At 43.0% G+C, this 121896-nt stretch overlaps 2 protein-coding genes and 1 long non-coding RNA gene across 8 annotated transcripts; 2 read left to right on the forward strand and 1 right to left on the reverse strand.

The window, feature by feature from the left end:
- Positions 1-20166: 20166 nt before the first annotated feature.
- LOC122465383 lies at positions 20167-51372 on the forward strand. Its single transcript, XR_006290186.1, has 3 exons — positions 20167-20180; positions 26558-26561; positions 51223-51372. It is a non-coding gene; the product is annotated as an uncharacterized LOC122465383 (long non-coding RNA).
- BST1 (bone marrow stromal cell antigen 1) lies at positions 23463-58143 on the reverse strand. 5 transcript variants are annotated; one of them, XM_043544636.1, is made up of 10 exons: positions 57841-58142; positions 40381-40510; positions 38961-39096; positions 38310-38392; positions 36770-36846; positions 32667-32759; positions 30580-30666; positions 29969-30028; positions 25059-25184; positions 23463-23696 (listed from the first exon to the last, which is right to left on the reverse strand). In XM_043544636.1, the coding sequence occupies exons 1-9, from the start codon at positions 58017-58019 to the stop codon at positions 25064-25066; spliced, it is 966 nt and encodes a 321-aa protein (XP_043400571.1). In that variant the 5' UTR covers positions 58020-58142; the 3' UTR covers positions 23463-23696; positions 25059-25063. The 5 variants fall into 5 exon arrangements, with proteins under 5 accessions (XP_043400571.1, XP_007055444.3, XP_043400572.1 ...); XM_007055382.4 differs by lacking the exon at positions 23463-23696 and having other exon boundaries at positions 24792-25184; XM_043544637.1 differs by lacking the exons at positions 23463-23696; positions 32667-32759 and having other exon boundaries at positions 24792-25184.
- Positions 58144-62262: 4119 nt separating this feature from the next.
- On the forward strand, positions 62263-121661 carry FBXL5 (F-box and leucine rich repeat protein 5). Of its 2 annotated transcripts, none has more exons than XM_037898032.2 (11): positions 62263-62873; positions 80356-80571; positions 84414-84509; positions 86053-86218; positions 89645-89827; positions 91137-91262; positions 96997-97145; positions 97336-97418; positions 107982-108704; positions 111698-111846; positions 120556-121661. In XM_037898032.2, the coding sequence occupies exons 1-11, from the start codon at positions 62313-62315 to the stop codon at positions 120630-120632; spliced, it is 2529 nt and encodes an 842-aa protein (XP_037753960.2). In that variant the 5' UTR covers positions 62263-62312; the 3' UTR covers positions 120633-121661. The 2 variants fall into 2 exon arrangements, with proteins under 2 accessions (XP_037753960.2, XP_037753959.1); XM_037898031.2 differs by lacking the exon at positions 62263-62873 and adding an exon at positions 75925-76237.
- Positions 121662-121896: the final 235 nt, after the last annotated feature.

Here is a 121896-nt window from a genome sequence, read left to right on the forward strand (position 1 = left end):
ATGTGCACAGACACTGGTGTATGTGTGTGGTCAGAATCTGAACACAGAGTACACGTGTGCACACCTGTCTGTGTGTATGCTTTACTGGGGTTTCAGAAGGGTTTGTGGATGTTGTGTGCACCTTTGAAATGCTTTTGTGCAGTCTTGTATCAGTCTTGTTGTTAAGGTTCCTGCACTTCTCATGGACATTTCAGTGCTACAATGCTTTTTATTTTATAAACAGGTGGTACTATGACAAATATAACATTGCATGTGCTGATGATTTTCCTGACTTCTTATTTGTGGCTCTAACAAAGACTGGAGGCTTGTGGCTAATCAACCCTGGGTACATCTGGATTGGATCATATGTTTCCTTGTAAAGAGCAACAAGGAAGCTGCAGAGAGTGAGAAGGGTTTTTTGTAGGCAATACCTAGGGCATTTGGGAGCCAGAGTGGAAGGCTGAGCTCCAGCCAAGTAAAACCTGAGAGTGGTAGTTGAAACCGAGGAGGGACGACAGGCAGGAAAGAAGAGCTAGGCCTGGCTGGGCCCAGTTTAAAAACGAGTTAAATACTTTGTTTGTGTTTGTTTTTGTGGTAGTAGGGAGAGACTGCACTGAGTTTTCTACATGACCGACTTTGTGGCCAACCTGAGTGGAACTGGTGAAGGGTGAATCAAAGGGACCAGGGAGAAGAATAGCCCAAGTTCCAGAAGGAGGGCTGTGGGGTTCCCTTAGTCAAGAGAGGGTTTGGCCTATTGGGCCACTGGGGACTATGTGCAAGACTAAATAAACTAGACCCCATCCAGAAGGGGTAATTTTGTTTGAAATACTGTGGACTGTGCAGTTCTTAAGGGGCCTTGAAGAGAAGGAAATGGGGGCAAGAGGGCTGCAGAGTGATCTCTGCCCATGAGGGGGTGCTCAGGAGGGTGCTGGCCCTGGTACAGGGCTTAAGATATTTGTGTTTACATACCTATTCATCTTTGAAAATCTAGGCCAGAATCCTCAGTTCCAGTGAGAGAGAGGTGCCACCACAGGGGCTGATGGAGGTTACAGTGCAACAGTATCAGGTTTGGTTTCAATTATTGAATTTGTCTTTGATAATTCTCATCTCTCTGGTCTCACTGTCATGACCTGCTTAGAGTGGGCACCATCACTTGGGTCTGAACTGCTTTGTCTGTGTCTAACCTCATTTGAAAGCTCTTTGGGATAGGGACCAGGACTTTGATTGTCAGCCGAGTTTGAATTTAGGTCCTTCAGTGCTAAGGGTGTGAGCTGCTTGAACCAAAAGAGTAACTCCATTAGCTGAAAGCTATAATAAATTTTTATTCCCATATGTGGATTAGCCGCTAGAAGGGGACAAAGACATACTGTGTTCTACTTTGGGTTACACACAAGCACAATGCTGACTGAACAAATAATAAACCCAATACTCTTCCACCCACGCTTATTTTGATAGTCCTATATATTAACCTCTTCATGTATTTTCTTTAAGATGCTCATTTAAATAAAAATGAAATCTAAAAGAGAAATTTTCCACTCCCTACTAAGAGAGAACAGGATACCAAATATTGCAATGCTGAAGCAAAATGCTATGTTGTGTAAATAAAAGCACATACAGTAAGGTTATGCTATCTATTTCCTTGAAACAAAAGATTCCTTGTGAAGTAAAATATATAAATGTTTGTAGATTAACAAGGCAGTTGGGTTTGATGGCCTTGTTCACTAATCGGGCATTGCAGTGTTTCATCACTTTATGCCTTTGTCATGTAATTTGTTTTGTTTTTAATTCTTGGAAAACATACTTAAGCATTTTACCTATTTGCTTGATTGTACGAAGAAGCTGGCTGGGTAATTGCAAATCTGGCCTAGCTTTTTTAGCAAGGTTTGAATACTAAATAAGTGACACTTGTTGTTATTGGCAACAAACGACAAAAACAGTATTTGTGAAATCACATGCCAGGAATAGAAATCAACTTTGCTTCCTTTGCAGCTGAGGTTCTTGAAACTGTGCCTTTATCTTAGAACCTTGATTTCAGCTTTTACTGTGCTCTTTGGAGAGTAACTTGTTTTGTGTCTGATTTATATCTAGTTAATTATTTATGAAACAACAGTGGCTACTATAGTAGTTAAGGTTTTGTGAACGTTTCCATTGTAACCTTCTGTTTTTGAGTCACCTTCAACTTTCTATAACTGTCACATTTCAGGTTTTTTGGGGGGGTGGGTGGGTCTATGCTTTCAGGTGACTTATTGTGGAAAGGCTGTACAAAATCAGTTCAGCAGCAGTGTTTTGGAGTAGGAGGATGGTGGGGTGCGGAGGGGCGGCGGGAAGAAGAAATAAAGTTCCCCATTCAAAAAAATCTCGGACAGTGCTACAGCTGAAAGAGTGAGGAGTATTAAGCTATAGCTTCATATAGAAATAGTACCCGCTGAAGAGATGTCTCGGAATGTTGTAGTAAAAATGGTAAGTCTTTGATCTGACAGAGTTATGAACCTATTAAATAACTGTGGTGCCAACACTTGTGATTTTATCATGAGTTCCACAATATCTGGTGTTTTGCTCCAATCTCCAGCTCCTGGAATCATATTATACACAAATCTCAGCTTGCTTTTTTTTTTTTTTTTCCAATTAATATTTTCATAAGTTATTCCTGATTTAGATTGCAATAAGTGAGAGGAGAATAAGACATGATGTTTGAATATAGAGTACGTTCCATCAGCAACATGATAAAATACAAGGTTCCCAGCCGTACACGCCACCATTACTCAGTGATGATAATTCTTTGATAATTCTTGCAGCGTGCTGGCAATGTCCTGCAGACTGCTCCAAGCCCCAGTCTTGAGACAGAATTGTTAGAATGTAGGTTAGAATGTGCTTGAGTGGTGAGTCAAAAACTGGTGTAGCTTAGGTCTTAGGCCATATCTACGCTATAGAACTACACAGCATAGCTTAGCTGTGGCACCGTAGTTATGCCAATGTAAGCCTCTAGTGTAGACAGTATGCAGACTATGGTGATGGAAGGAGTTTTTTCCATCACTGTAGGAACTCCACCTCCCTGAGTGACAGCGTCTACACTTAAAGCTTAGGTCAGCATAGCTATGGAGCTCAGGGGAGTGGATTTTTCACACCCCTGAGCCCGATAGCTATGCTGACCTCAGCTTTAGCTTGCCAGACTAAAGCCTGATCTAAGTCTATGTTCAGAAGGCTACAATCCCCAGATGTCACAAATATAATTAAATTGTAAAATGGCAGCACAAACTTATTATTTGCACTTCCCACAGTACAAGCCATAATACTTGCTTCTGAGATAGTTACACAATTTTTTCCCCCATTCAACCTGGTTCCTTTTGAGAAGCCTGACCTTAGATATGAAAGATCTACATACTAATTCGTGCGCTGCCAGTGTTTAAGACAGAGGAGGTGGTTTGAGAATGTAGACAAGCAGGAAGCCTACCTTTTTTTAGTAAAATGTTGACTATTTTGATTGCAGTGTGCTACCCTTTTCTATGCATTCTGCTACATTGTGGGAAAAGCGTGAAAGGAGCAAAGGCAAATAATGTTATCATTTTCCTCTTATGGTGGCAGCAACCTTTTCATTGTCCTGCATGCATTCTTAGATGGGGCGTGTGGGTGGGGAAAAGAGCACCTAACCTAACTTCTTTCTTTAGCAGTGTCACGTGAGAGAACAAATGGTTGAAAAAAATAATTTGGGTAAAGTCTATTAAATTAAATAGAGCAGTGTTTCTGTTGCGTAAATAATTGTCAGCTATGCATGTTCTGAGGGCCTGGCTCTGGTTTCAGTATTGTTAATTTTATACACGTATAATTCCATTGGCTTCAGTGGAGCTACTCCTGATTTACATTGATGTCCTGAGCGCAGAATCTACTCCTGAGTGTTTACATTGACAATGTTTTTGAACGTGTAATTATTTGGGGAAGAAAACACTTTAAAAGAAAAAAAGTTATTGTGTCACTTACAAGAGTGGTGTATTTTTTACATTGCACATAGTACTATTATTACTCTGGTTAGTCTGCCAGGAACACTAAGATGATCTTCTTAGGGTAAAACCCCTGAAAAATCCAGGCATTTTTAAGGCATAGAAAAATGTTTATTAGATAGGGCTGCCAACCGTCCCGGTTTTGCTGGGAGTCTCCTGGGATAAGACCCTATCTCCTGGCAGGAGATTTTAGGCTGCTAAAAGTCTGGCGCTGCAGTGGGGCTAAGGCAGGCTCCCTGAGCCCCTTCCTGCACTCAAACTCCCTCCCAGAACCCGCACCCACTCCTGCATCCCAACCCTCTGCCCCAGCGCTGAGCCCCCTCCAGCACCCAAATTCCTTCCCAGAACTTGCACCCTGTACCCCAACCCCCTGTCCCAGCCTGGTGAAAGTGAGTGAGGGTGGGGGAGAGTGATCAATGGAGGGAGTGGGGATGGAGCGAGCGGGGCAGGGAAGGGTATTTGGGTTTGTGTGGTTAGACAGTTGGCATCCCTATTATTAGATGTAGTTTGTAGGGAGGAAAATACAGAACAATAGGGTTTGGAATTTTTCATTATAGACACTGCAGTACTCTTAATACAAGTTGTCTTCTATCCCATTGTCTGGTCTTCATTTCGGTGTAGCCCATTACCAGCGCATGAAAGGAAAGGTCACTGCATTCATAGGCCCAACTGGTGAATTACATTGGTAATGTTGTGGAGATCACTCACACCAGTAAGGGGTTCTGCCACCATCTGCCCTGTAATCTTGGGTACCTCAATGCTATGCTGCTATGGCTCAAAGCCTTGACACCAGTAGCCAGCCTATAAGCAGAAAGATCTCACCCTGGTTACCACCAGCCTAGTTACTCCTTAGAGGATAACCTCCACAACCCTTCCGGTCCTGAGCCTCCCCCAAATCCATCTATCCCGCGTTTTTGAATACCAGACACTTGGACTTTCCCACTCTGGTTCATCACTTCCGTAGAACTGCTCCCCAGTTACCAATTCACATTGGGACAAACACTGCACACAGTTTGCACAATAGGGACCTGCTTGGGGTAAAAATGAAAAAAAAAGGTTTCTTTAATAGAAAAGCCACAGATTCAAAGATGAAATAGTGTGGAAAAGCAAACGCATACAGATTACGCAGAAAATAAACATAGACAACTGCAGGCTTTGCACTTGTACATTAGATCAAAATCCCTTTTCTAATACAAGTTGCCTACTGCCTTTGCTCAGTTTCCCAGCATATCCTGTAACCCTAAGAAGAGTTACAGCAGTGGTAACTAACCGATCAATCGCAATTGACTGGTCGATCCTGGAGCCTCTGCCAGTTGATCACAATCTCCAGCTGCTGAAAGTCCGGAGGTGCAGGTTGCCTGCCTGCCCTGACCCCATGCCGCTCCCAGAAGTGGCTGGCTGCTGGCACGTCTCTGTGGCCCCTGGGCAGAAGGTGGCTCTGCACACTGCCCCCGACCCCAGCACCATCCCTGCAGCTCCCATTGGCTGAGGGGGCGGCACTTGAGGGCATGGGCAGTGCACAGAGACCCACTGCCCCCTGTCACCTCCAGGGGCCACAGACTTGCCAGCAGCCAGCTGCTTCTAGGAGCGGAGTGGGGCCAGGGCAGGCAGGCAGCCTACCTGAGCCCCGCTGTGCCACCGAGTGGGAGCTGCCTGTGGTTAGTGCCTCCCGGCTGGAGCCTGCACCTCACACCTCCCATGCATCCCTGCCCCAGCCTGGAGCTCCCTCCTGCACCAAAACTCCCTCCTAGAGCCCGCACCCCTCAATCCCTCCGGGACCCCAACACTCTGCTCCAGCCCAGAGCCCCCTCGTGCACCCAAACTCCCTCCCAGAGCTTGCACCCCTGCCCCAGGCTCAGCCAGTGCACACTCCACACACTGATTTGTGACAATCCCTGAAGGATTTTGCATCTATAAACCACAAATGACACTAATAAAAAGTAAAACTCATTGAATGTCCAGTGGATTCTGTGAGACTAGGTGTAGTGTGACCATATGACCCCTGCACCCAAATTCCCACCCAGAGCCCCCTCCCACACTCTGAACCCCTCGGCCCAAGTCCAGAGCCTGCACCCCCGCCCCAGCTTGGTGAAAGTGAGTGAGGATGGGGGAGAGCAGAGCGAGCGATGGAGGGAGGGGAATGGAGTGAGCAGGGGCCTCAGGGAGGGCTGGGTAGATCCTGGGTTGATCTTCAATTCAAAAAGTGGTCTTGTGCATAAAAAGTTTGGAGACCACTGAGTTAGCATTCACCAGCAGCCCCCTGCCTTTGAGACTGTCCTTCAGTTCTGGGTAGCCTTCACTTCAAACCCCTTTTCCTTTTAAAAACATTTGCAGGGGTGTTTCTTTCTTTTTCTTTCTCTCCGACTGTGGTGATTCATGGTGGGGGAAATTCCTTCATTTCTTCGTTTTCCATGACAGAGGTTTTCTCTTTGAAGTTGTTGGGTGTTCTCCCATTATCTCTAATGGCCTATCATTTCTTTTCCTGGGTTGTGCAATGCTAGGTACTTACAGTTAGTCTCCTCTGGGAGGAGAGGCAGCTCCTGCCTGCCTGGCTGACCACCTTCCTGTTATGAGATGGAGCAGCTGAATGTGGCCGCACAAATTATGAGCATAGTTTTATATTTATACAAATACATAAATGTAGAACCACAGACTCTATACATCTCTGAATGACCATCAGGTTCAGAACATTACGAGCTTTCATAAAAGACCTTACTTGACATATCTTTATACACAAGAACACTGTATACCACCAATTGATTCAGTTGCTTATACTTTGGGGTTCAGATCTCCTGTTTTCCCCCTGGGGTATCTGGATCCTGAGTGTCACAGCCATTGACCTTTTATTGAGTTATTTTAGCGTGACTTTGGCCTGTACAGGTGTTATACCAATAAAATAAAAAACCAGCAGGATCTTATTAAAGGGAAAAAGGCAAAATACCACATTTATTGTGAATACAGTTCTTTGGTTCTCCCATTCTTGAGGCTGTTGGGTGGATTCCAGTCTGCCCTCCGGGGGTCCTCTGGTTATTTCCACTTGACGCTGCCTTCAGCCGATGGACACTGGATTCTTAGGCTGGCACCTCTCTGATCATTCAGTTGTTATCCACACCAAGCATCCATCCACATACATCCTCTATCTCTATTTTAATCACAATTGTTAATACAACAAAAGGGCGGGGAGTCTCTGGGTGCTGTTTCTGTTGTTAGAGTATTGCTTTGAGTCTCTCTCTCTGTGAATTGCTTTGAGAACAGACTCTGTCTTAGAATGTACTAACACAATTAGCAGCTCACAAGTTTCACACATAGAGGGAGAGAAACAGTACCAAAAACCAAGAGACCTCTTAATTAGTAATACCCTGGAATTTAAACTATGGGGAATCAAACTCATTTGTGATTTTAATATAGAACTTCTTTAATATGATCCAACACAGGGTTCCCCAAACTTTCAGAGTTAGTGCCCCTCTTATAGATTGACATGTTTTGTTTGCTGCTCCCCAAGACCTCTACCCCTAATCATGAACAGATGGAATTACCAGAAATTACCAGCTATGAATTGGTGAAAAGTGAACTTTAATGAAGAAGGAAATGTAGAATTTTGAAATACACCCAATTTAATGTGATGAATGAATCTGTCATGCTGATGAATCATGTTTTACATAAGGCAGCCCTGGGAAAACACAAGATCCTGAGTTATTTTCAAACAATTTAGTGCCACCATTTGAAGAGAAACCTGACTCTCAGAAATACAAGGATGAAAATGAGATGAAAAGTGACAAGTCTTTCTTAACTAAGGGTTGGGTATTCGTTCTTCAGAGAGATCCATACTCTGAGTTCCTGCCTAGAAAAGTCAGTGATAGGATCCTGTCACTGGAGAGGTCTCTTGCTTTATCTTACAATGACTCAATCAGTGTTGTTGAAACAACACATCTTGGATGAAGCAGTTGGTCATCCTCCTCGCTCTGGACTACAGTCCTCTCAGATATTGGTGGTTGAATTTCAGTAGGTTGCTGACAAATATTTCGTTTTCTTTCTATGAAGTCTGAAGCAAAAGAAAATGACTCCAAGTTTCCTCCTTGGGCTGGGAAGACCAATTTCTAAGCTTTCTAATGAATCTAACTACCCTGACATGGAAGTTCATATTCAGCCTCTGGAATTGAAGAGTTGAGCTTATGTAAGTGTCCAAAGATGTCAGCAAGGCAAGCTAGACTTGGGGAGCAGGAGGAGGACCAGAATCTGGTCATTATCTCTTAGAGACAATGGGCCAAATCAGTCCTGCTGTACATGAGCACATCTCCATGACCAGCCAACATGTTGTAGAATACAATTTGCCTTGTCTACACTAGGGCTTTAAAACATCTGAGTTAAAATGTGTGTGTTAACATGTTAAAATATACATACCCAGTATTAATGTTTGCTAGCACACCATGTGCAGCTAGATGTAGATATCTAATAGTGTGTATAATAAAAACCCTCAAAGAAGAACAAAGCTATTTTGCCATCACTCCCATATTAAGCATTTCATTTATGAAACCAAAAACTGTACACTGGCATCTATGACACATGCCTGCCAACCACCTGCATGGAGGTAGCCGCCTCCAGTATTTCCATTCTTTTGGACCTTTGGAGCATAATGACCTCTCTGGTTTGATTGACTGCTCCACAGAACAGCTATTGAGCCTTTGGATGAGCCAGAGCTTTTTGGGAGACATGTCATTATTGCACAAAAAGGCCTGTCTCAAAGTGCTCTGGTGCATCTTTTATATCAGGGTTTCTGAAGCTGTCCCACCAGCCATCTCCAAAACATTCAAAAATGATTCAAGCTTCTCCAGACATAAATACTTCTGAAGAAAGTAGGAGGATTTTCTCCTAAGGAGAAGAATAACATACTGCAGTTCAGCATGTTTTTTCTACAGAAGGGGAAGTTTCTGGTCACTAACCAGGTTGCTTTGTGCCTCTAGCAGTGCAAAGAAGCCTTAAAGCTGGCAGAACTGGCTCTACGGTGATTCTCCTGGCATAGGGGTTGTGGCTGAAGAGGGGAATGGTATGTACTGATGCAGTGATATATGCTGGCAATCTTTGGCTGAGGAATGGCCCCTTGGTGAAGGGCCACTACAGTTGGGTGTAGTTTTGGAATAGGTCTGACACTGCTCTAAATCATGCTGGGAATCGAACTGGCTCCCACAGTGGTTCTCAACCTATTTACCATTGTGGGCCACATATATGGGCCGCATCAATACTACCTCTGTGGCCCTGAGGATGTCACATCAGCCACAGCTCTCTGCTGATTGGGCCGCAGGTTGAGAATCACTGTGGCCTAGCCCTAAGGATCAAGGAAGTGCAAAGGTGGCTTAGAACCACCGTTCCTGCCATCCTAGCTGTGCTGAACATAATGATGACATACTTGAAAATCTGCTGCAAGCACTAGGCAGCCTGTTAACTTGTCTGCTTTATTAGGTCTCTTCCACCTAGGACTTAGCAGAAGCAGAACAGGCTGGAATATTCGGTGCCCTTTGAGTCCTAAATGATCAGAACTGAGATCTTCCCCTCTACCCCCCATGTCTTTACTTCAACCTCAAATGGGAGGTCAAAAGCAGAGAAACTAAAGTTAGATGGGTTTTAGAGTAACAGCTGTGTTAGTCTGTATTCGCAAAAAGAAAAGGAGTACTTGTGGCACCTTAGAGACTAACCAATTTATTTGAGCATAAGCTTTCATGAGCTACAGCTCACTTCATCGGATGCGTACTGTGGAAACTGCAGAAGACATTATATACACAGAGACCATGAAACAATACCTCCTCCCACCCCACTCTCCTGCTGGTAATAGCCCATCCAAAGTGACCACTCTCTTTACAATGTGTATGATAATCAAGTTGGGCCATTTCCAGCACAAATCCAGGTTTTCTCACCTCCCCCCCCGCTTTTTCCAAAAACCCCACACACAAACTCACTCTCCTGCTGGTAATAGCTTATCCAAAAAGAAAAGGAGTACTTGTGGCACCTTAGAGACTAACCAATTTATTTGGTTAGTCTCTAAGGTGCCACAAGTACTCCTTTTCTTTTTGGATAAGCTATTACCAGCAGGAGAGTGAGTGTGTGTGTGTGTGTGTGTGTGGTTTTTGGAAAAAGAGGGGGGGGGAGGGGATGAGAACCTGGATTTGTGCTGGAAATGGCCCAACTTGATTATCATACACATTGTAAGGAGAGTGATCACTTTAGATAAGCTATTACCAGCAGGAGAGTGGGGTGGGCGGAGGTATTGTTTCATGGTCTCTGTGTATATAATGTCTTCTGCAGTTTCCACAGTATGCATCCGATGAAGTGAGCTGTAGCTCATGAAAGCTTATGCTCAAATAAATTGGTTAGTCTCTAAGGTGCCACAAGTACTCCTTTTCTTTTTGCTAAAGTTAGATGAAAAGTGTCTTTCCTTCTCATCAAGATTTTTGCTTGATGCCCAGGGACACAATTTCATTTTCATCATCAGTTGCTGAACTTTCCTGGCTGATCTAGAGCCTTCCTACTCCTTACGTTGTTGGTAGGTTGTTCAGCGTTGTATTTTTTATGGAAGAATATTGCTGTCCACATACTTGACTTAAGAACCATGACAGCACTGCACAGCAATGTCTGCAGTGATATTTTGAAATACTTCTCCTTGTAAAAGTGGTATTTATCACTTTTTCTCTGAGCCTGCTTGATCAGGGACATCTTACCAAATCCTGTGCACAATACTACTGTGTTTGCATTTCTGTGTTTCACAATGGATTGCAGATGGTGCGATGGGATTGATAACCCAAAACTTTAATTAATGCACTCACTTGATAGACTTAAAGGAGTGCCCTGTCTTTTTCTTGTGCTATGTTCCTGAAAGGGCACTGGGGTAGCTTCAGACCTTAAATTATACATTTAGGGGAAATGATTTCATAAACTGGTCACGTTAACGTAACAGTAATGAGCATCAGATGAAATTTGCTAACTAGATACATGCCAAATACTCTGATTTTTGTCAGAAGTCATGTGATCTATTCTGCAGCTCATATGTCCCAACCACCCACAAGACCTCTTTTTGCTAGTTTCTGCCCAGCTCTGTGCTTATGTAGGGCCTGATTCTGTCACCCTTGCTGACACTGATAGCACCTCACTGAGAGAGCAGTCCCATTTTACTGGAAGCATGATGTACTTCTGAATGTGAGCAAGGGTGACAGACTGACTTTTACATAAGTCTGCAACCAAAACCTCTGAACAGACTTTCCAGAGTTGCAGATATCCGCTTCCCTCTTTCCCACCCAGTTCCCTAGCTGGTCCTCTGGAGCGTCAGAAATGGCCTTTGCTGTGTCCAGTTCAGCAATGTGCAACCAGACACTTAGAGAGGTGTCTAGAATCCTTTGTGCTGCTTATTGAATTCACTGCTGTCACTGCTAGCCCTCTGTACCTTTCAGATGTTCCTTCCTGTCCTGTGTAAGGGACAAATGCTGTCTCCTCCCCTGCACAAGATACTGGCTGCAGCACAACTGGAACGTGTGTGAGACAATGGAGTCCTGGCAGGGGTCTGCACACCTTGTGTACCACTGTGCATAGCGCTTGGGGTGGGGGTGGGGGGCTTGCTGCATATAAACATGAGGGAGGCTTGGGGGTGGGAGCTAGTCAGTACATAGAGGCTGAGCAGGAGCCTTGAAACAGGTGGAGGGAGGATTCCATTTCTCCCTGTCACCTGACCATGCCATTCCCTGATACCTCCCCATGTCTAGAGCATTTTTTCAGGTTCAGTGCAGGGTGGAAGGTTTAGTCCTAAGAGCAGATGGAATGGTCATGAACGATAAGTGTAAAACTAGACAACAGCCCTTGGAAAGTGTTTTGTTTTTCAGATCAGTCCCATCCCTGGAGTCATTTTAAAGACTAGATTAGGCAAAGAGTGAAGAGTGTAAGTGTCTCAGAGCCGTGCCAGTGTCTACCTTTAAGTCTGTATGATACTTAGCACTGTGGTGTTTCTGGGTGCTACTGAAACAGAATCCTGCACTAGAAAAATTATAGACTAGAGGACCTAACAGGTCTCTTCCCAGCTCTAACTTTTTACCATAAATTGTTACATAGATTGTATACTTGATTTATTCTTGAAAATATAAGCCAAACCATATAAGGCAAGACTGGAGGGGACCTCGAGAGGTCATCTAGTCCAGTCTCCTGGACTCATAGCAAGGACTAAGTATTCTCTAGACCATCCCTGACAGGTGTACGTCTAACCTGCTCTTAAAAATCTCCAATGATGGAGATTCCACAACCTTCCTGGGCATTTTATTCCAGTGCTTAACCACCCTGACAGTTAGAAAGTTTTTCCTAATGTCCAACCTAAACCTCCCTTGCAGCAACTTAAGCCCATTGCTTCTTGTCCTATCCTCAGAGGTTAAGAAGAACAATTTTTCTCTCTCCTCCTTGTAACCTTTTATGTACTTGAAAACTGTTATCATGTCCCCTCTCAGTCTTCTCTTCTCCAGACTAAACAAACCCAATTTTTTCCATCTTCCCTCATAGGTCATGTTTTCTAGACCTTTATTCATTTTTGTTGCTCTTCTCTGGACTTTCTCCAGTTTGTCCACATCTTTCCAAAAATGTGGTGTCCAGAAGTGGACACAATACTCCTGCTCTACTCCACACTGATTAGGCCTCAACTGAAGAATTACTACTTGTGTCTTGCTTACAACACTCCTGCAAATACATCCCAGAATGATGTTTGCTTTTTTTGCAACAGTGTTACACTGTTAACTCATATTTAGCTTGTGATCCACTATGACTGTGAGATGTTATGGGCCAGCTCCTCAGCCAGTGTAACTTGACTTCAGTGGAGCTATGCCAACTTACAGCCATTGAGAATTTTGCCCATATTTCATATATATTTCAGAATATAGTGACAAAGGCAATACGAAAAGGATTTTCTTCAGTTATTTTTGCTGTGTTTTGAAGGATCCAAGTGTTGGACTTCAGACCGCTGTTTACTCAGGAATTACAGATCACATGAGTAATTGTTCCTATTGCAGTAGTCATTGAGATTTCAAATGGTTTGATATGTGTATGAAAATGCTTTCTCTTCAAACCCAGGCACAGGGGTGGGGTTTGGGCCTGGCATATCTGAATGTATTATAGGATTTTTAAGCAGACTCATGGAGAAGCTTCAGCGGGTATAACTTGAAGCGCACAGGCTTGGGAATCTGATTTCTCTGCCCTGAGGCATCTTGAGGTGTCATGGCTATAACGTTATAGCTTGTTGTTTGCTCCAAAACAATGTCTAGTGTCTGGCAGATTGGTCCTGGTTATGGAGAAACAGACAGAAAGAGATTTTTAAGGTCAGATCTTCCAGAAGAATCCATCCCCCAATGGTTGTGGAAACACTGTTAGCAAAAACATGGTATAAAGAAAATGGGAGATCTATATTTTTTTTAATAAATACTGTGGATACCTATCTTTATTTGACTATGATCATTCTGTCTGCCATATGGTGCAAAGAATTGACTCAGTCTTGGGTGTGTTTTACAGGTCCACAGGAAGCAAAGTCAGTTGTAGATAGACCAATTACTGGTGCTTAACTGACAATACAATTGTCCGTTCCTGTTAATGCCCCACACCAAGCTCTGATCATCTGGCTGATGACCTGGAGGAGAGAGAAGGGGGAAATCCAAACAGGGAAAAAAGGAAATAAAGGTTGAGGGGTTAAAATCCGTGTCTGTAAAATGTAAGAGGGAAACAGAAGGGGATAGTGACTTCTGGGGAGACAATGACCCTCCCATCTCAGATGTCAGGGTACCTGGCATAAGCTGGGCCTATGTAAGTCTTGAAGGAAAGGCTACATTTTATGTGAAATAATATGCATGTAGGCCCTTCTGTTTTAACCCTTTCCCTCTGTTTATGTGTCTATGGATAAATAATACTTTGTTTGGAATCATAGAATCATAGAATATCAGGGTTGGAAGGGACCCCAGAAGGTCATCCAGTCCAACCCCCTGCTCGAAGCAGGACCAATTCCCAGTTAAATCATCCCAGCCAGGGCTTTGTCAAGCCTGACCTTAAAAACCTCTAAGGAAGGAGATTCTACCACCTCCCTAGGTAACGCATTCCAGTGTTTCACCACCCTCTTAGTGAAAAAGTTTTTCCTAATATCCAATCTAAACCTCCCCCATTGCAACTTGAGACCATTACTCCTCGTTCTGTCATCTGCTACCATTGAGAACAGTCTAGAGCCATCCTCTTTGGAACCCCCTTTCAGGTAGTTGAAAGCAGCTATCAAATCCCCCCTCATTCTTCTCTTCTGCAGACTAAACAATCCCAGCTCCCTCAGCCTCTCCTCATAAGTCATGTGCTCTAGACCCCTAATCATTTTTGTTGCCCTTCGCTGGACTCTCTCCAATTTATCCACGTCCTTCTTGTAGTGTGGGGCCCAAAACTGGACACAGTACTCCAGATGAGGCCTCACCAGTGTCGAATAGAGGGGAACGATCACGTCCCTCGATCTGCTCGCTATGCCCCTACTTATACATCCCAAAATGCCATTGGCCTTCTTGGCAACAAGGGCACACTGCTGACTCATATCCAGCTTCTCGTCCACTGTCACCCCTAGGTCCTTTTCTGCAGAACTGCTGCCTAGCCATTCGGTCCCTACTCTGTAGCGGTGCATTGGATTCTTCCGTCCTAAGTGCAGGACCCTGCACTTATCCTTATTGAACCTCATCATATTTCTTTTGGCCCAATCCTCCAATTTGTCTAGGTCCTTCTGTATCCTATCCCTCCCCTCCAGCGTATCTACCACTCCTCCCAGTTTAGTATCATCCGCAAATTTGCTGAGAGTGCAATCCACACCATCCTCCAGATCATTTATGAAGATATTGAACAAAACCGGCCCCAGGACCGACCCCTGGGGCACTCCACTTGACACCGGCTGCCAACTAGACATGGAGCCATTGATCACTACCCGTTGAGCCCGACAATCTAGCCAGCTTTCTACCCACCTTATAGTGCATTCATCCAGCCCATACTTCCTTAACTTGCTGACAAGAATACTGTGGGAGACCGTGTCAAAAGCTTTGCTAAAGTCAAGAAACAATACATCCACTGCTTTCCCTTCATCCACAGAACCAGTAATCTCATCATAAAAGGCGATTAGATTAGTCAGGCATGACCTTCCCTTGGTGAATCCATGCTGACTGTTCCTGATCACTTTCCTCTCATGTAAGTGCTTCAGGATTGATTCTTTGAGGACCTGCTCCATGATTTTTCCAGGGACTGAGGTAAGGCTGACTGGCCTGTAGTTCCCAGGATCCTCCTTCTTCCCTTTTTTAAAGATTGGCACTACATTAGCCTTTTTCCAGTCATCCGGGACTTCCCCCGTTCGCCACGAGTTTTCAAAGATAATGGCCAAGGGCTCTGCAATCACAGCCGCCAATTCCTTCAGCACTCTCGGATGCAACTCGTCCGGCCCCATGGACTTGTGCATGTCCAGCTTTTCTAAATAGTCCCTAACCACCTCTATCTCCACAGAGGGCTGGCCATCTCTTCCCCATTTTGTGATGCCCAGCGCAGCAGTCTGGGAGCTGACCTTGTTAGTGAAAACAGAGGCAAAAAAAGCATTGAGTACATTAGCTTTTTCCACATCCTCTGTCACTAGGTTGCCTCCCTCATTCAGTAAGGGGCCCACACTTTCCTTGGCTTTCTTCTTGTTGCCAACATACCTGAAGAAACCCTTCTTGTTACTCTTGACATCTCTTGCTAGCTGCAGCTCCAGGTGCGATTTGGCCCTCCTGATATCTTTCCTACATGCCCGAGCAATATTTTTATACTCTTCCCTGGTCATACGTCCAACCTTCCACTTCTTGTAAGCTTCTTTTTTATGTTTAAGATCCGCTAGGATTTCACCATTAAGCCAAGCTGGTCGCCTGCCGTATTTACTATTCTTTCGACTCATCGGGATGGTTTGTCCCTGTAACCTCAACAGGGATTCCTTGAAATACAGCCAGCTCTCCTGGACTCCCTTCCCCTTCATGTTAGTCCCCCAGGGGATCCTGGCCATCTGTTCCCTGAGGGAGTCGAAGTCTGCTTTCCTGAAGTCCAGGGTCCGTATCCTGCTGCTTACCTTTCTTCCCTGCGTCAGGATCCTGAACTCAACCAACTCATGGTCACTGCCTCCCAGATTCCCATCCACTTTTGCTTCCCCCACTAATTCTACCCGGTTTGTGAGCAGCAGGTCAAGAAAAGCGCCCCCCCTAGTTGGCTCCCCTAGCACTTGCGCCAGGAAATTGTCCCCTACGCTTTCCAAAAACTTCCTGGATTGTCTATGCACCGCTGTATTGCTCTCCCAGCAGATATCAGGAAAATTAAAGTCACCCATGAGAATCAGGGCATGCGATCTAGTAGCTTCCGTGAGTTGCCGGAAGAAAGCCTCATCCCCCTGGTCCGGTGGTCTATAGCAGACTCCCACCACGACATCACTCTTGTTGCACACACTTCTAAACTTAATCCAGAGACACTCAGGTTTTTCCACAGTTTCGTACCGGAGCTCTGAGCAGTCATACTGCTCCCTTACATACAGTGCTACTCCCCCACCTTTTCTGCCCTGCCTGTCCTTCCTGAACAGTTTATAACCATCCATGACTGTACTCCAGTCATGTGAGTTATCCCACCAAGTCTCTGTTATTCCAATCACGTCATAGTTCCTTGACATCACCAGGACCTCCAGTTCTCCCTGCTTGTTTCCAAGGCTTTGTGCATTTGTATATAAGCACTTGAGATGACCTGTTGATCGCCCCTCATTCCCAGTATGAGGCAGGAGCCCTCCCCTCACAGACATTCCTGCCTGTGTTTCCTCCCGATATCCCGCTTTCCCACTTACCTCAGGGCTTTGGTCTCCTTCCCCCGGTGAACCTAGTTTAAAGCCCTCCTCACTAGGTTAGCCAGCCTGCTGGCAAAGATGCTCTTCCCTCTCTTCGTAAGATGGAGCCCATCTCTGCCCAGCACTCCTCCTTCATGGAACACCATCCCATGGTCAAAGAATCCAAAGCCTTCTCTCCGACACCACCTGCGTAGCCATTCGTTGACTTCCACGATTCGACGGTCCCTACCCAGGCCTTTTCCTTCCACGGGGAGGATGGACGAGAACACCACTTGCGCCTCCAACTCCTTTATCCTTCTTCCCAGAGCCACGTAGTCCGCAGTGATCCGCTCAAGGTCATTCTTGGCAGTATCATTGGTGCCCACGTGGAGAAGCAGGAAGGGGTAGCGATCCGAGGGCTTGATGAGTCTCGGCAGTCTCTCCGTCACATCGCGAATCTTAGCCCCTGGCAAGCAGCAGACTTCTCGGTTTTCCCGGTCAGGGCGGCAGATAGATGACTCAGTCCCCCGGAGGAGAGAGTCCCCGACCACCACCACCCGCCTTCTCCTCTTGGGAGTGGTGGTCGTGGAACCCCCAACCTCAGGACATCGCATCTCATGCCTTCCAACCAGCGGAGTCTCCTTCTGCTTTCTCCCCCCAGACATATCATCTGGTCCACTCTCCGCAATGGTACCTGTGGAGAGAACATGAAAGCGGTTAGTTACCTGTGTCTGTGTTACTGGAACCCGGACATTCCGCTTACCTCTTCTGGAGGTCACATGTTGCCAAGCTTCTTCACTGGCCTCTTGGCTCCTCTGTGCAACCTGCTCTATATCTTTAGAGCTTTGTGCCCCTAGAAGCCTATCCTGAGTTTTGTCCAGAAAATCCTCAGTTTCTCGTATACAACGCAGGGTCGTTATCTGTTGCTCCAGAAGAAGTTGTTCTGAGTCACTGCATCTTCATACTGTTCACAGGCCGCAAGGGAAAGTATCTGGCAGGTCCCAAACTCAGGCTTGCTAAGGCAACATAATTGGTAAACAGAGGCTCTGTAAGCTGGAGACCCAGTCTAAGAGTGGGGGTGAATTGCAGGATTCCACCCTGAGAGAAGTACAAGTCCTGACACTTGGAAGGGGTGCCCACAGGAAAACTGAGTGAAGGGTTATAATACAGCTTATGTAACCCATGACACCTGGCAAAGGAGATTTCCCATCTTCACCTGCATAAAATAAACCTTTGTGTGTATGTTTAAATATTTGCGCAGAGTCTGCTGCTCTGAGTCACACTTACCCTTAACCTCTCTTCCATATGACACATCATATAGTCTACTTGTCTTTGCTTTTCTTAAAAAAACGTCCTAGCAGCTATTTGCTTATTCAACCCAATGCAGGTGAGTGGTACTGAGAGGGCCTTGAAAGCAAGCTCACAATGGGAGTCCAGAGAATTCATCTTTCTTTCTGGAAATATCAGCATCAGTTAGAGAGCAGAATGCATTGAGGATTCAAGGAGGGAAGGCAGCTGGCTGGAGTGAAAGGGATGCTTGGCTGTTGCCACTTTTCACTAAAAGTTAGGAAAAATAAAACTCTTGGAGAAAGGCGGCCCATGACGTCAATATAGGAATATTCCAAGAACTAAGCAAATAGCAGCACATTCAAGGGTTTGGATTTTTTGAGATTGAAGTCCCCCAAAATAATGATTCTCTGCATGTTTTCTTGTCAGTCTTCAGCTGACATGTTGGAAGTTACGCAGTCAGCTGCAGTTCATGTCATCGTCTCTCTCTATAATAGACAGTATGGAGCACTCTGTATTTCATTAACTACTGCTACTGATTTGCTGTACCTCGGCAAAACACACCATCCCACAGAACTGGTGACTGGGACCATGCTGTCTATATGTACTGTGAGATACCTAGATAGTCTTTGGCATAGTACAAATAATCTCAGTCTCCAGAGATCAGGATAACTACTATACTTCAAAGTCTGTTTTTTAAATTCAGTGTATATTATTAAATATAACCTACTGTGTGTTTTCCCTTCTGTAAAATTCCAACTTTCATTATGCTGGTGTAAATGTTGAGGAACTGGATTGAAGTGAATAGTATTACATCAGTGTAGAACTGATGTGAGAGGAGAAGCTTTGTAAAGGAAAGCCATATAGGCTTTCCTTTACAACTGATTTCAGTGGGGATTGCATGAGCGTAATTGAGGGCAGAATCTGATGGATCAGATTAGTCCTGCTCTTAGAAGAAAGGCCAGGTTTAGGAATGGGAGTTTCTCTCTCAAACTGAGGCTGCACAAAAACTGGAATTAGGAAACACCTGTAAACCAGAAAAACTTGTAAACTGCTAGAACCACCCTGGAATCTGCCTAAACTAAGATGCAGCACCCTTATCTCAGCTTACACCATCTATGACTAAAGCAGAACAAATCTGAATTATTTTTGGCAAGCCACCTCAATAAAAAATGCCTTTTATTCTAACAGTGTCTATCCTATCCCTTCTTGCTCAGTTCAGCTGCAAGTTTCAGTGCATTGGAGGTTGAGACACCCACATGTCACTTCAGTGACTGTACATCTCTCCAAAGCCAATGTGATGACAAACTTTAGCTGCATATAAAGTACAGGAAGGTTGATAAACTGTCCTTGCTTTTTGGCCTCCTGCTTGTATGGTTTCCTCATCTTATTGGTTATACTTAACAGGAGACAGAAATGCGTGTAGTGGAAGAATCAGTTCCACTTTTATTAAATATGAAAGTAGTAATTTAGTAACGTATTAAATAGAAAAATGTAGGATTAAGAGAGAGGGTGACTAATCTCTTTCATTATAAGAGATTAATAAATGGGTAGAGATGGGAGACATGACAGATATTGCAAACCCCCCCTCTCCCCCCCTCAAGAAGTGGGTATAACTAGGGTACTAGACCAATGTCCTAGGGGGACCCACAGCTTATTCCCTGGATGGCATTTCTGCTATTACCTTTCCTAATTTTACATTTCAACTTTTCATATAATAAACATTCTGCTAACAAGCCAGCATACATCATTCATAAATTTGTACAGTTGTTTGACGACCATCCTGTATATTTTCTCTTTAGAACTTATGGGGTAGATCTGTCACCCCAAAACCTTTGGGTATGAACTTGAGACCTGGTCCTCTCACTTCCAGCTCCCATCTGGTTTCTGAGGAATGTGTGTGGTATGTGACAGATATTGCAGCCCCATGCAGTATCTTTGGGGACCATGTTGTATGCTTATGAATGGTTTAAATATCACTGTTGGCCAGGGACTGTGTGGAACCCCAGCAGGATGAGGAGGGTTACCGCAGCTCCTCCAAGAACTAAAAACAATGGGGTGTCTGTGTGTGTGTGGGGGTGATTAACGTGAATCTGGAAAACCCAGTTTGAACCAGTCTATGCACACCCCCCGGGAGTGGCATCTTTCGGGGGTTGTTTACTACCCGACTGATTAAGAGCATAAGAATTGCCATACTGGGTCAGACTGATGGTCCATCTATTCCAGTATCCACTGTCAGAAGACAGTGGCCATTCTTATGTTCTTAATCACGCAGATAGTAAAGACCTCCAGAGAGGTACTTCCCGCTAGCGTGGTATGAATATACCAATTCAAACTGGGTTTTCTGGAGACCAAAGACAAAGCAAGGGCTTTTGATATTAAAAGGTTGCATTTAAACTGACTAAGAACTTTCTGATCCAGCAAAGGGAAAGGACATCCTATCCATGGGCATCCCCAATGATTGCTGAAGCTTGGAAAGACTTTGGCCTACTAGGGCCCCATAAGACTGATGGGTGACCTGAGGTATGTTCAGTGTGTATTTAAATCTGTTTGTTGTTTTAATATGTTTTCTCTGTAATGCTTTTACCTTTGAGAATAAAGATGCTTGCTTAGAAAGAGTTGTGTGGTAACTTGTAACTGCTGACAATATACAGCCCTCAGAAAGAGAGAGAGGAAAGCACAGGCTCTGACGTTTAGGTAGACTGCTTGCTGGGATATCACAGAGTAAGACCAGGAGCTGTTCACCCTTAAAACACTTGGTCAGAAGGGAGTGGGGCAAGGGTCCCTGTCCAGAGACAGGTGATACCTGGAGACCTGAGACCTGACTGGGAACTCCTGGAGTGGACCACAGAGGGGAGGATACAGGTACAGTTACCTGAAACTATGACAGTTAGTATTTATACAGCCCTCTAAACACTTAAAACACAGTAAGACATTAACTAATGGATTCTCTCCACCTTCTTGGGAGATAAGTATATAAGCATTATTATCCCAGCTTTTTAGACTGGGAAACTTGAGGCACAAAGAGATGACTTGTCCAAGGCCACACAGCAACATGTCACTGGCCAAGTCAAGATTATAACTCAGGACTGCCTTACTCCAGCCCTCTGCTTATTGCTTCCAGACACACTGGCTCCTCTAAGGGAGTTGTTTTTAAAGTAGCTCTTGCTGCTGGATGCAGCTTAAAATTCTCATTTTTTTTCATGTTTTCTTTTTTCACAAGTGTCTTTATTGTACATCTGCATACATTGTCTTTTGCTAGTAGGGTAGCAGACCATGGGTCATTGTGGTGCCTATTTATAAATATAAATGTGGTCCAGGTAAAGAGTTTCTTATGAAGCTTGAGTACCATAATTGCTGGTGACTTGAGTGATGGTTTAATTTCAAATTATAGAGAACAACAATCAGTGATTCCCTGAAGAAACTGCAGTACCCAAATGTCTTTTACTTGCATTGCTGGTCTGCTGGCAGTGTCTGCCTCTTGGGTTCAGTTTTATACTGTTTGTGAATTTGCTATATGGGTGGTATCTTTGTGTGATTTGTGCAACTGGATTCTAATCCTAAAAAATGCTGAATCCACACCACTCCCAGAGATTTTGAACAGTCCACTTGGTATTGAGATGGAGGGTACGCCGCACCTCTCAGAATTAGGCTTCTGGGGAGCTTTTTTCAACAAATTTATCAAGCACTTTACCCTTGTCTAAGAAGTTTTGTAATAAATCACATCTATCTCTACTACTTATTTGAGGAAACGTGTGGGGAACTCGTTGGAAATAGTAACCTGATGCAACATGATTCTCAGTATAGTGGAATCTTCTTGATGCTATACAGTAAGTTTTCAGTATTAACATTTCCTTAGATTAGTTGAACTAAATCTACATTTTTACACTTGAACACATTATTCATATAGAACTTCTCAGCACTTCCTACAATGCATCTGATGTCATGTGGGACTGGCAGTAATGGCTGCACTTCTAGGTAAAATGTACAAGTGTATTCACATGAACATACGAAACGGCCATACTGGGTCCGACCAATGGTCCGTCTAGCCCAGTATCCTGTCTTCCGACAGTGCCAGGTGCTTGAGTGGGAATGAACAGAACAGGCAATCATCAAGTGATCCATCATCCATTCCCAGCTTCTGGCAATCAGAGGCTAGGAACACTCAGAGGATAGAGAAAAGGGGGACTTGTGGCACCTTAGAGACTAACAAATTTATTTGAGCATCCGATGAAGTGAGCTGTAGCTCACGTCAGCTTATGCTCAAATAAATCTGTTAGTCTCTAAGGTGCCACAAGTACTCCTCTTCTTTTTGCGAATACAGACTAACATGGCTGCTTCTCTGAAACCTGTCAGAGCTTAGGTTTGCATTCCTGACCATCTTGGCTAATAGCCACTGATGGACCTATCCTCCATGAACTTATCTAATTCTGTTTTGAACCCTGTTATAGTTTTGGCCTTCACAATGAGTTCCATAGGTTCACTGTGTATTGTGTGAAGAAGTATTTTCTTCTGTTTGTTTTAAACCTGCTGCCTATTCAGATTCTTAAAATCAAAAGGTGGCTAGTTAGAATGCTTAGGTAGTGTAGGTTGCTTACGAGTCCTGGGCCTGATATTGGTGGTGTTTAGCTAATCTCTGGATCAGTTCCATGGCAGAACACACAAAGCAGTGGGGCATGACGATTTCTGACTAAAGGATAGTTTGGATATGTGATTGTCATTAGAGGAGGAAAAGGAGACAATATCTGTTCCTCACAGCTCCCAGTGTAATATGGTGCAACATGCAAGTGTGCTAGTAAGAGACTGACCTTCATGTCCTTGCTCTGGTCATATGAGATGTGTCAAGGTTATAGAATGTTAATACCCCTGTGACTCTACTGGCTATTGTTAGGGAGAGAGTTTAGAGAAAAGCAACAAAATGAGCAGGGTGCAGAAAGAATGTTTCAAAAGGCTATCTAAGGTGCACATGACAGCCCAAATTTTCAAACATATACATGCCTTTTGCGGTCTGCACTTTTGCAAGTGTCTGAATTACGTGCACAAAACCCTAATGCATAAGCCCATGCAGGGTATTTGAAAAATACAGGCTGGTACGGCTATAAATATTTGAAGTGTGTAAACACCAAGGCCCCTGAGATGGAACTGACTTGATTACTACTAGAATCAAGACCAGAAAAATAAATTACAATATAACTTTGCTTGCTATTGAATCTTTCATGCACACCATATGACAGAGTAGGAGAGTTAAATAATATCAGAGTGGGAGGAAGGAAACTTCTTGCTAAGCTAAATGAGAACATGAACATTCCAATAGCTCACAATCAGCTTCATTGCTAACAAACATACGTAGAAATTAGTAGTGAATATGCAAAAAGTAATAAATGTGTAAAATTCTCTTAGGAAAATGCAAGTATTTTAATTTTCTTAGATATATCCCACATTGTACAGCCTCAGTCTGGAGGTTTCAGTGGTTGGGGATAGACAGACACCCTGGACCTTCAGATTGTAGATGGCACTGGCTCAGCAGACAGTCAAGACTGCGTTTGGTGTCTCCTCATTGCAGCTGGATTGAAAACAGTTTTTCAGTCCTGCAAAAAAAATAGATTTCAAGAAAATTTCCTGTCTCAAATCAGGACAAAAACCTCAAAATCTTGAAAATGTTTATGAACAGAAGATATATGAGAGAGAGAGAGAGAGGAGGGAGAAAAAAAGGGGGGTTGGGTCAACTGAAACATTGCATTTAAATTTTGAGCATTTTTCATTTACTCCTCCCCCCCCCCCCCCCCCCCCCGGATAAACTTGCATTTCAAAACAAGGTTGTTTTGAACTGGAAAAATTTGAATTTTTCATTTCAAAGCATTCAAGAAAAACTCTGCTGATGTGACAGGCCTTGGGCAAGTCAACTGGCTGTTGGTAATCCAAACAGCAGGAAGCAACCATCTGAGGAACTTTGATAGTGATGGATATACTGCATGTGAAAACAATGGGCCAAATTCTCCATTGCCTTACTCCTTGTTTTGTTAAACTCACTTTTTACAAGTGTAAATAAGATGCTACCCAAAACACCCATTCACACAAGGGATAGCATTTTACATTCAGTCTGCACTCACTTCACAGAGGTGCAGATAACATAAGGTGCATGGCAGGGGAGAATGAAGCCCAAGGTCCTAAGGCAGAAGAAAGCCTTTTAAAAATAAGAAGGCAGTTTTAAAATAGATCCAGAAATGGGTGGGGGAGACAATGAAGCTATTTGTGAATAGGGGTGATGTGGCCCTGGTTCCTAATATGTGAATAAAGGGGCAGTACCATTCATCATGGGATTCTGGAGAACTGGAATAGGGTGAGGCCACAGACAAGGAGGGAGTTACCCAGATAAGGAGAGATGAAGGCATGTATGAGGATTCCAGCAGCAGAAGAGTCAAAGGCAATGTTACAGAGGTTTCAGAGTAACAGCCGTGTTAGTCTGTATTCACAAAAAGAAAAGGAGTACTTGTGGCACCTTAGAGACTAACCAATTTATTTGAGCATAAGCTTTCGTGAGCTACAGCTCACTTCATCGGATGCATACTGTGCATCCGATGAAGTGAGCTGTAGCTCACGAAAGCTTATGCTCAAATAAATTGGTTAGTCTCTAAGGTGCCAAATGTTACATAGGTTATTTTTTTTATTTATTTTTATTTTTATTTTTGAAACAATTCACTTTATTGGATGTAAGTTGTTACAAACACAAAGAAACAAAGGTGTGATTTTTGGTACAGAATGACATTATCTAAACAGTACATGCATGCACTGCTGGGCAGCAAGCTAGGAGACTTAGTGAAACCCGTGGGTGGCCTATGATGAGATTTAATAGGCATTCTTGCAATCCCAGGAATTAAGGGAGGAATTACATTGAGACAGGATAATGCCAAATTTACAGACAATAGAGGCAAACAGAAGGATTGAATTACGTAGATTAATTCTGTGTGTTAAAGCACATCTCAAAAACAAATACTACAAAAATAGTGTAAATGAGCCTGCTCCAGCTGCCATTTCTGTCTGGAGATACAAGTCCTTTTTGTGTTGAAGGTGCAGACCTAAAGAAAAAAACAGGATTTTAAGTACATATCCTTTGAAATACCAGAGCTTTGCTGAAGTTTGAAGTCTAAAAATTAAGCTGAAAATTCAGCTTCAGAAATCTTTGTACAATGACTCTTGAAATGACTCTCAATACTGCTCAGCTGTCATGGTTTTATAAACAGGAAATCTGTGCACAGAATCCTGCATTATGTATGTCCTTAGTACAAGACTGCATCTGGAGTACTTTCTGCTGATGTTTGTACGCCACCTACTAGTCAATTTCAATGCCACAGTGTCACTGATGATGATTACAGCCCGAGTCTCCTCACAAGAGGCACAGCCGAAGTGTGGAGGCAGTAAAAGGGCATTTATCCACCTTTTGGACTTCCAGGATTCTGAGGTTTGAGCATGGCCCTCAGTGTAAATTAGAGCGGGGCCACACAGCAGCCTCTGGTCACTGCCATTCCTGCTCTGACATGGCCACTTCCCTCAGTATGCCTATGTGACAAGGGTGTTAAGTGCAGAATAAAGCCACCTAAATCACTTTACCTGACCGATGTGCTGAGGTTGTTGCCTAGACACCACTTAAGCCAGCTGTTCAGCTGCTTTATGGCACTGAGCCACTGTAAAAGAGGCTGCAGGAGAGCTTGTAATAAAGACCTGAATATCTAGCTTCAATGTTTATTCTTTAAGTGTAAAAATGTTAGTTGTGCTCTTGACTGGAATGTGTCTTTAATAGTGAAACAACAATTTCTGTAAAAGCTATTTGTCAATAAATTAAATTATCAGCATATTTAATAATTGGGATCTATTCATGGAGTTAACAAAATCTGGAAGTGTACTCAGAAAAAGTTCTAACAGCTTAGGCATTCGAACAAATCACAGTCTGCTTGGTGGATCTTCTGCAGGGGAGAGAAGAAGCTAAGATTACCAAGGAGGTCATTTGTTGCAGATTTTTAAGCTATTGCTACATGGGAGTATCTTTTTTGCTTTGATTTCTCATTTTAGCCTACTCATATCTCAGGTGGAGCAGTGACTGAGCAGCCATCACCACTCAGCGTGTCCTACGGGATGCCCTTATTCCTAGTCATCACCAGTGGTGAGAGCTGTGGGGGCTATGCAATGATGTGGAGGAAGGCCGTCGTGGTGGGCCCTGAAGCCAAGGGCACAGGCCATGGTGGAGCTGCCACAGGTGCAGAACTCAGTGGTAGCAGCAAATATTCAAAAGGGCACTTTAAAGGCCAAAGTGGAAAAGAGTTCCATGTGAACAGCAGTTGAACATGGGTCAGGATTTCAGAATGATCACACACAGCTGAATATAAAAGAAGGTGTAGAAAGCTTAGGAGGGATGTATCAAGGAAGGGAAGTAAGAGCCATTCGTGCAAGGCAGGTTAGTGGGAGTTGAGGCATTCAGTAACATGCAGAATCAGGGCCAGCACAAGGAAGGTGCTCTGTTATTACAGACCTGCTCAGATACTGTGGTGATTGTGGTTATATAAGTACTGAGACAGATAGAAGGGAACAGGCGGGTCCCATGCTTGCAGTGACGGGTAGTACTGAAGAGATGATATATTCAGCACTTAAGTGAAAAGAACAAGACACTAACTGTTTCCAAAAGGTTTCCTATCCAGATTTCCTCAGTTAAGGAAATTGCCCACAACACAAGACTTTGAGTAATATGGTCTAAACCCGTGGAGAAGAGAGAAATGACTGGAGGATAGCTAATGTGATGCCAATTTTTATAAAAGGCTCCAGAGGCGATCCCAGCAATTACAGTCCAGTGAGCCTAACTTCAGTACCAGGCAAACTGGTTGAAATTATAGTGAAAAACAGAATTATCAGACACATAGATGAACTTGATATGATGGGGAAGAGTCAACATGGTTTTTGTAAAGAGAAATCATGCCTCACCAATCTACTACAGTTCTTTGTGGGGGTCAACAAGTATGTGGACAAGGGTGATCCAGGGGATATAGTGTACTTAAGATTTTCAGAAAGCCTTTGACAAGGTCCCGCACAAAAGGCTCTTAAGCAAAGTAAGCAGTCATGGGTTAAAACAGAAGGTCCTCTCACAGATCAGTACCTGGTTAAAAGATAGGAAACAAAGAATAGGAATAAATGGTCAGTTTTCAGCATGGAGAGAGGTAAACAGTGGTGTACCCCATGGATCTATACTGGGACCCATACTATTCAAAATATTCATAAATGATCTGGAAAAAGGGGTAAACAGTGAGATGACAAAATCTGCAGATAATACAAAACTACTCAAGATAGTTAAGTCCAAAGCAGACTGCGAAGAGTTACGAAGGGACTGGGCAACAAAATGACAGATAAAATTCATTATTGATAAATGCAAAGTCATGCATGTTGAAAAACATAATCCCAATTATACATATAAATGATGGGGTCTAAATTAGCTGTTACCAGTCAAGAAAGAGATCCTGGAGTCATTGTGGATAGTTCTCTTAAAAACATCCACTCAATATGCAGCAGCAGTAAAAAAGCAAACAGAATGTTGGAATCATTAGGAAAGGGCTAGATAATAAGACAGAAAATATCATATTGCCTCTATATAAATCCATGGTACACCCACATCTTGAATACTGCGTGCAGATGTGGTCTCTCCATCTCAAAAAAGATGTATTCGAATTGGAAAAGGTACAGAAAAGGGCAACAAAAATTATTAGGGATATGGAACAGCTTCCATATGGGGAGAGATTAATAAGACTGGGACTTTTGGAAAAGAGATGACTAAGAGGGGATATGATAGAGTTCTGTAAAATCATGACTGGTGTGGAGAAATTAAATAAGGAAGTGTTATTTACTCCTTGTCTTAACACAAGAACTAGGGGTCACCAAATGAAATTAATAGGCAGCAGGTTTAAACAAACAAAAGGATGTATTTGCTCACACAACCCATAGTCAACCTGTGGAACTCTTTGCCAGAAGAGGCTGTGAAGGCCAAGACTATAACAGGGTTCAAAAAAGAACTAGATAAGTTCATGGAGTTTAAGTCCATCAATGGCAATTAGTCAGCAGGGGCAGGGATGCAAAACCATGCTGTGAAGTGTCCCTAGCCTTTGTTTGCCAGAAGCTAGGAATGGGCGACGGGATGGATTGCTTCAACCTGTTCTGTTCATTCCCTCTGAAGCACCTGGCACTGGCCACTGTTGAAAGACAGGATGCTGGGCTAGATCGACCACTGGTCTGACCTAGTCTAGCCATTCTTATATTCTTAAATCATCCATTAAGAACTCAGAGCATCCAAAAGAAGAGCCCCATTAAGCTCAGATTTCTCTAGCTAGCTAATATTGTCAGTTCACAAAATTACTGGCTTTTTGGGGCTGTGGGTTTCACAAGTTGGGTAAAGACTGGCAATCACAATTTCTTTTCTACTTAGGAGCAAAAACCTTGTCAATCACTCAGAGAATAAGAAATCAATTTCTTTTCAATCACATCGGCTCATACAGTATTTCATCCCTGTACATGGTATACACGCAGCAATAAAGAAATGTCTCGGTAAGCTTGGAAAGGTTGACGATCTGCTACCTCAACACAATCTGCTCATATTGATGTGAGCATTTGTTGTGTCTCAAATGCTGTTTTCACATGTTCAGTGGTTGGTGCCAGGGCATAATTTTGGGTGATGGAACCAAAGGGAAAGCTCTTGTGACTGTCATATGCCAAGACAGGGAAAAGCAATCCAACAGAGAACGCTGCTGGGTCAGAACACCACTACCAGTTTCTCTAAGATACAGGAGCTTTAAAGATGAATCTTCTATCAAAGGCCTGTGGAAGGCTGTTGAAGCACTTTCGCTGCACTCTCTGTGCTGAGTGAAGTGCTCTTCGAACACCTGCTCAGTGCAGGAGAGGGTAGAGTGTGCCCAAACCAGCAGCAATAGCATTCCTCTGCCGCCTGAGCGTGGGAGAGCCATGTGATGTTGAACAATACAGTCCTATGTACTCTGTGCTTGATGCACAAACCTAATTTCTGTATATTATATACTTGTCCTAGGCCAATGGATTATCACTACAAAATACAGGTCACTTAGGAGATATGGCCTTCTTAATCACCTGAGCTCAAATTCAGCACTAGATATTGGCATTTTTCCTTTCAACCTCAGGTGTTTCTGTGTTGGGAAACATTTTTGCAGTTAATACAAAGAATTCTCCCGCCCACCCCTTGGGTTTAATTTACCCATGATGTACTTTGCTGGACTTACAGCAAAGATGAATGTGTCCACTTGTGTTTAAGTTTCCATATGTTTCTCATAAAAGTGTATTGGTGAAATATTGGATCTCTGAATGTTTGGATAGGAATACTGTACCTCCTTGAAATTGGGAATTGAAAGTTATATTGCACATAATTGGACAGGTGCTGTTATTTAGATTTGCAGTCTTATAGTTGATTTATGATCTCAATTTTATTGGAGAATGTTTGTGGAAAGCAAATTTTGCATTTCTAACTGAGTATATGCAAGAGATACTTGATTCTAAGAGTTATGCTCAGGCAATCAGTGGACAGCAATATACCATGTGGTCTGTGTGTTCAATCAAAACTAATCAACACTGCTTTAATTATGAATATCAGATACTTGCAACTAAGTGCTTGTGCACAATTTATAGAGCAGGAATTGTTTCCTGAATAATTTCACAATAATATATTTCGATACAGCTGTCATGGACAAATTGCAATCAGTAGAACAGGTGAAATCTGTTGAATAAATTATTAGCTGTGAATTATTCATTTGGCTCTAATGGCGTAGAAGTTGGATTGATTTTATTTACTATGTTTACTTACGAAACAATGGAACAATCAGGGTGATTAAGATAATCCAGGCACTTTAACAGCAGTACAGATCTGTAATGAAATTATTTTATTTAGCATCACTCAGTAAGAAAACTAAGCAAAACAAAAGAGGAAGTGAAACAAATTGAACGATGTTATAAAATGAAGAGATGCACAATTTGGATGCCTAGACCTTCCCTTCTTAATGGTATTTAATTTAGAATGAAGCTCTGGGTATCAGTCAGTACAGCTACCATAAGTAATTCTGCGGACATGAGAAGGGAATGTTAATGTATAACTGTTGTTCAGATTTTAATTTCCTATTTGAACTGATAGCTCTAAGTGGAAGGGACCACGCCATCTTCTGTGTCTGATACTGAGGTGAGGACACTGTTGCATTTAATAATAAAATTACAAACTGTACAGTTGCCATATCAGTGGAGGTGTGCTCAGATGGCTGAGGAAAGTGGCATTATCACTTCCAGATGTCAATTTCTTACTAAAGCTACAGCATAGTAGATTAGTGGGTCCCCTGGTATGGGAATACTCATGGGTAGAAGTAGGTTAAAATTTCTGAAAAACCATAGCAAATACCTCATATTTATTAAAGAAATTCCACTTACTTGTAATTGTCAATGCAGGTGATGTCATAACCCATGGTTTTGAGTCTCTCTTCTAATATTTGTACACTGCCTCTCCCACAGGAATCCCTGTAAAAAGAGATTAGTTAACAAAGTCTTTTATTAGTTAACTGTTTATTTTGCTAATTTTCATAGCGTCAATTGCTATGGCAGCTAGGGCTTTAATTGCAGAACCTTAATGTTCCACAATTAGAGCAGATTTTTTTTTAGGGAATTTAATAGTAGGTTATAGGACAATTTCAGCAAGCTGGCCAGACTCTGGTATCTTGCAACCAAACAGCAATTACCTAGAAAAACAAGTCTGCTACCAGAGGGCAGCTGCCTGTTGGACTAATACAAATTTAGGGGGCCTGATTCTCCACTACTTTGTATGTTGTGCACTCATTTACACCCATTCAAAGTTGATGTAAAATGCTGCCAAATCAGAATTCACCATACACTTGCATCAGTGATAGTGTTTTATATTTACTTTGCAACAACTGGAACTTTGGCCTAGACTCCACAAACCATGCTTGAGTCCTTCCTCAATCACTTAGAACTCCTGCTGTTGGACATGAGCATTCAGACTTAAACTCCAATAATGGAGTGCTTCCCCGACCACCTCAGCTCCTGTGGCTGGGTAAAAATTTACTTCAATTAACTGAATAAAATAGTAATGGCTGATCAAGAGTTTTGGTCCAAATAAGCATCTTAAAAGTGCCGATGAATATTTAAATCTCCAAGGATTGCAGAATTGGGCGGGCAATCTCCCAATTTCAGGCTCTCAAAACTACTAGTAGTTCTTGTTGTTGGATTGGTCACAAGTACCATGAGAAGAGACCTTCTTATGGCATTTCACCACTTCTACTAATTTCCAGACCCATGAACTGCAGAGAGGTGTAAACCTGAAAAATAATGCACTGGGGACAGTGAAAAGACTTTTTTAAACCTCAGTTTGATTTGGGATTTAGATGGTTCTTATATAATCTAACCTGTACTTGCGTTGCCCTGACTTAAGGCCTGCTTCTATAACTGCTTCTTACATAGACCTTGTCATAAATATAAAGGGAAGGGTAAACACCTTTAAAATCCCTCCTGGCCAGAGGAAAAACCCTTTCACCTGTAAAGGGTTAAGAAGCTAAGATAACCTCGCTGGCACCTGACCAAAATGACCAATGAGGAGACAAGATACTTTCAAAAGCTGGGAGGAGGGAGAAACAAAGCCCCTCTCTCTGTCTGTGTGATGCTTTTGCCGGGGACAGAACAGGAATGGAGTCTTAGAACTTAGTAAGTAATCTAGCTAGATATGCGGTAGATTCTGATTCCTTTAAACGGCTGAGAAAATAAGCTGTGCTGAATGGAATGTAGATTCCTGTTTTTGTGTCTTTGTGTAACTTAAGGTTTTGCCTAGAGGGATTCTCTGTGTCTCTGTAAGGTATTTACCATCCTGATTTCACAGAGGTGATTCTTTTTACTTTTTCTTTCTTTTACGAATCTGAATGCTTTTTCATTGTTCTTAAGATCCAATGGTTTGGGTCTGTATTCACTTATGCAAATTGGTGAGGATTTTTATCAAACCTTCCCCAGGAAAGGGGATGTAAGGTTTGGGAGGATTTTTTGGGGAAAGATGTTTCCAAACGGGCTCTTTCCCAGTTATATACCTGTTAGACGTTTGGTGGTGGCAGCGATAAAGTCCAAGGGCAAAAGGTAAAATAGTTTGTATCTTGGGGAAGTTTGAACCTAAGCTAGTAAAAGTAAGCTTAGGAGGTTTTCATGCAGGTCCCCACATCTGTACCCTAGAGTTCAGAGTGGGGAAGGAACCTTGACAGACCTACTGACTCAGCAGATTTAGGGCCTTACATTATTTTTGATTGTGCCTAATTCTGGTCACATCAACTGTATATTTTAAAAAGACTGTACACCCTCCAAGGAAGGCACTGTGGTTTCTTTTGTGTTTGGAATGCATCAAACACATTTTGAGTATTACTGCAATCTAATAATAGAGAAAAATAAAGTGAAAATTGTAAAAACAGATTCAAAAGAGGAAAAACAAGATTAAGTTTTGGTTTTTTTTAAGACCTATAACTTACAAGTCAGGTCCCCCAATGTCATCCATGACCCAGATTTCAATTCGTGAAATTCTGTCTTTTTGGAAGTTAGGCACTTCATAGTCTGCAAAAAAACTGGTTAAAGAAAACAAATCTTTAAAATTACATAGAACAGAAAAGATCGTTCGCCTTCTCAGTAACCAGGGCTCTGATTCTGTTCCCACTGATTTCAGTGGGATATCTGGGTCCAGGTCATTTGTACCTATGGTTTCTTTTGGGCTCATTATCAGAGGCAGAACCCAAGATACAAAATTCTGATTCCAATTTTGAGTATTCACAAAGTTTATGGCGTGTCTGGATCCTAAGTTTGTTGTTTTATTGATTGATGATCTTAGCAGGGTGGAGCAGGAATAAGACTCTATTAATAAAGATGTGAGTGGAATAAGGGTTTAAAATGCAGCACTTATAACAAACCACTCGGTATTTAGTAAAAAATAAAAAAAACAAAAAAAAACCCCTACAAGAGCAGCCTTTCTTCAGGCACAGCATGGGATTTGTTTTTTTTAAAATAGAAGGAAGAGTAACAACCACAAGACAAATATATTTGTAGATATAAAATCACAGCAGTAAGTCAAAAGGGTATAAAATACCTAGCATGGGAACAAGTAGGACCATAAGAGAGGGTTTTTTAAAAAAAATCTGTCCATTCTGACCTGGGAAGAATCCTCCATAGGCAGATTTGCTGTTTGTTAAATACTGTAATATTCAGAAGTCCAGGTATAGGAAGGCCCAAATTCTCTGCTGGAATAATTCCACTGAAGTCAATGGAGTTACACCAACTGATCTCACATCTGACCAGGAGTATGTAAATAGTAAAATATTAAATCACATTTTTCCTTTTACATACAATCAGCCTTACTGCTGCAAGGTTAAGGTCTATGGTTTTAGGGAGTGATTTATCAGAGCAAATTGAGTCATTAAGATGGGATCATTTTTACTGGCAAAGAGTAGAGGAAGTTATCTCTATTTATGTTGTGTGACTTTCCTGTCATAAGTTCTGAGAACTTTTGTATCGTAAAAAAGGTCTTCTATATTCCTGTGTCTAAGTCTTTGTGACTGCTAGTTGTACTATCCAAGGCATATCCAAAAATAATTTCAATTAAATCTGATGATGGCCTAATGGAAAAAATGTCTTTAAATAGAATAATAAAAGCACAAAGTGTGAGTTGAGAGTTCTCTAAATCAAATGGAGGGTGCCAAATCAAAAGGAACAGTTTAACATATTGCATTAAAATATGTTCTAAAGCATCGGCCTTTAAAAAACAAAAATAAAACAAAAATGTATAAATTAAGGATTCAGGCCTGATTTTGAATGAAGTCTCATCCCAGCTTTCCTGTTCATCCATGTAATTATGCTAGGGCAAATAATGATGGGTGCAGTTATGTGCAGGAGAAACTGATGTAACTTAGATCATCTAAGTTAGATGTCTAATTGCTTGATATAAAGGCAGCTGCATGATATCTGTTGTGCCTGCGTAACTCTTTAAAAAAAAAAAAAAAAAAAAAGTTACCTGTGATTATTTGCATCTACAATTGTTTTTTTGAAAATCTGGCCTGCTGTCTTTTGAAATATAGTTTGTCTTGACAGAAGAAAGCAAGGATTCTACAGGAATTATTTGAAGTATTTTGATTTCTGTACTGTACCAGCTATGTGACCTAGAACAGAAGAAATTTTAGGCCAGAATGGACCACTTTGATTATCCTATCTGAAGTCCTGCAGAACACAGATCACAGAATTTCATATAGTAATTCCTGCAGTGGAGAGAAGTATTTTTCCATACTACATAAGTGAACACTATCACACTCAATAACCTGTGGTTGAACTCCTGCATATCTTTTAGAGAGACATTCAATCTTGATTAAAGACTCCAAGCAATGCTGAATTTGCTACTTTCCTCGATAATCTGTTCCAAAGGTTAAACTGAGAGTATTATGTTGGATAAGAATGGCTGTTTTAACCACCGTTAAATTAACCACAGCCTATTGTTTAAAAAAGAAACAGATTTTACTTTGTGCCAACAAGGGAAGTCACCTGCTCTAATCATCATTCAAACAGGAGCTGTATTCCCTGTGCCCTGACCTATATAATCAGATTGTCACTTGGACCTTAGAAGTTGTTAAAACGTGTTTCTGTTCTTTATCAAAAGTCTCTATTCCTTTTCCTTGTGATTTGTGAATTACCTAATATTGGAGAGCAAATGAATCAGACCTTGTGTACAGCAACACAAGCAACCACTTGGGACCTATTGTTTTTGGAGTCTCCCTGTGTTTTGTTTTCTCATTTGGGCCTAATTAAGGAAAGAACTTAATTTTTGTCAAGTTCCACTTCAGTGAAAAATAAACAAGTGCTTAAAGTCAAGCATGTGTAGGGTAACCATACGTCCGTATTTTCCCGGACATGTCTGGCTTTTTGGTTCTTAAATCGCTGTCTGAGAGGAATGTTTTAAATATCTAAAAACGTCCGGGATTTTGCCATTATTATTTTTCCCCAAAGAAGAGTTGATCATTCAAGAAAGAGAGTGAATGTCGATCACTCGAGAGAGTGCCCGCTTTTTTCCCCCTAGCTCCCAGCACTTGCACCACGAAACAGCTGTTTCGTGTGGCTGGGAGGGAGGGAGGAGGAGGAGGGGGAATGTGGCCCACTCAGGGCAGGAGGCAGGGCCGGGGCGGGGATTTGGGGAAGGGTTGGAATGGGGGCAGGGAAGTGGTGGAGTTGGGGTGGGGCCGGGGGAGGGGGGTGTGAGCAAATACCCCTCCTCCTCCCCCCCCCCCCCCCCATGGCGTGTCCTCTTTTTTGAATGTTCAAATATGGTAACCCTAAGCATGTGCTTTGCTGAACAGACATCTTGACAAGTGAGGTATTCCATCTCCATGGAACACATGGGCCCAGAGAGTCAAAGCTGTTAACATGACTCTGTTACTTTACAACATCAAGAGTTCTAAACAGGATTTGGGCTTCCAAGTATAGAGATCTCAGCCTGCTTAGTCTCATGGCACCAGTCACCTTTAAAAACCCTTTTAACACAAAAGGGGAGAAAAAAATAGTAAAGATAGAAAATGCAGCTCCTGTCTTTGATGCTGACTCTTACTAGCCATCTCACTGCTGGAGAAATACAAACATAGCATACTATCTTATCAGCCAATGGGAGACTTGGCAAACTTGTACCAGAGTAGGGCTGTTTAAGACATTGCTTTTAGCTGCCTTGATGGTCACAGCTTCAGAACAGTGTTGCAGAAGATGTTGCCTGCTAACCCAGACTCTTTTTAAACAGAAGGCAAAAAGAGAGAAACAGGAAAGAGGAGGCAAGGAAGAAAAAAAGACACTTGAGGGAGGAGAGGAGAGCGGGAAACCAAGTTTCACATTCCACGTGGTGTTCAGGATTTATCTGAAGTCAATGAAGTTGCTGAAGTATGTAATCTGGGTCCCTCTCTGGCCTGGTCAGGTCAGGACAGCGCTCTCTGGATCAGGATGATGCAGGTCTAATAGTGTAATAGTGGATTCCTGGGGTCTCATGAGACAATGAGGGTAGCAGCCATGATGGTTGAACTCTCTCCTTTCAGTCCACCTGTCCTCTTGCATTTTGATCTCTCTCTCCCAAAGTCTCTTTTAAGGACCCTAAAAGGGGGTGATGGATGGAATCACCCTTCCCTGTCATTATTTTTTCCTCCAATTAGGCCTACTTTCTAACACAGCAATTTTGATCCATTAATTTCTGATTCCATTCTTCTCTTGTTTACTAGTCATAATCTCAACACAGTCCTTGGGTGGTAGCAATAGACCTTTTTGTCTGGACAAATTCAGTGTTTTTGCTTTTATAAACAATGTTAAAACAATGTCAAGTTTTACTTCTGTTGCCTTTGACAAATTAGAATACAGGACTCTGCACAACAGGTACCTAAGTGCTTTCTAAAATTTTACTCCAGGTCTAGTTTTAAATAAATAAATAAATAAAAAGATTGGCTTTGATGCCACAGACTTCTGAAAATTATTACTTCCACAGCTTTGTGTGGTACAATAGCCAAATGTTTGATTTTTCTCAATCAAACCCTAAAATATTAACACAATATCACTTTATTTCTCTTACCCTTTGACTGGATAGGCGCCCCCTATCGCAGAACCATTCAGCATAACGTATATTACCCCCGAGCTCTGCTTTGCATACTGCAATAGATAACGGAAGATTATTCTTCAGAACATCCCCTATAGATTTTTATATACAGATTATAAACTGTAACTAAATAGTCATGGCCAGTGGAGGGGGCCATAAGTGAAAATGTCCAAGTTGCAAAACCACCATCAAAACTGGTTCCCTAGCTGGCAGTTGCAGTAGAGAGGATTAGAACTTAATGGCTATAAAAGGTGATCTGTCTTCTCAACCCTAGAAGTGGTTCCTCCAGGGCAAGGTTGGGGCACTTTAACAGATCACTATGAGAAGTTTTGCACTGCAACTCTGTGTTGTACTTGCTGTATTTTCATCTTCAAGACTGTCAATCTGGCACCTTTCGTCAGCATTAAGATCTCCTAGGCCTTGTTTTTGCTAGAAAAAGGTCTATTTTAACACGTTCACTAACACATTAAAATCCTAGGCAATCTGTGGTTGATCTGGACACAGTGGTGAAATGAGGACATGGATGGATTTTAAACTACGGGCCACACCTTTTGTTAACTTGAACACATGGAAAGGGCACTAACTGCATAACCCATACTCTCATATACCAGTCATGTAAGTGGTTCCAGTGCAGGGGTTACAACTTAGATCATCTGCTTAGTCAGCCTTAGTCAGCTTTTACCATGTAATCCATAACTCAGGGTGGCGGCTCTCCTCAGCCTACCTGCCCTGGACTCAGCTCACTCTAAGTCCTACCCACTCGCATACCCCCATGAGGGAAACAGAGGGTGCAAAAGGGTGGGAACCCCAGCCTGCAAGGGCCACAAGGTCTGACTCTATCCCCTGAGCCCAAGGTCCATCACCAAAATCCCCGGTCTTTTACCTAGGGGAACTGTTCATTGTATCTTTTTAACGGCACTGAAAACAGTCCACAAATTGTGACAAATTAACAACTCAAGCAAGTACCTCAGTTAGGTACTAAGCACATTCTTAATTAACCTACTGTGGACTGAGGGTGCTGCGAAAAAGGTGAAAAAACTCCCCAGCCCCACTCGGAACACAGGTGCAAGAGGCTTCACATGGTCTGTGCTCAAAGTCAAATCTCTGAGCTGGGGGATGCAGGTCAATCAGCACCCTTCCCTCCAGCTGGCCAATAGGTGCCACAGACTATAAGTGGGGGGGGGGGGGGAAAGGGGAAGAGGAGGAGGGAGGAGCTACCCAGTGTCCCTCATCGAATATCTCCCTCTGTTGCTGCTGGAGCTGTCCTCTTTTGCTGCCTACCCAGTCATCTTCCTCCAACCACTGAGGTGGGTGGATGGCATTTTTAACACATAAGGTAGTCAACCTTATGCTTTTCCTCCTTACATCATACCTTTAAGTTATAGTCTATACAAGATCTTAAGGGTATGCCTACGCTAGAGGTAAGAACTCCAGAAAAAAAAATCTTTTGGCCCTACTAAAGCTTTCTGAACTATCTCCATGGACATGCTTCATGAACGTAAACAGTATGATTTACAGTGATTGATGCAATCTTCCAGAACGTTTCTACTGCATTATTTTCACACTCTTCTATGGTAGGGCAGGAATCATAATTAAATCCTGTGGGAAGAAACATAGTGCTCATTATTAAAGATATGATGACAGGTGGAAACAGAAAATCCAAAGTGGCTTTACAATACATATTGTATGTGTTTTTTGTTCTAGCTTCTGCATGGTTGGAGATCTGATAGTATATCCATCCATGACAGTACTGCACCATTTCTCTCCTCCTTTTCACCAGCCCTTACATTTTGTACAAACCATGACATGCTATGGTCTCAAAGCATAGACCCCTGTGTCTGTGGAAACTGCTCTAACTCATGTCATAAAACTGGTCTGGTGCACAGAAAGCCCCAGAATCCGGGAAATGAAAAGGTGACTTAAATCCACCATCACAACACCTCCCTCAAAATTTCACTGTATGCTTGAGCTGCAGCTGAAGTGTAAATGTCTATACAGTACAAGCCAGGGGAGAATCAGGACACTCAGTTCAGGGGAGTTACCCACATAAACCGGGAGTATGAGAGCAGAATCCCACCCATAGCTCCAGTACAAAGCAATCAGTCTATCTTTTTAGCCCCACCATGAATTTATAACCAACTTTTTATTATATCAGTTCTTTTCTGACCAGTATCGTTTGCTTGTCCACACCAGTTCAGGAAATCTCCAAATGAACCAATTAAAGTATCACAAAGAGGCATGTAGCGACGAGTTCTATCAGAATAGCTAGTGACCAGCAGATGGTTATTTTCCCAGAAAAGAGACTAAGGAAAGAAAAGAAAACAAAAAACAAACCATCTTTTGGATGTGTGTGCATGATGCCGTCACTTCTACGTGGCCGGGAAAACATTTTAAATCATGTTTTGAAATGATTTCTAAATACTTCAGAATCTCACAGATGGCTTGTTCTAATCAAACTACGGTCCATTAAATACTTTAAAAACAATTCTATACTTCAACTAAAAGTGATAGAGATAAAGTTTGCCCTCACAATGGTGTAAATCTGGCATAACTTGATAGTGGATTTTGGGGGGGGATTTACACCACTGTGAGAACAGAACTTGAGCTATAGAAAGACTCAAGCCTTCTAGAATTTGCCTGCCTTAAGCTGACAGGTTTAGGAAAAGCTAGGTATATAGACACTAAGGACTTGTCTATATGGAGACTTATTGTGCAGCAAGCCAGGGTGTGAAACTACAGTGCACTAAGTGACCATGTGGACCCTGCTGCCATGCATTGAAAGTAGCACTATGGAACTTTTAGTGTGTGGCAGCAGGGTCTACATGACCACTTTGTGTGTGGCAGGCTGGCAGGCTGTAGATTTACACACCAACTTGCTGCGCACAAGTTGCCATATAGACAAGCCCTAAATACAAGTAAAACAAAACTAAGGTCTGATCTACACTACAAACTTAGGTTGGCTTAACTACTTACCTTGTGCAATGTAATTGTTGACCTAAGCCCTGGTGCAGACTCTGCTAGATGGTGGAAAAATTCTTCTGTCGACCTAGTTACTGCTTCTCAGAGAGATGGATTTACTACAGCGATGGAAGAACCTCTCCTGTCCCTGTAGTGTCTACACCACAGTGGCACAGGTGTGCCACTGTAGGGTTCTAGTATAAACATATCCTTCACAATGGTGACATTGAAATTAGAGAGCTCACTTGACAGAGTTGAATGAAGATATTTACTCTTAAACATGCATAAGATGGGTTTTGAAGTTGGTTTAATTAAAGTGCTTTGAGGGCTTTTATACACTTTCAGCTGTTTAACTGGACACATACTTGTCTGTAATAGTGCTGACCAGCTTAAAATCATAATTATTTGGCTGCAAGTTCAGTATTGTAGCAATTAATTCTAGACCATGTTACATCTCTCTTACACTTCATTGCTGTGGGGTCAAGGACTAGAACACTGGTTCTCAACCTTTTGGTCTGCAACCCACAAAGTGGGCAGAAAATCATTGCATGGCCCACCATATCAAATCTGGTCAATTTTGGACTGCCAGATCAGGGGAGAGATGATAGATGAACATTAATAATCAGTACCTTGTTAGGTGGAATTGTATGCAGAGACAGGTTAATAAATAACTCATAGTCCGATGGTAAAATGTTGCAAGGATCCTTATTCATGAAAGCCTTTTTGAAAGCTTCCCATATCTTTGTACAGTTCTTCTCACTGTAATAATTAAAACAAATAGTAATATTATTTTCCCATAGCAGACCTGCAATATGTGTTTTGTTCACAACCTCCCAAAATCCCCAAAAGGAAATAAAACTAAGATTATTAAGGGGGGAAAAGTTTGTGATAAATTAATAAAATCATTAGCCCATCAACTAGTATCTAAGACATGAGGATTTGCACTAGGGTTATTCAGCTAGACTCTTACAGTAATTCAGCAAAAAACATGGACGGCATAGTATTCACAAGGAGACTTGCTATGCAGTACTGTAGAAGTAGTGAAAATGGGATTTATTACTTAGAAATGTTCTAACCCCAAAAGAACCATTTGTAGCAGAGTTTGGCCACAGCGATCAAAGCTCTAAGTGACCCTAGATTACAACTGAAACATAGGATTCAGGGATCTCATTATCCCTTTTCCTGCTAGATCAAAGACCCGTCTACTATAAGAAATCTCTTCCCTATGTAGGTACTTGTAGACTGTGATCAGGTCACCACTTAACATCTTCACTGACTTCAATGGGAATTTAAGTAAATACCTGAACAATTCATTTACTTCATATTTTTCTTTTCAGCGCTCGTCATCTCATGTTTGAGCAGCATGTAATACGAAATCAAAAGTGTTATTCTGCTCCCCTACTGAAGATATTTTAATTAGCAACTACAAAACTATGGGGTGGGGGTAGGGAAGGCACATATATAAGGGTGATTCCTGGCAAACTTAATACAGACAGCAACAAGTTATACAGGATTTGTTTTGTAGTAGTCAGCTAAAGAATGAGAAGTAATCTACACTGCCAGCCAATGGAATTTATAGAACCATTGTATATGTATTACAGAAGCGTGTGTGTGCTTGAATATAGCATTTGCTTGTTAGAAACCTCCATTATAGTGACAGTGAGACTTTCATTATAATCCTTTATTTTCACATGTTGATAACATTCTGAAAAATTCTCCTTTTTTGTCTGAAATTTTTCCATGCTTGGTCTTAATCTGAAGGTAATTTGTGTAAATGTTTGAACAAACTCTATACATCCATCTATGAGTTATGTGAGAATGGAAAAAAATCCTTTATCCATTTAAATTTTTTTGTTAGGGGTTTTTGCATATGCACAGGACTTTACAAGCAGAAACTGTCCAGGTGGCTCCTCCTCAGTAAGAACTAGTTTTGGGCCAATCTGCAAATAAACAAGAAATAATTTACAGTTATAAAGAATAAATATCTGTTTTGTACTTGCAGTATGAAATTTCCATTTTGTTTAGATTTACAGTATTCACTTATAGGTTAGGTTAAGATTTTGTCACGGTTACTTTTAGTAAAAATCACAGACAGGTTTGGGGAAATAAACAAAAATTCACGGACGCCTGTAATCTGTCTGGGACTTTTACTAAAAATAATTTGGGGTTGGGGGGGAACTGACAATTTTGCCCCTCCGCCCCTGCTGCCCACGACAGTGGTTGACAGCTGCAGGGCCAGCGGCTCAGAGCTCTGGGGCTACTGCAGCGTGTGGAAGCTCAGAGTTCTGGGGCCAGCACCTGACAACTGTGGGGCCCCCACCACCCACAGTGGTTGACAGCTCCGGGGCCTTTGCTGAAGATGTCATGGAAGTCTGAAAGTCACAGAATCTGTGACAAAATTTTATCTTTACTTATGGGCCTATGGGAAAACACAAAAATACATAATATTGACAGTAATTCTGTAGCTGCGCTTTTTATAATGCTAGTTTAGGTTCCAATTCAGGAAAGAACTTGAGCATGTGTTAATTTCCATCCTTATTTCAATCATTCCTACTTCAGTGGGACTCATGTTAGGCAGTCTGCCTATCTGAGTCACAATGCAAGATCAGAGCCTTAGATCTTATATAAATGTGAGCAACATAAAGGTATTATGAGATCCTTACCTTTTGCATTTCTTGACTTGTTTAAAATGACCTTTGTGTTGCATTTACTTAAGTTCCTGTAATTTATAATTATAGGTGGAGCCGGTAGTGCCATCTAAAGTTAAGGTTGCTTGACACTTCCCATTATAAAACCCTGTTTTTAATTGTTTATGAATTTGCCAAACTTCAACCATTCAGGCTGAAACTTTCCAAGGCAGGTGTCTGCCCTGGGTTGAAAATTTTCGGGAAGCTTCAGCCAAAATGGTTAACATATTTCTGAGAATGTGATTAAGGGAAAAAACCTTTTTGCCTATATAAAAAACACCAGTTGTATTGGGAAGCCCTAGTTTTCATGGTTTGGAGCAGGAAACAGAAATTTGGCAGGGAGTGAAATGTCAGTTCACACGTGCTTAGTAGAAACATGTTACAGTTTAGCAGCTCAATTATCCAAAGATTCTGTCTGTGCTGAGCATGCTCCATCTCCTCACAGCTCCTGTGTGCCAGTTGGACTGCACATACACCTCCCTCCTCACCAAGCAATTGAGTATGCTCCAGTCCAGACCAGGGCTGCAGGGGACAAGCTGAATCTGCAACTGTTACACCTGGCTGCCGGGGCACTGTGCTATCGGGCACTGGAAATGAGAGCAGGGAGACTGTCTCACCTATGTTCTTAATGTTGCACTGCTGATGCACAGGTAGTGAGGAGGAAGCAGCCACGTTGGAATGCAGAGGGATGAGAGAGGGTGATGGGGAGAAGAGGGTTTCAGGAACCACGGAGTGCAGAGTGGGAGGGTGGACGAGAGCCAGAGAGGGAAAGGGACGAACACTGATTGTGGAGGTGGATAGGAGCTGAGGTGATGGCTGCAAAAGCAAATGGTGAGAGGTTAAGAGAAAAAGGGGGGCAGGATCTCAGGAGTGAGGAAAGATGGATAGGAAGAGAGGGAGATGGGAGGGATAGATAGGACCAGAAGGGAAAAGGGGGCAGGAACTTGGGGTGCGTGCATGTGCTGGGGTTGGAAAGGGAGAGAGGGGGTCAGAGACAAAGATGGGGCCTAAGGTAGAACCCTTTATTATAACTTATAATATAATCTATAATCACTAGAGCATGCTTCTCTACAGAACCTACAGAATCAGTAAATCCTCAATCTGTACATTCCTTTTGTCAGAGAACTGTGAAACCCACTAATAAACTGTCTCATCTCTCTCTACTGGTTGGTCCGCATAAATGATGACAGCCTATTACTACTGCTATTTACTACCTTAGCTCAAGTGCTAGAGGTCTCTACTATGGATCCAAAGGTCTAAACCTTGCTGATGATTTAAATTGGAGGTCAGTATGGCTCCACAGGATGGAATATCTGATTTTTCAGGTTTTTCTAAATGTAGGAAATTACATTTAAAAAACCCCTACATTAAAAGAATGTTGAGGTTACCAAGTCAAACACTGAAAAAATAGGAAATGTCAGAATAAAGGTTGCCTGTGTAACCTTAATTCAGCCCCTTTGTGCATATGCATTATGATAAAATCTTTAACTCACACCTACTGTTTTTTTCCACATGGCCCCTGCCTTATTAGTGCACAGGCTGGATGATGCTCTGGGGATGAATCAGGGCTGTGTAGTAAATGAGGCTGTTGCCTGTAGGACCCCTGCCTCATGTGATACATAAATTGGAAGTTGTGAACTGCAGGGGATTACAGGAAGAGAAAGGATGGTCTATTTAAGGAAGCTGAATGCCATACTGGAGAATTAGGTTCTATACTGACTGTGCCACAGAGTTACTTACTGTGTGATGCTGGGCACCCTTAATTCTGGCATTTCCTAACTTTTGAGTGGTTGACTTTGCAACCTTAATATTGTTTTAATGTTGTTTTGGGATACATATATGGCTATATTATATGTGTGTGGGATCCCAGACACTAAGATGGCATTACAACAGACATATACTATCTAAAGTTGCAGTTCATAAAATATTACGTTTCAATGTGTCGTTTCATAAATATTGTTCAAAAATGTTTACCAGACTAGTTTTAATCATATGGGGTAAAATTTTCAAAAGTACCTAAGTCCCACGCACACTATGTTAACTCTAAATTTTGAAATATAATTTGGTGGATATGAAAAGGAAGAAGAGGAGAGAAGACTGAAGATTCAGTAGGGGCAATTAGTCATTTGAAACTCAAATTAAACAAAGTCTTAAACTTCTGAAAAGTTTTATTAGAAGGCTGACAATTGCTACAGAAAAAGAGCCTGAATGTACAGTATTAGCATTCAGTAAGGCCCAAGACGGAGGGTGCAGGACTCCATCCATGTAGTAAACTAAATTCTACTTTTATTAATACCTATTAATAGCAAGAAATCAAAAGGTCATCTCACAACACAGTGTAGTTCTATAGTTGATACACTGCACTGCATCACTAACTGTGGAGGTACCCTCCCCAAGGTCAGGGCGCAGTGCCCCTCGCCGGCTCTGGCTACGGGTCACAACCAGGGCGGTCTGGGGGTTGCTTGGCCAGTCCTCTAGGTCCCCCCCCCCCCATCAAAATTTAGATTATGGAGCATTTCTCATTTTATTCAGCTAACAGCATTCATTATCAATTAAAGAAATAACAAGCTCAACCTAGGCAAAAGTTTCTTATTGCATTACTCGAGTAAGAGTTATTCTATCTTTTTCTCCAGCATGCTGCAGAGGCTTCCAAATTACAACCTTGGAATTTGTGTATCTTAAAGAATTCTCGGCTGGATATTAAGGTAGAAATTCTTAGATGTTACTCCAGCCAGGCATTTAATAACAAGAGTAGTAACTGGCTGATATAAGATTGAATCCTTCACTTCTTAAATCTGACTTGACTAGGTTCTTCTCCCAAGATTGGTCTTGGGTATTAGGTGCATGGGTTTCTCCCTCTGGATTCAATCTCAGATTCTGAAACTGATGAACAATAGCTAATGTCCTAAATAATTCTCTAAAGGTACAAAGAATTTTCTCTGACTCAGGGGTAATTCTACCTCTTGCTAAACTGCATTATTACTTCTCAGCTTCTGCTGAACAAGGTCTGAGAAGAATATTTAACTTCCAACCTGGAATAATCTTTTGTAGATGCAGACTAGCTGGTCCAGTTACTAGATTTATATCTATTACTTTCATCCCGATACTCTTTATCACATTCTGTTTCTCCTTGTTTCTTTCTTCTAGAAATCTTTCTTAGTCTCTTTCCAGAAGCCTTCTGCTCTAAGCTCCTTGGAACTAGTTTTTTGTTCCCCCCACTTCCTACAAAATGTTACATTATTCAGAACAGATGAGTGTCTTATAACAAGACACTTGTTTTTTGTCAGAAAGTGCATGTCACGGAGTGTGGGGGAGTCCGGGGCCTGCACCCCTCTTCCTGGGATTCACTGTGACTCTCACCCAGCCAGTAACACAGAAGGTTTATTGGACAATAGGAACACAGTCTACAACGGAGCTTGTGGGTACAACCAGGACCCCTCAGTCAAGTCCTTCTGGGGGAGCAGGGAGCTTAGACTGCAGCCCTGGGGTTCCCTGCGTTCCACCATCCAGCACCAAACTGAAACTAACCTCCCCCCCAAGCAGGCTCTCTCCTGCAGCCTTTGTCCACGTTCCCGGGCAGAGGTGTTACCTAGCCCTCCCCCTCCTGGCTCAGGTTACAGGATCTCAGGTATCCCATCCCCAGTGAAACTCCCCTGCCACATTCCCAGGTCGACACTCCCCGGTCCCTGCTGCGTCACATCTCTCCCCGCTTCGAGACTGAACTGAGCGGGGTCACTCTGACCAGTGACCTGGGGAAGTTCAGGACCCCCTCTCCAGGACAGCGCATCCGCTATCATGTTGGCACTTCCCTTTACATGGACCACGTCCATATCATAATCCTGCAGGAGCAGGCTCCACCTCAGGAGTTTGGCATTGGCTCCTTTCATCTGGTGCAGCCAGGTCAGGGGAGAGTGGTCGTGTACACAGTGAAGTGTCGCCTGAAGAGATATGGCTCTAGTTTCTTGGCCCACACCATGGCCAGGCACTCCTTCTCGATGGCTGCGTAGTATTTCTTCTGGGGTAGCAACTTCTTGCTCGGGTACACGATGGGATGTCTCTCCCCCTTTTCATCCTCCTGCATTAACACTGCCCCCAGTCCCATGTCTGAGGCATCAGTGAACACCATAAAGGGCTTGTCAAAGTCTGGGTTTGCCAGAACTGGGCCACTGACCAGAGCCTCCTTCAGTGCCTGGAAAGCCTCCTGGCACTGCTCGGTCCAGACCACCTTGTCTGGCTTCCCCTTCTTGCATAGCTCGGTGATGGGGGTGGCTATGGTGCTAAAGGGGGCCCAAACCTTTGGTAGTATCCTGCCAACCCAATAAAGGCTTGGACCTGCTTTTTGGTGTGGGGAGCGGGCCAGTCTCTGATCATCTCAACCTTAGCTGGTTCCGGCTTCCCCACCTTGCACTTCTCCGCTTTTACAATCAGCCCAGCCTCCTGGAGTTGGTCCAGCACTTGTCTAACCTGGGACACATGGTCCTCCCAGGTCTGGCTAAAGACACAGATGTCATCAATATACGCCACGGCAAAACTCTCCATCCCCCTCAGTAGCTGATCCACCAGGCGCTGGAAGGTGGCCAGCATTCCCTTGAGGCCGAAAGGCAGGAACAGGAACTCATAGAGCCCCAGAGGGGTGATAAAGGCCGATTTCAACCAGGCATCTGCATCCAGCGGCACTTGCCAGTAGCCCTTTGTAAAGTCCATGGTGGTAAGGTATCGAGCTCCTCCCAATTTGTCTAGGAGCTCATCAGGCCTGGGCATGGGGTAGGCATCCGATACAGTGATGGCATTGAGCTTCCGATAGTCCACACAGAACCGGATCGACCCGTCCTTTTTGGGGACCAGCACCACCGGTGAGGCCCAAAGGGCTGGCAGATGGCTGGATCACCCCCAAAGCCAGCATGTCCCTGACCTCTCTTTCCAGGTCCTGAGCAGTTTTCCCTGTGACTCGGAAGGGGGAGCATCTTATCGGTGGGTGCGATCCTGTCTGCACCCGGTGGACAGTCAGATTAGTGCGTCCAGGCTGGTTGGAAAACAGCTGTCGGTACAGATGCAGCACCCCCCTGATCTCAGCTTGCTGGGCAGGGGTTAGCTGATCCGAGAGGGGAATTGTTTCCAGGTGTGAACCAGCTCTGGTCCCAGGGAATAGATCTACTAGAGGGTCATCTCCCTGCTCCTCCCAATGTCCAAACATGGCCAACACCACATTCCCCCTGGCATAATATGGCTTCATCATATTCACATGGTACACCCGGCGGTGGTGCGCCCGATTAGACAGCTCCACCACATAGTTTACCTCATTTAGCTGCTTGACAACCTTGAAAGGGCCTTCCCTGACAACCTTGAAAGGGCCTTCCCAGGCAGCCTGTAGTTTGTTCTTTCTCACAGGGATGAGAACCATCACCGGATCCCTGGTGGCAGAGGTACGGGCCCGCCCCGTGCGGTCATACCAGACCTTCTGCTTCTTCTGGGCTCTGGCCAGATTCTCCCTGGCCAGGCCCATGAGTTCAGCAAGTCTCTCTCAGAAAATCAGGACATACTCCACCTGACTCTCCATTGGGAGTGGCCTTCCCCTCCCATTCGTCTCTCATCAGGTCCAGGGGGCCCTTACCCTCCTTCCATATAACAGTTTGAAAGGTGAAAATCCGGTAGACTTCTGGGGTACCTCCCTGTACGCGAACAGCAGGTGAGGTAAGTACTTGTCCCAGTCCTGCGGGTGCTGGTTCATAAAGGTTTTCAGCATCATCTTTAGTGTCCCATTGAACCTCTCCACTAGTCTATTGGACTGGGGGTGATAAGCTGAGGCCCAGTTATGCCGGACCCCACATTTCTCCCACAAGCACCGGGGCAGGGCCGACATGAAGTTGGATCCTTGGTCTGTCAAGACTTCCTTGGGGAACCCCACTCGGCTGAAAATGGTCAGGAGCGCATCTGCCACGGTGTCTGCTACAATGGAAGCCAAGGGCACTGCCTCGGGGTAGCGGGTGGCAAAATCTACCACCACCAGAATGTATTTCTTCCCCGACTGGGTCATCTTGCTGAGAGGTCCCACTATGTCCCTGGCCACCGTCTGGAAAAGCTCCTCTATGATGGGCAAAGGTCTCAAAGCCACTTTCCCCTTGTCCCGGGCCTTCCCCACCCTCTGACAGGGGTCACAGGATTGGCAATACTGCCAGACAGTGGTAAAGACCTCAGGCCAGTAAAAATTCTGTAGCAACCTCTGCCGGGTGCGCCGGATTCCCTGGTGCCCTGATAGGGGGATGTCATGGGCCAGGTACAATAGCTTGCGGCGATACTTCTGGGGTACCACCAGCTGCCTCCTGATCCCACAGGACTCCACTTCCCTTGGGGGAGCCCATTCTCGGTACAGGAACCCCTTCTCCCACAGGAACCTCTCCTGGCAACCTCTCCTCATGGTACGTACCACACTGAGATCGGCCAGGTCCCCGAGCTTCTGCAAGGAGGGATCTTTCCTCAACTCAGCCTGGAACTCAGCGGCTGGGGAAGGGATGGAGACCGGCTCCCTCTCATTGGCTGGGTCTGAGGCCACAGCCTCTGTGAGCCGTGCCCTTCGGTGCTCCCTCCCCATCAGGGTAGGGTCCTGCACCTACGGTGTGGTACCCTCCCCAAGGTCAGGGCGCAGTGCCCCTCGCAGGCTCTGGCTACGGGTCACAACCAGAGCGGTCTGGGGGTTGCTTGGCCAGTCCTCTAGGTCCCCCCCCACATCAAAACCTCAGTGGGCAAATGGTGGTGCACCCCCAAGTCCTTGGACCCCCATTTCAGGTGTACCCTTGCCACGGGCACCTTGAATGGGGTCCCACCCACCCCTGTCAGGGTCAGGTAGGTGTTGGGCACCACCCGATCTGGGGCCACCACCTCGGGCCAGGCCGGGCCAGCATCACCTCCGCGCCCGTATCCCAGTATCCATTGACCTTCCTCCCACCTACCTCCAGGGAAACAAGGCACTCTCTCTGGAGGGACAGCCCCGCGCCCAGCCTGTAAACCGAGAACCCTGAGTCCAGAGCCTCCAGCCCTCTGGCAGAGCTAGCCACGGATATTCTTCCCTCCTGAGCAGATGGTAAGCTGGCAGCCCCCCTTGCCTGGGCCGTCTGCCCCTCGTCCAGCTGGATCCCTACCCAGTTAACCCTGGGTAGGTTGGGTCTGCTCAGTCTGTTCCTGAGCCTGGGCACTGGGTCTGTACGTGGCCTCTCTGGCCACAGTGATAGCAGCTCAGGTCATGTTGGTCCCCTCGAGCGGGTCGGAGGGTCCCGATGCCAGGTGTTCCCCTTGGGAGGGGGTTCTCCATATTTCCCTGCTGGGAGGTCCCATGGTGACTCTCTCTCTCTCTGCATCGTGGGGGGCCTGTTCTTTTGGGACTCCTCCCTGCTACCCCCTGACTGACTGTTCACAAACTCGTCGGCCAGCTGCCCTGCATGCTGTGGGTTCTCTAGCTTTTTGTCCACCAACCATAGTCTCAGGTCGGAACGACACTGTTCATACAGTTGCTCCAGTACAATTAGGTCAAGCAGGTCCTCTTTAGCTTGGGCCCCAGCTGTCCACTTGCGGCATATCCCTGCATTCGGTTGACCAGTTGTAGGTATGTGACCTCAGGCATTTTACGCTGACTCTGGAACCTTTTCCGGTACATCTCGGGGGTCAGCCCAAACTCACGGAGCAGGGCCTTTTTGAACAGTTCATAGTCCCCTGCCTCCGCCCCTGCCATTCGGCTGTACACCTCCATGGCTTTGGGGTCCAGTAAGGGGGTGAGAAACTGGAGCCTGTCTGCAGTGTCAACCCTGTGTATCTTGCAGGCATTCTCAAAGGCTGTCTGGAAGCTATCTATGTCCTCCCCCTCCTTACGCTGGGCCAGGAAGCACTTATCAAAGCTCCTTGCAGTCTTGGGTCTCCCCTCACTCATCGCAGCCGGGGCCTCACTGCTCCTCAGCCTGGCCAGCTCCAGTTCATGCTGTCTCTGCTTCTCCTTCTCCTCCTGCTCATGCTGGCGTTGCCTCTCCTCCTCTTCCTGCTCATGCTGACGCTGCTTTTCATGATCCTCCAACTCCCTCATTTTCATCTCCGTCTCCCATTCCAGCTGCCTCCGCTCCAGGAATGGGGAGTTCCGCCAGGAGGATCCCCTGCTGGCTGCCGGGGTCAGGGTGCCCTCGGTATTCGCTGGGCTTCTCCCAACCCCTCCCCCAGGCATAGGTAGGAAGGGTCTCGGGATGTCCTCGGCAGCAGTCTGACCCCTCCCAGCCCGGTCAGGCCCCAGGGCCCACACTGCATCCACTGGGCAGCTTCCCTCAGGGACAGGGATCGGGTCATCCAAGCGATCCCGCTCCTCCAACTGGGCAATCAGCTGTTCCTTGGTGGACCTCCCAATGCGCAGCCCCCTCTGCCTGCACAGCTCCACTAGGTTGTTCTTAAGGTGTTTATCATACATCTCCCTGCTGGCCACTCGCAGGCCTGTGCAGCTTTCCATGGTTTCTAGGAAGAAACCCTAAGGTGCCAGTCTTTCTTGAGGTCACCACCTCTTTGCCAGGGTTGAGCTGCAGACTCCTCTGCCCCTGGGACCGCTTGCTGCAATCCCCCAGGGGACCCTGTTACTGCAAAAGTCCTTCTCTCTGGTCACACACTCCCAGGGGTTAACCGCCCCCCGAAACCATCTCTCTCTGAATCTTCAGCATGCCTGGTCCCCATCAATTCCCTTTCGTTTTACTGTTCCCTAGTCACTTACTGCAGGAAGCGCCGTTCATGGGGTGCAGTAGATCCCACCGCTACTACCAGATGTCACGGAGTGTGGGAAAGTCCGGGGCCTGCACCCCTCTTCCTGGGATTCACTGTGACTCTCAGCCAGCCAGTAACACAGAAGGTTTATTGGACAATAGGAACACAGTCTACAACGGAGCTTGTGGGTACAACCAGGACCCCTCAGTCAAGTCCTTCTGGGGGAGCAGGGAGCTTAGACCCCAGTCCTGGGGTTCCCTGCGTTCCACCACCCAGCACCAAACTGAAACTAACCCCCCGCACCCCCCCCAGCACGCTCTCTCCTGCAGCCTTTGTCCACGTTCCCTGGCAGAGGTGTTACCTACCCCTCCCCCTCCTGGCTCAGGTTACAGGATCTCAGGTATCCCATCCCCAGTGAAACTCCCCTGCCACATTCCCAGGTCGACACTCCCCGGTCCCTGCTGCGTCACAGTGCATAAGCCTTGTTTTAATCTAAACATTCCAGTCAATCCCTAATTTGTTGCAGGATGAGCTCAGAATCTTAGTCTTTGTTAAAATGTGTTCTAATGAAACCCTGGGTCACACCAATTTCAGCCAAAATCTTATTTAATTCTCATCTCACCTGTTTCAACATGTTTTCACCATTGTTATTCATATGGGTCCACAAGTCTATTATATCATTCATTGGAACTAGAATTTAGGGTTAAAGTAATACAGTTAAAGTTACTATAAGAAACATGTCAATATGGCCAGGTTTTGGCTCTCAGAAATTCATACATTACAACATAAAGCACAAGAGGGTTAAATTAGATATCCTGTCCCTTCAGCTTTTTTCAATAAGGTTCCTAAAATATAAAAGAAAAGATCAGCTAAAATCTGAAGAACTCCTGACAATATTATGTTGGATCATATTAAAGAAGTTCTGTATTAAAATCACAAATGAGTTTGATTCCCCATAGTTTAAATTCCAGGGTATTACTAATTAAGAGGTCTCTTGGTTTTTGGTACTGTTTCTCTCCCTCTATGTCTGAAACTTGCAAGCTGCTAATGAATGCTTCACTCCGATGAAGTGAGCTGTAGCTCACGAAAGCTCATGCTCAAATAAATTGGTTAGTCTCTAAGGTGCCACAAGTACTCCTTTTCTTTTTGCGAATACAGATTAACACGGCTGTTACTCTGAAAGCTGCTAATTGTGATAGTACATTCTAAGACAGAGTCTGTTCTCAAAGCAATTCACAGAGAGAGAGACTCAAAGCAATACTCTAACAACAGAAACAGCACCCAGAGACTCCCCGCCCTTTTGTTGTATTAACAATTGTGATTAAAATAGAGATAGAGGATGTATGTGGATGGATGCTTGGTGTGGATAATAACTGAATGATCAGAGAGGTGCCAGCCTAAGAATCCAGTGTCCATCGGCTGAAGAAGGCGTCAAGTGGAAATAACCAGAGGACCCCCGGAGGGCAGACTGGAATCCACCCAACACCCTCAAGAATGGGAGAACCAAAGAACAAGATAACATCTAGCAGCACGGAGCCGTCAGGAATGTGCTATCTGCTGATTGATTCAGCAACAGCATGATGAAGCAATTCTCATAGACTGGCATAGGAAGAAATTCCTATAAAAATAGACTCTAAAAAGTGAGAACTTTGGTGTCTGATTCTGCAAACCAACTTCCAGGAGCATCAGATGAGCATCTGACAAGGCCCTGCTCCCTCCTCATGTCCAGGCCACCTGGCCAGTGGCTTGGCATGAGCAACTCTAAGGCTGGTAACTATGATAACAACCTTGCAGAACCTGTGTGTGTGTGTGTGTGTGTATGAATGAATGTGTGAATAAATATAAGATTGAATGGAATGTTATAGCTGTAACTAACTGCTTACTATGATTCTTTCTGTATTCACAATAAATGTGGTATTTTGCCTTTTTCCCTTTAATAAGATCCTGCTGGTTTTTAATTTATTGGTATAACATTTTGGTGGAGAATTGCGAAAGGGGGAATATTGGTAAAAAAAAACCTCAGTTATTGTAAATATTGGTGTGCACACTGCCAGCTCTATTGAGCTAGGCATTTCTATTAGGTTAACCAGACCTGCTGGCCTCCGGGAAGGTAGCAGGGGACCTGCTGGCCTCCGAGAAGGTAGCAGGGAAGAACAGGTTAACCGGACCTGCTGGCCTCCGAGAAGGCAGCAGGGAGAAATAGGTTAACCAGACCTGCTGGCCTCTGGGAAGGTAGCAGGGGACCTGCTGGCCTCCGGGAAGGTAGCAGGGAAGAACAGGTTAACCGGACCTGCTGGCCTCCGAGAAGGCAGCAGGGAGAAATAGGTTAACCAGACCTGCTGGCCTCCGGGAAGGTAGCAGGGAAGAACGCATAGATTAAGCTATGATTTCAGAATCTAGGCTGTGTCACTTGCTAAGTAATACCAGGAGTGACAAAGAGACTGAAATATCCATGTTAAGATGTTTAAAAGAAAACAGGGTAAGCCAGTACCAGAGGGAGGAATGGAGTCAGAAGGAACTCCAACCTCACCTTTTGTTAAAGAAATTACACCTTTTAAACAAATCCTTCAAAAATTTGGGCACAGTCCTTGGACTAAACAAGCCCTAGCTGATGTCTGCACTATTTCGGAACTAGAGGATAGATTGGCTCAGTATATCCTCATATACAAACCTTCTAGTGCTGCCAAAAGAGATGCAGCAGCAATTTGGTTGTTGTGGGAGGCATGTAAGGATTCTTCCCTCTGCTTGTCTTCATGTAAAGAGTAAAAGGCACAAACGGAAAAGGGAGCAGACAATTGGAAGGTGCTGGCTCCAAATACCCAAAGCCAGCTGAAAATAGTGAAAGAGAGGCACTCCAGGAATACAAAAAGAGTGAAAAAGTTAACTCTGCAGAGGCTGGAGGGAGGCAGGTAAAGGGGAAGAAGGTCCTATGTATGGCACCCCCAGGCATAATTACAAAGAGAGAGAGTAAAAAAAAAAAAGTTAACTCTGCAGAGGCTGGAGGGAATTAAGCAGCTAAACTTTGTGAAAATGTTAAAAAGGAAAAAAGTGTTAGAGAAAGAGCATTCTTGGTTTCTTTGCAGCCATTCTGAAGGAAAAATGGGCCCTTTTCCAAAGGAATGTCTGTAGATTAGCCAGGCAAAAATAAACTATCTGATTAAAATCATTTGACTGGACAATTTAGTCAAATTTGCTAAAAGAACATAAGGGGGTTCTATTGGAACTTAACTGCCTCAAATGTATAAAGGGAATGTAAGATGTAAAAAACAGAGCAGTGTGGAAGGGATGTTAAAGAAAAGAAAATGTGTATGTATCTATCTGTGTGTGTGTGTGTAAATATGTGAAGTTCTAAGGACCAGTTGGTTTTGTTTTTGTTTTAAATAATGCCACTAAAAATCCATTTGACTCTTTAATTCAAAGTTGCAAAACTGACAGACCTTTTTGCTAAACACAGGTAATTAGTGTTGTTTGGCTTTGGGATTTGGCATTTAACCCTTAAAAGGTAACTCAATGCTTTACAAAATTTAAAATATTTTTAAGTTGTGGCTGCAGCAGGGCAGTCAAAATCAGAACAGAAAAAAAATTCTGGATTCTTTTTGTTTGTTTTTGTTTTTGTAACAAAATAGCAGATGAGAGTTGTAGTAAAAAAAAAATTAAAAAAAGACAGTGCCCTTCTGAAGCAACAGCAGGGGTGAGGGTGCATAAAACAAAAAGAAGCAATGTTAGAAACACTGAGCCTTAAAATGGCTCTGAGTAATCAGACTGTCACTTTGATAAAGGTACATGAAAACTCTGTAAGCAAAAAAAAAAAAAATAGTTACACCTTATGTAAAAACTGATATGGATGTTATAGAAGTTAAACTATGGAAGGAATGTGCATTTGCCCCAGAACATGCGCAGGGTATATTGTAGAAGGGGCAAAAGAAATGCAAACATACCATGCTACTTAATTAAAATGCTATTAGGGCTCCAAAGGGAGCCACGATAGGTTGGGTTTTCTTTTTCAGATTGCTGTGTGTTTTGGAAGCAGAAGTTAAAAGTAATCAAAACTCTGGTGAAAGTTGATTGTGCCTCTTTTAAGATAGAGTCTCTGAGCTGCTGATGGCTTTAAATCCAAAAGCAGGAAGTGTCTGTGAAAATGCAAATTACCTAAATGATAAAGGAAGGAAAGAACTAGCAGCACAAAGGAGCTGCAGATAAAGGACACACCTGGTCAGCAAACAAATTGTTTAAATAACAGGCATGGGATCACAAGATAATTTTAATACATTTAATGATAATAAGTATCCCTGTAACAACGTATAGTGTGTATGATTTTTAGAAAAACCCTTTAAGGTCGTATGGTAATGATGCTTCTCAGTTATTACCTGTAAATAAAACTTAAAGCTTAACACAGCAAGAAAAACATTATAAACTTGGTCTGCTGTATAAGAAGGGAAACTCAGGGATTTAATGACTAAACAGTGGGATAATTTCCCCATAACCCTTAAAAGATAAAAGCCATTGAAACCTGGCCTGCCTATAGAACAAAAACAGGAAAATGTGGGGGCAATTCCTCTGTTTTGCCTGCAATCAGCAAGGGTATTTGTAAAAGAAATATTTTAAGCAATAATCTGCACCCCAAAAAGGGGTAGAAACATTTTCTTTTTGTCTTTCAGAAAATCAGGAAAAGCTGATGCCAGCTGAAAAGCAACCCAATACCATGAATCTACTGTCACAATAGAAATTGTGTTTTGTGTTCTATGTTTTGTCTTGTGTTTTGTCCTGTTGCTAGCACTGTTGTGTGTTTAAAAAAAAAAATACTGAAGACCTGCAGGAACTTAAAAATAAATTAAGCTTTCTGTCCCAGCTACAGGACAGTCTGATACAAAAACAAGTACATGCCAATGTAGACTTGGTCCAAATTGGTCTGGGTAACCTAAAAGGCCGATGGAATCTTTGATAATGGCTTAATACTACCACATGGCTTATCCATAAGAAAAAAAAAATTAGAAATAGGAAACTACACAGCCATAGCTATGGGATGCACTGAAATGCAGATACTTGCACTAGCTACTTTGGAACACAAAATGTTCTGGGTCATACTGGGAAATATTAAGGGTTTGATGCATTTGTTAAAAAAGAAAGAGATCATTGTTTGACACTTATCAATATGAATGGATGCAATATGTTTCCAGTATTGTAAACCAGACTTGTTAATGGGAGAAATTGTTGTCAAAATTGCACACCAACAGTCCCTGGAGGCAAAGGTATTGAAGGTTAACCCACTCCCCATATTACACATGGGATCCTTCTGGCTACCCTGGACCTTAAGCTAGTGGGCTGGGGAGGGAGGGAAGCTATTGGACACTAGAAGTTGTACCGAATGGACTCCTCAAAAGTGGGTGTGCCTTACCTTGCCTGTTGCCCCAGAACCTTGTAGTAAAGATACATCACTAGGATCATGTATGTGGCATGAATTGGAATCACAAACTCAAATTGCCTCACAGTACCTTCTCTTGAATAGGCTACACAGAAAGTGACACTGACAATTATAAATCTTAGTGTCAAAAGGGGGATTATGTTGGATCATATTAAAGAAGTTCTGTATTAAAATCACAAATGAGTTTGATTCCCCATAGTTTAAATTCCAGGGTATTACTAATTAAGAGGTCTCTTGGTTTTTGGTACTGTTTCTCTCCCTCTATGTCTGAAACTTGCAAGCTGCTAATTGTGTTAGTACATTCTAAGACAGAGTCTGTTCTCAAAGCAATTCACAGAGAGAGAGACTCAAAGCAATACTCTAACAACAGAAACAGCACCCAGAGACTCCCCGCCCTTTTGTTGTATTAACAATTGTGATTAAAATAGAGATAGAGGATGTATGTGGATGGATGCTTGGTGTGGATAACAACTGAATGATCAGAGAGGTGCCAGCCTAAGAATCCAGTGTCCATCGGCTGAAGAAGGTGTCAAGTGGAAATAACCAGAGGACCCCCGGAGGGCAGACTGGAATCCACCCAACACCCTCAAGAATGGGAGAACCAAAGAACAAGATAACATCTAGCAGCACGGAGCCGTCAGGAATGTGCTATCTGCTGACTGATTCAGCAACAGCATGATGAAGCAATTCCCATAGACTGGCATAGGAAGAAATTCCTATAAAAATAGACTCTAAAAAGTGAGAACTTTGGTGTCTGATTCTGCAAACCAACTTCCAGGAGCATCAGATGAGCATCTGACAAGGCCCTGCTCCCTCCTCATGTCCAGGCCACCTGGCCAGTGGCTTGGCATGAGCAACTCTAAGGCTGGTAACTATGATAACAACCTTGCAGAACCTGTGTGTGTGTATGAATGAATGAATGAATGAATGTGTGAATAAATATGAGATTGAATGGAATGTTATAGCTGTAACTAACTGCTTACTATGATTCTTTCTGTATTCACAATAAATGTGGTATTTTGCCTTTTTCCCTTTAATAAGATCCTGCTGGTTTTTAATTTATTGGTATAACAATTGCACCCCCCCCCCCGATCCCTTTAATATATTTATTTTAAAGATGAATTTTGGATTTCTCAACAATTACAAATATGTTGGTTTCAACAGGACTACTCCTATGATTAAGACTGTCGTATCAGGCCTATGATTTGTAAACCATTGAAGCGTGGAGACTGATTCAGAAAGAGAAAATTACTTACCCAACACTTGGATTCACAATTCTAATATATTCATAACATCTTCCAATTACAATGCTCTCCAGGTTAGGTGTGGTACCTTCACCTTTCCATTTCTTCTTCCCATCTATTTCTGTGGGTTTAACATAGTCTTTACTGAAAAGAAGACCTACTAACAGAGACAAGAAGAAGCTGTTCATCATGAAATTGTGAGAACCAAAGTCATAAAGAAATAAAATAATCAAATGTCCAAATGGAAAAGAGAAGACTGCAGTTTATATTTGTGTATCATTTAAGTGCCCTGCACTTAAATGATTCTAGGTGCAGAGTCCGATAGAAAATGAACTTTATTGTGAAATGCAACAGTTTCCTGGGACTACTGCAGAGCTAAAAGTCATTAGAAAAATCCAGCTTGTAAAACTTTGTACTATTGCCATCTTGTGACTATTAGATAATATTACACACCCTCTAAAGAAAACATATCACTGATGTACCATTAACAAAAATTCAGATTTGCTGAATACTCATTGCAATGCTACAATATACTGAACGTGGCAATTTGCTCTAATGAAAATATTTTAATACCATTTGATTTCAAACAGTGTTACACTTCTTACATACCTTTTTCTACTAACTGCACAATTTGCTGAAATAGCAATGTCAAGAATAAACCAAGAGACAGGATGATTGAGGAAATACCTTTTATTGGTCCAACTTCTGTTGGTGAACGAGACAAACTTCTGACCTGAAGAAGTGTTCCGTGTAGCTTAAAAGCTTGTGTCTTTCACCAACAGAAGTTGGACCAATAAAAGATATTACCTCATTTACCTTGTCTCTAATATCCTGGGACCCACATGGCTACAACAACACTACAAAGAATAAACTGTGAAGGAATACACAACAATTAAAGCACTAACTTTATAACAAGAGTTCACACATCCTAACTCTCACAACACATTCAGTATAGGCGACATAAGTATTGTCCATATCTTTTCATTTCTCTATGGATTCTGGCAACAAAACTTGTGTTGTGATAAAACAGATTATAAAGTCTTCCTGCTGAAGAAAACTGCCTTGTGGTCTGGAATCAATTGTACTCAGAATCAAATGGATTAAACTTAACTTCCCATGTATTGAACAAATTAATGTACATATATATTCTCTGCCAACTGTCTGTCTGCCCTGGATAAGATCTTGGCCAGATCCTCAGCTGATGTAAATCAATGTAGCTCCATTGTCAATTTTCTTTCCTGTACATATTGATAGAAATGCTCACAACTGTGTAGTTTGCCTGTGGATGTGAGTGCCTGGGATATATACCATTGGTCTCCTTTCTTGTAGTAGCACATCCCTAAATCCTCACTGAACACCTGAACTGTTAACCATCTAGTTATATCACAGTATGCCAATATGCTTGCACTAGTAGGTTAACTGATTCATTTTGATGAAGATAATTCCTGTTAATCATCTTTCTTTAGGAGAACTCTTGGTGGGACCAAGATTTTCCACAAATAGTGGTAGAAACTTGGCAAAGTGATTTGCCATCTCCAATATATTCCCAGGTAAGCATGATTCTCAGGTAGCTTCACCTCAGAAATTCATGCCACTTTTTTGCACTGTTGGTCTTGATAAACTTCTGAGACAAAGTAGTCAATATATTGTACTTCTGCTGGTCTTATGATGCATTTATTCAGATTTCACTTGACCCCTTTTCCCTAGATCTCTGGAGCACGGCATGAAGATTGACTTCAAACATCAATATATTATCCACAATGCCTGCAAGTGCGCCAAGCCTGGCTTAGACTCATAGGGTGAAATCCTGGCTCCATTGAAGTCAATGGGAATTTTGCTATTTACTTCAGTGGAACCAGGATTTCACCAACAGATTTTAAGGCCAGAATGAACCATTGTGATCATCTGGTGTGACCTCCTGCATAACACAGGCCATAAAACTTCACTAAATGATTCTTGTATCATACCCATAACCACTGGTAAAACTAGAGCATATCTTTGGGACAGACATCCAATCTTGATGTAAAGACTTCAAGTGATGGTAATGCTACCAAATCCCTGCATATTGCTCAAATGGTTAATTACCCTCACCGTTAAAGAAATTGTGTCCTATTTCTAGTCTGTCTAGCTTCAGCCACCAGATCTAATTATGCCTTTTTCTGTGAGATTTAAGTTACCTCTGAATCCTTTCTTTAAACAATTTAATAGATTGAGCTTTTTTAGGCTCTCACTGTTAGGTATTTGCTCTTGTAGCCACTGCATTACACTGGAAGTTCATGTTGAGTTGGTTATCCACTAGGACTCCTAAGCCCCTTTGTAAAATACAGTCCCTATCCTGTAAGAGTGCTATATATTCGTTGTTTCCAGAAGTATGACCTTGCATTTGACTGTATTAAAAAGTATATTGTTGAAGGAAGGGAGGGACGGATAGCTCAGTGTTTGAGCATTGGCCTGCTAAACCCAGGGTTGTGAGTTCAATCCTTGAGGGGCCATTTAGGGATCTGGGGCAAAAATTGGGGATTGGTCCTGCTTTGAGCTGGGGGTTGGACTAGATGACCTCCTGAGGTCCCTTCCAACCCTGATATTCTATGAAGTACAACTTACCAAGTGATCTACAGCAGCGTTTCTCAACTTTTTTGATATCAGGGATCAGCTTGCTGTCTTCCTAAACCAGTAGTCTCTAATCTTTTTATGCACAAGATCACTTTTTGAATTTAAGTGCAACCCAGGATCTACCCTGTCCTTTCCCCGCTCACTCCATCCTCCTTCTCTCCGTCGCTCGCTCTCCCCTACCCTCGCTCACTTTCACCAGGCTGTGGCAGGGGGTTGGGGTTCAGGAGGGGGTGAGGGCTCGGGGCTGGGGCCGAGGGGTTCGGAGTGTGGGAGGGGGCTTGGGGCTGAGTGTGGGACAGGGGGTTGAGGTGCAGGAGGGAGTGAGGGGTGCAAGCTCTGGGAGGGGGCTCAGGGCTGGGGCAGGGACTTGGGGTGCAGGAGGAGGTATGGGGTGCGGGCTCCTGCCAGGTGGCACTTACCTCCAGCGGCTCCCAGTTGGTGGTGCAGCGGGGCTGCTACTAAGGCAGGCTCCCTGCCTGCCCCTGCCCCATGCCACTCCCAGAAGGGACCAATGCACCCCTGCGGCCCCTGTGTGTGTGCGGGGGGCACCTGGCTCCACGTGCTGCTCCTGCCTGCAAGCACTACTCCTGCAGCTCCTATTGGCTGCCATTTCCCGTTCCCAGTCAATGGGAGCTGTGAGGGCGGTGCTTGCAGGCAGGAGCAGTACGTGGAGAGCTCTGCTGGCCACTTCTGGGAGTGCCGTGGGAGTGCGCGGCCAGAGATTGCGACCGACTGGGACAGTCTCCAGGATCGACCAGTTGATCGCGGTCAACCAATTGGTGACCACTGTCCTAAACTGTATCAGGGACATCTCAGGGACCATTGCCAGTCCATGGACCAGTCGTTGAGAAACACTGATCTAGATCACTTTGTACAACTGACCCGTCCTTATTAATCTCTCTACCATTTTTTTGTGTTATCTGCTCATTTGCCAATAATGATTTTATATTTTCTTCCAATTCATCGAAAAAGATGTTGGCTAGCACTGGGATCTCACTCGAAGCACCCCAGTTGGATGATGACTCCACATTTAGTTACTTTTTGAGATCTGTCAGCCATTTTTAATACATTTAATATATGCTGCATTGATTTTTTTAGTCAGCGGTGGACAGTACTAAGTCAAATGTCTTTAAAGAAGTCTAAGTATATTATGTCAACACAGTTCCTAAAGGGTAAGCTATTGCATCTGTACCTCCTCTCGTGGGTATTAAATATGATTAGCATTCACCTTGCTTTGTCCAGTCTTATGTGGCATAGAAATACTGAAAAGCTGTGGGGCTGGGATCTGCATTGGATCCCTCACTCCACTTGAGGAAAAAGGACTGTCCCTTCCAATCATCCTGTGCATGTCCTCTACATCCATCTCTTGTATTCAGGTATTGGTAACCATGGTATTGCACCCAATTTAATAATGCAACTTCTAAGCTTTCACCCAGTTGAATGAGACTTTACAAAGCAACGTCTCCAACGTTTTCTCGTCCAACTGATGAGAAAAAATGTAAAAAAAAAAAAAAAGGGAGGGGGGTGGTGGCAGGCTCATGTACTAGGACCTGAAGGACTGGATTCGCTGTATGACGAGTGCCTTCCGCTCCCCTTGAGTATCTCCCAAAACGTTTCAGAAGTGGCCCCTTAACATAGATAGTACACTTGACTCCTGCAACTGGTTCTGCATAAACTCCAGGCCGTGTGGCCTCCTTGATGTCAGCAGTGCAGAGATGGGGGCTGCTGTTCCCAATGTCAGCAAAACTTACTAACACTCCTGTACTTAATTGAGGGCCGGCTGTTACCCGTTCAATGCCTGCGGGGCGCTTCCCCTGAGCCTGAGGCTCTCCTGCACGGACTGTGGGGCGAGCCAGGGCAGCAACCCTCGCATGGTACGCCAGGGGACCCATGGGGTGGGAACAAGTGGGATTCCCCCTCCCCTCCAACCCTCCGCGGCGGTAGGGGTTGGCTGGAGATGGGGTCCGCAGCCCGGCGAGCCGGCCCCGCCTGCCCACGTGCGTTACCACCCCCCAGCGTTAGCTCTTTGCGGAGCCTGGTGCGGACGGGGCCCGAGCCGGGACCAGGGAAGCCAGCGGGGGGCGGCGCCCCCAGTGTTGCCCTCACGGCTTAGCGCCGCCCCCCGGGCTCCTGGGGAGCGGCCCGTCAGCAAACAGGCGGCGCACGCTGCGAAGCGCGAGCACGGCGGCTGCGGCACGCCGCTGTTCAGTTGGCCCCCGTCACGTGCCGGGGGGCCAGGGCTGCTCCCAGCGCGGCCTCGGCGGGTTGGGGCATGCGCAGAGCGGTTGTCGCTGCCGCGGCGAGGGCTGCTGCTGGCGCTGGGCACGGCGAGTCTCTATGGGGAGAACATGGCTCCCTTCCCCGACGAGGTGGATGTCTTCACGGCTCCGCACTGGCGGATGAAGCAGCTGGTCGGGCTCTACTGCGACAAGGTACCGGGCGGGAGGAGCGGGGAGTCGGCGGCCGGAGTGGGGTGGGACCTACACGCCCCCTGGGGAGGATTTACTGACTGCGCAGCTGTCACCGCCCCTCCCCCCGGGATAGGGCAGGGGCACGCGGCCCTCGCGGGCTGCCGAGCCCCTCGCTCCGGCTCGGTCCCCAGGCGGCCGCCGCCGCTTCTTGCGCCAGCCCCGCGAGCACGGCAACTTCCGCCTGCCCCAGCAGAAGTAACTGCGTCTGCTTCCCGCCCGCTCCTCCTCCTCCCGGCAGCAGGGCTGTCCTGCCCGCGGGGGGGGGCGGTGTCCCCTTTCCCGTCCCCTTCCTTCCTCCCCCCCCCCCCCCCCGCATCAGCTCTCTCCTCCCCAGTGTGCGCTTCCCACCCCCCGCTCCCCGAAAGCCCCCAGCAAGACTCTGCTGGTGTTTCCCAGCCGGGAGGAACGGAGCTTTTCCTGGCGCCTCCCACCCCTCTCGCTTTATAAGAGGAGGCGACACACGTACCAGGGTTCCAATTTTGGAGTTGGGGTTACAGGGCCCTGTGCAGGTATCCGTGTCCCATGCGAGGACCCACTGCAGGATTAGGGTCTATTTGTGACATGTCTATGAAGTGAATTTCTCAAAGATAAAAAGGCTCACTGTTTACACTGAAAAGCTTGCAGTTTTATAAATCTGAGGTTCCCAAACTGTGGTCTGCCAACTCAGGGGTGGCCTGCAGAGCAGCTGCTGGCATCGCTTGCTGGTGATGTTGACTTTTCTCATTTGATGCTGCAAAACTCCATTCACGGTCACTTTAAGAATACATTAAATACTTTCTTAATGTTGTTTCCCCGTGTAAGTAACCTCTCTAGTTTCCACGGCCATGTTATATGGTCACAATTGATCTGCCTGTTGTGAGAGGCCAGTTTGGTGGTCTGTACTATTTCAGGTACAAGCCGTGTGGAGGGAGGGGGTTTGTGAGACAATCTCTAAAATGTTCTCTATGCTATGAAAAAGTTTGAGAACTCCCTAGTGGAAAACACAGCCTTTGAGTACTGTTGACGTAGTAGGCCTTAACACTCTTTTCTATTGGTCTTGGAATGTTCACACAATTTTATTAATGTACTTGTTTTTTCAAGATTTCTACAAAGTTTTTACTAAATTAATCAGACTGTCCTAAAAGTGAGCTATAGTGATGCTGAACTGGTTGGACAGGAGTGTAGGTTGTCAAATATTGACAGAATCTTGAATTCAACTGTCCTGTCTTGTGCGAGTTTACTTTCTAATTTTCCAACATTTTCATGCAATAAACCGTGGCCCAACTTTTACAAAATACATATGGAGGGCAAATCTGGATTTACCATTTTAAGTGATAGAAGAGAAGGAAGATATGTAAGATTGTGTCCTGTTAGCCACATTTCAGCTGCTTCTTTATCTGAACTCAACCTCTGACCTTCGTATTTGCGATCAGTCATGTTGGCTAGATAGTGGAAAAGTTCCTAGCTGCTCAGAATTGTTTTTTGACTTCTGCTCTTATGAGGTTACAGATCTTCGTTAATCAGATCAAATAAGGCTTTTCTATATGGATTATTCATAATTATTCTCAGGTTGTCTTTCATGTTCTACCAATCATGTCAATTTTGATTCTTTTAGTTTTCACTAATATTTGTTTACATTATATGTTAACCTGTACATTTTTAAATCTGTCTGGAGGAGCACATTAGAGGAAAGATGCTTTGATCATTTCTTTAACTTAATAAATTGCCCTCAATGTAGTGTCTTTACTTTTAGTTCTTACAACATAATCACAGGTTAATCTTTGCCAAATTTTGAGGTGAAAAATGTTCCTGACTGAAACTGAAATGCTGCTGGAAGGCTTGGATCAGGGATTTTCATGATTAAATTGTGGCTACGTTTTTGTGGCAACAGAAGCATTGAAAATATTTCACTGTTAAGGTTATCAAAATAATCAACATTCTGATCTTCTGTTTCAAAAGACAAAATTTTGTTGAATGACACACCTTGATTGTGAAGAAACTGATTTTTTTTCTGCACTTAAGATGAGCCCAAATCATTTCTGTCTTGCTGCGTAACACATCATAACAATATTTGCATTTTACTTTAGAAAAATTCTTTCCATTATTTTAGTTCTCACTCACTTCCTTTCATTTCATTCAACTGTAGGCATGTTGAGTCAGAAACTCATGCAGCGATATTTGGTAATAACTAAACTCTCTAAGCAAGAGAATACAGTATTGATCAGGAGCTTTCACACTTAACTGGTTTTAGAATGAGAAACAACCGCCAAGCAAATTCAATGCTACTAAGACAGAAAAATAAGATGAGTTAACTATATAGAACGATGTTTATATAAAACCACATTATTAGGTGTCCTGCAGTCCTTACAGAAGATTCTAGCTTTAAATAAATCAGGCCTCCTTACAATTCACAACTTCATTTGTTATCCCTTCTTCAACATCCCAAGACTGTTGAATCCACTCACTAGCCATGTCCCTTACCATTCTCAGTGACTACATTCATTCCTTTTCCCATCTTGGTTTCTGGACCATTCTAAAACTTCTCATTATGCTTATTAGAAAATAATACTGATTTCATCATTTCTCTTTGATCTCTTTAGAATATTTTCATTCACACATGAAAATTGCAGCCAGTTTCTAATATAAAAACCTTTCAAATGTGTTATGTTCCCCTGTAAGTCAGAGGTCTAGAACATGGGAGAAACCAGCGAACCTGCTGTAATCCAGTGTTTCAGAGTAGTAGCCGTGTTAGCCTGTTTCCACAAAAAGAAAAGGAGGACTTGTGGCTCTAAGGTGCCACAAGTCCTCCTTTTCTTTTTACTGTAATCAGTGTTTCAGAATCATCCCCTTCCCTGGCTCCCCACAACCCTGTCTCCTTCCACCCTCAAATCCTCCTAAGCAGCAACTGGTACCTCAGCTCTCTTCTCCCCCTCCCTCCAAAGCTGTCTAGTAGCAAAAAATGTTCTCACCTCTTTAGATCCCTTTTTCCTCCCCACTCTATCATTTTCTATCCTTCCAGCCCACCTGCAGCTCTAGATTGTCCTCATCCCAGCCACAGCAGTCTCGTTTTCTCCTGTAGTCACTCAACATTTCATTTTCCCCCTGCCTTTTGCCTTCCCTGGCTCTAGCCTCAACAGCTTCTCCTTCGCCCAGCTTCATTCCCAGCAGTTATAGCTTTAGCAGGGCCTCCCTTCCTCCATAACCACCCTACTTCCAGTAGTAATGGCCTCATCTCGATCTCTGCTTCTGCCCCCAGTAGTAGTAAGAGGAGAGAAGAGAAGCTGCAGTCCTCTAAAAGTCGGAGGGTATAATTAGTGTCTTGCAGTATTTATTCAGGTATTATGCAATTATCCCACAGCACCTGCATAATCTCTGCAAAGTAAACCCTGACTTTAATGAGTTATTTCAATTTGTTAGAGTATCTTTGTTTTCAGTATGTTTTTGCAGTTAGTGTCTCCCAAAATGGGGGATTAAGCAAAAGTGGGGTATTTTCTCTGTCCCCTTTCAATATGACTGACTATCTTGGAGACCTACATTAGGGAATTGTCTGACAAAGGGAGACAGAAACATTCTTGCAGCTTCTGTAATGGTGAGTCACCATAGCAGTGGAAACATGCCCTGGTACTGCTTTCTTTTCACCCCGATCCTCATCCTTCATGCACATTCGATATAGAGACTAAAAGCTTTGTCTGTAAATTATTAGATCTGTTAGTTACTAGTGTAGTTCCCCCAGTGAAACTATAGTGTAGACAAAGCTAAGGCATCACAGTGGTAAAAATAGCTGAGCCATATGTTCACTATAGTTTCCGCTGTTAGAGCGGCACCTGTTGAGAATTAGGCCTTTGCAAAATCCTTGTGTAGACACATCATAATAGTCTCTCATGCTACTGAGAGAGGTTCAAACATGAAACCAAAATGAGTTGCTGTGCTGGATTTTCAGTGCAAGACTGCACCCAGTTGATAGTTACTTTGCTTTGGGTAGTTCTGCCCAACAGCTGCATTGGTATATGATGCAAAATATCCTCCTAGAAAATCAGCAGACTTACTGAAATGTTTGTTTCCATCTCTGCTGTGCTCCACCCAACCTTTGCAATTATCTGCATGATCATCAGCCCTTCTAAAACAACAATGTTGTTTGCCGTAATCTTTATTTGTTCAAATGTAGTGGCTTTTTATTAAACTTTACTAAAGCCTTTAATGGAATCGCAGAGCAATTGATAATTTTATGTGCAAGAGATGATAGCCTTGTATCTACTGAGTTACAGGCTGTGAGATTGTGAGTTCTATTTAGAGTTCTGTCATGGACTTGGAACAAATCCTGTCCTGCATATCACAGCATGCATAGCGTAGGATGGGCTGCTTTGACTTATGGTGGCTTGTTGCATCTGAATAGTTGGGAGTGTTAGGTGCATTAGCCGGTTCTCTTACCATTCATCTGGCACCAATGTGCTTGGGGATGGGGAGGTAATATGCTGTCTTAGTGCTCCAGTTATTTCTGATGACTGGTTAAAGTGGCTTTGCAGCCCTAGAAGTTGAGCTACTGTAAAGATTCCACCATGGAGCCCAGAATCAGGCCCTTTATGTGTGACCTCGAGCCTTGTCCTTATTCTGTTCCTCAGTTTCTTCATCTGTAAAATGGAAATAATAGTATTTAGCCACTGCACAAGGGAGTTACGATGATAAATTCACTAATGCCTGTAAAGTGCTTTGAATTATACACACATCCTAGTGTTTCATAAAATTAGAACATTGAGAATTATTGAATATGTTAAAAGGCTAGTTGATAATCTAATGGCTTCTAAGATTTAAGATACTGTTCTACTATGAGAAGTAGTATGTTAAAATTAGGCTTGGTAGAATTTGATTTTAATGTATAGCTGTTGGTAAACATCGATTTCAGCTGACACAAACAACCCCCCCAAACAGTTGATAACAGTGGGCGTACCTACGGATTGGGTGGCGTTGGCCATGGAAGGAGCCCTCTGTTGCCTTGCTGTCACAGGAGTGAGGGAACAGCGCCACTACAGTGGAGTGGCAGAGGGCTCCCTGCACGGCTGTGGGGCAGGCACAAGGTACTGTGGAGGCTGCAGTTCTCCTGGCCTAGCGGGGCAGAGGCTTCTGGCCAGGACTGTGCAAGGAAGAGTCCTTGTTATCCCTGGCCGTAGAGGAGACCACCTCGCTGCTGAATAGCTTTGGCCATCGGCAGGAGTCATTCAGTAGCAGGGTGGCTTCCATGCAGCTGGGGATTTGTCCTCCTATTCACTCATTCAGCTGTGCCCTGCCAAGACCCCAGCCTTCCTCATACCTTGTGCATGGAGGGAACCTATATCACCAGCCCTGTGGCCTTGCAGGCACCCCTCTGCAGTTCCGCTGTCATGGCCCCACTCATTCATTCATTAGCCATGAGTGTGGGAGCTGTCCCTGTGCAGGAAGAGTTTAGCATTGGTATGGCCTCCCCCCGGCCAGGACTCGTCATCCTCCTTCAAGTCCTGATTGGGGGGTCTGTACTCAAGGCCAGAACAACTGCAGCCTCCCCTGCACCTTGTGCCCTGGTGTCTTGGGCCCCTTGGCTGCACAGGGAGTCCCCTGCTGCAGCATTGTCAGCACTGCCCTAACCCTGATCCCAACTCTACCCCCCACAACTGTAAAAATAAATACAGTTAAAAACAGAAAAAAAAACCCCTTAAATATAAATTGATAAAAATAATCTAAATTAGAAAAAAAAAAAATCAAGTTCTGCCAAGACAAAATTCTAGTTTATTCATAACTGCTTGCTGGTTGTATCAAAGCTGTATCTAGCTATGGTGACTAAAATACGCTTTTACTGTTTTTTTAAATCATGTTAAGTTTTCTGAGCCAACAAGCGTAATCAGAGTAGTTGGAATCCATTCTTTCTCAGTCATTGGCAGTATAATTATTTACTAAGTTTCAGTTGCAGGGCCAATCAGTTATATCTGTAAAAATTACTAAGAGCAAATGTATTGAGCTCCATGGGTGTCAATAGGGGCATTATTTGGTCTATTGAAAACTTTAATTGTGGTGATATGTGCGAAGGAAAGAACACAGCCTTGACTTTCAGATTCCAGGCTGAGTTTGCATGTCTACTGCTTAGTTCAGAAGTAAAAAAGTTTTGAGAAAAAAATCTACTTCATATGAAAATTCAGACAAGAAAACAGTGTCTTATGATGCGATCTTTATTCACTTTTCACACTTCAGCTGCACTTTACATAATTCTATTCTGGGGTAAAACAAAATTTATGGGAGAATAAAGTAATCTGCCCATCTCTTTTCTTCATATTTTTACTGTTTTATCTGAACTGGTCAACTACCAACTAGAAGAAGATCTTTTCTTTTTAAGATCAGAGCAATGTGCCTGTGTCTAGATAATATGACCTATCCAATTTAGGCTTTGGGAGTGTTGTAATAAATTGCATGACAATATTATTTGGTTATAGAAAAGCAAGCTTTTTCTTCTTCCCTTCCCCTGCTGTTGGGATTGGAAATAATAGCTCTAAGGATATGTCTATGTTATGGAGACTGTACTGGCAAAGCAATGCTCGCATAGCCCTGTAGTGTAGATGCAGCCTCTGCATAGAGAAGCGGTTTTTCTGTTGCTGTGGGAACGTCACCTCTCCAAAAGTTAGCTACATTGACAGAAGCACTTGGGAGTATACTGGCATAATTATGTTGATTGGGGTGGGTTTTTTTCACTCCCCGACTGATGTAGCTGTGCAGATGTAATTTTTAAGGGTACAGTAGGCTTGGTTTATGCTTAAACTTTAGATCGACCTAGTTATGTTATTTAGGTGTGTGAAAAATTCACGCTCTTGAATGCCATGGTTAGGCTGATGTAACCTCCAGTGTAGATGTGGCTAGGTCGACAGAAGGGCTGGTCTACGCTGAAAACTTACCTCAACATAGCATGTGTCTCAGGGCTGTGAAAAATCTACACCCCCTCAGAGACGTAGCTATGTCCACCTAACCCCTGGTATAGACAGTGCTAGGTCAATGGACGAATTGTTCTGTTGACCTAGCTAACACCTCTCGGGGAGGTGGATTAGCTACAGCAGTGGGAGAATCTTATTCCTGGAGGAATTCTGTGCCAAAAAAATTAAAAATTCTGTGCACAGTATTTTAAAATTCTGCATATTTTGTCAGAATAACACAATATAATCACACCAGTTTCAATTATTTGGTAATTTATTTCAAAATACCTCTCCAGGTATGTTTGTAACAATATAGACGACAAAAAAGATTCCGGAAATGATTTTTGACACACATTCCTTACTAGGCATATTAATACAGAACTTTGAGAAATAATTCATTTAAACTACAATACAGAAACACGTTTCGTGCACCTCCTCCTCAGAGATTTGGGGGAGTCAGGGCTAACCGAGGAGCTGAAGGAGAGGGAAGTAATTGCTGGGAGTCTGGGTGTGAACTTGGAGGGTTGTTGGGTGGGAGGGAGAAGTGTGTGTGTGTGTGGGGGGGGGGGGGATTGTTACAGAGCCTCCCCCATGCAGACCCCGGCCAACCAGTAGTCCCTCTCATTCAGTCAGACACGTATCCCTGCACCCCATTCAGCTGCCCCTCCTGCCCCCGGCCCCATGTGTCCCTGTACCCCTACTTAAGCACTCCTCCCCCCTCCCGCTCTCTGGCCCTGCACTCCCGTCCCTGTCCCCATGTGGCCTTCCACCCTTGCTCATTGAGCCTGCACTCCAGTCTGCCCCCCCAGCCTGTCTGAACTCCAGTCTGTGACCCCCCTCTCCCCCAGCAGCCTCATGGGCCCCATGCTGTCCGTCCCCTCATATCCTGTGCCTCTTGATATGGCCCCTTGCAGAGGCTGTGATATGGCCCACAGGTAGAGTGCTGTGAGGAATGCAGCCTCTTCTCTTCCCTATCCGCAGTTAGGGCTGCTCTTGCCAGGGAGCAGCTGTTCTCTGTTCTGGTGCAACAGCAGCCCCTGGTCGGTGAAAGGCATAACTACAGCACTTCTCCAGCTGAATGTATTTTCTGCCGGGGTGGGAGGGCAGAGAATCTGTGTGGGACATGAATTCTGCGCATACGCAGTGGCACAGAATTCCCCCGGGAGTAGAATCTCTCCTGTTGTTGTAGTGTGTGTCTACATTGAGGCGTTACAGTGGCACAACTGCAGTATAGTAGCTGTGCTTCTCTTGGGGTTTAAGTGTGGACATACCTCTGGTTACCACTGCTCAGGGACGTTGATTACCTACATTGATGGAAGGAAATCTTTCTGTCAGTACAGGAAGCATTTACACCATGGGCACTACTAGTTAAAGTTGCAGCTATGCCGCTGTACTACCCAACACTCTTACAGCATTGTGAATCGACCTGTGTACTTATCTGGCCTCCATCACTGTATCTGAATGCCTCTCAAATCTTAGATATGTACATGGTATTTATCCTTATCAACATCCTTGTAGGGTAGGGAAGTGCTGTTGTTCCTATTTTACAGATGAGGGAACTGAGGCACAGAGATAGTAAATGACTTGCTCAAAGGAATTCTGTGGCAGAGTCAGAAATTGAACCTAGATTTCCTCAGCTACCATCCTAGTCCAGTGCCTCAACCACAGGGCCATCCTTCCTCTCTGGTGAGCTTATGCCATCACTACTACCTTTCACTAACACATGACACCCAGAGTATGAAATTGACTAGTCTGTCTTTGTCATCCAAGATGAATGAAGTGTTGAAAATGTAAGGAAAATCCTCATTATTTAAGAATCCACTTCATAAATTCAGGTGGTGCTAGAGGACTAGGTAAGGGAAAATTTTAAAATGAGTTCAGTGCTTTTTCAGCTTGGAGTGCTATACTCCTTTATATAGGGGAAGTGTGGTTATTAGAGAGAGCTCAAGAAGGAGAGACAGGAACTGCTAAATTCTAATCCTGGCTCTGCCACTGACTTGCTGTGTAGCCTTGTACTTGATCTCACACCTTCCCCTCTGTAAAACAGGGATAATAATTGTTTACGCTGGGATGCTACTAGGATTATCTTCCTAATTGTCCAGAGTCTTGATATGTAGAGTGCTACATGCATTTTAATTATTGATCTTTCCGGCATTGTTTTGCATTGAGTCATCCTCCTTCCAAGTGCCAAAAAAAGGTGTGGTGACTATATTGTAAGGAGAAACGTAGCAGTTTTCTTACAAAAGTTTGTGTGCTAAGGGTCTTTGGTCTTGCCTTTTTGTCTGTTGTATTTAGATAGTCTTTGGATTTTGCCCATCTTCTCCCAACCTTATCCTGAGATTGACTTTGACATCTAAATGAACTAGATGTCTTTCTGATGACTGGTTTGGAGAAATCCAAAGGTTTCTAGGGTTTTTGTCTCCTATCCTGTCTACTGTCAGTTTTTGAACTGGACAACTGGGATATGTCTATACTGCAGCTAGGAGCAATCCTCCCAGTCCAGGTAGATGGACTCACATGAGTGTGCAGTGTTCCCTCTAATTTTTCCCTCGCACGTGCGGAATAAATTTTGTTTTGTGCACCAATATGGAGATCATGTGTCATACATCACCTCCATATTGGTGCACATAATAAAATTCAAGTGGCGGGGGTGAGGCCGAGGGGTTTGGAGTGTGGTAGGGGACTCAGGGCTGGGGCAGAGGTTGGAATGTGGGGGGGTGAGGACTCCGGCTGGGGGTGCGGGCCCTGGAGTGGGGCCAGGGATCGGGGCTTTGGGGTGCAGGTGGCCCCAGGGCTACAGCGGGGAAAGAAGAACTCCCCCGGCGCTCTCTCCCTGCAGCAGCACCTGGGTTGTGGGGGAGAGGTTTCTCTTCCCACTGTGGCGGGGCTGGGGTCGTGGGATAGGTGCCGCTCTCCTGGCTGCAGCAGGTCCACAGCTGGGCTGGGTTGGGGCCAAGGGAGGGACGCCTCTCCCACCTCCAGCCGCAGCAAGTCCAGGGCTGGGTTCGGGCCAGGGGAGGAGTGCCTCTTGCTGCGGCCAGTCTGGGGCTGAGGGAGAAGCATCTCTCCCCGCCACAGCCTTGAGCACCTGAGCAGCATGTAATAGGTTGCTGTGTGGCCACGCAGTGTACAGCCTGGGGGATCTCAAGTCTTTGCAAAGGGTAAAAGTTGGTATTGTATGTCTAGCCCATGGCCAGAGTGAAAAGTCCTGAGACTACCCTGGACTGAAAGAAATACTGCAGTAGACAGGGAGACTGATTCCCTCCATCCCCTAATCTCAGAATTTTTCTAAAGAGAAGGGTTTCTAGGAGCCAAGATCTCATTTTTATTTGTATTTGGGGCAGCCACCTTGTAATAATGTAGAATGAAATGTATATATTTCTGGTGTACATATTTGTCCTTAATCTGTTCAGCTAAAATATATTAAAAGAAGTTTAACTTTATCCTGTTGACTACTTCTGTTGAGGTTAGGTAAACTTCAAATATGTGACAGAATCAATGCGCTCATTTCCACACTACAGCTTGTAATGCAGTGAAGGGTATGCTGACCTGGAGTTGCATAACTAGTCAGGCACTCAACATGTTTCACTTGCATCACTAGTGGTTGCCAAGAAAGTGACAATATGGCGCTGGAAACTAGAAACACATACGTACCACTTTTACAGAATTTGAATTGCCTTGTAAATTATGGGAAAGATTGCATACATAAGAAATAACTATTAGTTTAGCTGTGACAGTATCATCATTACTGTTGCACATGTAGGCTCCCCTGTACCTATTTCTCATGATTAAGTAAATTAAAATATTTCTGTTGTTGCTCTTTTCCCCTGAAAAGTCTTGATCTTTTGTTATCGATGTCGTGCAGGGACATGTGCTCAAGTCTCATGCTGGATAATATATTATTAAATCTAAATAAAACTTTATGCAGCATTATGATTGCATTTCCTTTTATGAATGTAAAATCTTCTGTGTTATGACTCACATAGCAATTCTAACACAACGTATATGATATTTAGTATGTTTCAGTTTAAATTTTTTGGTTTGATAGCCATCAACCCACCAGAAATCTTAACTGTCATCTCTAAATATTTGATGTTACAAGCCTCAAGTCCTTCCAAATTATCACATACTGACTACCCAGAGGAATAAAAGCTCTTTCTGAAGAAAATTCAAAGGACGAGGATGCTGAAGCCTCATCAGTGAGGTCCGGGGCAAATATTAGATGAAGGGCATAGATCAGTTTCCTGGCTGCTAGGTAAGGAAAAAGTGTAGGGATTTCTGCCAGGAATGCTGGCCCAGAGCCCTGGCTGATGGCTTATATTGGTTTCTGGCTGATAGATGTCCGATGTCCACACTAGTTGATTGAAGGGAGAAGAAACTTTGTTGTCTTTTTTGTTGCTCCAAGGAGGAGTCGGGCTCAGATACTCTTCCTTGTGCCCAGCGGCCAGGAGGATATCTACCCATCTCCCAGCTTTTTTTTTTCTTTTTTTTCTTCATGGAAAGTAGCTCCCATGAATAACTCCATTGCCTATCTCTGTAACTATTCACAGCTTTCGTAGGGAATAGCAGTGTGTGTTTGTTGACAGTTTTATTGCTTCCTATAGGATTTTGAATAGCAGCACTGGTACTGACCAGTCGATTAATTTCGTTGTGCAATTGGCAAAACTGAGATAAATGTCTACATTTTACATGAACAATCTTTTAAAAACTAGAACATGTAGTTTTTATTAAATGAAAACTTAAACTGAAAAAAAAAATTGGCTTAGTTTCCACAATTTGCTAGGGAAAGCTTTCAACTTGCCACTTACAAGTACAGTCCCCCTCTGCTCATGTCTCTTTGTTTATTTAGGATTACAGTTGTCTAAGAGAATCAATGTATTTCTTGCATCCAGTATATGATGATGGAAGATATTAAAATAAAAATGCAAATGTCCTGAATGCTTAATAATACTTCCTTCATTAAAAGATTTTTTACCAAAATGTTGTCATTGTTAGGATGATCTTAATTGTTCATTTCCAGACTCCACAGGATTTGTACTTTTTTTAAAAAAATTTTTTAATTTTTATTTTTCCCTTTAAATATAATTTTGAATGTGCTGTCTTTCTCGCTCACTTTGCTAAAACTGAAAATTTGTTATTTCAAGGGATTTTCCTACTATAGAGTTTATTCCAAGGGTTCTCAAACTTCATTGCACTGCAACTCCTTTCTGACAACAAAAATTGCCAGAAAGGGGGGACCGAAGCCTGAGGCTACTCAATCCCTACTGCCCAAAGACCATCCCTGACAGGTGTTTTTCCAACTTGCTCTTAAAAATCCCCAATGATAGAGATTCCACAACCTCCCTAGGCAATTTATTCCAGTGCTTAACCACTCTGACAGTTAGGAAGTTTTTCCTAATGTCCAACCTAAACCGCCCTGGCTGCAATTTAAGCCCATTGCTTCTTGTCCTATCCTCCGAGGTTAAGAACAATTTTTCTCCCTCCTCCTTGTAACAACCTTTTATGTACTTGAAAACTCTTATCATGTCCCCTCTCAGTTTTCTCTTTTCGAGACTAAACAAACCCAGTTTTTTCACTCTTCCCTCATAGGTCATGTTTTCTAGACCTTTACTCATTTTTGTTGCTCTTCTCTGGACTTTCTCCAGTTTGTCCACATCTTTCCTGAAATGTGGCGCCCAGAACTGGACACACTACTCCAGCTGAGGCCTAATCAGTGTGGAGTAGAGAGGAAGAATTACTTCTTGTGTCTTGCTTACAATACTCCTGCTAATGCATTCCAGAATGTTTGCTTTTTTTTTTTTTTGCAACTGGGTTACACTGTTGACTCATATTTAGCTTGTGATCCACTATGACCCCCAGATCCCTTTCTGCAAGTACTCCTTCGTAGGCAGTCGTTTCCATTTTGTATGTGTGCAACTGATTGGTCCTTCCTAAGTGGAGTACTTTGCATTTGTCCTTATTGAATTTCATCCTATATACTTCAGACCATTTCTCCAGTTTGTCCAGATCATTTTGAATTTTAATCTATCCTCCAAAGCACTTGCAACCTCTCAGAGCTTGGTATCATCCGCAAACTTTATAAGTGTACTCTCTCTGCCATTATCTAAATCATTGATGAAGATATTGAAAAGAATTGGACCCAGAACTGATCCCTGTGGTACCCCACTTGTTACACCCTTCCAGCACGACTGTGAATCACTGATAACTATTCCCTGGGAGCAATTTTCCAACCAGTTATGCACCTACCTTATAGTAGCTCCATCTAGGTTATATTTCCCTAGTTTGTTTATGAGAAGGTCATGCAAGGCAGTATCAAAAGCCTTACTAAAGTCAAGATCTACCACATCTACCAATCTTCCCATCTCTCCTCCACCGCGCCGCCCCCCGCCGGCTTGTTACCCTGTCAAAGAAAGCTATCAGGTTGGTTTGACATGATTCTTGACAAATCCATGCTGACTGTTATTTATCACCTTTCAGAGTAACAGCCGTGTTAGTCTGTATTCGCAAAAAGAAAAGGAGTACTTGTGGCACCTTAGAGACTAACCAATTTATTTGAGCATAAGCTTTTGTGAGCCACAGCTCACTTCATCGGATGCATACTGTGGAAAGTGTGGAAGATCTTTTTATACACACAAAGCATGAAAAAATACCTCCCCCCCACCCCACTCTCCTGCTGGTAATAGCTTATCTAAAGTGATCACTCTCCTTACAATGTGTATGATAATCAAGGTGGGCCATTTCCAGCACAAATCCAGGGTTTAACAAGAACGTCGGGGGGGGGGGGAGGAAAAAACAAGGGGAAATAGGTTACCTTGCATAATGACTTAGCCACTCCCAGTCTCTATTCAAGCCTAAGTTAATTGTATCCAATTTGCAAATGAATTCCAATTCAACAGTTTCTTGCTGGAGTCTGGATTTGAAGTTTTTTTGTTGTAATATCGCAACTTTCATGTCTGTAATCGTGTGACCAGAGAGATTGAAGTGTTCTCCGACTGGTTTATGAATGTTATAATTCTTGACATCTGATTTGTGTCCATTTATTCTTTTACGTAGAGACTGTCCAGTTTGACCAATGTACATGGCAAAGGGGCATTGCTGGCACATGATGGCATATATCACATTGGTAGATGTGCAGGTGAACGAGCCTCTGATAGTGTGGCTGATGTTATTAGGCCCTGTGATGGTGTCCCCTGAATAGATATGTGGGCACAGTTGGCAACGGGCTTTGTTGCAAGGATAGGTTCCTGGGTTAGTGGTTCTGTTGTGTGGTATGTGGTTGCTGGTGAGTATTTGCTTCAGGTTGGGGGGCTGTCTGTAGGCAAGGACTGGCCTGTCTCCCAAGATTTGTGAGAGTGTTGGGTCATCCTTCAGGATAGGTTGTAGATCCTTAATAATGCGTTGGAGGGGTTTTAGTTGGGGGCTGAAGGTGACGGCTAGTGGCGTTCTGTTATTTTCTTTGTTAGGCCTGTCCTGTAGTAGGTGACTTCTGGGAACTCTTCTGGCTCTATCAGTCTGTTTCTTCACTTCAGCAGGTGGGTATTGTAGTTGTAAGAATGCTTGATAGAGATCTTGTAGGTGTTTGTCTCTGTCTGAGGGGTTGGAGCAAATGCGGTTGTATCGCAGAGCTTGGCTGTAGACGATGGATCGTGTAGGGTGGTCAGGGTGAAAGCTGGAGGCATGTAGGTAGGAATAGCGGTCAGTAGGTTTCCGGTATAGGGTGGTGTTTATGTGACCATCGTTTATTAGCACTGTAGTGTCCAGGAAGTGGATCTCTTGTGTGGACTGGACCAGGCTGAGGTTGATGGTGGGATGGAAATTGTTGAAATCATGGTGGAATTCCTCAAGGGCTTCTTTTCCATGGGTCCAGATGATGAAGATGTCATCAATATAGCGCAAGTAGAGTAGGGGCATTAGGGGACGAGAGCTGAGGAAGCGTTGTTCTAAGTCAGCCATAAAAATGTTGGCATACTGTGGGGCCATGCGGGTACCCATAGCAGTGCCGCTGATTTGAAGGTATACATTGTCCCCAAATGTAAAATAGTTATGGGTAAGGACAAAGTCACAAAGTTCAGCCACCAGGTTAGCCGTGACATTATCGGGGATAGTGTTCCTGACAGCTTATAGTCCATCTTTGTGTGGAATGTTGGTGTAGAGGGCTTCTACATCCATAGTGGCCAGGATGGTGTTATCAGGAAGATCACCGATGGATTGTAGTTTCCTCAGGAAGTCAGTGGTATCTCGAAGGTAGCTGGGAGTGCTGGTAGCGTAGGGCCTGAGGAGGGAGTCTACATAGCCAGACAATCCTGCTGTCAGGGTGCCAATGCTTGAGATGATGGGGCACCCAGGATTTCCTGGTTTATGGATCTTGGGTAGTAGATAGAATATCCCAGGTCGGAGTTCCAGGGGTGTGTCTGTGCGGATTTGATCTTGTGCTTTTTCAGGGAGTTTCTTGAGCAAATGCTGTAGTTTCTTTTGGTAACTCTCAGTGGGATCAGAGGGTAACGTCTTGTAGAAAGTGGTGTTGGAGAGCTGCCAAGCAGCCTCTTATTCATATTCCGACCTATTCATGATGACAACAGCACCTCCTTTGTCAGCCTTTTTGATTATGATGTCAGAGTTGTTTCTGAGGCTGTGGATGGCATTGTGTTCCGTACGGCTGAGGTTATGGGGCAAGTGATGCTGCTTTTCCACAATTTCAGCCCATGCACGTCGGTGGAAGCATTTGAGTATTTGCTTCAGGTTGGGGGGCTGTCTTGGGAGACAGGCCAGTCCTTGCATCCGATGTATGCATCCGATGAAGTGAGCTGTAGCTCACGAAAGCTTATGCTCAAATAAATTGGTTAGTCTCTAAGGTGCCACAAGTACTCCTTTTCTTTTTGCGAATACAGACTAACACGGCTGTTACTCTGAAACCTTTAGATAAGCTATTACCAGCAGGAGAGTGGGGTGGGGGGAGGTATTTTTTCATACTTTGTGTGTATAAAAAGATCTTCTACACTTTCCACAGTATGCATCCGATGAAGTGAGCTGTGGCTCACGAAAGCTTATGCTCAAATAAATTGGTTAGTCTCTAAGGTGCCACAGGTACTTTTCATTTATCACCTTATTATCTTCTAAGTGTTTGCAAATTGATGGCTTAATTATTTGCTCCATTATATGGTTCAGCTTCTTTAGTTTAGGTCAGGGGTGGCCAACCTGTGGCTCCGGAGCCACATGCAGCTCTTCAGAAGTTAATATGTGGCTCCTTGTATAGGCAGTGACTCCGGGGTTGGAGCTACAGGCGCCAACTTTCCAAGGTGCCGGGGGGTGCTCACTGCTCAACCCCTGGCTCTGCCACAGGCCCTGCCCCCGCTCCACCCCTTCCTGCACCCTCCCCTGAGCCGCCATTCCTTGGCTCCCCCACCCCCCGCCCCAGAGCCTGCTGCATGCCATGAAATAGCTGATCGGGAGGGAGGGGAAGGCGCTGATTGGCAGGGCTGGCAGCCAGTGGGAGGCTCTGGGAGTGGGCAGGGAAGAGCTGATGTGGGGGCAGGGGGGCTACTGACTTATTACTGTGGCTCTTTGGTAATGTACATTGGTAAATTCTGGCTCCTTCTCAGGCTCAGGTTGGCCACTCCTGGTTTTGGTGTATCGGTATCATATTATGTAACGGGTTATTTACCCACTGAATTTAAAGCTGGGATGAGGGACAAACAGTGCATATGAGTAGAGCCCTACCAAATTCACGGTTTGGCTCCTGACCCAAAAAGATGTGGTGTGTGTGGGTGGTGGTGGTGGTGGGGGTCGGGTCACAAGATTATTTTGGTGGGGGAGGGTGTTGCAGTACTGCTACTCTTACTTCTGCACTGCTGCTGGCAGCGGTGCTGCCTTCAGAGCTGGAGAGCAGCGGCTGCTGGCTGGGCTTCCAGCCCTGAAGGCAGAGCTGCTGCCAGCAGCAGTGCAGAAGTAAGGATGGCATGATGCAGTAGCGCTACCTTTACTTCTGCGCTGCTGCCTGCAGACCTGGGCCCTCAGTCAGCAGCCGCCACTCTCTAGCTGCCCAGCTCTGAAGGCAGCAGCGCAGAAGTAAGAGTGGAATGGTATGGTATTACCACCCTTACTTCTATGCTGCTACTGGCAGGGCGTTGCCTTCAGAGCTGGGTGCCTGACCAACAGTCACTGTTTTCCGGTTGCCTAGCTCTGAAGGTAGTGCAGAAATAAGGGTGGCAATACTGTGCTCCCCCTCCCCAGATAACCTTGCAATCCCCATGCAACTCCCTTTTGGGTCAGGACCCCCAATTTGAGAAACACTGGTTCCCCACCGCCCCCCCCCCCCCCAATCTGTATAGTATAGGGTAAAAGCACACAAAAGACCAGATTTCACGGGGGGAGACCAGATTTCACAGTCGGAGATGCATTTTTCATGGCCATGAATTTGGTAGGGCCCTACATATGAGAAATGGGAGTTGCATATACTACTTTAGATGCTAACTTGACTTGCAAGGATTAAAAAAAAAAAAAAAAAATCCAGAGGGAAAATTAGCCTCTCTTTCTTCTAGCTTTCCAAGACCAACTTCGCCAACAACAATGATTTTCGGGCTCTTCTGCAATCATTGTATGCCACATTCAAGGAATTTAAAATGCACGAGCAGATCGAAAATGAATACATCATTGGCTTACTTCAGCAGCGCAGTCGGACTGTGTATAACGTTCACTCAGACAACAAACTCTCCGAGATGCTTAGTCTCTTTGAGAAAGGGCTGAAGAATGTGAAGGTAAGCTTCCAAAAATAGGCTAAAAGAAGTACTTGTTTAGCTTTTAATTGTGTAATAAGGGAAACTTGCTAAGAGTAGTCATTAGTCTGCTACTTCATTTATTTGATGAGAAACTTTAGAAAACAAAGAATTAGATTATACTCAGGCTTTCTTAGCATGTTACTACAACTTTATGGTCTCAGTAAGCAGAAACTGCAGTGCAAGTTTCATCATTTAGCATAGCTGTTAAATGAATCTTTTTCTCTCTTTGATTTTATATATATAACTTGAACATAAATTATAAAGATTGTTAGAATTAAATATAAAGGAAGATATCTATATATTAGACAGATAAAAGATTAAAATGCTACAAAGCAAAACGCTACTGGCATGATATTTTTGTTGTAAAGAGAATAGTTATGAACACAGAGGAAAGCCTAGAAGATCACTAGTAAGTATTATCTAGGAGAAATTTTGGAGCCTTTCTTTGAAATCACAAAATTCAAACTTGAAAATTTAAAATGAGATTAATTTAACAGCTATGTTACTTGATTAAATGTACACTTCAGTTTCTGCTTACTGACACCATAAATCTTTTCATAACATGCCCCAAAAGCCTGAGTACTCTAATTCTTTGTTTTCTAAAGATATATACACATCTCTTGTATGGAGGTAATTACATTTGTTATGGTCTTTTACTTCTCCTGTACTTGGCCCTCTAATCCGTTTTGCACAGGACTGCTACTAACATTCAAATGCTGAGTAGCTGTAAATGCCATCTTTTTGGTTTGTTTTCAAATCAACCTTTGATAAATATTTTTTTCATTCCAAATGTGGAATTTCCCTTGCTGCGCCCTTCCCATTCTTCTTTTCCTTCAACTCACATTTTGGAATGAAAACTTGGGTCTCCATTCCATCGTTTAACATCCTATATTAAACTTGCCAAAGCAGATGCTCTGTAGTTATGTTAAAGATGTTAACTTATCGCTGTTGATCATAGTCACTAAATGTCGGTCTGGATACTCGATCTCAGTAAAAGGAGTCAAGTAGAGTACGTTTTTCTCTACTTTTGTGTTTTTGTTGCTACAGTGTGTCAAAAAGGTAGACTTTTAGAACTCTGAACAGTATTTCTAAGGTGGTCATACTTTGGGAACTCCTTGTCCAATTCACCTCACATTGTGTAGAAATAGTTTACTTTGGCCCCTGGTGTAACCTGCCAGTGGAGGACAGTACTTGTCACTGTGAAGCTGGGGTGGAGAAGGGTAGAATTGGGCTGATAGTGGAAACTCAGTGCAGCCTGTCCTAAGTGACCCTAGTTGTTTGATGCTGTTAAACCAAGCTCAGATTAAACAAAGTTTCATCTCTTACTTCTGAGTTTTGCCTATATAGGAAGTTGTTGTCAGACATATGTAACCTACATGTTTTGTACTACTGACTAGAGCTGGGAAGAAAACGTTTGTTTTGGGGGGGCGGGGGATCACTGGCAGGTCTCAAAGATCGAAGGAAATTTTTTTTCAGGTGAACCCAAAACTCTTCTTTTTTTTTGAGTTTTCAATTAATCAAAAAGTTGGAAAACTTCAATTCATGTAAAAACAAAACAAAAAGTCCCTTTGATCCCAAATGAAACATTTTGTTTAAATTTTGGGCAGTTTTAATTATTTTTCAATAAAAGCATATGTAATGAATGGCTAGATTTACCAAAAAACAAAACAAAAAAACAGAAGTGGGAATATCCCCACTATACCCAGTATCCTGGTGTTTAGGTCATTCACACGGGATGTGGGAGACCTACATTTGAAACCCTGCTCTGAAACAAGGACATGAACCCAGGTCTTTCACATCCCAGGTGAGTTCTGTACCCACCAGGCTATTAGCTCATTCTCTTATGAAAACAGTTCCACTTAATATCAATAATTAATCATGAACTGGTCCAGAGAGAACGAGAAAATGGCTGTGTAACCTGGTGGTTAGGGCACTCACCTAAGACGGGGGACACCCAGGTTCCAGTCCCTGCTCCAGTGAATGTTTGTTTATATAGAGTGGAGTGGCTTCTACAGGGGAGACTGAGAAGGACCTACCCATAGTCTGGTGGCTAGGGAATTAACCTGGGATGTTGTAAATCTGGCTTCAAATCTCTCTGCTTCAGGATGGGGATTTAAACTTGCATGTCCCACATCCCAGGCGAGTGTCCTAACCACTGAATCTGAGGGCTATGAATCTAGCCTGACATTTCTGAAACAATTTGCTGAAATTGACATGACAAAGTAAGGAAATAACCATTTAACAACCAACCCCCATCTTCATCTTCTTGCTTCTCAGATATTGTCATCAATTTTTACTAGCTTCTCATGTAGAAAACTAACCTAAAAGGAGAAACGGGATTTTTGGGACAATTTTGGTAAATACTTTCCTAGAGCTATTTGATCTGGTTTGAATTAAACAGGTTGGACTGCACTTATGTTTTTCTCTGCAGTATTGTTATGTTAACTTTGAATAGATGCATTTGTTTGTAAAAATCAGTTTTAAGAAAAATGTAAAAATTAAGATTTCAGCATGTTTTCTCTCCTGTCAGTTTTTTTGTATTTGAGTCCATGACCACACTACTGATATTGGCTATCATACACTGTACTGGAAATTTCTCAGTCCACCTATTGGGTATTGTAGCTCAACAGAACAAGAATATTAGCCTTGCATTGTTTACTTTTCATTTCCAACAGAGGGAAAAAAACATAAATAAATGGTAAAATAAATAAATAAATAAATAAAAAATAAAAAAAAATTTTTGATGATGCAAGGTTGGGTTACTGCCTCCTTCCCGTACTATTGCGAAATGCACTGCAAAGAATTTCCTTCTGTCACAATCTGGACAGACTCCAGGGCCAGATTCTTGTTACCGGAATACAGAAAGGGTAACATTCATAGATGAGAAAGGTCTGTTAGCAAATAAGCCACAACGTTTAAAGTAAAGTATATATTTTAAAAACTGACTGTTTCAAAGTAAGTTTCTATATGGCACATTTAGTTAGTTATAAACTGCAAGTTATGATTTAACTGGGATATTTGGTTAATTCATGTAGAGTTTATATAATTTAAAATACAAAGCTAAGCTAGTATATAACTTGTGCAGAATTTCCCATAGAACATGTAAATTTTTAGATTAAATTTATTACTTTAAACTTTTTTGGTGTGGCTGATTGGTAGGCTTTAATCTACAACAATCTTAATACTTCCATGTAAACCTTGCAATTACTTCAGAGTAGAAGTCAGATAATTCATGTGATGACAAAGTAGATTAGAATTACAATAATATAGTATTTGTTAATTTGACTAGCGATGGATTATTGACTTCTTATGAATTATTGATGTGAAATAGCAAAGAAGTGAACAAACAAGGTTAAAAAAATCAAGGATGCTTCATCACAGAATGTACTTTATTATGTTGACTAATGTAGTTTTGTTTTATTTGTGGTACTTCATTGCACAGTGTACTATGTTTTTTAAATAATGAAATTGTTAATATGAACATATAACGTCTCTGAAAATTTTATGTGATCTGTTCTTCAGGATTTGTAGACCTTGGGTTAGCAAGGTTCTGCTATTTCTGATTAATGACATAATGCATTTTAGATTGCAACAGCAGAAATAAATTACAATTTTTCTAGTGCAGAAGACATCTACGAGAGTAAGAAATACGCAAATGATCTCTATACTAAAAGTTTAACCATTTTTAGTATGTTCTAAAAATTAACTCTGCCTTTCCAGAAGTGGTTGTATCTTGAGAGCTATGGGAGATATGGGTCTACGTTTCAGTTCTTAAACCCTGTGGAGAGCTTTTTTGATTAAATCATACTTTTTCTTTTCAGAATGAATATGAACAGTTAAACTATGCTAAACAGCTGAAAGAGAGGTTGGAAGCCTTCACCAGGGATTTCCTTCCTCACATGAAAGAGGAAGAGGAGGTGGGTAGAACTCATCTCTTAAAGCTAAACCAGTTTTCTTATCTGAATGTTTGGAACTGCTGGTCTTCAGGTCCTGAGAACTGAAGAAGAGGTCTGTGTAAGCTTGAAAGCTTGTCCCTTTTACCAATTGAAGTTGGTTGAATAAAAGATATTACTTCACCCATTTTGTCTCTAATATTTATTAAATAATTTAAAATTCCATGTATAGTGGAAGTCAAGTGGTTTTGGCATGACGAGTCTTTTTGATAAGAAGTATTTACACTGAGTGAATTGTACAGGATTTCACCCTAATTTTGGATTAGAAATGAAGAATACATGGCATCTACTATAGAAGTTCAAGGCACGCTTACTTTTTATTTTATGGCTGATTTGATATATAGGTTGCCTCTTAGCCTCACTAGTAAATGGAACATGGAATTTTAAAGATATTTGAACAGTTTCTATAATTTAAACTTTCTGTATAAAATTATGGGAGTAGTGAGTAATGTATATGGACCATTTTAATTTGACAGTTTTGCTAGGTATTCATACTATGACTGGTATCTTAGGAATGCATTCTTTGTGTGTTAAAAAATATAACTATTTTTTCTTAAGGAATACCTTAAGTGTAATGAGAATATTTCATACAATGTGTATTTTTGTTTAATTTTAAACATAATGTCCAATTATTTTAAAATAGCCTCTCTAAAAGAAGATCCAGTAAAACAGGCCAAAGATCTACAAACTTTAAAAGCAAAACCAAAAAATGTTTGATGCAATAAACCAGTGGCCCATGAATTAAGCAGCTTCTCTCAAGCTGCCGTATATATTTGACATATACAGACTGGTATTGTCAGTATGATTCTGTTTTATGTGTATCCAAAAATTGGGAAACATCCTCTGGAGAGACTAAACCTCCCAAATCTGCTCAAGAGAGTAGACCTCTCATGTATTATTAATAATAAAACTTTAGTGTCTTCTACGTGAGGATCTTAATAATATCTTCTGAGTTAAACCCATACTCTTAGCTCCATTTAATATAGGGGGAAACTGAAGAAACAAGACAGGTGTACACTAGAAATATAGGCCAACCCAGATATGTCACTCAGGAGTGTGAAAAATCCACACCCTTGAGCAACGTAGTTAAACTGGCCTAAGTCCCCATGTAGACAGCACAAGATCCACAGAAGAATTCTTCCATCGACCTAGCTGCTGCCTCTTGGGGAGAAGGATTACCTACACTGATGGGAGAACCCCTCCTGTGGAAGTAGGTAGTTGTCTATACTGAAGTACTACAGTGGCACCACTGTAGCATTTTAAATTTAGACAAGCCCACAATTTTACTTGCCCAAGGCCATGCAATCAGCTGTTTGCAGATTTGGGATTAGAATTCAGGAATTTCAGATTCCTCACCTGGCATTCATTACTGTGCATCATGTTGCTCCTTTTGTAATTCCTGTTGTAAACCTTAAATAAAAAAAGTTTTATATGTATCATTTTGAATACATTGTGGCAGCAGTGTGGTTTTTGTTTGGTTGTGGATAACTGGCATTTATTGGTTTAGGTTTTTCAGCCCATGTTGATGGAATATTTTACTTATGAAGAATTGAAGGACATTAAAAAGAAAGTTATTGATCAACACTGCTCACAGAAGGAAGCTGCAGAACTTGTTAGAGGTCTTAGCCTTTGGAATCAGCTGAAGAGCTCTGTGGATGAGAAAACAGATCAAGGTGAACCATTTTTAATTAAACTGAATGCGATTTTAAATTTGCAAGTATAATCCACTAAAATCACTCCAGTGAAGAGTTGTCACTGTACATTTGCTGAATGCTTGTACATGCTTAGTTGTTAGAAAACGGTGTCTTTCTTCAAAATTGCAGTGATATTTTGGGAAGAATATTGCTGTTGTAGATTTTTAGAAGTTTCGATGTGGGTGTGTACTCAAGCATATCTCGTTCTTCCCCTGGCGATGCTTTGTCCAAATTATAGCAAACATGCACAGTCTGGTGTTTAACTTTTATTTTCACGCTTCAATTTCAGATTGTATTTTCTTTTTCCAGACCCTGCTTTCACTGCCTGGTTGAGGGCAGGGGTCTGGAGGTTTCTCAGTGTATATCCTCAACAGAGCAGAAGTTAAGTCAGCTGACAGTATCCCAGGTAATAGAACTCCCCCTTGGCCTTCCTTGTCCAAGGAGCCAAAATGGGAGGATAAGCAGGGAAGGAGAGGGTCGGAAAAACGTTTCTGCAAGATGAATGACCGAACAAAGTGAAACTTCATCGTCACTTTTAGAATGAAATTCGGACAATTCTGAAACACCACCTTGCTTTTCCTTTATGAAACTTAGGATAGGATGGTTCACTTGATAAGGGCCTGTTGCCCATTTAATTTGAATGTTAGAGCATCAATACAATTTTCAATGTAAAAAATACTCATAGCTGAGAAGGTGACCTAGTCAGCTTGGTAGGAAGCTTTTGTTGTTCCACAACATCAGTAATATTGTAATGGGATAGTAAATACAGCACATACTCATGAAACTGACTACTAAGGGTAAAGAAGGTACTGTTCCAACTTGAATCTGTTCATGAAAATCTAACAAACTTGAATTGAAGACTGTAATCCAAACAGTGACAAGATCTGAGACTTCCTTTGAACCACTAAACTGATCAATTTCTACTTTTATAGGCCAAGCTGACGGAAAATAAGATAGTGGGTCAGAATGTAAAATATATCGTGGTCTGTGACCAATCCAATATGGCAGACACATAGCCTGCTGGAATTAGCTCCTGCCATCTCTGAGTGGGAATTTGGGGATAGTAAGACTTCTACAACTTTTCTGTCTTGAGTTTAGTTTGCTTTGGTATCAAAGTGGATTTGTGGGGGAAGCATATGTGAAGGTATGTGATTTTTTTGAAGGAAACATATAAATTCCACCCATTTTAAAAAATGGAGAAAGTATCCATCGCTGATGTCTATTTCTTGTGCACTGCTACTTTCTTTTGAGAGAAAGCAAAATATAAATATTTCATCTGAGGAAGATTTGCTGAATAACAAACACCTTAAATTAGGCAATCAAGTGAACCTGTGCATGATAGCATTTTCCTTTCCTGCCAGAGAAATGGCAAGCAGGACATTTTGTTGGACAAATTCCTTGTCTTGTCCTGCACTTACTTCGGAGGCTTCTTGACACAGGAAAAGAGACTTTGCCCCTCTCCGAACAGTCGTATAAAACCTCATGGCTTGATTTTCATTTTGTCAGTTTTCTGGGATACCATTTGTCTGAAGTCTTGTATGCACTTCAGGTTTGAAGCTCAGCTCCAGGCATACAAATAAATTGGTATTCCTAAAGGGACCAAGATACTAAATGTGGAACCCTGCAAGGTGATCTCCCTTATTGTGCAGTCATTATGGGAGGCTCTGATCTTAGCCACATCTAGTATGTCTTCTAGATACACAAATTGTTTTATGGGAACAAGTTGGAAATTTGGGTAGCTTGCAGAATATGAATGCCAAGTTAGAAAGGCCTAACTTTGACACCAGCAATTCCTGTGGTGAATTGATCAGTTTCGTGGATCACTTCCCTAGTAATGTCTTCGGTTGACCAGTTGTCCAGATAAGAAAACACATGCATTCCTATTCAGTATTAAATGAAATATAGTATATTCAAACAGTTGCTAAATGTTTGCAAGCCAACATCATGAATTGAGGGTACTATTTCTGTGCTTACTTAATTAGAAATCTGGGATACAACCTGAGACTGGGCTCGATCCTGATGTGTAAGAATCCATAAGGTTCAGAAGTTGTAGCCTGCTTCCGGTCTCTGGAAGCAAGTCACCGACTACTGGAAAAATCACTTTGACTTTTTCTTTCATAACAAACTAGTGTCTCTGATACTCAGAATGGTAAGGTAGTTGAACTGTTTTTGAAATCTGGTCTATGAGAATCAGTCTTCTCACATTCTGGAAGCACACATGTAAAAATGGGAATCCATTATAACACACTTACCGTTGGAGAAAATCTTATTCTTTTGATGTAATGGGAAATAATAGCATTGCCTCTATGGGTCTGGTGTCTGAAAGATCTATTTAAGGTGAGTATTGCTTTCCCTTTCTGACTAGAGTTAATGAATAGAAGAAAAAAAGACAAATATTTAGCCTCCAAATCATTTGTACCACTTCTCATGGTCTTTTTTTGTTATGAATGTTCATTTTAAAAATCTGATTCCTTACTGATTGAATTTTTCACACCACTACTATATATTTATTTTGTAGCAGCTAATGGTTATGTACAAATTATTTTAAACACACTTTACGTAAATTCACCCACAGTGAGGCTTGTTAAAGCTACTGCTTGTTTGCTAGGCATGAACAGAAACTAAAAACGAAATATGATACATGTGCTTCAGAGCACTGTGTAAGACATTTACTTGGTTTTGTTTGTTAGTCTTGACCATTCAGAAGTTTAAAAAGGTATTACCTATACTAGTTAATTGCACCCAGAAGAGAATGGGGAGCCAAGTGCAAAGATTTGATGCTTAAAGCAAAGAGGATGTGCTTATGTTGGCTTTCCCCAGTCAAGAAAGCTGAGTGCTTGGAGGTAATAAAAACACGATCCTCATTGGACAGGACTAGTTGCAGCTTCCTTGCTAGCTGCAGATGAGAAAAGTCCCTGTGGCTTAGTACAGTACCCTGAGAATCCAGGAGCAGCCATGGTTTATGTTTTGGCAAAGGTAGGCATACATGTTGTTAACAAGTGCAAATGCTGCTTCTGCCCATTTCGATAAGTTTTCGCTACCACAAAGTATTGCTTCCATTCCACCTGGCTTGAGTAGCATCCAGATTCCTTTCTTGGCCAGACTTCGGAAAAGAAATTAGACTGTATACTCGGTAAAGGAAATGGTAGGGGTTGAACTAAGTTATTGTGATCTTCAGTGGCATTTATAATATAGAACGTTTAACACCCCCTCCCCCTTTCTGAATATTTTTATGTGAAATATTCTTTTAGGTCTTATTACCAAACAAATCGAATGTTTTCTTATGTTTGCTTTAATGCATTTTATCATTGCATCACCTTGGGGAAAATGAGTCCAACCATTATCACTTAACTGCAGAAGTACACACGCATACCCCTTTATTAACACACACGTTTTATATTTCAGAAACTGAAGTGACAGGGCATACCACAAATGTTACTCATCTTCCTCCTGAAGTAATGCTGACCATTTTCAGTTACCTTAACCCTCAGGAGTTGTGTCGATGTAGTCAAGTAAGCACTAAGTGGTCTCAACTGGTTAAAACGGGATCTCTTTGGAAACACCTCTACCCTGTTCAGTGGGCCAGAGGTAGGTGATTGAATTTTTCATCTGTTTTAAAAACGTTTCAAGGATCTGACTTTGGAGATTGCAAAATATAACAAATTAGTATTTTGCGTGACTAATCTAGATTAACTGAGTGTAGGTGCTCCATTTGGTCATGGTGGCATTACACAGCTTAATTTGATGTGATAGAAGTTGATTTTGATAGAGGGAACAACTACAAGCTTAGTTTAATGTTTTATTTTTTGGTAGTCATGAAAAGACAGTATATACAAGAATGGACCCAAGTTAAGTGAAACAGTAATATGCGAACGCGTATGTGATCTAACAAATTATGTTAATTGGTACTACAGCTTAGTAATTGGAAGTAAGGTTAGCATATAGTGTTCTCTATCCTTGTGTTCTAAATGGTGATATTGTGGCTGCATTAGTAGTCTTATTGCAGCGGATTCAGAGAAATTGGTTAGTAAAAGTGAAATATTTCATATTTTTGTTACGTTGCAGGCTTTTCGTATAGAGACAAAGCCTTTAGAGGCTCTTTACATATTGTAAGACTCCAATAAAGGGTACAAGCCACAGCAGCAACAAAACCCCTGTTCCTTTGCAGTTAGCTACATTCGGCTAGTTGGCATTTCACTGTTTCCCCACAATTAGTAAGAGAAACTTCATATCCAACTGGTTGTCCATTGGAAAAAGCTTGTTTTCTATACAACTGAGTCACGTGTGCAGTGTGTAATTGTAAACTCATGATCTATAGCTGTTGGAAGTATTTTTATTCCAAACTGATCAACTCCTGACTAGGTGACATGACCAGTAAATCGTGAGGATTTCATATTAGAAAGGAAATTTGTTTATTTCATGCAGGTTTTTTTGCTTAGTAAATCGATAGTTGGTTACACCAATTGTTAAATGAACTGTGTATATATAAATATACTTATTTTGTTACAGAATTTTAGAAACGGGAAATCAAAATTTTTCAATGAGACGCACCATTATTTCAGTCCTACTTTGCATTTTCATACTGGACCTAGTGGGGAAATATGAAAAAGAGAGTCCTCATTAAGAAATATAACAATAGTTAACATAATGGAGATATTGAAATTGTCTCAGGGAATTCTAAAAGCTTTTGAACATTCACTTTAAATATATTATAAACATCAAGAAATGTATATGTAACAGCCCAATCCAACTTCAGTTGAAGAAAATAGAAAATCTTTTACTTATATCATTGGATTGGATCCCAATATATAACAAGTAATTTCTGGAGTTTTCAGTTATAAAGATCAAATGTTTCCTGCAGTGCTTTTTCATTTATTTCCTTTTTTTGGCTGAGTAGGTGACTGGTACAGTGGTCCTGCAGCTGACCTTGATACTGAACCTGATGAGGAGTGGGTGAAAAATAGAAAAGATGAAAGTCGTGCTTTTCAGGAATGGGATGAAGATGCTGACATAGATGAATCTGGTAGGCAAAATCTAATCTAGAATAAATTGCTATGCAAAATTCCTTTTCAGCTTTTCATGAAGAAGATAAAAACCCCCCTGTAGATGTAATCGTATAGCTATAATTTTATACAGAGGCAAATGTAGCTACTTTTTAAAAACAGTTTTTCTCTTAATTGATTTTAGTACATATATTACAATTATGAATAAATGAAGAAACATTTAATCTGGAATATGTACTTTTACCTTGGGCTAGCAGAAAATATTTTGAATTTGGACAGTTTCAACTAACAACTGTAGAATTAAGATTAAACTAATATACTTACAATTAAAGGAACACAGGCGCACTGGCTCTTGAGCAGTTAGTCGATGTCATCTACGTATTACATGGATATAAAATGTTTCCAAATATGGTACTTTTTTTTGTTAGGCAACCACATTTTTTTTTACTAAAGCAAAGTAGTGGCAACTAGTCATCCTAACCAATGTCCCATAATGTTCAATCTCTGTGAAGTATGCAAAACACAGCACACACAAACTTCCTTTGTCCACAATTTAATGATAGCGACAACATCTTACCTTATTTGTGTTACTAAGGCTTGGATGAATTATGCTCCTATCTCTGTTTTGGCTATCCCATTTCCAGCTCTGTACTCAGTTCAGCATGAGCTGAACATTGGGGAAGGGCAAGACCATGTTTTTTTTAATATGGTCTGTTGGTCAGAAATTCCCCATCTTGAAGACACATTCAGTAGAGTGTGTCCAATTGGTGTGTGAGTTCCAAGATAAAACTGACTTTAAAAATATGTTACTATTTTCAAGTTTTTAGTCTTAGAATCCTGTTAGATATAAAGGTGCTCTTGGATGCCCAGTTGACTTCAGTAACACACAATAGTTTTCCTTTCTCTACTATTGGCCCAGAGTCTGCAAATTTATCTCTTTGTAAACCACATCCAGGATCCTTGCTGTTGTAACCTGTAACTGATTCCTGTAACGTCTTCTACACAGTTACCAATGGAAAAAGTAATTGGCGCTTCAGCTAGTACAGAATGCTGTGTTGCTCTTTGGAGTGAGGTGATCATTATGACCAAATAACACTCTGTATTCTGAATTTCACCCGTTCGTGTCTGTGTACGTTTTGAATTTTTGGTAGCAACCTGTAAAACCCTAAATGGTGCAGAATCTGAAAGAAACCTTCTTCCTGAGCAGTGTTGTAATAGCTTTCTATTGGGTTGGTTGCTCTGTTGGTTTCTGGGGTTTATCTCTATAGGACAGCTAGCAAGATAGACAAGTAGAAAACCACACCTCTGGAATCTACTTCTCAGAGCCGAGCAAATTTTAAAGTGCATCATTAAACGTGTTGTGTTAAACTTTTCATTTACATCCATATTCTTTTAGGCACAAGATATGTAGATGTTTTAAATCTTAGTTTAAACCTTAGTGGTTCTTTCAGTAGTGTCCCTGTGGGTGCTCCATTGTAGATGTGTATGCGTCCCTGTGCAGCCCTGACTGAGATCCCGCAAGGACAGAGCTCCACCAGAAAATTATCTTCCTGGAGGCAGCTCTGTGACCTCAATCTCCTGGTGGACATGGGTCTTCCCCATAACTTTCGACTTCTAAGGGAAATAGGTCAAAGAAACAAGCTGGGGAGTCCTCTCAAGTTCTTCAAGAAGAAGGTGGGGAAGTCGTAACTCATAAGTGAGCGTATGGATAGCCACAAATGATCTCTCTTGCTCAGTATCCTCAGCACCAGTGCAGGGCTACACCATATGACAGGAACTAGTAACGCCTTGATCCCTTTGGCAGATGGCATATTCCTCTGCCACCTTGCAGTTCTATGTCGCCAACTACCAGGCGCTCACGACCAAATATAACTATATAAATTATAACAAACTCAGTGACTGTATTGGCACATCGGGAATCCTTTAAAGGCATCATACAAGAGGGACAATTAGTAGCAAAAACAAAGCTACAATTGGCCTGTAGTGCCAGAGACACAGCAGCTAGGTCCATCTCCACAGTGGTGATGTGATGGGCATCCATGACTCCACTTGTCGGTATTCCCAAAAGAGGCACAGTCCATGGTGGAAGATCTTCCTTTTGAGGGGATGAAGCTCTTCGCCGAAAAGACCGACGCCTCCCTTCATATCTTGAAGTATTCCAGGGCTACCCTCGGGTCACTGGGAATCTATACACTGGGGCAAAAGAGGCGTTTTAGTCTCCAATCTCAACACAGACCATATGTGGCTCAATATCAGCCTCAACATCATTACGAAACGCAGAGGAGGAAAGGGAAATTCCTGAAGTGCAAACTGTCTGGTCTCGTCCCAACTCCCTGCATCTAAATGCCATATTTGACAGGCAGGTCGAGGCACCACGAGACCACTCCCCACAACTGACTGTGATTATATACCCATTCGGCCACCGATTGGCAATATTCTGTACTGCCTGGGAACATAAAATGTCGGACTGATGAGTTTTAGAGATTGTCCAATCTGGGAGCTCCATTGACTTCACCTCCATAGCCCCTCCACAACCCCCTTTCTGTCCCTCATCAGGGACCCTTCTCATGAGAGTTTACGATGACAGGAGATAAATCATCTCCTCCAGTTAGGAGCCATAGAACTGGTACCTCAGCATCTGTGAGGCAAGGACTTCTACTCTCATTACGTCCTAATTCCCAAAAGAAAGGGAAGTTAGAGACTCCTACTGGACCTCAGAGCGCTCAACAAGTTTGTCAAGGCTCAGAAGTTCAAGGTGGTCACCTTATTGACTATCATTCCAAGTTTGGAACAGGGAGACTGTTTTTATGCCCTCAATCTCCAAGACACCTATTTTCACATCTTGATCCTATCAGCTCACAGACGATTTCTCAGGTTCACTCTGGGACATGACCATTATCAATACAGAGTCCTCCCCTTCATGCTGTCATTAGCCCTGAGAGTATTTTCCAAAGTTCTCTCAGTGGTAGCCACTCACTGATGCTCTCAAGGGATAATGATTTACCCATACCTAGATGATTGTCTCCTGAGAGCCTGATCTCTCCAGGAGGCCCACAAAGCTGTCAACACTACAATACACTTGTTCACAGAACTGGGTTTACAGGTCAACACCCAGAAGTCAGCCCTTACCCCAGTGGAATGCCTGGAATTCATTGGGGACATCCTAGATGCCATACAGGCCAAAGCCCTTCTGCCTCACCACTGGTTCCTATCCCTGGCTTTGCTCATAGACACCATTCAATACAGTCCAAATTCCGGCCGGACTCTGCCTCCAACTTGGGACACATGGCAGCAGGCACGACCGTGATACCATATGCCAGATTCCACATGCCATGCCTTCAACTGTGGTTCAGTTTGGTCAAACCCCACCAGAATTAAAAATTCCTTAAACTGGTGGAAGGACCTGACAAATGTGTCAGGGGTCCCCTTCTCACACATGTCACCATTGTTGGTCCTTACCACGACTCATCACTCATAGGGAAGGTAGCACATTTAAATGGCCTCATGACGCAAGGCAAATGGTCATCTTCAGAGATGTCTCTACACATCAGTCTCCTCAAACTGAGAGCTGTCAGCATGTCTGTGCCCATTTCCTCCTGCTGATCGCAGGATCACATACAAAGATCATAACAGACAACATAGCCATAGCAGCTGGGAGGGCTGAGGGGCAGGTCACCCTCTCTGTGCATGGAGGCAATGAGACTATGGAACTGATGCATATCTCACAAAGTCACTTTGCCCGCGACTGACTTCCTGCGTATGCAGAATTTGATAGTGGACAAATTTCTGCACGATTACAAGCGGGAGATGCACTCGTCAGTACTCCACAACTTGTTATACAATGGGGAACACTATCCATAGACCTGTGCACCACTTACCAGAACAAGAAGTGCCCATGCTACTGCTCCAGGGCAGGGATGGAACTGCACTCTCTGGGTGGTGCTCTTCTTCTCCACTGGGACAAGAACCTTTTTTTACGCCTTTCCTCCATTTCCTCTTCTGCTGAAAGTCCTGCTAAAAATAAAAAGAGATGGAGCTCACATCATCCTGATTTGCTCCTACTTGGCCGAGACAGATCTGGTGCCCTTATCTGACACAGCTCATGACATGCCCGCTCTCTCCTGACCTTTCCACACCACCTCTCGCAAGCCGAAGGTGTACCCAACGTGCCAACAGGGGGATTCTCTGTCTCAAAGCATGGCTTCTGCTTGGTTCCAGCACCTAGAAATTTCATGTGCAAAGGTAGTACAAGAGGTTCAATTACACAGTATAAAGTCCTCCACCCGATGTACTTACCTGCAGAAATGGTCTAGGTTTCAGATTTGGTGCACATCCCAACAGATCTCTCCAATATCAGCAACTCTTCCACATGTTCTCGAATATGCTCTGACCCTGAAAAAGTCAGAATTATCCCTAAACTCTCTTGGGGTCCATCTAACAGCTATTACAGCCTTTCACCATCCCGTAGAGGGATATTCTGTGCTGTCATACCCAACCACTAAAAGATTCATTTAAGGGTATAATAAACCTCTTCCCTCAACCTCAACTCCCTACCTCCATGTGGGAACTAAACCTGGTACTGAAAGGGCTAACTAGGCCCCCCTTTGAATCCACGGCCACGTGTTCACTAACCTACCTATCAGTGAAAACAGCCTACCCGATAGCAATTACGTTGGCCAAAAGGATAGTAGAGATAGCAGGTCTGATGGCACATCCTCCTTACACAGTATCCTTTCCAAACAAGGTTACAGTCAGGCCGCATCCAAAATTCATTCCTCAGGTAATCTCCCCATTTCACATGAATCAATTCACCATTGAATTTTCTACTCCAAGCCTCACCAAGACAATAGGGAGGCTATAGTACATATCCCAGATGCTAGGAGAGCCCTGGCCTTCTACCTTGATAAGACAAATGCCTTCGGGAAGTCCCCTAGACTTTCCTCTCTGTGACAGGAAGATCCAAGGGCTCAGGAATATCTGCCCAAAGAGACTCTATGTGGGTCTTGAATTGCGTCAGATAGTGCTACCAAATTCATAACGTGATCCCCACCTCCTAGGCTTGATCTGTACACATTCCATAAGATCAATCTCCTCATCTGTCACCTTCTTCAAGGATGTGTCTATCTCAGAGATCTGCAGAGCATTGACATGGGCATCAGTCCACGCTTTTGCAGAACACTATGCCATTGCTGGAGAGACTGTCTCTGATGCCATACTCTGCTCCACAGTACTGTCATCTGTAATTGACCTGACTCTGAAGTCCCAGTCCTCCAGAAGAGATACTACTTGGGAGTCAAGTACAATGGAGCATCCATAGGGACACTACTCGAAGAAGTTGTTACTCACCTTGTGCAGTAACAATGGTTCTTCAAGATGCGTGTCCCTATGGTTGTCTACAACCCACCCTCTTCCCCTCTACTTTGGAATTCTCGTTTATGACTCTGTGGTAGAGAAGGAACTGGGGATGGTTAGCCCCACGTGCTGACTAGCCTTGTGACACAGCACAAGGAGAGACCGCGCATATGCTGGCCTAACAGACACTGCTATGAAGTTCTCCAATCAGCACCACAGGGATGCAGACACACCTACAGTGGAGCACCCATAGTGGGAGACATCTCGAAGAACCATCGTTACTGCATAAGGTGGATAACTTTTTTTGTAAATCTTGTATTTAATGTGATATGAGGAGATGAACTTTAAAAATCTCTCTAAATACATGGTAAAATCTTACTTTCTCTTTGATTTATTTTACAGAAGAGGCTGCAGAAGAATCACTTGCAATTAACATAGCGCAGATGGAAAAGCATTTACTCCATGGCTTAATTCATAATGTTCTCCCACATGTAGGCACTTCAGTGAAAACACTAGTACTGGCCTACAGTTCTGCAGTTTCTAACAAAATGGTATGTATTGTCAGCACTAATACGTTTGAGTGTGTAGGCTATAATTAGTAATAATATATAATTGGTGTGCTTGAGTCTGTATTGTCAGTGAAGTTGAATTGCAATTCAAATGAGCATTCGTTTGCATCTTGGCTGTGAGACTCTTTAATTGTCTGGTTTTTGCATTTTCTTTTTTTCATTCCTTTCCTAGGTTAGACAGTTCTTGGAACTTTGTCCTAACTTGGAACATCTGGATCTCACTCAAACTGATATTTCAGACTCTGCATTTGAAAGGTTAGTTATTTGCTTTTAAAAACTTTGTATCTATAGCTTTTCGAGTAAAACACAAAACCAAACCTAGAGCATACTGTGATTAGTATAGTAATTATACATAGAATGTGCATTCAACCATAACCAACAATCAAACTAAAGCAACATTAATATTCTACTTAATATGGCAGGCAAAGCTTATAACTCTGGAATGGAACATTTTGAAAAGGTTTCAACTGTTTCAGCATTGCACATAACCCCAGTGAGTTGCAACCCTTGCATAATAATCTTATGGGTGTAATGTTAACACTTAATGAATGTAATCCATACTACTTGAGCACAAGACTCTATTGGGCATTAGCTTTGGGTGCGGATGCGCTCTGTGTGCCAGTGACGTGAAATTCTTCAAAAATAGCAGCTGTTTGCGAATGCGCCCTCGCTGCTTCCACGATCCCCACCAAGAGCTTTGGGGGCTGTGCAGGCCAACAGCCTCTCCGATTCCATTCTACCACTTATCATAGAATATCAGGGTTGGAAGGGACCCCAGAAGGTCATCTAGTCCAACCCCCTGCTCGAAGCAGGACCAAGTCCCAGTTAAATCATCCCAGCCAGGGCTTTGTCAAGCCTGACCTTAAAAACCTCTAAGGAAGGAGATTCTACCACCTCCCTAGGGTAACGCATTCCAGTGTTTCACCACTCTCTTAGTGAAAAAGTTTTTCCTAACATCCAATCTAAACCTCCCCCATTGCAACTTGAGACCATTACTCCTCGTTCTGTCATCTGCTACCATTGAGAACAGTCTAGAGCCATCCTCTTTGGAACCCCCTTTCAGGTAGTTGAAAGCAGCTATCAAATCCCCCCTCATTCTTCTCTTCTGCAGACTAAACAATCCCAGCTCCCTCAGCCTCTCCTCATAAGTCATGTGCTCTAGACCCCTAATCATTTTTGTTGCCCTTCGCTGGACTCTCTCCAATTTATCCACATCCTTCTTGTAGTGTGGGGCCCAAAACTGGACACAGTACTCCAGATGAGGCCTCACCAGTGTCGAATAGAGGGGAACGATCACGTCCCTCGATCTGCTTGCTATGCCCCTACTTATACATCCCAAAATGCCATTGGCCTTCTTGGCAACAAGGGCACACTGCTGACTCATATCCAGCTTCTCGTCCACTGTCACCCCTAGGTCCTTTTCCGCAGAACTGCTGCCTAGCCATTCGGTCCCTAGTCTGTAGCGGTGCATTGGATTCTTCCATCCTAAGTGCAGGACCCTGCACTTTTATCCTTATTGAACCTCATCAGATTTCTTTTGGCCCAATCCTCCAATTTGTCTAGGTCCTTCTGTATCCTATCCCTCCCCTCCAGCGTATCTACCACTCCTCCCAGTTTAGTATCATCCGCAAATTTGCTGAGAGTGCAATCCACACCATCCTCCAGATCATTTATGAAGATATTGAACAAAACCGGCCCCAGGACCGACCCCTGGGGCACTCCACTTGACACCGGCTGCCAACTAGACATGGAGCCATTGATCACTACCCGTTGAGCCCGACAATCTAGCCAGCTTTCTACCCACCTTATAGTGCATTCATCCATCCCATACTTCCTTAACTTGCTGACAAGAATACTGTGGGAGACCGTGTCAAAAGCTTTGCTAAAGTCAAGAAACAATACATCCACTGCTTTCCCTTCATCCACAGAACCAGTAATCTCATCATAAAAGGCGATTAGATTAGTCAGGCATGACCTTCCCTTGGTGAATCCATGCTGACTGTTCCTGATCACTTTCCTCTCCTCTAAGTGCTTCAGGATTGATTCTTTGAGGACCTGCTCCATGATTTTTCCAGGGACTGAGGTGAGGCTGATTGGCCTGTAGTTCCCAGGATCCTCCTTCTTCCCTTTTTTAAAGATTGGCACCAGTCTGGAATGGAACCATTCTCTGTCTAACCTTTCCAACTTCCCTGCTTGATGATCGGTTCCTTAAATAAATTGTTTTTAGGTGTTTTATATTAGTTAATTTGAGGGTAGTGGGTTCCTCTCCATTCATTTCCCCTATCATTTTAGGGCACCTATTATGCCCAAAGTTCTAGATTTCAGAGCCTGGCTGGCCTGCCCACAGAGGTTCCCTCTGAGTGACTTGCATGAGAGCTGTCTGTACTGCCTTGGGGAAGCACAGACCCCCTCAGGTATGACATCTGCCATGCCTTTCCTCAGTGTACTTGGCAGTTTCAGGAATTCAGACTTGTAGGTGTCTTATGGAGTTCTCTTTGAGGCCCTGTTTGGACCTGGGGCTCTCCTGCTCCACATCTATCGGATCTGAGCCTCCAGGTGGCATCCCTCCAGAACCGCAGCCATTCAGTTGAGTCTTTCAAGAAATCTAAGCACACCACTAAATGGAGGTATGAAGAAGGCCAGGGTAAACACCCTCACAAAAAGAGGGATAAATCACCTCAGAAATCCTCCAAAAAAAGGTTTATTTCTCCCCTTCCTCTGGCACCACTGGATGCCCCAGGAAGGGTAAATCCAGACCTTGCAGGGAGCAGGGGCCATTATCGACAGTTATGAGAGGTACCAGCGTCCTGAAATTGTCTGCTGAACGGGCAGGACCAATCCAACACCACACAGAGGCAGAAGGGACTGTTTGCCCTCTGCACTGTTAACACCAATCCAGCAGAAGTCTGCTGCTTCAAAGAGAGCATTGACAGATCCAACCAGGATGCCTGCCAGCTCTCCTCTGGTGAGATCTCTGTATGCTCTGCTTGAAGATCTGGCATTTTATGTGTATCCAGAATTTCATGGATCCTCTTGGACCGATTCTGCTGAGAGATGTTCCAACACTACCAACTCAACATTTGTCAATCCCAAGCTCAAGCCATAAGGCGGAGGCTCCAGCACTGTCAATGTACGATTCATCAGCTCATATCTGTGGTTGGTCAGGGTCAGGATACACACCCATTGGTTTGTCCACAAGAGCCTGACCATTCCTACTTGTCGGATGAAAATGACCCAGTACTCATGGTTCTCCTGACAACATAGTTAAGAGCTGTCCCTAACAGGGCTTCTAAAGTCTTCCAAATGTGTTCGTGAACCACAGTGTTGCTAAGGGACCAACAGTACCCCACATGGGGCCCACCTTCACGCTCTTATGATACCATCCACTGACCTTGTTGGGGCCTTTGGGATTAATATTTTCATGTGCCAGCGTATGAGGATCCTGGATATCACTGCCAATAATAGCCGAAGTCCCCACAGAAGCACTTGTTAAGGAGGAACAGTGGGAACCACTGGATCCCCTGGCAGTGCTTTCTTCATCCTCCCAGATGAGGCAGTGACAGTAGCTTCTCCCTCACCACCAGATGATTACAGGCAGTGCCGTGGCCTCCTGAGGAGGATGGCTTAATCTCTTCAAGTCCTACTACAGTTGATTCAGGATCTTACCCAAAAATTCCTGGATTTTCTCCAAGCTGTGGCTTCCTCTAAAGTGGTGTGCCCCATGAACAGGGTCATATTGAAGCTTTGTAAAACAATTTGGCACATTCCTGCTACTTGTGCCCTGCCCCTGAGGAGGGCTTAAAAGAAATATTTTGTTCTTTCCCAAGGGAGCAGAATATTTGTTTTCCCACCTTTAATCCCAACTCCTTAGTGGTACAAGCTGTCATGGAGTGTCAGCCTGGTTCCACCCCTCCTGACAAAGACACCAAGAGATATCTCTTTAGCAGAAAGAACTTTTAATTGGCTAGCCTACTATTTGACGTAGCAAAATTGATGTCCAAGTACAACTTCATGAATTGCAATAAGCTGTTAGAATTCTCTAAGTTGCTGAAGGAATTTAGGTCCCAATTCCGGGCCATCCTGGATGAGGGAAATGTGGTTACAAGGTTGACCTTCCAAGCACTTCTGAATGCAGTGGACGCAGCATCATGTTGCATGCCTGCCTCGGTAGTTATGAGATGGGCTTCAGGTTGCAGTCCTTGGGGCTTCCCTAGAATGTTCAGTGATGGTACAGGATTTCTCCTTTGTGGTAACAGTTTTTTGAGTGAAAAGATAGGAGTCACTGCACACTCACAAAGACTTCTGCTCTACCCCAGAGGTGGGCAAACTACAGCCTGCGGGCCACATCCAGCCCGCGGGATCCTCCTGCCCGGCCCCTAGGCTCCTGGCCCGGGAGGCTAGCTCCCAGCCCCTCCCCTGCTTTCCCCCCTCCCCCGCAGCCTCAGCGCGCCGTGCCACGCTCTGGGTAGCTCGGCAGCACAGTTTCAGAGCCACAGCCTGACCTGGTGCTCTGGGTGGCACGGCTGTAGTGCCACCAGTGCTCCAGGCAGCGCGGTCTGGGGGCAGGGGGGTTGGATAGAGGGCAGGGGAGTTGGGGGTGTTGCTAGGGGCTGGGTGGTCAGAGGTCGGGGAACAGGGAGCTTGGATGGGGCATGGGTCCGGGGGTGGGGGCAGTCGTGAAGGGGGGGGGTTGGGTGGGGTGGCAGGGGTCAGTCGGGGTGGGGGGTCCAGGAGGGGACAGGGAGCAGGGGCTGGTGGATGGGGTAGGAGTCCTGGGGGCAAGAAGGGGGGGGGCGGCGTTGGATAGGAGGCGGGAGCTGGGCCACGCAACCATTCACACAGCCTCCCCTGACTAGCCCTCCATACAATTTTGGAAACCCGATGTGGCCCTCAAGCCAAAAAGTTTGCCCGCCCCTGCTCTACCCTCTGCTGTTTGGGGATATATACCCTGGCACCCCTGAGGAAATATTCCAGGCTGCTGCTCCTGGTTAGCACACACCACCTCAGTCATTTTTCCATCAAGGGATCTAGGAGCCTCTTAGAAAATGACAGAGGGTGCATCGTGGGTAGGCACTTTACACCACCGTCCTCCCCTCTTCAGTTCCCAACTGCCTACCAAGAGGCATTTTGATGGGATACTCGAGAGCCATCAACTAGTCTCCATACCACCTGTTATCTCCACTCCTTTTGGTGGATGCCTGGCCTGTTTCCTCCTGATGTGGCACCTTATCACATAGGACAAATGGATTTTCGACATCACCTCAACTGGCTGCATCCTAGAGTTCTTGTCTGACCCCCTGCTCCTGGCCCCCCCTCCTCAACCCTTTTCAGGGACTCCTCTCATGAGAGGATTCTCACAGGAGGAGGACTCCCTAATCCAGTTGGGGACAAGACAGCCTGTGCCCTCTCCTCACAAGGTGAAGGGCTTTTACTCAAGATACTTCCTCGCCTACCAAAAGAACGGGGGCTGGAGACCCATCCTGGACCAAACAGCTGAGTGTCTACTTCACTCAGTGACATTCCCTGGCCTCAGTAATCTCCTCCACAAACAAAGGTGACTAGATTGTTGCTTTCTATCTGAAAGATGCATATTTTCATTTGGACAGTCGCCTAGCTTGCAGGAGATTTCTTCATTTCACTGTAGGTCCAGAGCACTTTCAGTACAGTGTGTTCCCCTTTTGCCTATTGATGGTCCTGAGAGTTTTTGTGAAGGTACTTAGAGTGGTGGGTGTGTACCTCCACAAACAAGGCGGCCCAATATTTCCCCACCTGGATGATTGTATCAGGAAGTGCAAGCAAAAGTCACCTCACTTGAACTATCTTATGCTTTTGGGCTTCAGGTAAATTCAGAAAAACCACCTTACCCCTCCCCTGCCCTCACAAATTACACAACTTAGTGGAGTGAAACTGAACTCGATCATGGCAAGGGCCTACTTACCTCAAGACTGATTCCTCACGTGAGGGACCTGGTCGCCCAACTTCATCTCAGCCCTCAGAGGGTGGTCTGTTCCTGCTTAGGCCTACGGGTTTGGCTGAGGTTGGTCTATGTACCAAGCAGGGACTCTTTGGACAAGAAGGTCTTGCTCCTCCAGAACGTGTTGCCATTACTTATTTGGTGGGGGACCAAGAACAAAGTGTGTGTTGGGGTCCTCTTTATTTCTAAATTCTACAAAAACACTCATCATGGATGTCTGCCTTCTGGGATGGGAAGCACACTTATTCAACCAGACAGCTTGGCATTCCTGGTCCCTGTAGGAATCCAGGCTACATCTCAATCTTCTTGAGCTTCAGGCGGTACACAAAACATGCAAGATGTTCCTACCCTTTATTTGGTTTGCTCATATCCAGGTAAGCTCAGACATGGCCATTGTCTATTATATAAACAAACAGGGAGGCTCAAGATCCATCCCAGTCTGCAAACAGGGGGTCCAGCTCTGGAACTGATGTATACCTCATCAGATTACCCTCTCAGCAGTACTTATTGCAGGTGCAATGAACTCCCTTGTGGACAGCCTCAGCAGGTGTTTCCACAGGGATCACAAGTGGGAGCTCCACCCATCAGTAGCGCAGTACATCTTTCATCTATGAGGTGTCCCATCCTGGGAGCTTTTTGCAATTCAGTGGAATGAAAAGGGCTTTACAGAGTGGCTCTGGGCCTCAGCTCCAGAGGGGATGCCTTCCTAGTATGGGGGTTGGACCTGCTGATGTACTGCTTCCCTCCCATCCTTTTACAACTCTGTGTCCTCAGAAGAATCAAGCTGGACAGGGCTGCAGTGATCCTGATATCTCCCTGGTGCCTGAGACCGTTCTGGTTCACCACCATCCTGCAGTTGGCCTCATGCCCATGCATTCACATACAACTGTTCCCGGACCTACTGTCTCAGAAAAATGGCAGGATCAGCCACTTCCACCTACACCTTGGCTTCTCTCTATCTGGTGGCATAGTTTTTGGATGGACAATTCATAGGATGTCCAATCTGTCCTTAACGATAGCAGGAGACTATCTACAGAGAAGTGATTCTCCCTGTGGAGTGATCAGCACCACTTAAAATCTTGAGGAATCAGGAATCCATGTAATCCTGGAATATCTTCTCTCGATGAAGACAGCTGGCCTATGCATCAGTTCCATAAGTGTATGTTTGGTGGTTATTTATATATACTTCCTATTCTTTAGTGTTTACTCCCCACTACTGTGAAGTTCCTGTAGGGTATCATAAGGACATTCTCTCTAGTATCTAAATCTCCTCATACCTGGGACCTGAACCTCACCCTCACTTACGAGTCCCCATTTGACTCCTGCTCCGTACTAGGAGGACAGGATTAGAATTCAAAATGATCTTGACAAACTGGATAAATGGTCTGATTTAAGTAGGATAAAATTTAAAAAAGAATAAATGTTAAGTATTACTTTAGGAGGGCATAATCAGTCCCCACAAATACAAAATGTGAAATGACTATCTAGGAAGGCATGCTGCAGAATAGGATCTGTGGGGGTGGGGAGGGGAAGGAGGTGTGTTAGTGGGTCACAAACTAAATATGGGTCAACAATATAATACTTTTCCACACAAAAAAAGCAAACATCATTCTGGGATGTATTAGCAGGAGTGTTGTAAGCAAGACACGAGAAATAATTCTTCTTCTCTACTCAGCACTGATAAGGCCTCAACTGAATTATTATGTCCAGTTATAGACACCACACTTCAGGAAAGATGTAGACAAATTGGAGAAAGTCCAGAGAAGAGCAACAAAAATGATTAAAGGTCTAGAAAACATGACCTATGTGGAAAGATTGAAAAAAATTGTGTTTGTTTAGCATGGAGAAGAGAGAACTGAGGTGGAGACATAAGTACGTAAAAGGTTATTATAAAGAGACAGGTGATAAATTGTTCTTAACCACTGAGGACAAGGCAAGAAGTAATGGGCTTAAATTGCAGCAAGGGGAGATTTAGGTTAGACATTAGGAAAACTTCCTAACTGTCAGGATAATTAAGCACTGGAGCAAATTACCTAGGGAGGTTGTGGAGTCTGTCATTAGAGGTTTTTAAGAACAGGTTGGACAAACATCTGTCAGAGATGGTTTAGATAGTACTTAGTCCTGTCTCAGTGCAGGGGACTGGACTAGATGATCTATCAAGGTCCCACCCAGTCCTACATTTCTATGAAGGTTGCCTTCCTGATGGTGATTACCTTTGCTAGGAGAATAGGTGAGCTTGGGGCCCTTCTGCTGATCATCCGTACATGGTCTTTCACAGAGATAAAGTATCTTTGAGGTTGCATCCCAAGTTCATCCCTAAATTGCCTTCTGAATTTCACCTCATCTTCTGGTGTTCTATCCCAAGCCTCAGCATAGCACAGGAGACAGATAGCTCCACTCACTGGATATATGCAGGACTTTAGTCTTATCCTCGCATGGGACAAGACCCTTTCTTTGAAGTCTTCAAGATTGTTAGTCACTATTGCTGAAAGAACGAAAGGGGAAGTTTTCTTTTCCCAAAGACTTTCAAAACTGCAGCCTCCCGTTTTTACTGTCCTATGGAAGCCCTTCAACTTCTGGCTGTCAGGAGCCACTCAACTAGACCCCAAGCAGCTTTAGTGGCTTCCCTACTGGGAATTCCTCTCTCAGAAATATGTAGAGCAAGGGCTCCATTCACACTTTCACCAGGCATTATGCCCTAATTTAAGCTTTGGCTGAAGATATTTCCTTTTGGTTCAGCAATCCTTCAGTCTGTGGTTCAGAACGTTTCCTGCAACCCTCTTCCTCAATGAGCACTTCTTGGGAGTCACGCCAGTGAATAACCATAAGCACCAGCATTTAAAGAAGAAAGGAAGGTTACTTACCTTATAGTAACTGGAGTTCTTTGAGATGTGTGTTCCCTATTGGTATTCACAACCTGCCCTCCTTCCCTTCTGCTTTATTTTCTTGTGATTCGCGGTTGAGAAGGAATTAGAGAGGTGGTTGGTCCACTCCGCCCCTCATGTCCTCATTGGGAGGATGAGGAGGCATAGTGTGCAGGTGTGGACTAATGGACATGGCTATTGAAGAACTTCTGGGCGCATGGAGCACATTTGCACCCACACTGAATACACATAGGGCCTATACATCTCAAAGAACTCCAGTTATTATAAGGTAAGTATCCTTCCTTTCATGTAGTAGTCAAGAGTGTCTCGGGTTTTTTCCCTGTAGCTCTAGAGCTGATATAGTTTGTAATGCTTAGAGCACTAATTGTAAGAGGGTTCAAATACTGCATTGTGATCAGGTATCATAGACCCCTTTGCTTGGGTGGAGTTCTGTTGATTTCAGTTTTACAGATGAGGCTGTAGAAGTTCCATTGGCGTCATTGGGGCTTTGTTTGGATGCGGGGCCTGCACTAATAGATCTTGCTACAGTATCGGGCTAAAATTGCATGTTCTAACAGCATATATGTCATAAGTGAGGGGCTAATAAAGGTTACAAGCTTTGAGAGTTATGCTGGTGGAACATGTAACGTCTGAGCGAAAGATTCTTTAGCACAACATTTAAAGTCTGTTTCAAATGTCAAGCTGGTGGCAATACTCTGTCACGTGCTAAAATATGTCATTGCTTCTTCACGGCCATATAGAACTTCCATGAGGGATGCTGACCCTCTGGAAGTTATTCACTTGCAGAGCTTGTAATTCCCATGAAATTTTGTCAAGCATTTGATGAAAGTTACAGTCCTTGCCAAGGTACTTGGAAGGTTTCAACTTACATTTTTTACCTTTCCTAATTTTTAATTAGGAAACTATATTTGTACTAGTCCTAAATGTGATTTAGTACATCTAAATAAATTTGAGCTTTCAGGGCAATTTATTTTTAGTTATGGGTGGCAAAAAAGAACATCTTTACTCCAACAGTGGAAAAAATAAGCACATTTTTAGAAGTCCATAATTCAAAAATGACTTCATTAATGTAAAAAAAAAAATCTTTTAAGACTAAAGTTGAGAAATTTCAGGCTAAAAGGTGTGGGATTTTTTTTGTTGTCAAAAGACCAAATTGTTTCCAGTGCAAGGTCTAATCTTTCAACTTCAATTATGGAGTCGTATTGTCACGCTGATATGCTCCTAGAGCTTCTGGAATCCAAATATCCTCTGTTTTAAATACTTTACTAAAGTGGAATGCAAGGGAATCGAGAGGAGGATATACATTAAATACACTAATACAAACAACAGCCAAGCTTGAAAAACTGTAACTGTAGGAATTATAACAACTAAGAACTATTAGTGCTAAAGACTTAAAAACAAGGGCCCAATCTCATATTTTCCGATGTCAGAGTATAATATCTCTTCCACGTTCGCCAGCTCGCTCAAGCCATTGCATGATCTTGCAGTGTTCAAGTTGCTTGCGAATTTCCAGTAGATTAGGACAGCTCTTTTGGAAACTGTGTCAACAAGAACTGCTTTTGAGAATTGTTCAACCACAGAGGTTTCCAGTAGCTTCACTTCGTCTTACAAATCATTTTGGAAATTATTAAACAGTTGTTGTGGACCTCTTACTTAGTGTTTTAAATAACATTACTGTGCATGTTTCATTCCATGTTTCTTTAGATATCCTTACTCTTTTTGGGCATTTATAAAAGTACTTCTCACTGTAGTATGAGTGCCAAATCATATTTTTTAGTTTAACTGTTTTCTTCTTTCCCTTCAGGGCTGAGGCACGTGTAGTATAAACACTTAATGAATTAATTTCAATATCTAACTTCTCTACAAAAGTCAGGAAACTACTTACCTGCCTTTGTTCATTAAGAACCTTTACAAACATACATAGAACTGTATGTTCAATTAATCCTTTTCTGATTTCAGTTGGTCGTGGGTTGGTTGTTGTCAGAGTCTTCGCCATCTTGATCTGTCTGGTTGTGAAAAAATCACAGATGTGGCCATGGAGAAGATTTCCAGAGCTTTGGGAATCCTATCAGCCCACAACAACAAAGGAGTTCTGAAAAGTTGCAGAAACCGAAGTGCGAAGACTGTATGGAGAAATAAAGACATTACCATGCAGTCCAACAGGAAGTACAGTTTGCATGATATAACTAATGAACCTCTTATCAAGGAAGAAGGTAATGAGCACTATTGGACTAAACCTGTCAGCTCAGAAAGTTTCAGCTCTGCCTATGTCTGGATGCTAGATGCAGATGATCTGGCTGATATTGAAGATGCTGCTGTGGGGCGACGCAGAAATATTGAGGGACTTTGTGTGGTGGAACCAGCATCCAGTCTTAGTTGTTCAGCATCTTGTTACAATAAAGACATTGTTGGACTAAGGACTAGTGTCTGTTGGCAGCAGCATTGTGCTTCTACTGCCTTTACTTATTGCAGTCACTCATTTTGTTGTGCTGGGATGGCACTAAGAACTATACAAGCACTTCCAGAGTCCTCTGCACTGTGTAAAAAAACAACAAGGACTAGACAGTCAGAGGGAAAAGACTTTGCATACTCTGGGAGTGAAAAATCAGACCAAGAGACTGCACGAGTTCTTCAGTTCCTCAGCCTGTCTGGATGTTATCAGATCACAGACCACGGTCTCAGGTAAGTAGCCGTTTTTGAGCTACTGCAGTCATCAAAGAGAATTTCCTAGCTTTTTCTTCCTTGAAAGCTATCAAATGTGATGAGGAAGGCACCAGGGTCAAATTAGGCGTGCAAGATGAGATCGTATGTCGTTCTTATAAAAATAAGAAACATTATGAAATGTATTAATTCAAAGTGCTCCCTGTTCAGAGATATATAGCAATAGTTACATGATGACTGAATTTTAATAGCCTGATGTACATAATATTTTCCTGGTAGTGATTGTGGGAGAGGTTTAAAGCTTAGCTTTTATGTAGTTACTTTTCATGTTTTATGACTTAATATAATTTTGGCTTCGTGGCATTTGATCTAAGCGGTAGCTTTTCCCTGGAAGAAAGAATTTTTGAATCCTCAGAAGATATGTAATTTTATCTGTCTGAAGGTGCATCAGCATTTTATGGACAGCAGTTTTAGGTGGGTTTTGGAATCAATCCTTAGAAGTATACATATCTTCAGCAAGAGATTCGTGGCTGGTTCATTGGCTTACTGTGTGAAAACCTGAAAAGCTAGAGTAGTGTCTCCTTGAAAAATGTTCATGTATAGTATTGGGCATAATTCTGTATGTAAACAAGAACAAGTTGTGTATGAGATGATATATAGTGCATAGCAAATGAAGCTTGACATGGACATTAAGGACTTGGTGCCAGTAGTTTAGCGAAGACTTAAAAAAATCATTTCTAAACATGCAGCATAGCAGTCTCCTAAGACTTTCAGTCAAACAAGGCTTGCCCTCTGTGGCATCACAGTACATATTTCCAGACTCATGAGCTGCTGTTCTCTCTGAGCAGAGGACAGGGTAGGGAAAGGAGCTCTTTCTCTGTTTTCATGAGGAACATCAAAACACATAATATTATTTAAACACAAACACTCCTTGCTTTGGAGAAGACAGAAAACCACTGATGTGGCAGAAGACTGTAGATCAGTCATTTTTTTTTTTATAAGGTTTCTGCAATTTTTGTTTTGTCTACAACATACTGCACATTTAAATATTTATTATAAAGTGTCTGTCAAGTTTGAAAATTTTCCCATTGGCCTGATTTTCAGAGGTGTGAGCAATGCATTCGTCTCACTGGTTTCAGTTTGCATATAGACTCTTAAATACAGGTTTAGGAATTCAGGTTTTAAATCTGAATGTATAAAGGCTCGCATTAAGCAGATAATTAAACACTACAACCTAAATGAATGTAGCATTAAGAATGCATTGTTTAAAATAATTAAAAGTTGGGGTTGCAGTAGCCACTTTAATTTAGTCTGACTGCGTATGTGTAATATTTTCTATTCTTGTTTAAAAACATACGTAAAATTTCAGTTTTTACTTAAATTAAAAGGAGCACCTATCATTTGCTCTAGCTATCTTTGACCATATCACCATAAATGTGTATATATTGAATGAAACATTTACACAATACCTAGAGAAGGCACTGAATCAAAACTCTTGATCTTATTGTGCCTGGATTTAGGACAAGTTCAAATCTGGCCCTGAACTTTGCAGCGTGGTACTATTTCTGCACCAAACAAATGCTGAGGTGAATCTAATACACAGTGGCTAGTTTTGTGGTACTTATTCTGCAAAACATCCTTTGAGTTCACTTCTTAAATGCCTGTCATCCAATAACGAAGTATAAAATAGCACAAAGATCGACTTTGTTATAAAATGTGGAATCACCTGTTCTTAAAATCAAAAAGGTGTGCTTATTAGGGAATAGTGCCACATTGTATTACAAAAAACAGTACTTGAGTTAAGTTCAGATTTGCAACTTTAAAGTTAAAAAGAACAGGAGTACTTGTGGCACCTTTGAGACTAACAAATTTATTTGAGCATAAGCTTTCATGGGCTACAGCCCACTTCATCGGATGCATAGAATGGAACATATAGTAAGAAGATTGTATGTGTGTGTACACACACACCCCCCTTCTTACTATATGTTCCATTCTGTGCATCCGATGAAGTGGGCTGAAGCCCACGAAAGCTTATGCTCAAATAAATTTGTTAGTCTCTAAGGTGCCACAAGTACTCCTGTTCTTTTTACGGATACAGACTAACACGGCTGCTACTCTGAAACCTAGCTTTAAAGTTGTTCTCCTCTGTAAAAACGAGAGACTACACCAATGTTAAATGAAGGTTCTGTGTGCAGATCAGTGGGCTCTGTAGAGGAACTGCACCTTTCTCTTGTGTAGCAAGAGGACCTGGACACAATCTAAGTTAAACTTCTGGAAGTTACTGTCTGGAGATAAGGAATTGGGAACAGTTCCACAAGATAGGGAATTGAGCATCTCTGGCTAAAGTAATATGTGTTTGGGGGACATTGTTTGGCTCTGGGTTTTCTGAAAAAGTAAGTCTGACTTCTAGCCCCAACTGGGCGACGGACACTTACTATCTGGATTGAGCCCTGGTAGGAGTTCAGATGTTCGTGCAGAGCTGAGGGAGGAATTTTGTTCTGGTCTGTGCTGGCTCTAATCTTATAACAGGCAGAAGTCCAACCGACTCAGCCTAGTTACTTGGGCAGTCTGGAGCTTCCCTTTCAAAGTAAAAGAGTGGCAAAAATGGGACCTGATGTAAGGAGGAGAAAAAAGAAGCTCTAGTTTCTTGTTTTTCTAATTGCCTTACATAATAACTTTGCTTTAGCGTCTGCAGTAGGCACTCCTTGTAATAAGCAGGGGAAGCTCAGGTAATAATATAAATGCAAAAGTAAACGCATCTAATTATTGAATACAAAATTGGCAAGTTCAAGGCTGACCACTGCATTAGTGACTCCTTTGATTTTTATAAAAAGAATACTTGAGCATTGACGTAGGAGTGTTGACATAGGGCATCACCTTCCTTTGTGTCAATGCTAACATTGCTTGATTTTAGAAAATCCATGAACTTGGCAACGCAGCTGAAGCATCTGCGTTGACTGCAATCCAGTTCTTTGTTCTGTCTTAACACGTTTTGACTTTCTCTTTGATCATAGGGCGTTGACCCTGGGAGGAGGACTGCCACATTTGGAACACCTTAATCTCTCGGGTTGTCTTACTATAACTGGTGTGGGCCTGCAGGATTTGGTTGCTGCATGCCCTTCTTTAAACGATGAACACTTTTACTACTGTGACAACATTAACGGTAATGTCATTTTGTAAAGTACATGATAACCTTTGGGGGCTCAAAGTTGTTTGATTTGGGGAATTTTTAAACTTTTTTTTTTGTATAGCAGTGAGTTCTGTGGTTTATCAGGTTAGCCTTTGCCTCAGTTTCTTCTGTGTTACACTGGATTTTTAAAAATTTCAAATCGTTTGTGAGCATATATATTGTATAGGTGAATATTACTTAAGGAAACGTATTTGTGATTCCTTGTATCTTGCATCTAAATTTAAATGTAAGTAACAAAGGATGGAAATATCTCTCAGGTTTATCAGTTATCCTCAGCACAACGAACAACCACAAATAAACCCCAAACCCTCAGTGGGATTGCTTTCTTATGGTAGTGACTGTAGTCATGTGGGCCCATGAGACTAAGGCTAAGTGCTAGTAGCACGGAGGAGAGAGATCATGTTGGTCAATGTGCAGAACAATCCATAATACTAGAGCATTGATGTACGTGTGTTCACACAGGGCATCTCCTTCCCTTGTGGTCAGTGCTAATGTTGCTAATGCTGAGATGCTTTGTACGTCCCACTTCCTCCTTTGTGGAAGATGTGGTGCTCTTTGCCCCTTACTAGCTCACAGCAGTACCAAGATCATGAATTAGGCTTTGTACAGAGAATTAGGTTCCAGCTTCACATCAGAGAAACTGGATGGTTGGTTTGTAACTGAGTATAATTGAAGGGTTTGGGTTTCTCTGAGGGGAATGTTTGACTTTCCCATTTTTACTTCAGTTATCCCCCTTGCCTGTTCTCAATGCTGACTCCTCTGCATCCACTTCTACCCTCTTTATGATAATGAGGAGGCAGAGAAGGCACATTGAATAGATGTAGGCTACCTTCAATGACCCTATATGCCCACTTTGATAGCATTGAGAGGTGCATTGCCTAGGAGAACAGATGCAGCTATTGTTATGCATTTAGTGTAGTAGAATGAGTGTCTTATGACCATTTAAAAAAAAAAAAAAAAAAAAAAGCTTTTGTCATCTTCCCTGAACTGTTTACAAATATACCTTGTAAAGATTTCTTCACCACTACTGTCTTTGTTAAATGTGGATTTTGAGGACATGCTATAAAGGACAGGTCCTTAGATAATACATAGAGGAGTGTTTCACTTCTCTAAAATGTGAGCAGTTATTGTCTCAGAATGATAGATATATACTTGCCCAATCCTCTACCCCTTCTCTTGGTACTATCTTGATTGATGGGGCTAAACTGGGGGGGGGGAATCTTGATGGTTAGATGAACTAGTTAGTGTATATACTATATTATTTATATTTTGGTAACCCCCAAAAACTTCACTCAGAATTGAGTCCCACTGTACCTGATGCAGTACAAATTCATATGAAGTTCCTGCCCCTAACGACCTGTATTCTGATATAGTCAAGATGCAACAAGTAAGTGTAACAAAAGAGGAGGGCAGGAGAGGAGAATGAGGGTAATATTGATGAGATCAGAGTTATATAAGCTAACTGTGCATGATTTGATGGTTCTGAATTATTTAAATATTCTTTAAAAATCAACATTCCCACTGGCTCGCTGTCTCTCTTTTGTATATGTAACTTCATCTGTATAGTGCTTTTCATCCTGAAGGCATGTTACTTTAGCTCTCAGGTGGAACTTGGCAGAGCTTTAACAGTAGAAGCAAAGCTCAACTGACAAGTTGAGGTTCTAATCCAACTGCCATTGAAGTTGATGGAAAGACTTGCATTGACCTCAGCTGGAGTTGGATTGGGCCCTAATGCTGGAGATGAAGGTAAATATTTTAAGAAAACCCACCCTTGCTCACTATTCCAATACTTATGCCCTGCATCTCGGCTACTGCACCCTCTTTTCTCAGGCTTCCTCAGTGCTCTCATTGCTTCCCTCCATTGGATCCAGGATGCAGCTGCTCAAATGATCTTCCTTGTCAGTTAATCTGATCATGTCAGCCTCCCCCGTTTAAATTCCTAAGCAATTTCCTGTTCTGCACAACGTCTTTTTCAAAGGCCTGTGCAAACCTGGCTCCTACATCTCTAGTTGCTTATGTCATTCCCCTCTCTTCCTCCATTCTGCCAGTGATGCCAGCCTTGATGACCTGTTCATGTGCTTTACCTGCCACTGTTTCCATGTCTTCTTCCACTTCCACCCCAATGCATGGAACACCTTCCTAAATCTAGTCTACCAAGACACAACAGTCTCTTCAACTCCTCCCAGCCCATTAAGTCTTGGTTCTTTTATGATGCCCACAAGAAATGAGTCGTCTTATTTAAAAAAGAAACAAACAACAAAACAACCCACCTGAAAACCAAAAAGTGCTGCTTATTGTGACAGAGATGTATGTACATGCCCAAGCTTGAGTAATTTTGCAATCCTACTGCTCTAGTACTGGTCCTTACTCTCACTTACTGCATCATACCTAAAATTAGATTATAAAATCTTCAGGGCAGAGACTATGTCCTTCTGTTTGTTCTGTAAAGCATCCAGCACGTTTTTGGAGGGTGTATAAACAATTACTACATCAGGGGTAATTTAGGGAGACAAAATGTAGTTGCCTAAATTGCTCTTACTCTTAGGAGAGATGTCATAGAATCTTTAATGATCTCCTATACCAGTGGTTCTCAACCTTTACAGACGACTGTACCCCTTTCAGGAGTCTGATTTGTCTTGCATACCCCCAAGTTTCACCTCACTTAAACTACTTGCTTACAAAATCTGACATAAAAATACAAAATGTCACACTATATTACTGAAAAATTGCTTGCTTTTTCTCATTTTTACCATATAATTATAAAATCAATTGGAATATAAATATTGTACTTGCATTTCAATATATAGAGCAGTATAAACAAGTCATTGTCGGTATGAAATTTTAGTTTGTACTGACTTCGCTAGTGCTTTTTATAGAATCATAGAATATCAGGGTTGGAAGGGACCTCAGGAGGTCATCTAGTCCAACCCCCTGCTCAAAGCAGGACCAATCCCCAACTAAATCATCCCAGCCAGGGCTTTGGCAAGCCTGACCTTAAAAATATCTAAGGAAGGAGATTCCACCACCTCCCTAGGTAACGCATTCCAGTGTTTCACCATCCTCCTAGTGAAAAAGTTTTTCCTAATATCCAACCTAAATCTCCCCCCACTGCAACTTGAGACAATTACTCCTTGTCCTGTCATCTGCTACCACTGAGAATAGTCTAGATCCATCCTCTTTGGAACCCCCTTTCAGGTAGTTGAAAGCAGCTATCAAATCCCCCCTCATTCTTCTCTTCTGAAGACTAAACAATCCCAGTTCCCTCAGCCTCTCCTCATAACTCATGTGTTCCAGTCCCCTAATCATTTTTGTTGCCCTCCGCTGAACTCTTTCCAATTTTTCCACATCCTTCTTGTAGTGTGGGGCCCAAAACTCGACACAGTACTCCAGATGAGGCCTCACCAATGTCCAATAGAGGGGAACGATCACTTCCCTCAGTCTGCTGGCAGTGCCCCTACTTATACATCCCAAAATGCCATTGGCCTTCTTGGCAACAAGGGCACACTGTTGACTCATATCCAGCTTCTCATCCACTATAACCACTAGGTCCTTTTCTGCAGAACTGCTGCCTAGCCATTGGGTCCCTAGTCTGTAGCGGTGCATGGGATTCTTCCGTCCTAAGTGCAGGACTCTGCACTTGTCCTTGTTGAACCTCATCAGATTTCTTTTGGCCCAATCCTCTAATTTGTCTAGGGCCCTCTGTATCCTATCCCTACCCACCAGCCTATCTACATCTCCTCCCAGTTTAGTGTCATCTGCAAACTTGCTGAGGGTGCAATCCACACCATCCTCCAGATCATTTTTGAAGATATTGAACAAAGCCGGCCTGACGACTGACCCTTGGGGCACTCCACTTGATACCGGCTGCCAACTAGACATGGAGCCATTGATCACTACCTGTTGAGCCCGACAATCTAGCCAACTTTCTATCCACCTTATAGTCCATTCATCCAGCCCATACTTCTTTAACTTGCTGGCAAGAATACTGTGGGAGACCGTGTCAAAAGCTTTGCTAAAGTCAAGGAGCAACACGTCCACCGCTTTCCCCTCATCCACAGAGCCAGTTATCTCGTCATAGAAGGCAGTTAGATTAGTCATTTATGTAGCCTGTTGTAAAACTAGGCAAATATCTAGATGAGTTGACGTACCTCCTGGAAGACCTCTGCGTTGTACACCTGGTTAAGAACCACAGTCCTAAGCTGAGCATAATCAAGACCACAACCTCTTTAGCCGGTGTAAGGGCTCAAAGAGTTAGCCATTGTGTCCCAGCAGCATTCTCATTTGGATAATACATTCTCTTTCATTAAATCTGCTCTGCAGTTTCAGTTGGATATTGTATTCTTCATTGCTTATTGAAAACTGGTTAGCGGTGTTGCAGTGTCCTACGTTCCACTCCAGAGGCAGCTCCATTCTGTGATTGCTGAAGTTATTCTTATATCACTTCAGTGTTTCTCAAAGTAACTGCAGGAAAATTAATACTTGGCAATAAACTAAACTGTTTGTTTAAAATAACTTAAGTATTTCATACTTTCTCTTCTCATCACTTTATCGTGGATTATTTTGGGGAAGATGTGTTCTGGAATCGTATTGGGGAAAAATCCTCATTCTCAGTCTATTTTAACACACAAAATGGACTCTGAAGTATGGTATTTAGCACATTGTGAATGATGCAGACTTCTCTTTGTCATTTATGGCATTCAGAGGGCTTTACTTTCAACCACAACCAATTTTCAGATCTTTTTTCATAAATGATGCTGCCTGTCCACTGCAGGAGAGTTCCACTCACTTGATTTGGGGGCTCTTTATAGAGGGCCTAGTGGGTCAGTTCTGTAGACGCATTTGGAGTTTTCAGATTCTCACTTTAAGGCCTGGTCTACACGCAGATTTTGTATTGCTATAATTGCATCCACGCTAGCCCTTGGGGTTTATACCACCAGGAAAAAAATTGTATGGTTAAATGGCAAGATTCAAGAAGCCATTTGAGCCAAACAGAGATCCTTCAGAAACTGGAAATCCAACCTAAATTAAGCCAACAGAAAGGAACATAAACTATGGAAGATAAAATGTAAGATTGAAATTAGGAAGGTAAAGAGGGAATTTGAAGAGCAAGTAGCACACATAAATGGTACTCAGATACAGTGATCCTAATTAAAGAAACAAACAAGAAATTCTTTTAAGTATATCAGAACCAGGAAGAATGGGAGAGAATCTGTGGGTGGTTCTTCCAGTGCTTGCCCATGTCGATTCCATTCTAGGGGTGTGTGTGCCCATGTGCACGGCCGCTGGAGATTTTTGCCTTTACAGTATCCGTAGGGTCAGCTGTAGCAGCCTCTTGAATGCCACACCCATGCATCAGTATGTTAGGCGCTGCCAGCCTTACGCCCTCTCAGTTCCTTCTTATTGCCCGAGATGGTTAGTCGGAGCACCTTTCCTTTGCCTCGCAGGAGCTATCATCAGTCTTTGAGCCTTAAGGCTTTCTAAATAGTTTGTTTACAGTAGTTAATTAATTAGTGTAGTTAAGGATAGAGTCCCAGCAAGGACTTCACCCCAGGTGGGATGTGCCCCGGTCTCTGGGTTTTAAGTCCTGCTCTGATTGTAACAGGCTTATGCTTAGTGACCCCCATAACAGCTGCCTCAAATGCTTGGGGGAATCACATGTGAAGGAGAAGTGTCGCATCTGTAAGAACTTTTTTGTCCCGGAACTCAAAGAGCGAGACATCCATTTGAGGGCCCGCCTCATGGAGGCTGCTCTCTGCCTGGCATCCGAGCCTTCCCGGCCAGACTCTGCCCTGAGCAGCTTGGCCTCGGTGCGCAGTGTCTGGACCCAGTTCAAGTCAACAGCCCACGGAGCCCCATGTCAGCAAAGAGTCAGTATAGGAGGACCGACTAAATATAACTTAACTGGAATTTCAGCTGTTTCACTTCGTCAAAGACCTTCAGTAAGCTATGAAGTACTTACAGTGTTAGAGGGAAAATACTGTCATTGATTAGGAAATGGCTAAGAAACAGAGTAGGAAAAAAGTTAAGTTTTCAGCATGGCTTAAGGTTAGTAGGGTACCTTAAAGTTACTGGGACCAGAGGTGGATTATGGTTTTGTGGGGCCCTAGGACAGGGCAAGTGGGGACTCCTCCCCACGTCTTCTGCCTGCAGTCCCCATCGGCCCCCCTGGCACTTCTGCCGGGGAAATGGGATCGGGGCATGGAGGCTTTCCCTGGTCCCCGGCAGGAGCTATGGGTGGGATGTGGGGCTGCCCCAATTGGCCGGGGGCCCTAGCCACGGGCCCTGTTGCCCCAGGTGCTAATCCACCACTGAGTGGGACTATTCTTGTTTTTAATATAGTTGCTAATGATTTGGAAAATAATGAGGTGGTAAAATTTTCAGATGACACTATTTAAGTTAATCAAGAATAGAGGAGATTTTGAGGAACTTCAGAGGGACCTAACAAAGCTAGGAGAATGGGGGAGTGCAGTATCAGATTAAATTGTTTTGACAAGTGAAAGATAATGTACTTTGGAAGCAACACTTGGAACTACTCATTTATTTGCTGGGTTTTTTATTAACTGTAACCACTCGGGGACAAAAGCAAGCAGTGTTAACATGCATGAAGAATAGGCTGGAAAACAATATTGAAAGTATATTAATGTCATTTTATAAACTAATGGTATGGTCTCACCTGGAATCCTGTGGTTCTGGTCACATTCTCTCAGACAAGGTCTAGCAGTAATAGTAGGGGTTCAGAGATCATCTAAAATGATGTGTGGCCACAGACTTTACCTCGGGGCAGTGGCAGGAAAGCAGTGGGTACATACTTTAAAGGTGTTGCTGCCCAGAGTATGTTTTCTTCTTCCCCCAACCAACTATCCAAAAGGCACTGTGTTTCCCTCCTCCACTGCTAAAAGCTAGAGGGTCCCTCACAGTAAGTGCTTAAGATTCAAAGGTCAAGATACGGCACAGTGATTAGGAAGTTTACATTTACTGTAAAATGGCTCTTTGTCATTTTACCTTTTCAGGTCATTGTCTTCCAGTGATACCTGTTGTTTGTTGATGAACACAAGTTTTTGTTTTCAGCACCGTGGAGCCAGTATCCTGCAGACATGTCAGGTGGATTTTATTCTGCCTTATGCATGAATAAAATTGCTAGCTAAACTCTTTACTCCATATTCTTGCTTGTTGGCGTACAGTATGAAGCAGAAAACAGATTTCTAGACACCAGGTTTTGCTTTCAGTGCTGGAACCTACAAAAATCATTTTACTTGGAAACTCGTTACTTTTGACTTAAGTTACTGCTTGAGAACAAATGGTGTCAAAGACACTCAAATGCTGCTGTCAGTGCATAACTTTTCTGACTGTAATCACATTCTAAAATATATTAAAAATACATGATATCTCGTGTTTTTGTTTATATTTTCAGTGTATTGAGGGGAAGAGGTGGGTTGTTCTGGAGAGCTTTGCACAATCTCACACTATTTAAACTGAACGTGTGTGGTTGCATTATGTTGGAAGCCAGACATAAGTGAATCTCAATGGAAAAAAAAAAATTGTACATGTCTCTGAAAGGGTAAAATAAAATAATACAGCCATCTCAGATGAAATCCTGTAGTGTGAAAGGTAATGCAGTCAGATTGCTTTCTGTATTATATGCTATTTTTGATATTTTAATTTAAAGGTGTAACGGTAAGTGAAAGTAAGTGATGTTGGGTAGAATTTCAGTAGTAGTGTTTCCTGTCTGAATTCACGCAACGTCTGCATGAGAGAAATACAAATGTATAACTTATGAACAAATGACAGATTCTTTAGTTTGGGTAGATCTGAAAATCCATTAAGATCAACAGTACTACTAGTTTGCATTTTTTTATTCTACAGTTTTTGTATGACTACATATGTTTATATGTTAGCTGGAAGGTTATTATTTTTCTTGCAAGGTTGAGTAAAGTTACATTTCAGGTTTTTTAAGTTTATTGAAGTTGCCCAGGGATACATTTTCAATTTATTTTTGCATTCTGACAGTGCCCTAGTTTTTTTTCTTCTAAAAAAATTAAATGTAACTTGCAAATAATCTTCTGTATACTTTAATCTGTTTGGAAAAGAAATCATGATCTAAAAGCATTCTAAAGGGTGAGGATGCTTTCTGTATGGTCTTGAATGTCAAGTGAGAATTCAGAGGTCTAGCTAATTATGGAAGCATTTCCCAGAAAAAGTTCCAGGCTAAAATCTGCATCCACATAAACAGAACAGGTTTTGAAGAATGTGTATTTGTATAGTGCCACAAGGTTAACAAAGCTGCTTGAGTGATTTAAAAATGGAGGTTAAATGTGCATTCTGAAAATATCCCACTCCTGGCTGCTCATTTTTGGCAGAATGGATATTATTAAATTTGCTGACCCGAAAATGTTGCACATTTCAGCCTGCAGTTTGTGATCTCTGAATGTATGTTATTTGGGTGGGACTAAGGCACCGGCCAAGGCATTGTGTGAAGATTTTTCCAGTGCAAAATCCAAAGTATTCAGTGAGATGCATTTAAACAAGGATACTGATGAAGATTTTTTTGAGAATTCTTCAATTCTAAATCTACATTCCTTGGTGCAAAATTAGCTAATTCATAAATAATCAGGTTGCCAGGACAGTCCTAAAGATGAACAAACCCTATTTTCCTCCTTTCACATTTGTTCTGTTTTTATGCAGGTCCTCATGCTGAAACCGCCAGTGGATGCCAGAACTTGCAGTGTGGTTTTCGGGCCTGCTGCCGCTCTGGTGAATGACCCTTGACTTCTGATCTTTCAGTCTACTTCATTTAGCTGAGCAGGCTTCCTTTCATGCACTTTACTTACAGTCCACATATTGTGTTAACGATCCCTTTTGGAGTGTGATTTATTCTACTAGACCCACCCTCGCCCCACAATTTACAATCTTAATCCTGAGTAAACTGTACAGTGTTGTAACAATCTCTCAAGTTTCATTTTGGTTTTAAAGGTGTTGGGTTTTATTTTACTAAATGTATTGGGGATGGGGAAATGCTCATCAGATTTTTTTTCACAATGCCACTTTTCTCAAAGTTTGGCACTTATACTTCGTTCATTGGATTATTTTGTATTAAGTGAGTGGGATTTACAGTCTTTCATTTTTTAAATCCACAAGTACAATATAAAGCTTTGCAAATAATTTGAAATGTATTTCTTTGCATTTTGATGATGTACATCTTTAGATGTATTGTTGCTTCCCATTTCCCAAAATCCTTCCTTTATACTGCAAAATTAGGGGAAGATGCTCTTTCCTGTAGCTGCTTTTTTTTTTTTTTTTATTTGGGCTTGAAAAGTATATTCAAATAAAACATTCCCATTGACACCACAGTTTTACTTAGCATTTGAAATCTATATAATTTTAAAATGTAATGACAAAATGTACAATGTTGTCAGGCCAATGAATACTGCCCACTTTATGTAGTGGCTCCACAAATCATTTGTATATGTGCTGTATTTACAGAGCAACCCCTTGGGACCCCACATCATCTCCCATTATAAAACCTGTTAAGATGCTGAATTTTGAAAGGGATTTTCAAAGAATTAAATTTTTAACCATATGAACAAATGTAAAAATAAACAGAGCTTTGAGGATTTTGTTGGTGATGAATAATCCACTTTGACTGGAATGCAGGGAATCCAACTGCTGACAAGTGTACATTGGAGTGAGGTTAGGAACCAAATCTTCTGTTAGAAACAAGATCTATAATTTTTATTAATGTGTTACAGGAAAAGATAAAGCATTAATAAATACACTATGTTCTGTATTTACTTACTGCGTATTACTAGTACCCAAGATTTGAAGGAAGTCTCTCCCTCCGCCCCCAAGCAGCTCAAATAAAGAGGTTACTTTGACTTCTTCATTTAAGTCACGTGTTAAATGTAGGTGGTGGAAGTGATGATTTAATAATTCCTTGGAGCTGGTAGGCAGAAATTCCCAAGGAGTCAGTGTGTCTAGTGGTTTGTACAATCATGTTGTTATCTGAATTGTGCTGCTGACCTACAG

Source organism: Chelonia mydas, chromosome 4 (genome assembly GCF_015237465.2).
Source record: "Chelonia mydas isolate rCheMyd1 chromosome 4, rCheMyd1.pri.v2, whole genome shotgun sequence".
NCBI classification, from domain to species: Eukaryota; Metazoa; Chordata; order Testudines; family Cheloniidae; genus Chelonia; species Chelonia mydas.

Coding starts and splice junctions, on each gene's coding strand:
- BST1 (XM_043544636.1), bottom strand. CDS start 58,019: ATGATGAACAGCTTCTTCTTGTCTCTGTTAGTAGGTCTTCTTTTCAGT. Junction 36,847..38,309: donor GGAAGATTGCATCAATCACT/GTAAATCATACT, acceptor TATCTATTGCAG/TATGCAAAGCAGAGCTCGGG. Junction 30,667..32,666: donor GACATTGGGGGACCTGACTT/GTAAGTTATAGG, acceptor CTCTTTTTACAG/GGATTCCTGTGGGAGAGGCA.
- FBXL5 (XM_037898032.2), top strand. CDS start 62,313: ATGGTACGCCAGGGGACCCATGGGGTGGGAACAAGTGGGATTCCCCCT. Junction 97,419..107,981: donor TCAGACTCTGCATTTGAAAG/GTTAGTTATTTG, acceptor TTCTGATTTCAG/TTGGTCGTGGGTTGGTTGTT. Junction 108,705..111,697: donor ATCACAGACCACGGTCTCAG/GTAAGTAGCCGT, acceptor CTTTGATCATAG/GGCGTTGACCCTGGGAGGAG.